General features: G+C 35.1%; 14 protein-coding genes across 35 annotated transcripts in view; 5 read left to right on the forward strand and 9 right to left on the reverse strand.

The window, feature by feature from the left end:
• LOC108979929 (disease resistance protein RUN1-like) overlaps positions 1-11,144 on the reverse strand; it is an 11,990-nt gene extending 846 nt beyond the window's left edge. Inside the window, exons 1-5 of the mRNA XM_035690807.1 lie at positions 11,026-11,144; positions 10,614-10,761; positions 1,064-2,162; positions 302-589; positions 1-212 (exon numbers count right to left, since the gene is read on the reverse strand). The exon at positions 1-212 is cut by the window's left edge and continues 26 nt beyond it. Coding sequence (XP_035546700.1) covers positions 1-212; positions 302-589; positions 1,064-2,162; positions 10,614-10,761; positions 11,026-11,131 — 1,853 coding nt within the window. The 5' untranslated portion in view covers positions 11,132-11,144. The remainder of the gene's footprint in view (positions 213-301; positions 590-1,063; positions 2,163-10,613; positions 10,762-11,025) is intronic.
• On the reverse strand, positions 3,712-7,633 carry LOC109018620 (disease resistance protein RPP2B-like). Of its 4 annotated transcripts, none has more exons than XM_035690902.1 (8): positions 7,064-7,633; positions 5,974-6,963; positions 5,704-5,856; positions 5,377-5,446; positions 5,165-5,235; positions 4,727-4,771; positions 4,374-4,482; positions 3,712-4,276 (listed from the first exon to the last, which is right to left on the reverse strand). In XM_035690902.1, the coding sequence occupies exons 1-2, from the start codon at positions 7,619-7,621 to the stop codon at positions 6,382-6,384; spliced, it is 1,140 nt and encodes a 379-aa protein (XP_035546795.1). In that variant the 5' UTR covers positions 7,622-7,633; the 3' UTR covers positions 3,712-4,276; positions 4,374-4,482; positions 4,727-4,771; positions 5,165-5,235; positions 5,377-5,446; positions 5,704-5,856; positions 5,974-6,381. The 4 variants fall into 4 exon arrangements, with proteins under 4 accessions (XP_035546795.1, XP_035546797.1, XP_035546796.1 ...); XM_035690904.1 differs by having other exon boundaries at positions 4,345-4,482; XM_035690903.1 differs by having other exon boundaries at positions 5,377-5,465.
• A 2,081-nt stretch (positions 11,145-13,225) lies between the features above and the next one.
• Positions 13,226-13,762, reverse strand: LOC109018214 (disease resistance protein RUN1-like). The gene has a single exon (XM_018982242.1). The coding sequence runs from the start codon at positions 13,760-13,762 to the stop codon at positions 13,226-13,228; it is 537 nt and encodes a 178-aa protein (XP_018837787.1).
• A 2,314-nt stretch (positions 13,763-16,076) lies between these two features.
• LOC109003904 (disease resistance protein RPP2B-like) lies at positions 16,077-21,822 on the reverse strand. 9 transcript variants are annotated; one of them, XM_035690895.1, is made up of 9 exons: positions 21,250-21,822; positions 19,894-21,152; positions 19,580-19,764; positions 19,365-19,438; positions 19,178-19,222; positions 18,829-18,937; positions 18,677-18,732; positions 18,476-18,550; positions 16,077-16,741 (listed from the first exon to the last, which is right to left on the reverse strand). In XM_035690895.1, the coding sequence occupies exons 1-2, from the start codon at positions 21,805-21,807 to the stop codon at positions 20,571-20,573; spliced, it is 1,140 nt and encodes a 379-aa protein (XP_035546788.1). In that variant the 5' UTR covers positions 21,808-21,822; the 3' UTR covers positions 16,077-16,741; positions 18,476-18,550; positions 18,677-18,732; positions 18,829-18,937; positions 19,178-19,222; positions 19,365-19,438; positions 19,580-19,764; positions 19,894-20,570. The 9 variants fall into 9 exon arrangements, with proteins under 9 accessions (XP_035546788.1, XP_035546792.1, XP_035546789.1 ...); XM_035690899.1 differs by having other exon boundaries at positions 18,476-18,572; XM_035690896.1 differs by lacking the exon at positions 16,077-16,741 and adding an exon at positions 16,749-18,329.
• Positions 21,807-25,351, reverse strand: LOC109011448 (disease resistance protein RUN1-like). Its single transcript, XM_035690808.1, has 6 exons — positions 24,811-25,351; positions 23,142-24,240; positions 22,380-22,667; positions 22,263-22,290; positions 22,020-22,151; positions 21,807-21,838 (listed from the first exon to the last, which is right to left on the reverse strand). The coding sequence occupies exons 1-6, from the start codon at positions 25,329-25,331 to the stop codon at positions 21,807-21,809; spliced, it is 2,100 nt and encodes a 699-aa protein (XP_035546701.1). The 5' UTR covers positions 25,332-25,351.
• A 14,313-nt stretch (positions 25,352-39,664) lies between these two features.
• LOC118348758 (eukaryotic translation initiation factor 5A-like) lies at positions 39,665-41,934 on the reverse strand. Its single transcript, XM_035691109.1, has 5 exons — positions 41,671-41,934; positions 40,650-40,772; positions 40,496-40,552; positions 40,298-40,372; positions 39,665-40,158 (listed from the first exon to the last, which is right to left on the reverse strand). The coding sequence occupies exons 1-5, from the start codon at positions 41,794-41,796 to the stop codon at positions 40,054-40,056; spliced, it is 486 nt and encodes a 161-aa protein (XP_035547002.1). The 5' UTR covers positions 41,797-41,934; the 3' UTR covers positions 39,665-40,053.
• Positions 41,935-46,133: 4,199 nt separating this feature from the next.
• LOC109012883 (probable LRR receptor-like serine/threonine-protein kinase At2g24230) lies at positions 46,134-49,697 on the reverse strand. Its single transcript, XM_018994755.2, has one exon. The coding sequence runs from the start codon at positions 48,916-48,918 to the stop codon at positions 46,351-46,353; it is 2,568 nt and encodes an 855-aa protein (XP_018850300.1). The 5' UTR covers positions 48,919-49,697; the 3' UTR covers positions 46,134-46,350.
• A 4,035-nt stretch (positions 49,698-53,732) lies between these two features.
• On the reverse strand, positions 53,733-61,845 carry LOC109012884 (ubiquitin carboxyl-terminal hydrolase 23-like). Its single transcript, XM_018994757.2, has 10 exons — positions 61,248-61,845; positions 60,732-60,846; positions 60,479-60,589; positions 59,594-59,766; positions 59,103-59,429; positions 58,133-58,258; positions 56,791-57,402; positions 55,882-56,569; positions 54,991-55,084; positions 53,733-54,184 (listed from the first exon to the last, which is right to left on the reverse strand). Exons 1-10 carry the CDS (start codon positions 61,527-61,529, stop codon positions 54,025-54,027), a joined length of 2,688 nt encoding a protein of 895 aa, XP_018850302.1. The 5' UTR covers positions 61,530-61,845; the 3' UTR covers positions 53,733-54,024.
• A 10,938-nt stretch (positions 61,846-72,783) lies between these two features.
• On the forward strand, positions 72,784-75,502 carry LOC109012885 (BTB/POZ domain-containing protein At2g24240-like). The gene is made up of 2 exons (XM_035690609.1): positions 72,784-73,057; positions 73,181-75,502. Exon 2 carries the CDS (start codon positions 73,377-73,379, stop codon positions 74,700-74,702), a length of 1,326 nt encoding a protein of 441 aa, XP_035546502.1. The 5' UTR covers positions 72,784-73,057; positions 73,181-73,376; the 3' UTR covers positions 74,703-75,502.
• Positions 75,503-77,941: 2,439 nt separating this feature from the next.
• On the reverse strand, positions 77,942-84,590 carry LOC109012886 (putative pentatricopeptide repeat-containing protein At5g08490). Of its 9 annotated transcripts, none has more exons than XM_035690990.1 (8): positions 84,297-84,590; positions 84,077-84,185; positions 83,918-83,995; positions 83,749-83,822; positions 83,593-83,662; positions 79,586-82,566; positions 78,921-79,100; positions 77,942-78,509 (listed from the first exon to the last, which is right to left on the reverse strand). In XM_035690990.1, the coding sequence occupies exon 6, from the start codon at positions 82,284-82,286 to the stop codon at positions 79,665-79,667; it is 2,622 nt and encodes an 873-aa protein (XP_035546883.1). In that variant the 5' UTR covers positions 82,287-82,566; positions 83,593-83,662; positions 83,749-83,822; positions 83,918-83,995; positions 84,077-84,185; positions 84,297-84,590; the 3' UTR covers positions 77,942-78,509; positions 78,921-79,100; positions 79,586-79,664. The 9 variants fall into 9 exon arrangements, with proteins under 9 accessions (XP_035546883.1, XP_035546882.1, XP_035546881.1 ...); XM_035690989.1 differs by having other exon boundaries at positions 78,921-79,391; XM_035690988.1 differs by having other exon boundaries at positions 78,921-79,443.
• A 3,255-nt stretch (positions 84,591-87,845) lies between these two features.
• On the forward strand, positions 87,846-100,633 carry LOC109012968 (formin-like protein 18). 3 transcript variants are annotated; one of them, XM_035691136.1, is made up of 19 exons: positions 87,846-88,559; positions 89,161-89,861; positions 90,631-90,852; positions 90,944-92,436; positions 92,543-92,663; positions 94,218-94,289; positions 95,341-95,439; positions 95,604-95,645; positions 96,619-96,699; positions 96,794-96,844; positions 96,948-97,029; positions 97,914-98,008; positions 98,280-98,351; positions 98,441-98,557; positions 98,797-98,865; positions 98,952-99,018; positions 99,564-99,947; positions 100,069-100,106; positions 100,320-100,633. In XM_035691136.1, the coding sequence occupies exons 1-17, from the start codon at positions 88,487-88,489 to the stop codon at positions 99,701-99,703; spliced, it is 3,597 nt and encodes a 1,198-aa protein (XP_035547029.1). In that variant the 5' UTR covers positions 87,846-88,486; the 3' UTR covers positions 99,704-99,947; positions 100,069-100,106; positions 100,320-100,633. The 3 variants fall into 3 exon arrangements, with proteins under 3 accessions (XP_035547029.1, XP_035547030.1, XP_035547032.1); XM_035691137.1 differs by lacking the exons at positions 98,797-98,865; positions 98,952-99,018; positions 99,564-99,947; positions 100,069-100,106; positions 100,320-100,633 and having other exon boundaries at positions 98,274-98,351; positions 98,441-98,456; XM_035691139.1 differs by lacking the exons at positions 92,543-92,663; positions 94,218-94,289; positions 95,341-95,439; ... (10 more) ...; positions 100,069-100,106; positions 100,320-100,633 and having other exon boundaries at positions 90,984-91,181.
• Positions 100,634-104,918: 4,285 nt separating this feature from the next.
• On the forward strand, positions 104,919-108,942 carry LOC109012888 (reticulon-like protein B21). Its single transcript, XM_018994772.2, has 9 exons — positions 104,919-106,498; positions 106,585-106,638; positions 106,735-106,837; positions 106,962-107,036; positions 107,145-107,289; positions 107,426-107,495; positions 107,650-107,715; positions 108,229-108,351; positions 108,475-108,942. The coding sequence occupies exons 1-9, from the start codon at positions 105,196-105,198 to the stop codon at positions 108,567-108,569; spliced, it is 2,034 nt and encodes a 677-aa protein (XP_018850317.1). The 5' UTR covers positions 104,919-105,195; the 3' UTR covers positions 108,570-108,942.
• Positions 108,943-112,908: 3,966 nt separating this feature from the next.
• Positions 112,909-115,866, forward strand: LOC109012969 (RNA polymerase II C-terminal domain phosphatase-like 4). Its single transcript, XM_035691125.1, has 5 exons — positions 112,909-113,041; positions 114,017-114,310; positions 114,668-114,852; positions 114,940-114,983; positions 115,611-115,866. The coding sequence occupies exons 1-5, from the start codon at positions 112,909-112,911 to the stop codon at positions 115,864-115,866; spliced, it is 912 nt and encodes a 303-aa protein (XP_035547018.1).
• A 23,391-nt stretch (positions 115,867-139,257) lies between these two features.
• On the forward strand, positions 139,258-141,278 carry LOC109012889 (CBL-interacting serine/threonine-protein kinase 6-like). Its single transcript, XM_018994773.2, has one exon. The coding sequence runs from the start codon at positions 139,680-139,682 to the stop codon at positions 140,988-140,990; it is 1,311 nt and encodes a 436-aa protein (XP_018850318.1). The 5' UTR covers positions 139,258-139,679; the 3' UTR covers positions 140,991-141,278.
• The last annotated feature ends 888 nt before the right edge of the window (positions 141,279-142,166 follow it).

Here is a 142,166-nt window from a genome sequence, read left to right on the forward strand (position 1 = left end):
GATCTCAACTTGAGACGCCTTGGAAAACTCTTCATGTTGGAGCATTGATAAAGATGCAAACGGGCAAGCTTATCCAGGAATCCAACAGAATCATGAACTTCGACTAAATTTTCACAATCCATAATATCCAATTCCTTTAAACTTGAGCAACTCGAAAGATTTGAGATTTTGGTTAAAAACGTACACTCAAAAAATCTCATTCTCGTCAAGTTCTGTTGAAAAACAACAAATATGTATATTAACCCTGAGGAAGTTTACATCACAAGTTTAAAGAAGGAAATATTGAAAGTAATAATTGTACCTTAAATTGCCCACTAATCTCCTGGATGCGGCCTCTATATAGTTTGAAATCAAAGAGCTTCTCTCCACGGAAATTGGATGGCAAAGATTGTAAAGGACAGTTTGACCAATCAAGCACTCTTAATTCATTAGAAAGATAATCAAGTGATCTTCCAGAAAAGTATGCACCATGGCTTTTAAAAATTCTGAGTCTTTTCATCTTTGCAAACGATTTGGGACTCAAGCGTATCATGTCATGATCATCACCCTCAGGCAGAATCACTTCTATCCCCTCAACATTGCTTGTTCCCTAACGAGACAATTCATAAATTTGCCAGTAATGTCAGATCGTTAAAATCTTTGTTTATAAGCACTTATTAAAATTATAATATCAAAATTATAAAATCCATTATTACCCAAAAGTATTTAAGCACCTTCAAAATTTCTCTTTTTTCAAATTTACTTTGTCATTATTAACTATTCACTCATATAAGATTAGGCAATATACTCATGATTAAAAAAACTCATTCTTGTATTTGAAAAGGGATGATTATATATATTTAAAGACGTTGGTTGAGGACAATGATTCCCCTAATTAGTTAAATACATTACTTTAGGTTGGAAATATAAAGAAAGACCACATTATTTATCGATACATATATGATATTTTATTTAATATGCACTTCTTTACCATAATTTGTTATGAAAAGAAATCAACACTTTTCATGTAAGTTTTACCAGTAAAAAGTGTTCAATTGAAAGAGCTTTTAATCTAAGAACTTACAGTATTTTCCTCTAGTACATGGCGAATATCTTCATGAAACCATAATCTACTACGTGCGCCTGGTTCTTTGGGTGATTCCTTTCGGACAATTTCTCTTCCCATGTCTAGTAGCAAGTCATGCATCCACAATGTATTGTAAGTAGTAATTGTAATGAGACATTTATCTATAAGCCTTTTGATACCATTCTCCGGAGAGAAACCACAGCTATCTAATATTTTAACGACATGATTCAGGTATTGTCCATTGTAAAAAAAGGCAATATCGAGGAAAATCTCCTTCTCATTATCATCCAATCCATCGTAACTTATACAAAGTACTTTTTGAATATTTTTGCTAGGAATTCGTTTATACTTATCCAATGTACTTCTCCAATAATTTATATTCTGGCCCCTTAAATCTGAGCCTAGCACTGTTAAAACTAGTGGAAGGCCCTCAGCATATTGCATTACATGCTTAGAGAGTTCCACATAATCTTCCATAGGTTTGTCTTCCTCAAAAGCATGCCAACTAAAGAGCTCAAGAGCTTCATTATGGTCCAATCTCTTTACTTCATATTTTGAATCAACTTTAGATATATTTAATAAATGCTGATCTCTTGTTGTTATGATGATTCTACTTCCTGAACCAAACCAATCACGAGCTCCAGCTAATGTTTCTAGTTGAACCAAGTCATCCACATCATCAAGAATTAGGAGAACTCTTTTAAAGCAAAGTCTATGCCTAATTACATTGATGCCCTTTTCAGTATCATGACATTCCAAACTTATTCCCAAAATCTCATAAAGAAGTGTCTTTTGTAGCTGGATCAAACCTCCTGCTTTTGAAGTTTCTCTAATGTTTTTCAAGAAACAACTTCCTTCAAATTGGTAAGAAATTCTGTTATAGACCTCTTTTGAAATAGTTGTCTTACCAATTCCACCGGTTCCAAATATCCCTACCATGCATATAATATCATTCCTTCCCATACTTAAATGTTGAAAAATGTCTCGTACACGGGACTCTATTCCAACTGGATACTTTGCAACCTTAAGAAATGTACGATTTACCATTATTGAATCCACCCATTTAATGATATCCTGAATAAACTTTGATTCATTCCTATAAACATAAAAAAACAAAAAAAAATTAATGAGTTAAGACTTTTCACATAAATACACACATAAAGATGATTTAGTAACAATATTTTTCTTTTTCTCTCCATTGCAAAATGACAGTAGTAGATTACCATGTCAAAGATAACCTTTCTTCTTCCTCGTGCTCTTCTCCGACTTACATTTGTCATTCTTTATATGAATTATTAAACATTTTAACTACTTTTTTGTTCCATTGAATTTGTCCCTCCCTTAATTTTGAGAAGATTTCAATTTATGTTTTTTCACGTTCTTCTATTCTATTTCTCCTATAAACTTCATGTGAAATTAATGTTGTAGTATGATATTAAATCCCTCAGTAAGAAAATATTTATAGTTTAAGTATGGTATGCATGATAAAACTCAATGTCAAAAAAACTAATAAATATCAAATAGTTTTGCATGGCACCATATGATCTTCATAGATTTACAAACTCTCAGATCCGGGATGTGTCTAAATTTTCCCCATAAACTTCTCTTTAACATCATATATAAACATATATATAAGCACAGCTCATAAGAAGTACCTGTCCCTTAATTCGAGTCCGGACAAATTGGCTACTTTTTCCAAAGCTGCCTCCCACTTGGTGACCTTTACTTCATCCTTCAACTTATATCTAAGTTTGGCGAATGCTTCTCCAAAACTCCCTTTTTGATGTCGTACCTCTGACGGATCTACATCGTAGAACAAGGGTAAAATAATTTGTTTTACCATTTCCTTACACTCGAGGATCTTCAATAGCTCATCTAAACACCATCGAGACTCTGCATAGTTCTTAGAGAGTACAATGATAGAAATCATTGATCCTTCAATTGCTTTGGAAAGTTCTGACGAAATTTCCTCTCCTCTTTTGAGATTGTTGTCTATGTAAGTGTTGATTCCCCTTTGATGCAAAGCATGGTATAGATGAGAAATAAAGTTTTGGCGAACATCCTCACCTCTAAAACTCAAGAATACATCGTGAGTCCATCTACGAATGGAAGAAGAAGAGAATGAGAGAGAGGAAGAAGCTCCAAATTGAAAGGCCATGGAAGAAGAAGTGCTCATCCTCTGATCTGTATGCGAGATTAATTAGTATTTACCAAGAGGTCCAATTATAGAGTACTTATTGCAAATAAATAATAATAGAGAAGTGGGTCAAACTTCTCGTCAACTGCTCATCTTAGGATATACCAATGCTCTCAGCCTCTCATCTTAGGATATACCAAAAATCTAAAGTCTATTGAATATTAACGGTTTTGAACTTAAGTCAACCTGCACCTATTTATACGGTTTTGACCAAAATGGCTTCAACGTAAAGCAAACGTCCAGGATACGTACCCACTTATAATTTGTCTCATTAATTTGATAAAAGTTGGGAAGGTAAGGATCAGTAAAAGTTCAAAGTTCAAAGGCAAACCAAAACTACTAGTTTACTTTTTAACCCAAATTATGGAACTTTTTAACCTAGGCAAGACTTTGATCATGCATCTACAAATCCAAACAAATAACCATTTAAAAAATCCACCCCCTAAACTTGACTTCCTATATAGTTTCTCTCATGCACCTTAATTCTTTTGAGAAAGCTGATCTTTGTCGACATGACGCAAATCAGTTTTAATTATCTTCTTCCAAGTACAAATTTAAATGAAGTTGCGTAGGAAGTTTCTTGCTAAGCCAACTTGCAATAACATTTACACGGTTTTGAATTGAATAATTAGTCCTTCCACGTAAATTAAACAAACGTCAAAATCAAACACCCATTAAGATTGTTCTATTGAATTTCTTGTATGAACTTTAGACTTTTGGGATTTCTTGACGTGGGAGCATTGAAGATTTATCACATCAAAGGAAATTAAGGACGTTGGCCCAAAAAATTAAATAACATATATGCTGGCTATGGCTGATGTGGAAAGATGCCATTGCTTTTACATCTGATCAGAGGGAAGTGATCCACTGGTGTTACAATAAGTTTCTATATGATGCAATCTAGCATTGTAAAAAAAGAAAATTCAGCACTCATCTGTGTGCTACTTAAAATCGTATCAGGCTTCACAATGGGGGAAATAGAACTGATAATCAGTGCGAGCAACATGAGGAACCTGGAAAAAGAAAGAATTAATGAAAATGACAAACAAGCAATGCACACCCGGAACAAAAGCACACTCACATGGTGAAAAAAATTAGAAATAGCTTTACATCACAGTTGTGGGATGAAGGAACGATATCCTCAAGCTTCTTCCCATTAAATATGTCAATTCCCACAAAGCAGCACTTTGCGTGTCTTTGAAGTGGAAACTTATACAACCTGGTTTCAAAAGCCCCACCATAGCAAGTAAAGTTTCATGTTATACTGGAAGCACAATGAGGTAATATCTACCAAATTTCTCTCCATTTGAAATAAAATAGATTTTTGTACAATAATAATTTCTCACATATGTTTTTACTTGCGAAAATCATTTTACTAACTAATTTATGTGATAGGAAAAAAAATGAAATCACAAGCAAATATAAGTATGTAGCACAACCAGGGAAAAAGTTATCATTCATACCACAAGGAGGAAAAAAAGAAGTGTTTGCATTTTGTTCAAGATCATCTGCAAGATATCGAAGTTGAATCTTCATTAGAATACACTACGAAAAAACCATCAGCATTAACTGCTCTAAGGAAACAACCGTAAGCTAGCTAATAATGATTAAGGAAACGATCAAATAGCAATACTTGGAAGTCCGTCTAAGAACGAATTCCAAGATTCAATTAAAGTTTATACGATCAACCGTGAGGCAATTACAGGTCCTAAACACAATCGGTGACCTCACTAAAAAAATAATAAACTCTCTCCAAACCAAACGAATCTCCAATATTAAAATATCGATATCCAACGGAAGTATTGTACAAAATCAGAGAGCTCTGACGAAAGAGCGAAGCAATATAAATAGAATTTACAGAGAGGAATAATCAAATTGCGATGACTAAAGAGAGAACGGACCTTGCTTTGTCATGGCGACGGAGTAGAAGAGAAAAAGTGGAAAACAGAGCTGCGATGGGGGTTAGGGAGTTCTGAAACAAACAAAACCAAAGGCGAGATTGGTTCAGGCTTATTGAACAGAGGTGAGATGATTACGTGGAATCGTTTTAAATGGAGGATAAGTACACATATTGAGTATGACAGTGGGGACAGTTGGTTCAGGCAGGTCCTACCTTTGCATTGAGTGTCTTCAGGCTGTCTAAGAGATTGTGCAAAGAAAAAGAACATCCCTCTTGGTACAGCCTATGGAGAATATATGTTTCTGGTAGATCCGGCGGAGAAGGTGGTACAGAATCAGTTAATATGCATTGTTCATAGTGAACCCGATTTTTTTTCAAAATGAATATACAAAACTTGAACACTCTAAAATAGTATCAAACAAACGAAAGGAGTTCACAAATATAGTAAAGATATAGAAAGCAAAGAAGTCATCTTTGTTCAGAAACAAACTGCATCAAAAATGAAGAAAAAAAAAAATAGATTAAATTCCAAATTCTAACCTCGAATTCAGCTCCGTCAGCCGACTGAGAAGTAGAAATCACCTGCAAAGCTTTGACAGATTGACCTAAAAACTCATCTTTCCATTAACAAGTCTTCTAAAAGAGAAGAGAGGCCAAAACAAGCATAACTGCACGCTGATCGTTCTTGGAGAACTGATGCGAAGAAAGAGGCAATAAGAATTCTAAACGAGACTCGAGAAACCACCCATTGAAACTATGAATTCTGCTATTATTATTTTCTACTAATGTAACAGAACCATATTATAGTACCTAGTAATCAAAAGATGCATCTAAAATATCTGGAAATTCTGCTGGCATCTCACTGTCCTGTTCCCGAATAGCCTCCACAAATGAACTCACAGATGATGAAGCTTCTGACCTGTTGCTTGTTTGAGCTCCACTTGTGGATCCAAAATCAAATGTCTCAAAACCACCCTGATCATGTCAAATTCAATTTACGCCATTATAATTCCCAGTATCATAGTTTAACTGGGGTATTTGCTCGAGAGTTGAAGGGTAATTGGTTGGTGCTGAGACCCCCTTTAAGTAGAGATCTTGTTGTTCCTGAAAGCCCGGACAGGGAACAAGTTCGCGGAGGAAGTCACTCCAATCGAAGGAAGAAGATGGTGTAATTTGTGCGTGAAATGGCTGGCAAGAATACGATTGTGGCGAGCCTAACTATGTTGCATTTGAATTGCCCAAGTCTTGAGAGCGTCTCTTGTGTTGTGGATACCCATTGAATTCCAAGTTGCTGTCTTCATTATCTCGACGTCTCTTAGAAAGCTGGATACCATTCGATGAATCTACTGAGCACTCCCGAACTGTTAAATTCTCATTATCTTCGTGCTTATAGATTATGTGAACTCCGCAACTTTTAAACATCACTTTATAAGAATCACAATAAAATCTAAACCTCAGATTGTCTCCTGTTGGGTACCGCAGCAATTGCCTGATACATTCTGGAAACGAGTAATTTAGATATACATGATCCGAGCCTCCATATAAGTAAAACCTCGCTTCTACAAGCATGTTACCATTTATAGAAACACAAATACCGGAGAAGGGCCCCAAGGGGTAATCCGGGTCGGATCCAAGAACAGCACAAAAAACAATACCTATGATTTCTTCCAAATACAAGGGACCACTAATATCCAATTCCCAAGAATCATCACCATTTGAAATCTCCTTAGTATGGCTAAACCAATCTGGAATCTTATTCCCTGGAAATATAATACCACATGAATGGTCTTGAATATGTTCCTGTTAAACATGTACCACATATTTTCATGAACACAAAGCAATTTGTAAACACAAACACCTACAAAAAAAAAAAAAAATGCAGAGAGAAATACAGACATACCTCAACAAATGAAGGATTTGGCACTTGACTCCCTATATTTGCTACCAATTTATGGCAACCGGACAAGTCAATCCATCTTAGCTCTCGCAAGCCACAGGATGTATAGAATTGAAATTTTGTTGATACTTCTGGGAATCGTTCCAAGGAGAAACACTCTCTGACATATAGCTCTTGTATATTTGGTGGAAGATGTAGAATTTCTTGAAGTTTCTCACAATGGCACAATCTGAGAATCCTCAATTCAACATATATTTTCATTGTTGGGGGAAGGCTGACAACAGCACTCCAAGATAGATCAAACTCTTGCAAAGTGGTTGTGCTATAAATAGAGAAGTCGTCAAGATACCAATAAAGCGACGACAAGAGTTGTCGTTGTAATTCAGCACTTGATTCTGGTTCAGACCTCTTAATCGTTCTGGATAATGTTATTTGTGAATCGTTAAGACATGTGGAGTACCCAATGGATAGACCTATTTCTTCTTTTGCAAGATTTGTAAAATTTTCTAGAGAAAGACACTTTAGATGTTGCGAGTGAGAAACGCTGATTGGGAGACGCATCAGGTCCTTGCAGCATCCATGAATACAGTCACTGAGACAACTTAGCACCTTTAGATTTTGCAACTGATGAATGCTACTAGGAAGACGCATAAGTTTTGTGCATTGCCCCAAAAGTAACTCTTTAAGCGCAGGAGTGAGGTATCCAATGGATGAAGGCAATTCTTTTATTGGAGTGCCCCATAATGAGATGAAACATAAATATTCCATTATACACTCAATTTTTGGAAAGGTTTGAAGTTTTGAGCAATTAAAAAGTGTAAGGACTTCTAGAGATCTCAACTTGAGACGCCTTGGAAAACTCTTCATGTTGGAGCATTGATAAAGACGCAAACGGGCAAGCTTATCCAGGAATCCAACAGAATCATGAACTTCGACTAAATTTTCACAATCCATAATATCCAATTCCTTTAAACTTGAGCAACTCGAAAGATTTGAAATTTTGGTTAAGAACTTACACTCAAAAAATCTCATTCTCGTCAAGTTCTGTTGAAAAATAACAAATATGTATATTAATCCTAATGAAGTTTACATCACGAGTTCAAAGAAGGAAATATTGAAAGCAATAATTGTACCTTAAATTTCCCGCTAATCTCCTGGATGCGGCCTCTATATAGTTTGAAATCAAATAGCTTCTCTCCACAGAAATTAGATGGCAAAGATTGTAAAGGACAGTTTGACCAATCAAGCACTCTTAATTCATTAGAAAGATAATCAAGTGATCTTCCAGAAAAGTATGCACCATGGCTTTTAAAAAATCTGAGTCTTTTCATCTTTGCAAATGATTTGGGACTCAAGCGTATCATGTCATGATCATTGCCCTCAGGCAGAATCACTTCTATCCCCTCAACATTGTTTGTTCCCTAATAAGACAATTCATAAATTTGCTAGTAATGTCAGATCGTTAAAATCTTTATTTATAAGCACTTGTTAAAATTATAATATCAAAACTATAATATCCATTATTATCCAAAAGTATTTAATCACCTTCAAAATTTATCTTACTTGACATTATTAACTATTCACTCATATAAGATAAGGCAATATACTCATGATTAAAAAAACTCATTCTTGTATTTGAAAAGGGATGATTATATATATTTAAAGACGTTGGTTGAAGGACAATGATTCCCCCAATTAGTTAAATACATTACTTTAGGTTGGAAATATAAAGAAAGACCACATTATTTATCGATACATATATGATATTTTATTTAATATGCACTTCTTTACCATAATTTGTTATCAAAAGAAATCAACACTTTTCATGTAAGTTTTACCAGTAAAAAGTGTTCAATTGAAAGAGCTTTTAATCTAAGAACTTACAGTATTTTCCTCTAGTACATGGCGAATATCTTCATGAAACCATAATCTACTACGTGCGCCTGGTTCTTTAGGTGATTCCTTTCGGACAATTTCTCTTCCCATGTCTTGTAGCAAGTCATGCATCCACAATGTATTGTAAGTAGTAATTGTAATGAGACATTTATCTATAAGCCTTTTGATACCATTCTCCGGAGAGAAACCACAGCTATCTAATATTTCAACGACATGATCCAGGTATTGTCCATTGAAAAAAAAGGCAATATCGAGGAAAATCTCCTTCTCATTATCATCCAATCCATCGTAACTTATACAAAGTACTTTTTGAATATTTTTGCTAGGAATTCGTTTATACTTATCCAATGTACTTCTCCAATAATTTATATTCTGACCCCTTAAATCTGAGCCTAGCACTGTTAAAACTAGTGGAAGGCCCTCAGCATATTGCATTACTTGCTTAGGGAGTTCCACGTAATCTTCAATTGGTTTGTCTTCCTCAAAAGCATGCCAACTAAAGAGCTCAAGAGCTTCATTATGGTCCAATCTCTTTACTTCATATTTTGAATCAACTTTAGATATATTTAATAAATGTTGATCTCTTGTTGTTATGATGATTCTACTTCCTGAACCAAACCAATCACGAGCTCCAGCCAATGTTTCTAGTTGAACCAAGTCATCCACATCATCAAGAATTAGGAGAACTCTTTTAAAGCAAAGTCTATGCCTAATTACATCGATGCTTTTTTCAGTATCATGACTTTCCAAACTTATTCCCAAAGTCTCATAAAGAAGTGTCTTCTGTAGCTGGATCAGACCTCCTACTTTTGAAGTTTCTCTAATGTTTTTCAAGAAACAACTTCCTTCAAATTGGTAAGAAATCCTGTTATAGACCTCTTTTGAAATAGTTGTCTTACCAATTCCACCGGTTCCAAATATCCCTATCATGCATATAATATCATTCCTTCCCATATTTAAATGTTGAAAAATGTCTCGTACGCGGGACTCTATTCCAACTGGATGCTTAGCAACCTTAAGAAATGTACGATTTACCATTATTGAATCCACCCATTTAATGATACCTTGAATAAACTCTGATTCATTCCTATCAATATATAAAACAAAAGAAATTTAAAGAGTTAAGACTTGTCACATAAATACACACATAAAGATGATTTAGTAACAATATCATTTTTTCTTTCTCTCCATTACAAAATGACAGTAGTAGATTACCATGTCAAAGATAACCTTTCTTCTTCCTCGTGCTCTTCTCCGACTTACATTTTTCATTATTCATATGAATTATTAAACATTTTAACTACTTTTTTGTTCCGTTCTCGAATTTAACCCTCCCTTAATTTTGAGAAGATTTCAATTTGTGTTATTTCACTTCTTTTATTATGTTTCTCGTATAAACATCATGCGAAATTATTGTGGTAGTATGATATTAAATCCCTCAGTAAGAAAATATTTCTATTTTAAGGATGATATGCATAAAACTCAATGCTGAAAAAACTAATAAATATCAAATAGTTTGGATGGCACCATATGATCTTCACAGATTTGCAAGCTCCCAGATTTGGGATTTGTCAAAATTTTCCCCATAAACTTCTCTTTAACATCATATATAAACATATATATATATATATATATAAGCACAGCTCATAAGAAGTACCTGTCCCCTAATTCGAGTCCGGACAAATTGGCTACTTTTTCCAAAGCTGCCTCCCACTTTGTGACCTTTACTTCATCCTTCAACTTATATCTAAGTTTGGCAAATGCTTCTCCAAAACTCCCTTTTTGATGTCGTACCTCTGACGGATCTACATCGTAGAACAAGGGTAAAATAATTTGTTTTACCATTTCCTTACACTCAAGGATCTTCAAAAGCTCATCTAAACACCATCGAGACTCTGCATAGTTCTTAGAGAATACAATGATAGAAATCATTGATCCTTCAATTGCTTTGGAAAGTTCTGACGAAATTTCCTCTCCTCTTTCGAGATTGTTGTCTATGTAAGTGTTGATTCCCCTTTGATGCAAAGCATGGTATAGATGAGAAATAAAGTTTTGGCGAACATCCTCACCTCTAAAACTCAAGAATACATCGTGAGTCCAATTACGAATGGAAGAAGAAGAGAATGAGAGAGAGGAAGAAGCTTCTAATTCAAAGGCCATGGAAGAAGTGCTCATCCTCTGATCTGTATGCGAGATTAGTATTCACCAAGAGGTCCAACTATAGAGTACTTATTGCAAATAAATAATAATAGAGAAGTGGGTCAAACTTCTCAGCAACTTCTCATCTTAGGATATACCAAATATCTAAAGTCTATTGAATATTAAGGGTTTTGAACTTAAGTCAACTTGCACCTATTTATACGGTTTTGACCAAAATGGCTTCAACGTAAAGCAAATGTCCAGGATACGTACCCACTTATAATTTGTCTCATTAATTTGATAAAAGTTGGAAAGATAAGGATCAACTTGCAATAACATTTACACGGTTTTGAATTGAATATTTAGTCCTTCCACGTAAACTAAACAAACGTCAAAATCAAACACCCATTAAGATTGTTCTTTTGAATTTCTTGTATGAACTTTAGACTTTTGGGATTTCTTGACGTGGGAGCATTGAAGATTTATCACATCAAACGAAATTAAGGACGTTGGCCCAAAAAATTAAATATGATATATGCTGATGTCGAAAGAAGCCATTGCTTTTACATCTGATCAGAGGGAAGTTATCCACTGGTGTTACAATAAGTTTCTATATGATGCAATCTAGCATTGTAAAAAAAGAAAATTCAGCACTCATCTGTGTGCTAATTAAAATCCTATCAGGCTTGACAATGGCGGAAATAGAAGGGATCGAGTGGCAACATTAAAAAATGTACGATTTACCTTTATCGAGTCCACCCATGTAATGATGTCCAGAATAAAGTCTAATTCATTCCTATCAATACAAAAGACGAGAAATTCAAAGAGTTAAAGACTTTTCAATGTAATACACACATAAAGATGACTTTGCTACAATATTTGTTTTTTCCTTTTTTTCTCCATTACAAATTGACATTGGTAGATTACCATGTCAAACTGTCAAAGATAGGCTTTATTCTTCCTCATGGTCGTTTCAGAGTACTACTACATTCTTCGTTCGTTATATGAATTATTAAATATTTTAATTTTTTTCTTGTGGAATTTGTCCCTCCCTTAAGTACTTCTGAAACTTAAAACTAAGAATATTTTTCAGTCTTTACATCTCTAAACAATTTGATGTTTAAAATCTTTGCTTAGTCTTTATAGAACCCAAAAATAAACAATTTCCAACTTTTTTCTTAATTATACGTGGGCAAAAGAAAAGTATGCACCATGACTTATAAAAAATCTGAGTCTTTTCATCTTCTCAAACACTTTGGGACTCAAGCGTATCATGTCATCATGATTATGACCCCTAGGCAGATCCACTTTTATCCCCTCAACATTGTTTGTTCCCTAATGAGACATTCATAAGAGTGCCATTAAAATCATATCATTAAAGTCTTCGTTTATAAGCACTTATTAAAATTATAATATCAAAACTATAGTATCCATTATTCTCCAAAAGTATTTAATCACCTTCAAAATTTGTCTTTTTTTCAAATTTGCTTTTCATTATTAACTATTCATTCAAAAGGGTTGATTATATTCCTTAAAGGACATTTAAGTATGACGATTTAATGATTCCCTTAATTTGTTAAATACATTATTACTTTAAGTTGGAAATATAAAGAGAGACCACATTATCTATCGATACATATATATGATATTTTATTTAATATGCAGTTCTTTACCATTTGTTATGAAAATACATTCAACACTTTTCGTGTAAGTTTCACAAATAAAAAGTGTTCAATTGAAAGAGCTTTTAATCTAAGAACTTACTGTATTTTCCTCTAGTACATGACGAATATCTTCATGAAATCATAATCTACTGCGTGCACCTGGTTCTTTGGATTCCTTTCGGACAATTTCTCCGCCCATGTCTTGTACCAAGTCGTGCATCCAAATCTTATTCAAACAATTATCTGTGATGAGAGACTTGTCTATAAGCTTTGGGATACCATAACTAGGATGGAAATGACAACTCTCAAATATTTTCATGACATCAGCCAAAGGTTCTCCTTTGAAGAAACATGCAGTATCAAGAAACATGTCCTTCTCATGTTCTTCTAGTCCATCATAACTTACTTGAAGTACATTCTGAATATTTTTGTCAGGTATTTGTTTATATTCATCCAATGCACTTTCTCATTCACGAATGGTTTTATCTTTTAGATTTGAACCCAACACTGTTAAAGCTAGTGGAAGACCTTGAGCATATTGCATGACTTGTTCAAAGACTTCTGCATAACCGTCAAGTGGTTCCTCTTTCTCAAAAGCATGCAATCTAAAGAGCTTATGAGACTCATTGTTTGCCAAAATCTTCAACTCGTATTTTGAATCAACTTTAGAGATATTTAATAAATGTTGATCTCTTGTTGTTACAATGATTCTACTTCCTAGACCAAACCATTTACGATCTCTAGCTAATGTTTCTAGTTGTTTCAACTCATCCACATCATCTAGAATTAGGAGAACCCTTTTAGAGTGAAGTCTATGGCTAATCACATTGATGCCTCTATCAAAATCACGAACATCCAAATTTTCTCCCAAGATCTCATATAGAAGTGTATTTTGTAGCCAAATCAAACCTTTTTCTTGTTTTGAAGTTTTTCTAATGTTTTTCTTATCAATTCCATCTATTCCGAATATCCCAACCATGCAGACAGTATCATTTCTTTCCATACTTAAATGCTGATAAATGTCTTGTACACAGGATTTTATTCCAACTAGATACTTGGCAACATTAAAAAATGTACAATTTACCTTTATCGCGTCCACCCATGTAATGATGTCCAGAATAAGAATATTTAAAACTTAAAACTTAAATATTTTTCAGTCTTTACATCTCTAAACAATTTGATGTTTAAAATCTTTGCTTATTCTTTATAGAACCCAAAAATAAATAATTTCCAACTTTTTTCTTAATTATACGTGGGCAAAAGAAAAAAAAAACAGAGAGAAGATTCCGATTTGTATTTTTTTATGTTCTCCAGTTCTCTTTTTCCTATAAACTTTATGTGAAATTAATGTGGTAATACCATATTAAATCCCTCAGTAAGAAAATATTTCTAATTTAAGTATAGTATGCAAAAATTCAATGCCAAAAAGACTGATAAATATAAAATGATGGTTTTGCATGGCGCACCGTATCTTCATCAATTTGCAAACTCTCAGATCTTAGATTTGTATAAATTTTCCCCATAAACTTCTCTTGAACATCATATATAAACATATAAATATTTATATTTATATTTATATATATAAGCACAGCCCAATAAAAATAGGATAATGATAGGATTATCACTCTCCTACTACTCAGTTACTATTCTTTTTGTATTTGATTTTTTTTTTTTTTTTAATTTTACTTAATGGTTAAGGAAGTGATTATTAATAAAATTATATATTTTTTAATTTTTTTCTTAATGATTAAAGATGTTAAAAAAATAATTAAAAAAAAATGATAAAAAAATAAAAAAAAATTCAAATAAACTATGAGTAGTAAATGGGTAGTAACCCAATCACTACCCATAAAAATACCTTTCCCCTAATACGGATTACTTTTTCTAAAGCTATCTTCCACTCTATAAGCTTTACTTTATCAGCCTTGAACTTATATTCAACTCTAGCGAATGCTTCTCCAAAACTTCTTTTTTGATGTCGTACATTTGATGGATCTACATCATAAAATACGCGTAAAACAATTTGTTTCACCTTTTCCTTATACTCAAGGATCTTCACTAGCTAATCTAAACACCATCTGGAATCAGAATAGTTCTTAGAGAGTACACGATAGAAATCATTGATTCATCAATTGTTTTGAGAAGTTTTGGCGAAATTTCATCTTTTTTTTTCGAGATTATTGTCTATGTAAGTGTTGATTCTCCTTTTATGCAAAGCAGCGTATAGATGAGAAATAAATTTTGGGCGAACATCATCGCTTCTAAAACTCAAGAATACATCTTTAATCCACGGATGGATGGAAGAAGAAGAGAAACAGAGCGAGAAAGCAGATCCAGCTTGCAAGGCCTTGGAAGAACTCATCTTCTTTGTATGGGTGATTAATGTTGACGAGAGAGGTGCAATTATATAAAGATCAATTGGGTCAAAGAAAGGTGAGAACTGGGGATGTAATTCTCGGCAACAACCATACTAGCTAGCCTGCAGGTCAATATTTAAAAGAATATGGAAGCCACCCTATCAAAATTCAAAACCCGTAAAGAAGCCGCCATTGGTCCACTAGTGCCGTTAATCTATTTAGCTAAAAAACACAAAAACTAAATTTTTATTTATTTATTTTTAAATAAAAATTATTATACAAAGAAAGTGATCTAGCCATTCATTCAATGTAAGATTTGTAGTGTTTAAAACTGCGTAAGGGACCTCAATCACTAAAAATTTTTAAATTAAAATAAATTTATAATGTCCAATCTTTAAATTTTAAAAGAAATTTAACTCATTTAATCCACAAAATACACAAAGAGGTTACTTAATATATATATATATATATATATATATATATTTAACGTGACTTTCTAATAATGCTCTTTTAACACATCATAATTAGTGGTCGGAAAAATGGCTGTTGAGGAAATCAATAAATTAATTAAGAAGAATCAAAGGTCTAAATTAAGTTCAGATTGGAATTAATTATCAGTATAGTAGTTTTTGTTCAAAACCGTGTTTGTGGGGTCAAGTAATTTACTTACTAACCTTAAAATTTGAGTTGCAAATACCAAATACCAAAATATAATTAAATTGCTATAATTGATCTAAAATAAGGAGTCAATAAATTATAATGCTTTAACCAAATTAGGTAATATTAGAATTTAATATGTTTATGGTCCACTTTTTCTTGATATTTAGAGAAAGAAAGAAAAAAAATAAACTTAATTAGAGTAAAACAGTAGCAACAGGGAAGACGTGAACTGCTCATGTCAAGGACTTTTTGCAGATCGGTTTAATCCATTCTTCTCTTTTCTTTTTATTTGCTCTTTCTTTCATTATTCTTGTATACCACTTTGGCTCCGAAACATTTATAAAACTGTACCCACGAAGGATCATCAGTATCATTGGGATAAAATTGAACTCTCAACCACAAGCATTGTCGATCTACAACTTCTCTGTTCACCTCTGTTCTTTAATTCTTTCCAAATTGGTTAATGGATTTTAGGGGGCGATGTTAGCAGCTGCAATGCCTGGAATCCAAGCCGAGGTATAAGAAAATTGCATTGGTATCTTCAATTTAGTTTCTCTCAGGCATCCTTCATGTAGCATTTCGTAGGTGCAAAGTGAAACCATCATGTTTTAATTTGCAGGGGTTGACTCTTACAAAGGTACCAAAGATAAAGTTTCTGATAATTATATCTGGGGCTAAGCTTGGAGGATCCAAGTTTGGGGCACCTAAGAGCACGAACCATGATGCAAAATTCAAATGTGTTAAATCAAAGACAAAGCATGACTCATTAAATCAAAGACAAAATTCAAAACTGCGAAGGAGCGGCTGCCTGGTGGGCTGTAGAAGTTAGCACCTCTGTTGCCATATGCAGATCACACAATGGCAAAATTGTTTTCATAATAGCTGAGCACTCAGGGAGCTGCAACCCGAATCAAGAAGAAGCTATGGCAGCATTCATAGGAGTACATGAAGCACAATCCAAACACCTAAAAAATATCATGGTAGAAGAAAACTCTTAAAGAACCATATCAGCTCTAAAGGACCCACAAGAAAATCAAGAGCGGCTTGTAGAAGGTATCATAAGAGACACGAGATTAATACTACAAAACTTTGAAAGATGGGAGGCAGTTAAAATAAATCGCTCTCAAAATCAATGTGCGCATGCCATTGCACAATGGGCAGTATCCAATATTGTAATAGAAAGCATACCCTAAATCAAAATCCCACAATGTCTATTAGATTTTCATAGCAGTAAGGATCCACCAGATGTATCGGATCACATAATAGATTAGTAGTAATTACTAGCTTATTGTACTAAGACCTTATTTAGTAATGAAGTTTACTTTATTCAGAAATAAAAAACAATATGCATTATGCACATCAATGATCAATCCATGAGAACAGCGCTGCCATGTGGAGTAATAATGCTGATTTCAGATGAGATGAAGCCAAGAAAAATACATCCCAATTCCCAAAGTGCCTCTAACATCATGGATCCCAATCATAATTATGGGGAGTTTATTATTTATGTAATTGCTTGGGGCAGAGATGCTATGTGTGAAGTCATTAACTCTTTATGTCGATTGCATGTTCCTGGAACTAGGAAGCTTCTATTATGTAGTTGTTATACTTTTGCAAATCTTTCTAATGATTTGCTTCCTTCAGCATTTGACATTTGTTATATTTGGTGGAAGTTCTAATATTTCTTCAAGTTTGTGACAATCTCTTGAGGAAATATAACGAATCCTTTGATGCTCGTGGAAAGACTAACAATTTCGGTCCCCAATAGATCTGTACTATGCAAAGTAAACACAAAAGTCAACATGGTAAAGAAATTTGATTCGAACAATTTAGAAGATTCTACACTTGTAATGCAGTGATTGAATTCGTTGGAGGTTGCAATTCATGTAGTTGTTCTCCAATATAATTTGTTGGACTCAATATGGACTGTCCATCATCCCCCCATCTTCTTCGCGAGATTTGGATAATAACCACGACGAAGCGCGCATAAATATTGCAACTCAATTAAACTTCTACACTCTTTGACAATCAATTCCTTCAGAATTGAGGTGCTTGAAAAATCCGGAATTTCTTTTAAGAATTTCCAATGAGTGAAACCCATAATCCTCAAATTCTGTAAAAGGAAAAAGAAACGAACCACAGCCCCCAAGAAGGGCAAAGCTAAAACAGAAACAAGAAAATGGCAGAATAGCTATATTTGTATAAATTCCATCCTGCTGTAAACTTAAGTTCCCTTCACTGAGGGATATGCAGCCCCACCTTTCTATTTCCTGGCCCCCATTCACAAGCCTGATAGAATTCTAAGCACACAGATGAGTGCTGAATTTTCTTTTTTTACAGTACTAGATTGCATCTAATAGAAACTTATTGTAACACCAGTAGATAACTTCCCTCTCAGATCTAAAAGCAAGGGCTTCTTTTGACATCAACCATAGCTACTGCTACAGCATCATATTTAGTTTTTTGGGCCAATGTCCTTTAGGGCAGAGATCTGCTTCTCCCCCATTGCAGACATAATGCTCAGCACGAGGTCCTCTCCTTCACCAAACCCATCTTTTATCCATTCACAGGAAATAAAAGACAAATATTAGTCTATACAGACACAAGAATAGAGAATCTATCCAAGGTCTGGACTCCTAAGCTTTTGATGAACAATCAATTTGCAAGGTTAACGAAAACCTTCTCAATGAGATAGATACCTGGCCGAGCAGATTGTCATCAGTGGGTAGCCTCAGATCATCCTTGGTGTCTCCATTATCCATTAAAAGACTCACCTACACGACAACAAGTGTTAATCTGTTTGACATCACTAAAATCGCTATTCCCAATTGATTGTTTGTTATCACATGACAGCATTGCCAAAAATTGGTGTAAAGTAAAGATAACTAAATAAAACTTACAAACCGTCTTCAGAGATATCAATCAACTGATAATCAGTGCGAGAAACATGAGGAACCTAGAAAAAGAAAGAATTAATGAAAATGATAAACAAGCAATGCACACCCGGAACAAAAGCACACTCACATGGTGAAAAAAATTAGAAATAGCTTACATCACAGTTGTGGGATGAAGGAACGATATCCTCAAGCTTCTTCCCATTAAATATGTCAATTCCCACAAAGTGGCAGTTTGCGTGTCTTTGAAGTGGAAACTTATACAACCTGGTTTCAAAAGCCCCACCATAGCAAGTAAAGTTTCATGTTATACTGGAAGCACAATGAGGTAATATCTACCAAATTTCTCTCCATTTGAAATAAAATAGATGTTTGTACAATATTAATTTTTCATGTTTTTACTTGCGAAAATCATTTTACTAACTAATTCATGTCATAGGAAAAAAAATGAAATCACAAGCTAATATAAGTATATAGCACAACCAGGGAAAAAGTTATCATTCATACCACAAGGAGGAAAAAAAGAAGTGTTTGCATTTTGTTCAAGATCATCTGCAAGATATCGAAGTTGAATCTTCATTAGAATACACAACGAAAAAACCATCAGCATTAACTGCTCCAAGGAAACAACCGTAAGCTAGCTAATAATGATTAAGAGAATAGCAGCAGCAAGGCGAAGAACAATTCTAAGTACCATTAAGGAAACGATCAAATAGCAATACTTGGAAGTCCGTCTAAGAACGAATTCCAAGATTCAATTAGGGAGTTCTGAAACAAACAAAACCAGAGGCGAGATTGGTTCAGGCTTATTGAACAGAGGTGAGATGATTACGTGGAATCGTTTTAAATGGAGGATAAGTACACATATTGAGTATGACAGTGGGGGCAGTTGGTTCAGGCAGGTCCTACCTTTGCAATGAGTGTCTTTCAGGCTGTCTAAGAGATTGTGCAAAGAAAAAGAACATCCCTCCTGGTACAGCCTGTGGAGAATATATGTTTCTGGTAGATCCGGCGGAGAATCCGTTAATATGCATTGTTCATAGTGAACCCGATTTTTTTTCAAAATGAATGTACAAAACTTGAACACTCTAAAACTGTATCAAACAAATGAAAGGAGTTCACAAATACAGTAAAGATATAGAAAGCAAAGAAGTCATTTTTGTTCAGAAACAAACTGCATCAAAAATGAAGAAAAAAAAACAGATTAAATTCCAAATTCTAACCTCAAATTCAGCTCCGTCAGTCGTCTGAGAAGTAGAAATCACCTGCAAAGCTTTGACTGATCGATCGAAAAACTCATCATTCCATTAACAAGTCTACTAAAACAGAAGAGAGGCCAAAACAAGCATAACTGTACGCTGATCGTTCTTGGAGAACTGATGCGAAGAAAGAGGCAATAGGAATTCCAAACGAGACTCGAGAAACCACCCATTGAAACTATGAATTCTGCAATTATTATTTTCTACTAGTGTAACAGAACCATATTATAGTACCAGCTAGTAATCAAAAGATGCATCTAAAATATCTAGAAATTCTGCCGGCATACTCTGTCCTGTTCCCGAATAGCCTCCACAAATGAACTCACAGATGATGAAGCTTCTGACCTGTTGCTTGTTTGAGCTCCACTTGTGGATCCAAAATCAAATGTCTCAAAACCACCCTCATGTCCAACTCAATTTAGGCCATTATAATTCCCAGTATCATAGTTTAACTGGGGTATTTGCTCGAGAGTTGACGGGTAATTGGTTGGCGATGAGACTCCCTTGACGTAGAGATCTTGTTGTTCCTGAAAGCCCGGACAGGGAACAAGTTCGTTGAGGAAGTCACTCCAATCGAAGGAAGAAGATGGTGTGATTTGTGCGTGAGATGGCTGGCAAGAATACGATTGTGGCGAGCCTAACTATGTTGTATTTGAATTGCCCAAGTCTTGAGAGAGTCTCTTGTGTTGTGGGTACCCATTGAATTCCAACTTGCTGTCTTCATCATCTCGACGTCTCTTAGAAAGCTGGATACCATTCGATGAATCTACTGAGCACTCCCCAACTGTTAAATTCTCATTCTCTTCATGCTTATAGACTATGTGAACTCCGCAACTTTTAAACATCACTTTATAAGAATCACAACAAAATCTAAACCTCAGATTGTCTTCTGTTGGGTACCGCAGCAATTGCTCGATGCAATCTGGAAACGAGTAATTTAGATATACATGATCCGAGCCTCCATATAAGTAAAACCTCGCTTCTACAAGCATGTTACCATTTATAGAAACACAAATACCGGAGAAGGGCCCCAAGGGGTAATCCGGGTCGGATCCAAGAACAGCACAAAAAACAATACCTATGATCTCTTCCAAATACAAGGGACCACTAATATCCAATTCACAAGAATCATCACCATTTGAAATCTCCTTAGTATGGCTAAACCAATCTGGAATCTTATTCCCTGGAAATATAATACCACATGAATGGTCTTGAATATGTTCCTGTTAAACATGTACCACCTATTTTCATGAACACAAAGCAATTTGTAAACACAAACACCTACAAAAAAAAAAAATGCAGAGAGAAATACAGACATACCTCAACAAATGAAGGATTTGGCACTTGACTCCCTATATTTGCTACCAATTTATGGCAATCGGACAAGTCAATCCATCTTAGCTCTCGCAAGCCACAGGATGTATAGAATTGAAATTTTGTTGATACTTCTGGGAATCGTTCCAAGGAGAAACACTCTCTGACATATAGCTCTTGTATATTTGGTGGAAGATGTAGAATTTCTTGAAGTTTCTCACAATGGCACAATCTGAGAATCCTCAATTCAACATATATTTTCATTGTTGGGGGAAGGCTGACAACAGCACTCCAAGATAGATCAAACTCTTGCAAAGTGGTTGTGCTATAAATAGAGAAGTCGTCAAGATACCAATAAAGCGACGACAAGAGTTGTCGTTGTAATTCAGCACTTGATTCTGGTTCAGACCTCTTAATCGTTCTGGATAATGTTATTTGTGAATCGTTAAGACATGTGGAGTACCCAATGGATAGACCTATTTCTTCTTTTGCAAGATTTGTAAAATTTTCTAGAGAAAGACACTTTAGATGTTGCGAGTGAGAAACGCTGATTGGGAGACGCATCAGGTCCTTGCAGCATCCATGAATACAGTCACTGAGACAACTTAGCACCTTTAGATTTTGCAACTGATGAATGCTACTAGGAAGACGCATAAGTTTTGTGCATTGCCCCAAAAGTAACTCTTTAAGCGCAGGAGTGAGGTATCCAATGGATGAAGGCAATTCTTTTATTGGAGTGCCCCATAATGAGATGAAACATAAATATTCCATTATACACTCAATTTTTGGAAAGGTTTGAAGTTTTGAGCAATTAAAAAGTGTAAGGACTTCTAGAGATCTCAACTTGAGACGCCTTGGAAAACTCTTCATGTTGGAGCATTGATAAAGACGCAAACGAGCAAGCTTATCTAGGAATCCAACAGAATCATGAACTTCGACTAAATTTTCACAATCCATAATATCCAATTCCTTTAAACTTGAGCAACTCGAAAGATTTGAGATTTTGGTTAGGAACTTACACTCAAAAAATCTCATTCTCGTCAAGTTCTGTTGAAAAATAACAAATATGTATATTAACCCTGAGGAAGTTTACATCACAAGTTTAAAGAAGGAAATATTGAAAGTAATAACTGTACCTTAAATTGCCCGCTAATCTCCTGGATGCGGCCTCTATATAGTTTGAAATCAAATAGCTTCTCTCCACGGAAATTAGATGGCAAAGATTGTAAAGGACAATTTGACCAATCAAGCACTCTTAATTCATTAGAAAGATAATCAAGTGATCTTCCAGAAAAGTATGCACCATGGCTTTTAAAAAATCTGAGTCTTTTCATCTTTGCAAATGATTTGGGACTCAAGCGTATCATGTCATGATCATTGCTCTCAGGCAGAATCACTTCTATCCCCTCCACATTGTTTGTTCCCTAATAAGACAATTCATAAATTTGCCAGTAATGTCAGATCGTTAAAATCTTTATTTATAAGCACTTGTTAAAATTATAATATCAAAACTATAATATCCATTATTATCCAAAAGTATTTAATCACCTTCAAAATTTCTCTTTTTTCAAATTTACTTGACATTATTAACTATTCACTCATATAAGATAAGGCAATATACTCATGATTAAAAAAACTCATTCTTGTATTTGAAAAGGGATGATTATATATATTTAAAGACGTTGGTTGAAGGACAATGATTCCCCTAATTAGTTAAATACATTACTTTAGGCTGGAAATATAAAGAAAGACCACATTATTTATCGATACATATATGATATTTTATTTAATATGCACTTCTTTACCATAATTTGTTATGAAAAGAAATCAACACTTTTCATGTAAGTTTTACCAATAAAAAGTGTTCAATTGAAAGAGCTTTTAATCTAAGAACTTACAGTATTTTCCTCTAGTACATGGCGAATATCTTCATGAAACCATAATCTACTACGTGCGCCTGGTTCTTTAGGTGATTCCTTTCGGACAATTTCTCTTCCCATGTCTTGTAGCAAGTCATGCATCCACAATGTATTGTAAGTAGTAATTGTAATGAGACATTTATCTATAAGCCTTTTGATACCATTCTCCGGAGAGAAACCACAGCTATCTAATATTTCAACGACATGATCCAGGTATTGTCCATTGAAAAAAAAGGCAATATCGAGGAAAATCTCCTTCTCATTATCATCCAATCCATCGTAACTTATACAAAGTACTTTTTGAATATTTTTGCTAGGAATTCGTTTATACTTATCCAATGTACTTCTCCAATAATTTATATTCTGACCCCTTAAATCTGAGCCTAGCACTGTTAAAACTAGTGGAAGGCCCTCAGCATATTGCATTACTTGCTTAGGGAGTTCCACGTAATCTTCAATTGGTTTGTCTTCCTCAAAAGCATGCCAACTAAAGAGCTCAAGAGCTTCATTATGGTCCAATCTCTTTACTTCATATTTTGAATCAACTTTAGATATATTTAATAAATGTTGATCTCTTGTTGTTATGATGATTCTACTTCCTGAACCAAACCAATCACGAGCTCCAGCCAATGTTTCTAGTTGAACCAAGTCATCCACATCATCAAGAATTAGGAGAACTCTTTTAAAGCAAAGTCTATGCCTAATTACATTGATGCCTTTTTCAGTATCATGACATTCCAAACTTATTCCCAAAGTCTCATAAAGAAGTGTCTTTTGTAGCTGGATCAGACCTCCTACTTTTGAAGTTTCTCTAATGTTTTTCAAGAAACAACTTCCTTCAAATTGGTAAGAAATCCTGTTATAGACCTCTTTTGAAATAGTTGTCTTACCAATTCCACCGGTTCCAAATATCCCTATCGTGCATATAATATCATTCCTTCCCATATTTAAATGTTGAAAAATGTCTCGTACGCGGGACTCTATTCCAACTGGATGCTTAGCAACCTTAAGAAATGTACGATTTACCATTATTGAATCCACCCATTTAATGATATCTTGAATAAACTCTGATTCATTCCTATCAATATATAAAACAAAAGAAATTTAAAGAGTTAAGACTTGTCACATAAATACACACATAAAGATGATTTAGTAACAATATCATTTTTTCTTTCTCTCCATTACAAAATGACAGTAGTAGATTACCATGTCAAAGATAACCTTTCTTATTCCTCGTGCTCTTCTCCGACTTACATTATTCATTCTTCATATGAATTATTAAACATTTTAACTACTTTTTTGTTCCGTTCTCGAATTTAACCCTCCCTTAATTTTGATAAGATTTCAATTCGTATTATTTCACTTCTTTTATTATGTTTCTCGTATAAACATCATGCGAAATTATTGTGGTAGTATGATATTAAATCCCTCAGTAAGAAAATATTTCTATTTTAAGTATGATATGCATAAAACTCAATGCCGAAAAAACTAATAAATATCAAATAGTTTGGATGGCACCATATGATCTTCACAGATTTGCAAACTCCCAGATCTGGGATTTGTCGAAATTTTCCCCATAAACTTCTCTTTAACATCATATATAAACATATATATATATATATATATAAGCACAGCTCATAAGAAGTACCTGTCCCCTAATTCGAGTCCGGACAAATTGGCTACTTTTTCCAAAGCTGCCTCCCACTTTGTGACCTTTACTTCATCCTTCAACTTATATCTAAGTTTGGCGAATGCTTCTCCAAAACTCCCTTTTTGATGTCGTACCTCTGACGGATCTACATCGTAGAACAAGGGAAAAATAATTTGTTTTACCATTTCCTTACACTCGAGGATCTTCAATAGCTCATCTAAACACCATCGAGACTCTGCATAGTTCTTAGAGAGTACAATGATAGAAATCATTGATCCTTCAATTGCTTTGGAAAGTTCTGACGAAATTTCCTCTCCTCTTTCGAGATTGTTGTCTATATAAGTGTTGATTCCCCTTTGATGCAAAGCATGGTATAGATGAGAAATAAAGTTTTGGCGAACATCCTCACCTCTAAAACTCAAGAATACATCGTGAGTCCATCTACGAATGGAAGAAGAAGAGAATGAGAGAGAGGAAGAAGCTCCTAACTGAAAGGCCATGGAAGAAGAAGTGCTCATCCTCTGATCTGTATGCGAGATTAATTAGTATTCACCAAGAGGTCCAATTATAGAGTACTTATTGCAAATAAATAATAATAGAGAAGTGGGTCAAACTTCTCGTCAACTACTCATCTTAGGATATACCAATGCTCTCAGCCTCTCATCTTAGGATATACCAAAAGTCTAAAGTCTATTGAATATCAACGGTTTTGAACTTAAGTCAACTTGCACCTATTTATACGGTTTTGACCAAAATGGCTTCAACGTAAAGCAAACGTCCAGGATACGTACCCACTTATAATTTGTCTCATTAATTTGATAAAAGTTGGTAAGATAAGGATCAGTAAAAGTTCAAAGTTCAAAGGCAAACCACAACTACTAATTTACTTTTTAACCCAAATTATGGAACTTTTTATTCCTAGGCAAGACTTTGATCATGCATCTACAAATCCAAACAAATAACCATTTAACTAGTTTTTTGCCTCCCTTTTTTTTTATAATAATTTTTACAAATCCACACCCCCTAAACTTGACTTCCTATATACCATGCACCTTAATTCTTTTGCCTCTCATGCACCTTAATTCTTTTGAGAAAGCTGATCTTTGTCGACATGACGCAAATCTGTCTTAATTATCTTCTTCCAAGTACAAATTTAAATGAAGTTGCGTGGGAATTAAGTTTCTTGCTAAGCCAACTTGCAATACCATTTAAGTCCTTCCACGTAAATTAAACAAACGTCGAAATCAAACACCGGCCATTAAGATTGCTCTATTGAATTTCTTGTATGAACTTTAGACTTTTGGGATTTCTTGACGTGGGAGCATTGATGATTTATCACATCAAAGGAAATTAATTAGGACGTTGGCGCCCCAAAAAATTAAATATGATGCTGTAGCAGTACAAGCTATGGCTGATGTCGAAAGAAGCCATAGCTTTTACATCTGATCAGAGGAAAGTTATATATCCACTGGTGTTACAATAAATTTCTATATTATGCAATCTAGCATTGTAAAAAAATAAAATTCAGCACTCATCTGTGTGCTTAAAATCCTATCAAAGTATCAAGCATGTGAATGGGGGAAATAGAAAGGAGGCGCTGCTTAATGCTTATGAGTAATGTTATGTGCAGTCATGGAGTACGTAAGCCCCATGCAGTTATTTTGAAAAGAGTGTGGTCCACTATTAAAAAATTAATTTTTTTTTTTCATGTGTGGACCCAATATTTATTCATTTTTTTCAAAGTGATTGCGCAGCGCTTGTGCACTCACGACTGCAACTATCATTTCTCAATAATACTTATTCTTCAGTGAAGGAAACTTGAGTTTACAGCAAGATGGAATTTATATAAATATAAGTATTCTGCCATATTCTTGTTTCTGTTTTTTGTTTTTTTTTTTCCCGAAAAATGCTATTTATTTTTAAAACTTTACGTGCATAAATATAATCATATATGTTGCCATGTAGCTATAAAAATTATGAAGATTTTGAAATTCGAATAAATTTTTTTTTTTGATAAAATAGATGTAGATATTCAATACGTATAATATTGTATATAAAGTTTTACGTATATATAGCACTATTTTTTTTCTTAATCTTAAAATACTACAATGTTTTAATTTAGCTTAGTACGGCCATACTTCCCAACTTTAGCTATGGCCCAGCTGGAAATTCAGAAGAAAATTTCAGCTGGTTTACCGGCCATATTTGCGTATTTATTTTTGGTGTGTTTACTAGGATTTTTCTATCTTTGGTAAAAATATGATACTTTCGAATTACAGCTATTACAGCTTTACTTGTAGGTTGATTTCGACATTCTTGAGTTTTAATCATTTTGAATTGAACATTAAAATGGGATAGCTGAATGGATAAATATGACTCTTTTGGAAAGAGCCCGGAGTATGCTTTCCAATGTAGGCTTGTCTAAGGATTTATGGGTTGAGGTAGTCAACACCGCATGCTTTCTGGTTAACCGCTCTCCAGCCACATATATACGTTTGAAAACAATAAATGAGGTATGGTTTCATACTCCTGTTGATTATTCAAATTTGAAAATTTTTTGTTATCCTGCATATTTTCATGTTAATGATGGAAAACTTGAGTTAAGGGTCAAAGAAGGGCATATTCATTGGATATGCCTGTGATGTGAAGGGATTTAGGTTGTAGTGTACTAATCCTAAATCACCTAGGTTTGTAAGCGAACTTATTAATGTTGCTTAATTAATGTAGTCTGGATGGGTAGCATACACGCGCGCACACACCATGCACCAAACCTCCATATATATATCAACAGTAATTGGACATATTACTCTCAAATCTCAAGCTGGGCGAATATTCCCTACAGACAGTTGGATGCATTTATATTAGGTTCAACTATTTTTCCTCCAAGTTAATTTATCTTTTCTATCGTCAAGGGCTTATGTTAGATGAGATTAGAGATGAAGTTGGTCAAGTATTTCTCTTGTCCTATTGTACTAAGCCATATGGCCGGGTAGATAATTAAGGTAATGGTTGATGCATGACACATGGAACATTGGTGGTAAAATCGTTTTCTTTAGTTTCAAGCCTCTTATTTCAAAATATTTTTTGTTTTGTGTTCTTTCCAAAGGACACGTAAGGATGGAGTATTATTCTTATCTTATTATCTGTGTGTTTGTCATGATATTGAGGACTAGTTTAGATTTAGAGATAAGATAAGATGATTTTAGATGAAAGATGAAAGTTAAAAAAATATATATATATTGTTAGAATATTATTTTTTAATATTATTATTGTTTTGGGATTTGAAAAAGTTAAATTATTTATTATATTTTATGTGAAAATTTAATAAAATTGTAATGCTGAGATAAGAGGTACTAATCATAGAATAACAAAACAAGTCAAACTTTCCCTCAAATTTTTTCTAAGTTTCTTCAGAAATGAGAGGCAGCCAAAAACTACAATCAATGGGAAAGATAAGCATGTGGTTCTCATGAGCATAAGGATAAAGGAAATGAGAGGCAACCAAAAACTATCTCCATCTTCCTGGCTTTAGTGACTCTTTGGGTGGACATAAATATTTGCGAGGACATGTGCAGCATAGAATCCTGTTTTGAAGATGAGATGTTTAGACACGCAAATAGGTGGGAAAGTCGTGGATGGTATGGTACTGGTCTTCGACTTTAAGCATGATGTGGCCCAAAAGAACGTAGAAATTACGGCATTAATTTAGGACACAGAAAACGGGTTGGAAAGTCATTGATGGTATGATCACTTCAAACATCATATGGCCCAGAAGGACAGACATTACAAGGATGAACCATCTAGCAACCTTCAATACACCTTATAGCGTCAGTAGTAATCTAGTGACAGTTCGGTCAAAATTTGATTAAAAAATTTATTTTTATAAATTTAACAATATCAAATAATAAAATCTCTAAATATATTATTATTCTATTAAAATATTAATTTTAACTTTTTAATTTATTTTAATTTTAACTATAATTTAAATATTCATTCGTTATTAAAAAATTCACATTAATTTTTTTTTTAAAAGGAAAATGGCACTTTCATTCATAGAAGCTAAGTGCGTGCCACTATGTTACAGGTCCTGCTAATATGTTGGACAGACCAATGAACAATAATTGTAAAAGAACTTTGGCATGACTAACAAAAAGGCCTGCTTCTGACCATGACTCATCTTCTTTTTAAATAGCTTTGACCACTTGAAGTGAATCACCTTCCAATATATAATACTATTGAGACCCAGTTGTAGACCAAATTTGACTACCTCAATTGCACCAGCAGCTTCTGCCAGTAAAGGGTCCGAAAACAAAGCCAATTTGTAGCTCATTGTAGCAGACACCAGTCCTTGATCATCCCTCACTATGATGCCAATCCCCACATGACTATTCGCTTTATCCACGGCTGCATCCTAGATGATCTTGAAAGAATCCTGAGGAGGAGGTAACCACCTGTCACCTGTTGTGCTGCAATTGTTATGTTATTATTGCAATGAAAAATGGAACCATACTCCCTTATGTAAAAGCCCTAAAGTGTATTTGCTACAAGGGGTTGAGGATATTGAAGAAGAAAAGCATGAGGAAGTCTATTTTGATTCTAAATAAACTGAGGAAGGTGGAATTCATACAATGGTTGAACGGGAACCATAAATATCCATCGCCTATGGCGCCCCCGACCCCCATATGAGGAAAACACGGGAATCGAGATGTCGGGATGATGACAACACGGTCACACATCCCAACGAAAGTGCCAAGTGTGTGTACATGCGACAGTGTACAATAACAACGCAGCGGATAATTAAGTCTACTAAGTACCAGAATTTAAATACAAGTAAACATCAGTGAAGTTTAAAAAGTAGTTATACAGTCATCCAAAATAAAGTTTAACACATGTCCCAAAATACAAATAAGTAAAATAAAATAACAAAGCCAGTGATCCCAGATCACTCCTCAGGCAGAGCCGTCTCCTCAGGCTCGCCCTCCTCCTCTTCATCTGCATCAAAATCTGCGTTACCACAGCATGGTACCGCAGGTAAGTATAACCCAAATAATCCTCAGGAATAAAAATGCATTAATGCAACCAACATGTATGCATATGAAAAAATATGCATTTTTCCTCAAAACATCATTTTCCTCGAAAATGATTATTTTCCAACACACGCCAAAATCCCAATTGGCCCAAAAATAATCAGTAAAACATTTTTCCAGAAAATGGTTTACACAAAATCCAACACACGCTATTTTCTCAGAAAACAGTCCATTTTTAATGTATGCACCATGATCTCCCCTATGGGTCATCCACACACCCTGGCTTCGTAGCGATGCCCACTTCCGCGCCCAACACGTACATGGGAAAACATCCACTACACAACGAGCGATGCCCAGTTCTGCGCTCAGCGCGTACGTAGCCAAGCATCCTCTAGTCCCCGCCAGCAGAAGGACCACGGAGTCGGCACGAATCTCTCGTCCGATCCCATTGTCGCCCAGCGACAATCCAGGGGACGTTACTCAGTATATTCCGCTCCCGAGTAACCAGAGGAGCTCCACCGAGATAATACCCCATCTCGGCTTGGGGTTCTTGATACACACGCACCCAAAAATCCTTTCATATGAAAACCCAGTTTTCAATAAACACATGAACATAAATGCAATACACGAAAACACAGTTTCCTTTACAAACATGATCATGCATGAAATTATGAAATGTACATGTACCAACTCTAATCCACAACCATCAATAACCAATCCAATCAAATCCAACCAAACAACTCCAATCACCAATCCATCCAACCCCCGTACTCTTCGGACTCAGTCCGGCAAAACCAATCAACAGTTCAAATACAGTGTAATGTGTTAGTGCAAAAATACGTTAAATTCACAAGAATTCTTTGAAAAATACTTACAGTGCAATATAGCAATTTTCGAAAGATCACGAAGTTGAAAAAGGCGACGTCTAAGCAACACCACAGTGTAAAATACACTGTGGCCGTGGGTCACAGATACCCACTTTTCAACGAAGACAAACGAAGACCCAAAATTGATAGAGTATGGCCTAGGGAGGTCGGTGAAGCTAGTGGTGGTGAAGGTTGGCCGTGGGTGGCGGCACAATGGGCGGTAGAAGACCAAATACCCAAATCGAAAATGTGGATGGTGGAGCTTCACTGGTGACGGATCGGAGGTGGGGTTGGGTCCATTGGGTTGCCAAGAGGTCGAGGATGAAGTGGTGTGAAGATGGTGGCCAATGGTGGTGCGACGGCGGCGCTGGAGCGAAAGTGACGCCGCGGCTTTGAAGGGCTACTGGTGGTTAACGGCGGCGCGAATGGAGGTGAGGTTGGTGGGGTAAGGTCGCCGGCGGCTGGGGAACCAAATGGGGTGGGCGGTGACGGTCACGGCGGCACGACGGCGGCGGGTTGGGTTGGGTATGGGCGAAGGACGCACGGGAGAGAGGGAGAGCGGGCTGGGTCGCGCGGGAGATGGCCGAAGGAGAAATAAGGGGGAAAGAGAAAAGAAAGAGAAAAGAAATGGAGGAAAAGAAAAATAGAGAGAAAAGAAATGAGGTCCAATTCTCATAACTTAGGTCACAAAAATGATCCAACGGAAACGATTTCAAAACCTCAAGTTAAATAAAATAATTTAAACGTAATGGTAAAGTCAAATTGAAATAATTAAATCACACAGTAATTAATTAAATATGAAAAGCAATTTAAATGCACAACAATAAATAAATATTAAGAAAGCACATAAAAATTTAATTTTCACCAAATTAAAAATCCTAAAAATAACCCAATTAAAAATTCAATAATTTTAAAATAAGAGAATAAATTTTGAATAAAATAAAAATAATCATTCAATAAAAATACACTAAAATACGGGGTGTTACACATGCCATGGCTGAAACACTCACTCCGAATACTATTAGGTTTTTGTGCATAATCAAGGGTGGATTGGTGGTGTTGAACGTTTAGAGTTAAAGCAGTAGAGAAATGATAGTTGGAGTCGTGAGTACGCAAGCGCCGTGTCACTTTGAGAAAAATGAATAAATACGGGACCCACATGAAAAAAAATTAAATTTTTAATAGTGGACTACACTCGTGCATTCCATAACTGTACATAGCATTACTCATAGTTAAAAGAGGTTGAACTCGTAAAATGTCGAGTCAAGGGATTCAACGTAAACAAGAAGTTTTTTAGGCCCAAAACCAATGACCCAAGCCATCTATCATAAATTAGATGAAATAAACCCAAGAACTGCCTCTAATATCATGGATCTAAATCATAATTCCCATATAATTCTCATATATTTATTTGGATGGAAGAAGTTGAAGAGGACAAGAGCATGGAAGAAGCTCCTTGTATGGCCAAGGAAGAAGTGATCATCATATTTACTTTTGTAGTGTTGTAAGAGAGATCTGAAAAACAAAAGGCTCCGTATTTTTGGGATTCCTGTTTTGGCTTTTTATGCATTTTTGTGTCTAGGGTTTTTCATGGCAGCTTCTGCCGCCCCCTGGTGGGTCCTACACCAGTGGGGTCTCTTTCTGAGGGTGTTGTTGGTCCAAAAACGTTTGCCCATGCATTACGTGCGGTATCTTCTTCTTCTTCGTATAAACTTCCTATGTTGTATGCTGTTGATGTGGATAGGGAAGTTGGGTTCATTTTTTCTGAGATAGAGATGAATAAAGCGGCAGAGGATTTTCGATATGCGTTGGTTATGAAGTTTCTACGTTCCAGGCCCTCCATTGACGTGATCAGATTGTCGATTATCAAGGCGTGGGGTTTGTCGGAGATACCAACTATTAGTTTCATGGATGACTTCCATGTGTTGATTCTAATGAGGAGCAAGAGAGATTTTCTACATGGATGGGCCCGAGAAGGCAGGGTTTTGGCTGGGAGTTCTTTTCGTATCTTCCACTGGACGAAGGATTTTAATATGAACAAGGAGCCATCTCTGGCCCCTCAATGGATTTTTCGTCCAGGTCTTCCGATGCATATGTATAGATCTGACTGCTTATAGATTCTAGCTACGAGGTTTGGGCGGTATCTAAGAACAGACAATGCTATGATAAATCAAACTCGGGCTACAGGTGCAAGGCTGTGTGTCGAGGTGGATCTATTGGCAGACCAGGTGGAGCGGTTCCCGATTGTTGTCTCTGCAAGCCACAAAATCTAGAAGGAAGTAAGGTATGAAAAACAAGGCTTTTATTGTGATAAATGCCATAGACAAGGGCATTCAAAGGTGGTATGTCGACCGGGGAGAAGAAAAGAAAAGCAAGTGTTATTGGAAATCATAAGGAACGAATGGTCCTCTGCAAGAAGTTTGGTGGATGAAAAAAACAAACCAAGTAGAGGTGGTTGTTAGGGAGAATGATAAGGAGGATCATGGAAATTCAAAGGATTTATGTAAACATGATAGTGCGGAACAAAGCAGTCTTGTTGGAAAACAAAATGGTGAAGGTGATATTGATTTGGCTGTTGTCGCTGTCAACATGACTGATCCTTAGAGGGAAGTGGAAGAAGGGGAAATAGAGGGTAATGATCTTGTGGGATCAGGGGCTGTGCTTGAGGAGCATCAAGGGGACAAGCATGTGGAAGAACCTGCTGTTGAAATTGTGCAGGTTGATAATATCAGTGTTGGTCAATGTTTGGCTGTACAGGAGGCCGATTTGTTGCTAGTAGAAGGACATGAGATGGTGCGAGATCTACCATCGTAGCTTCATGATGTGGTTTCAGAAATATTGGAAGAAGAATGTCGGTTTCCAAACTCGCATGTGCTTCATGAGTGTGAATCTGATCGGGAAAATGAGGTAAGTGCGCTAGAGAAATTAGCTTTGGAAAAAGGCTCTAGTTCGGATAAGGAGTTGCAGGTTCACTTCACAAAACCGAATGCTAATGGGCAAAGCGTGAAGAAATCTCATCGGATGGTCACCCATCCAAATAAACTCAATTTATGATTAATACAATTTTAGTTTGGAACATGAGGGGGTTGGGTTCATCAAGAAGTTGGTTAAAGAAGCTTGTGAGAGAATTGGCACCTTCTATTGTGGTTCTTTCTAAACCATTCGCTGAGGAGAATATAATGCTTAAATGGGTGAGTTTTTTGAGTTTTCCAAACTATTGTGCCAATGATTCTGTGGGGGGGAAGATTTGGATTGTTTGGAGTGAGGAAGTGAAGTTTGAGGTGTTCCATATGTCTGATCAACTCTTTTCTGGGTTTTTTAGATTTGATGAAGAGAAGATTGTTTTGATGTCTTTTGTCTATGCAAAATGCCGCCAACCTTATCACTGAGAGCTCTGGAGGGATCTGGTGCTGGCTAAGAGGGAGGATATTCCGTGGTTAGTAGCGGGTGACTTTAACATTATATGGGATGATACTGAATGCATGGGTGGTAATCCGAGGCCTTTATTGGCTATGGAGGAGTTCAACTCTTGTCTGGACAGTTGTGGTCTCCTGGATATTGGATTGAGTGGAAGGAACATGTCTTGGCGTAATGGACATGAAGGCTCATTTAGAAGCTGGGCAAAGCTGGATCGAGCTCTATCAAATGCGGCTCTTTTGTAGAATTTTCCAGATACTTTTTTTAAGTATGGCAAACGAAAGTCTTCGGATCATAACCCTGTGATAATTTGGTTTCAAAGGGAGGTCTAATATGGACCTTCACCTTTTAGATTCCAAAATATGTGGTGCACTCATTCTGATTTTTGAAAATGTGTTGAGGATGCCTGGAGGGATGATGTTCAGGGCACAGGTTTAGTTCGTTTAGCGGCAAAGCTCAAAAGAGCTAAGTTGGCCATCTGAATCTGGAACCGGCAGATCTTTGGGCGTGTTGATCACATCATTAAGAGACTAGAGGAATGCATGGAATGATTGGAGGTCCAACTTCAGGGAGGGCACTCATCAGAATTAGAGGAAGAATTTTTTTCTCATGAAATTAGAGCTGGAAGCCTGGGAAAAGAGAGAGGAAATTCGTATAGCTCAGCAGGCCAAAAAGAAATGGTTAGTGGAAGGGGATAATAATTCTAGATTTTTTCATGCTTTTGTGAATCAAAGGAGGAAAAAGTCCTTTATTACCTCTTTGTCATAGACGGATGGGGAAGTTCCTGAGTCTCTCGAAGTTGTACATGAGGGTGTTGTGCGTTACTTCCATGCCTTTTTAACTGGAGTTGGGCCTAGTGGAAGAGCAAAAATAGGTGATATTGTTTTTCCTGTAATTTGTGAGGAAGAAAATCTGGTCTTATGTAGTGCTCCTATGGAGGTGGAGGTAAGAAATGATATTCTTTCTATCCCTAGATAGAGTAGCCCAGGTCTGGATGAATTTGGTTTGGAGTTTTTGCATGATTATTGGGACATTGTCAAAGAGGAGGTTATTGAGGCAGCCAGGGGTTTTTTTAATGGTTCTCCTTTGCCAAGATTTTACTCTGCATCTTATATTGTGCTCATTCCAAAGGTTCCAAATCCATAAAGCTTTGATAAATTCAGGCCCATTAGCCTTTGCAGTGCTATTCATAAAATTTTTTCTAAGATTCTTGTTGCGTGCATGACGGGCTTATTATCTAGAATGATATCTCCAGAACAAGGAGCTTTCATTCCAGGTAGAAGCATTTTTTAGAATATCACTTTAGCATAGGAAATGGTTCAATCGTTGCACAAGAATTCTAATAGTGGAAATATGATGTTGAAGGTTGATATAACTAAGGCCTATGATAAGGTGGATTGGGCCTTTTTAAACTCGGTTTTGAAGGGATTTGGTTTTTCCATGCATGTTTCTCGGTTGGTGGCGGAATGTGTTTCTTCCCCTTGGTTTTCCATACTGATGAACGAAACTTACAAAGGTTTTTTCAAACCTACCCGTGGCCTTCACCAAGGGGATCCCTTATCTCCTTATCTCTTTATTATTGTACAGGAAGTTCTCTCTCATCTTATTAAGAAGGATTTTGCGGAGGGCAAAATAGGGGCTTTCCATCATCCTCGAGGGGCGCCATTGGTGTCTCATCTTCTCTATGCAGATGATATTTTAATTTTTACAAATGGGAAAAAGAGGTCTATTCAAATGCTCATCAAAATGCTGAAGCAGTATGAGGACTGGTCGGGGCAATTGATTAGCAAAGAGAAATCAAGTATTTTTTTTGTCAAGGCGTATTGCTTATGCTAGGAAGCACAATTTATTACGGATGACAGGCTTTGTTGAAGGAGTTTTCCCTGCTACATATCTTGGTGTTCCTCTTGTCTCGGGACGACTAACTGCTCGAACATTAGAGCCGCTAGTGTCAAAAGTTCGAAATAAGGTGGCTGGATGGAAATTAAAGCTTTTATCTCAAGGGGGCGGGCTCACTTTGATCAAACATGTTCTATCATCGATGCCGATTCATCAACTGGTAGTTGGATATTTCCAAAGTACTTTTCACTAAGATAAACTCTATGCTTGCTACTTTTTTCTAGGGTGGAAATAATAGCAGAGGGAAGAGGAAATGGTGTTCCTGGTCTAAATGTTGCAAGCCTATTTATGAGAGAGGATTGGGAATTAGAGATCTTGTTGAAGTGGAAAAATCTCTGCATATGAAGTTTGTGTGGCGCACGTTGACAGTTGATAACTTGTGGACTAAATTCTTTAAGACTAGGTATTTGAAAAATGGCCAACATTTATGGGAGGTAAATCCAAATAGGGGCTCTCGGTTTTGGCGTTCTATTATTCGAGTTATGCTCGAAGTTCTAGAACATGTTAGGTGTCGAATTGAGGAAGGAAAATCCTCCTTTTGGTTTGATCGTTGGCTAGCCTCGAGTCAGCTATGTGCACAGGTTCAAGAAGTGACAAATAACAAGCTACAGGTTTGGGAGTGCTGGGATAGAGATGGGTGGAATGTTAACATGTTAAAGGATTTGTTGGGAGAAGAACAGGCTAATGTAGTGATAAGCTCAGCTTTATCTTGCAAGAAGGGGTTGGATATTCCCATCTGGGAGCCGTCGATAGATGGTAAATTTACTAAGGCAAGTGCTTGGGAGGTTGTTCATGATCGTAGAGAGGAGGATCTGAGGTTAAAATGGTTTTGGCATCCTCTGCTCCGAAGCGTGTTTGTATTTGCATGTGGAAAGCTTGGTTCGCTTGTCATCCGGTTGATATGCGCATACAAGCAGTGGGAATTCAATTGGCCTCTAGGTGTAATTGCTGTCAAAATGGAAAAGTTGAATCTCTAGACCATGTTCTTTGCTTGGGATCAATTGCTCAGGAGGTTTGGAAAAAAGTAGGGGTGGCTTTGGGTATTAACTGTATGGCAATGAGAACATGGAAAGCCCGAACTATCTTATGGCTGAATTGTGCACGTCGAGCATCACAATATGGGATGTTGGTTAGTCTGCTTCCGAGCCTGATCACTTGGAAGTTATAGGGGCGTAGATGTAAGGCTCGGATAGAGTCTATTTATGAATCGGCGAATGGAGTATGGCTTGAAGTGAAATATTGGCTGCGAGCAATTTCGAAAAATATGAATGGAGGTGCTCTTCCATCCCGAACGGATATTCAGGTTCTTCATGCTTTGGATATTCCAACTAGATTTTGTATTAAGTGATCTCCATGTACAGTTAGATGGCATAAACCTGGGACAAGATGGGTTAAACTTAGTGTGGATGGAAGTTGTCGGGAGAATCCGGGGAATTGTGGGGGTGGCGGTGTTATAAGGGATGATAGAGGAGCATTTAAGGAGGCTTTTTCGTCGGTGCTTGGGCATGGAACAAATAATATGGCAGAGCTGAGAGCCCTCATTGCTGGGATAGAGCTATGCAAGGATCTTGGGTTTTATCAAATGGAGATTGAATGTGATTCTTCTTTGGTGGTCCATTGGCTTTCAAGGGGAAGTTGCTCAGCATGGTACCTCTGGGATTACTGGGACGAGCTTGTAGCAGCTTTGAGGGGAATTAACTTCTCGATTTCACATGTTTCTAGAGAGGCCAATCAAGTCGCGGACTTCTTTGCTAGACAAGGTGAAGCTAGTCTTTCTTGAAGGTATGGAGTTCAGGACGCTCTACCGCAGCAAGTAAGGGGCATGCTTAGGCTGGATGCATCAGGTCTCCCTTCCTTACATCTTTGAAGTTTTCAATTTTGAGGATAGATGCATCTCTAGTGCGCATACGCTAGTTGAGGTTTTTTCGTTTATTGGTTTGGTTATAAATAGGCTTGTTTAATAAATAAAAAAAACTGTATTGTTGTTACCTCGATATTCCTCCTCCATAAGTGAGAGTTTTTTAATAAACTTGGGACAAGACCACTATGTGTGTGGCTACCGGCTCTTTATTTAAAAAGAGAGAGAGAGAGAGAAGTGATCATCTCCTCTGTACTTGTGATAAATGTTCTCAAGAGAGGTGCAATTATAGAGAAGTGGGTCAAAGAAAGGAGAGAAGTGGGGATGTTCCTTTTTGTTTGTAAAATTGTAATTGTCACTATTTACAAGCGACGTTCCTGATCAAGTTGGTCCTTAACTTGATGAATTTGGTCTAAAGGATTGAGAAAATATGGAAAATGTGTTCCCCAATGAAACATTTTTGTGACTTTCCATGCGCTTTAACATGATTGATTCTATCTGAAAGCAGATCGAGTACTAGAAGTTGATAATAAACCTACTAGTTTAATTTTCTGTTATTCTTGCTAATGGTAATAAACAACTATTCTTGCTAAATCCCAGTACTGATTGTAAAAGAAAGGAATTAGCTAAAGGAGAGAGAAAAATAATTAGTTGGGCAAAGAGAATCCTAGTTGTGAATGTAAAACATGACAGGATGGGGCATGGCAGATGTGTATACAATATTAGGGAGGCCCAATCTTCACCTTCCTATATCTTGAGATAACAAGGAAGTCCATTATAAATTAGAAACTCAATAAGAAACTTATATTCAATGTGAGTCTCAACAATATAAAAAACAAGTGCCTGCGTTTGGAAACATAATTGTTCTTTGATATTTTCAAACTTTTTCTTTACTATTCAATATTATTCTCATACTATTTTATTATTATTCACAAACTATTTCGTTACTATTCATAGATATTCTGAAATATTCTAGCATCCAAACGGAATATTGGATATAGACTAGACCAGTCATTATTTGGTTTTTTGGTTCTCTTCAGTCATTTTTTATGGGCTTAGTTAACTTTTCGAAAAGAGAGTTGGGGTAGACTGAGTGCTACCCAAAATATGTTGGCAATCATGCAGAATGCATTGGCTTGGTTTTGTTTGTTTTGGGTTTTCTCTGAGTAGTTGAAAATATGGAACCCATACTTAAAACCAGCACAATATTTTGTTTCTAAACTAGATAACTGAAAAAATAGATATCTGGTTAATGGGTTGGAGTCATGATTTAGAAATCACACCTATACATCTAAGAAAGAATTGGAATCATGGTTAAAAACTGACATCCAAATAAAAAGAAGTATGAACTGCCCCAGGGGAAAAACATATAGTAGGTGAAATGACCTTTATAATGATTACAAGGAACTCCAATTGTAATCTTGATCAGTAATTTAAGAGTATAATGAATAAGTATGATAAATATCTATCGACTAATCATTTTGAAGTATATGCCACGTGACTTGAGCCTTTCTAGAGTCGCTACAACCAAAGTATACAAATAAAATCAAGTAAAATATTTTAGGATTGCACTTGGTGCTCATCTAGCTCTGGTGTTTGCTTTCAAGTAAATACAGAGGATGAACTTGGAGACAGTTTAAAAGAGTTTTAAAGCAAGACAAAAAAGGGAAACAAAAAGAGAAGCATAAGCCAGCTAAAATGGGAGACTGGCTTTGTGTGACCACATAAATATCAAAAGAAAACTCTCCTGCACAAGACAATGCAGGTGCTTGAAAAATCCGGAATTTCTTTCAGAGAATTTCCAATGAGTGAAAGCCATAATCCTCAAATTCTGTAAAAGGAAAAAGAAACGAACCACAGCCCCCAAGAAGGGCAAAGCTAAAACAGGAACAAGAAAATGGCAGAATAGTTACATTTATATAAATTCCATCCTGCTGTAAACTTAAGTTCCCTTCACTGAGGGATTTGCAGCCCCACCTTTCTATTTCCCGGCCCCCATTCACAAGCCTGATGGAATTCTAAGCACACAGATGAGTGCTGAATTTTGTTTTTTTACAATACTAGATTGCATCTAATAGAAACTTATTGCAACATCAGTAGATAACTTCCCTCTCAGATCTAAAAACAAGGGCTTCTTTTGACATCAGCCATAGCTACTGCTACAGCATCATATTTAGCTTTTTGGGCCAATGTCCTTAAGGGCACAGATCTGCTCCTCCCCCATTGCAGACATAACGCTCAGCACCAGGTCCTTTCCTTCACCAAACCCATCTTTTATCTATACACAGGAAATAAAAGACAAATATTAGTCTATACAGACACAAGAATAGAGAATCTATCCAAGGTCTGGACTCCTAAGCTTTTGATGAACAATCAATTTGCAAGGTTAATGAAAACCTTCTCAATGAGATAGATACCTGGCCGAGCAGATTGTCGTCAGTAGGAAGCCTCAGATCATCCTTGGTGTCTCCATTATCCATTAAAAGACTCACCTACACAACAAGAAGTCTTAATTTCGTTGACATCACTAAAATCGCTAGTACCAATTGATTGTTTGTTATCACATGACAGCATTGCCAAAAATTGGTACGTAAAGATTACTAAATAAAACTTACAAAACCGTCTTCAGAGATATCAATCAACTGATAATCAGTGCGAGAAACATGAGGAACCTGCAAAAAGAAAGAATTAATGAAAATGATAAACAAGCAATGTACACCCGGAACAAAAGCACACTCACATGGTGAAAAAAATTAGAAATAGCTTTACATCACAGTTGTGGGATGAAGGAACAATATCCTCAAGCTTCTTCCCATTAAATATGTCAATTCCCACAAAGTGGCACTTTGCATGTCCATGCTTGCCTGTCTTTGAAGTGGAAACTTCTACAACCTGGTTTCGAAAGCCCCACCATAGAAGAACAGCTCATGAGTTGAAAAGGCAACAAAAGTATGACAGCTTAAAATACACCTACATACTCCAGCCTCTTTCGTGCACAGATAGATAAAATGTGAAAGAATAAAACATGAAAGACGCTAGACAATATACAAAATTCATAGGTATATGAGGTACAACTATACTTGTATCTCAAATGAGTTTTACTATCAGTATTTTCAGATTCGTTGTTAATTTTTTTTCTCAATGGATGGCAACCGAATGCTTAAATAGTTAAATGCAATGCAAAGCACCAACATTGAAGTTCTGACAAGTTAAGGCTCATTACTGCCATCCAGATTTTAGCAAAATGTTGACCGCAAAACACACTCAATGGCAATTACTTCATGTAATTTTAATGCATGTGTCTTTCGGAAAGACTCGAACCATCAAACTTGTTCAACATGCAAAGCTCACACCTTCAAGACTCCATTCACAATTACCAAATTTGATATGAAGTAGACTTAGGGATCTCCATTAAGCCTCGAATATCATCACTAACGACGCAAAGACCCATGTACAAATCTGCTCAGATACGCATTTACCAAATTTTGACATAAAAATCCATAATTTAAGAAAAAGATTCTGTAAACGAGCCCACATGATCACTTCATTCAAACCAAAAGCCCACAAATTTATTAACTAACCAGAAATTACATGAAATCTATTCTTAGATCAAGAGATAATCTCCACACAATTTCTCCCCGTAAAAAAAAACCTAAAAAGAGTACCCAACAACTGATAAAGCACTAAATATCGTTAGACTAGAACAAACCCATCAAAGATCAGGTAGAATAACACAAGCCCAGATAAGAATTCCTCAAAGTAAACAAAGAAAAAAAAAAATAGAGAGAACCTTGCAAGGCCTGTTCTTGATGACGATATAGCCATTCTTACGAATGGTACCAGCTTGCTGGGGGTAGGTCTTTGACGCTCCTGCGTCGCCCTTAGACTCAAAATGGTGCTCTTCCGAGTCCGACATTTTTCCGAACTCTCTCTCTCTCTCTCTTTGCCCTGTCCTTTACGAGAATGGGGAGGATGACTTTAGGAGGAGGAGGAGGCCGGTTCTCTATACAAGGACTGTGAGGTCCAGATTCATATTCTTAACCCCGGTTAACTTAGGATGAGATCCTGGCCATTGAATTATTGGGCTATAGAGTTTAGCTCTAGCCTAGGAGAATCAATAGATCCTCTCCATCCTGCAAAATTTGCACGTGTATGGATTGGCGGAGCACGGACCCTTTTTCTTTCTTTTATTATTTTTTTTTTTTTTTTAAGCATGAGATATTAAAAAATGAGCCTAACTAGTTATAAACGGTTTAACGAACCTAATGATATTGATATGATTTTTTTATTAAAATAAAAATAAAATAAAAATTAAGAGAAGAAGAAGATTTTTTATTTGATGAAAATCATTCATATTTACAATTCGTACCATTTTATTAAATGAATACTTTATATATCAACATCGATATATAATTTGATGTTCGAACTCACTTATAAAAAAAAAATTTCCTTCATAAATATCAAAAGTTACATGTTCTTTAACCATCTTATACATAACCAACTGGGATGGCTCTGAAGATGCTTTGGTTAGGGGAGGAATATGCATCTGATGCCCAGGGCAAAACCGCCTGGCCAGGTCAATGGGAATATATTCTTTTTGCAGGAAAATATTTTCCACGTACCGTAATCAATCAATACATGTCGAAGAAAAATTCAATCACAAGATGTCTCTTTAGTAGCATCTTTAATGGAAGTTGGGAGATATTGGTAAAAGAGTTCATAAACCGACCATCCTGCCCTCTAAACCTCAACCCAATTAACTTCTTCTTGGAACCACCTTGATCTTCTGCTTAATAATCATGTATGTTTTGTTGTCTGTTTTCATCTTGTCCAGAAACAAAACAACAAAAAAAAAAAGGAAATTTCAGTTACAAGTATCCATATGCATCAGTAACCAAAGGAAGAAGGTAGTAAAAGTTAATAAACTTTAGCTAAAAATAGTATTCCAAAAATCACATCTGATAAAATAGAGGTCATTTATTTTGGACTGTCCTATTCCTCCCTCCCTTTCTTCATGGATAACTCAGCAACTCACTAATCCTACAGTAACATCAGCACTTCAAGATAGTTAATTTTCAAAGGATAGGTTACATCTTGTTAGATATGATATCATGGTTAAGTTAATGTGAAGATGTAGATTTTATTATTTATATTATATTCTTAACATTTCGTGTAAGTCAGAATCTCCCTCTATTTTAATTAAATAGAGTAGAGTGTAAAGTTAAGGTTCGAATTCAGAATTTCTGCTATGATATCATATGAAATCATTACGTGTCTCAAAATGTGAAACTAATAGAATGAAATAGATTTAATTAATTGAATTATATTTTTAACAATGTGAGACAGGAGGTGTTAAAATATCAGAAGAAAAGATAATTGAAAAAGAAGGCCAGTTCGTAAAGGAATTTTTACTTATCAAAAGTGAACTTCTTCTTCATCTGGTTGGATTGCTTTCCAAGTTTGACTATAAACAGTTGGTGCTTGTTTGAATTGACTGAAAAGAGAGTCCAAGTTAGGCGGATATTATAAGTGATTATGGTGGTAGGACCGTTGGTACGTAAGAGTGGTGGAAATCAGGGAATTAACTCATAGATGACAAAACAAGTGAATAATTTTTTGGGTTCAAAAATTCAAATCAAGTTAACATCTGATGAAGACAAGGTGAAAATATTACTGCAATGCTTGGCTTCACTGCTCAGATATCCAGAGTCATGGATTTGAAAGGTTTTGGGTATGCATAATTTAAGCTCAAACTAAAGGAAGAGATGGTATATGATTTATAGAATAAGAGCCACACCCAATTGACAAAGCTGAAGATCTTTCTAAAGCAGATTTGTATATGAATGGTGTTAGTCCTACAAGTAATTGATTATGTTTGACCAATTATGCTTGCCACAAAAAAGAAGCAATGCATTATTAATAGGATAAAAGAAACCAAAAAAAAAGAATGGTGAGCCCAACAATCACCATATTACAGTTAATAGTAATGCCATGCCTATAAAGAAAATGAATATAAAAACTGGGATATGATTCTAATGGATTGGTTTCAACCTGATAACCTATCCCTGTGATAAAGGGGGAGCAACTTTGCATGATAAATAATTCGGTAAAGCTTGCTTAATAGACTAAGGCATCATTTAGTTACGCAGTTCAAAGGAGACGAGATGAAATATTTTGTTGAAAGTTAAATAAAATATTTTTATAATATAAATTTTTAATATTATATTTATTTTGAGATTTTAAAAAGTTGAATTGTTTATTATATTTTATATGTGAGTTTAAAAAAATTGTAATGATTATATAAGATAAGATGAGATGAGATAATTTAATCAAACCAGCCCTTAAGTTTGGTGACAAGTTAGCTAGCACTGCACTTGATGCTTTTCGATTAATGATGGGAGATCTACTTCCTCTTTATCGGTAGAATAATGCTAGGTATAAGCTTAAATTGTGTAAGTCTTGTGTGAATACTTTGGAAAAAAAGTGGATCCCACTAAAAAATGTGTAATTTTTTTTACACTTTTATGTTAAGGTCCACTTTTTTACAATGAGTAATTCTACATACAACCGTGAAATGAGTAAACGTCGCGTAATCGCTTTGAAAAATAGTGGGGTCCATTATTAATGAATTAATTTTTTTCATGTAAGTCTCATGTTTTATTCACTTTTTTCAAAACGATTACGCGGCGGTTACATAATTCATTGTTGTAAATATTTTTTCTCTTTTATAATAGACTGTGCAAAATTTGTATATTTGAGACTTGTAACCTTATACAAATCATTATTCTTCTCTATATCGAGAAAATATCTCACTTGTTCTTTGAAAAGAAAGAAAATAAGCTAAAATAGAACTAGTCGAGACAGATGGATGCGTGTAATTGTATACCTTAATGTTGTGTCTATACCCCTATGTATTAGATCATCCCATTAGATAAGAAAAATGAAAGAGGATTTCAATTTGAAGAATATTTTGAGTCATAACATCTCTTGGAGATGCCTGTTTTGGGAACTCATAGTGGAAACAACAGGAAATGTTTGGATTAGATAGTATGGGACAAGTATTCTAAGCCAGCCCTTTTAGTCAAAGAAAGATGTTCTTTTTTTTTTTTTTCTTTTTGTTTATATTTGTTGATCATAGTCTTGAATAATAGAAAGTGTTTATTCTTTCCACATGATTGCCAGAAGTGAATGAGTACCACACGAGATAGATAGAAATGAGGGCATATTCCATATGGGTGACCACCTTGACTGCATTGATTAAGAATATGAGTTACGATGAGGCCAAGTTTTGCTTTTGTTTTTTTAGTTTGTTTTGGTCTTCTTGTCCAAATTTACGGACGCCTTTTGTTTTATGTAAAATAAAATAAAATATTAAAATGGTATCCCGTTTAAAAAACTTCTAAAATGTTCATTTTATCCATTGATTTAAATGCTTGTTTGGAGAGTAAGATGAAATAAAAATTTTATGACTAGTAGTAAGATAGTTTGTGAATACTAGTGAGATAGATTGAGTTTAGTATTTTTTGAGTTTTGGAAAAAGAGAGAAAAAAATTGAATAAAGAATATTATAAAGTTAAAGTATTATAATAATATTATTTTTGTTCGGAGATTTGAAGAAGTTGGAATTTTTTTTTTTTTATTTAAAAGTTTGAAAAATTTATAATAATTAATTTACAAAAATTATATTTTGAAATAAAATGAGATTTGATGAGAATTTTGTATCTCATATCAAGCCTCAAACCTTTAAATTCATCAATTAGTTCATTTCGTGTTATACTCTCCATTAAATAAACAAACGACAGCATGTTCATGTGTTCTCACTCCAGTCTTTTCCTCCCCTGATAGTGGTTGATAGAGGCTTGAACTTCTTCATTGAAAAGAAGGGCTACAGTTTTGATAAATATGAGTGCCAATTGCAATCCAAATTCCTTCACAAGTGCTGCTGCTACTTTGCTTCTTGCTTTTTTTTTTTTTTTTTTTCCATGTGCATGGCCACAAGCATCCAGCCATTGCTCAATATGGTCGATGTGGTCCATGACTTCATTCTAAAGGTTATACGCTATACCACTAGGCGCCAACACCACCTCCAGAACATAAAACAGCATACAGAATCACATCATGCAGCAACCACAGATCCACAAGCATTTATCTCCAAGAGAGACAAACATTCACGCCAATGTCAGCTTTGAGTCCTTGTTTCAAAGCATTAACATAGGAGATATGTTGGCGAAAGGAAACCAAACTCTTCATTTTTTATTTTTAATAAATTAAGTTTTTATGCCACTAACAATGGGAGGCAAAAAGAAAGACACTCAAAGATTCAAAACAAAAACAGGATTTTAAAGACTACTGTACATTCACTCCATGGTGGCATGGAAAGAAACTCAAAACCAAAAAACTTAACAATAATAATTATGGAAAAAGGCCAAGTAAGAAACTTGCATCTGATCCCTTTTTTCATGTTTTTTTTTCACTGATGAGATGCTGGTTCAATATCTTTCAGAAGTCCAACTATTTGCTGCATTCTTGGTCGCTTTGAGGGAAGGTCAGCCGTGCATAGATATCCAATCTTGAGAGCCTCTTCCATCTGGTCATCTGGTCCTGTATCACGTATCTTTGGATCAATAGCTCTTGACCCTTGGTTCTTCCTTACTAATCCTCGAACCCAACTCACCAAATTTGCTTCATTCTCCTCGGGATAGTCATCTCCAATTGGCTTTTTCCCTGTAATTAGCTCAAACAGAACAACCCCAAAGCAATATACATCTGATTTTGGGGTTGGGGAATCGTATTCCGGCTGAGAAAACTCTGGTGGCACATACCCCGGTGACCCTCGGGCTATCTCCTCATCTAAACCGTTACCAAAAACTTTAGCCAGACCAAAATCAGATAATCTTGGCTCCAAGTCATAATCCAGATATACGCTGCTAGCTTTGACATCTCTATGAATAATTGGAGGTGAGCAGCCATGGTGGAGAAATGCCAGTGCTCGGGCCATACTGAGTGCAATTTTATGACGAAATCTCCAAGTTGTCAACAACCCTTCAGAGCCAACATTTTCAATTCCAGTAATATCATCTTCTTCCCATGTATCTATGCTCCAATCCTCAGTAGTCTGAACCCCAAGTGGCAAGTCATGAAGCAAGTTCTGCAAGTTCCCATTCTCCATGTAATCATAGATAGCAATTCTTTGATCCCCAGCTAAGCAATATCCAGTCAATGGAACAAGATTGGGGTGTTTGATTCGACCAAGATACTCCAGCTCTCTTGCAGCTTCTAGGTCAGCTAATGTTGAACCATGGACCAAAACCTTCACTGCTACATGAATTCCACCAGGTAGAAATCCTCTATAAACAGGCCCAAATTTGCCTTCAGCCAAAAGGGTACCACGATCAAAATTTGAGGTTGCAGATAGGAGGTCCACAAATGTGATATTCAATAATGGTTTCTCAAAGATCACTACTGGTACCGAATTTGCATGCTTAACATCAGCTACCCATGTGGTTGAGTCAGTCTGGAATGAAAAGGGGCCAGAAATATTTTGTTCTTCTATGTATGACATCTGCTTTACAGCCCACATTCTAGTTTTCTTTCTCCAACCAAACGCTAGAAATAGCAATAACCCAGCGAGCAAGCAGATCAGTGAGAGGGTTAAAGCCAGAGCAAGCTTCATTCCCTTATGTTTGTCGTGTCTTCTGTTGAAAAGCTCAGGGTTTGCAGCAATTGGACAGCTATTCGATGAACCAAAGAATGCAGTCTGGAGGGTATCATGGGAGAACTCTGAAGCACAGAGGGTTAGGTGATTGTAGGAGAAGTTGAACTTCTCCATCAATGGGAGTTTCTTTAAGAGAGAAAAAGGAACTTCTCCACTCAAGTTGTTCTGGGAAACATCAAGAAGTTGGAGGTTTTTTATACTTAGCAGTGGAATCTTCCCAGTAAGATGGTTCCCAGAAAGATCAAGTGTATTCAAATTAATTAATTGTGAGAATTCATTAGGAATGTGACCAATGAGACCAGTTTTAGACAGATTAAGGTATTCTAAGTTCCAAAGCATTTCAATTCTCGGGACTTCTTGTCTGGCAAATCTATTGTATGCAAGATTAAGATGTTTGAGATTTTGGGCTTGACTCAAACAGTGAAAAATTTCTCCACTAAGGTGATTCCCAGACAAGTCTAGATAAACCAAATGAGACCAATTGTAACTTGAATTGAATTGTACCTGAGAAATGTGACCTTGGAACTGGTTCCTACTCAGGTCTATAACCTCCAGCTGCTCCTGAAACACACCCATTACAGAACCCGGAAACAGATTCCCAGAAATGTTAAGGCTAGTGATGGATTTCATTTCCATGAAATCTGAGTCCTGGCCATAAATCTCATTTCGTGCAAGGTTCAAGGTCTTGAGCTTGGAAAATGAAGTACCAAAACCATCTGGAAGAGACCCATGTAGCCGATTCAACGAAAGATCAATGGTAACCAGAGACTGGCATTTCGTAATTCCTGATGGGATGCTCTGCTCAAATCCATTTCTATCGAGCTTAAGAACTTGCAGGCTAACTAAGGAGCTTATGGTTGCCGGAATTTCCCCGGAGAAGTTGTTGCTTGAAAGGTCCAAGATTTCAAGGAAACCGAAATTGCCAATGTTGTTAGGTAGGGACCCATAAATCTGGTTGGAGGAGAGATTGAGGCTCCTGAGTGAGCCTAAACTCCACAAATCTGAAGGCAAGCCAGTGATTTCGTTGTTACTAAGATCCAAAGATTGAAGCTTGGTGAGCTTGCCAACTGTAGTGTCAGGAATAGAACCAGTGAGGCCTAAACCAGAAGCTTTTAACCGAACAACATTTTCTTCTCTGACATCACATAAAACCCATTGCCACGAGCAAACAGGAGCAGAAAAGTTGTAGAATTGAGAAGAGGGTAACCCCATTTTCTGCAAGAACTCAGAGACAAAGAACCCATCTGTGTTTGGTTGTTGAGAAGCCAAATGCTTAAAGAACAGTGTGAGAACCAAAATGAAGCCAAAGAAACCAAAACCCATCCGAGAATGAGGTTTGTGACTGGCAAATAATAGAGAAAGGAAAATGAACCCAAGCCCTCTAACCAGCTCAAAACCCTCACTCAATGCTTCCAAACCACCACCACTCGATCATGAATGGTTCTGTGTCCATCTCCGACAATCCTTTACTGGCTTCTTCAACTCTAAATAATCAAAAACGAGCACCACCCAGTTGACAGTGGCTTTGGCGTTTCAAGAAAATATGACTGTTGGGCTTAAACTCTTCTAAAAAGACACGCTTTCCCCAGAGGGACCCTTGTAATGCCAAGAAGTCCTCCGACAACCGACTATAAGCAACAAATGTACCCAGCAGGAGTATGTAGATAACAAATGGGAATTTCAGGACTATGGAGCTCCAGAGCTTTCGAGGGAGAATGTGAGGCTTACCTCGTCTGGCTTTGCAGGTCTTTGAAAGCCAACAAAAACTCCAATTGAAGAAGCACTTTTGTCTTCTTGCAAGCTATAGTTTTGCTGCATAAAATTTAACAAAGCTCCATTTTTTTTTTTCAGATGGTGAAAACAAAATCTCCTCTGAGAGGGGGAAGCAGACACGCTATAACAAAGAAACCACAAATATGGGGTGGTCAGAGGTTGGGCCTCATAAATGACATGGATTGAATGCAAATATCTGTCATGGTTTGGTGAATTTATTCAGAGCTGGGTAGTGGGAATTCAATGATTCTTCGTTGAGTGTTGTTGATTATCTTTTTCTGCCAATGGAAGAAGTTGTTTCCTTCTTTCTCTATCTAAAATGCCATAGGCATTTCGCAAAAGAACGGTAATTTCCATCTTATTAGAAGTCAAATATACATGGTTTTATACTTGCTTAGTTGCTTTTACAAGGACGCAAGATGCTAACCTTTTTCCGTCCTCTGTAAAAAAAAAAAAATTAACCTGAATAAAACCCTCTCTAGTTCTGTGGTGCAACGTGTAGGCCGCAAATAAAATTTAAAAAAAAAAACTGTTCAGATCACACACCCAAAAGCGCATCGGTGCATTCATTACAGAAGATATTTACTTAGAAATTTTGAATAGAAACTATTTTTTAAACTCTCTTAACTTTGCATTTAAGTTGCAATTATGGTAGCATGTTCTGTGCAGGCCAGCTTCCCCTACAGAGACTTATTATGTGTCTACAGTCTAGAATCTGTAGCTGAAAGATCCTAACGTTCTCAGTAGAACTAATAAAAAAAAAGAACAGTTTGAACTTTTTTCTTTAGAATAATCTTTTTATGGTAAGTTCAGCATTCATATTGTGAGTTTTATTTACCCTTCTTGTTTTCTTCTTTACTTGAACAAAAAAAATGAACCTTTTTTTTCCACCAAGTTGTCTGTCTGGTTGAGACCACGTTGTGTTGATTCGTTTGTTTATACTATAGTGGAAATTTCAATGGATTAGAGAGGAGTTCAGGTGGAGACTTGCATTTTGTTGACTTTAACCCTTGAAAAAAGTTTCTCCCACCCCATTTTCTCAAGTGAACTACTGTTTTCTTTTCACCCATAATCAATGCCAATCAGGAGGTAGAAGATGGGGCCAGATTGAATGAAAGATTCAAGGGATTAGGACTGTGACGACCTTGAATCAAATATCTGGACTATTCACTCGTTTTTGTCTTGTCATGTTGAACCATCTAAAACATTAATTAATCCATATTATTTGTAGTTTAAGTTCACATCATAATGTGAAAATAGAATTGTAATCTATGGCCTAAATCATTGAGTAAGCCCCACAACCCATCTCTCTCCATCTCTTTCTTTTACTTTTCTTTTGAGAGTTTGTGGTCCTGTGGATGCATAATAATGGGTTATTAGATGAGTAATTTGGACACCTTCCACTTGATAAACTCAAATTACACAAGTCACATGAGAGATTTGAAAACTTGAGAATGACCCCTTTTTTATTAGCTAGAGCATGACCCTACTTCTAGCAGACTAAGAAAAAAAAGTCCTCGTCTAGCAGTTTGGTCATTGCACATGGGATGATATTTAGCATAGATGTGGCCCCGTTTAGTTACAAAATTCAACTAAGATCAATTCAGTTCAATCTAATTTTAAATTGAGTCTAACATCTAAACACTCAACTCTCAAATTACTAAATTCATATTAACTCAAAACCTTCTTACACACGAGACTCACAATTTTTTTCAACTCAACACATCTTTATATGTGGGATCCATAATTTTTTTTTATTTTCGTACTAAACTCATCTTAACATTCAAATACATCTAAACTCATTTTAGATAGATCCTATATAACTCACTCTACATACTTAATTCATTATTATTCATAAAAAATTTAGTTTAACTCAACATCTAAATGCAGACTAAAACATAAAAAATAGAGAGATCGATCAACACGCCAAGACCAGACAGCAAAGGAAGTGGGAGAGGAAGAAGCATTTAGTATTATAATGATTTGTATTGATGGAGGGTTGAGGAGTGACGAGTAACAAGTAATCAACCGACATAATTAAACTATTCATGATTAGAAATGACATAATTATCAGTTATACCAGCAAACTTAATCTTTAAATAAAGTTTGATAACACAACTTAAAAAGGTGTAGCAATACTATACTTTAATGTTCTCAGGTGCATGACTATCAATGTTCAAAAAAATAGACTCTAAAATATTGGGTGGTCTTGGAATGATGAAAAAATATAATAAAATATAAAAGTAGTTGATGAATTGCTTCAAACTTATACTCACTGTCATGTTGAAATGATGGAAAGTTAAATAAATAAATTTCTCACAAAAAGAAAAGCAATTTTGCTATGAGAAACACAAAGATGCTCTAAAATTATGTAGATTTGGACCCAACAAGTGCATGAAAATATAATATCAAACCCCTCATAAAAATAAAAATAAAAATACGAAGTATAAAGTAATAGCATTTGTTGTCAATAACGTTGTGTCTTTGAAAGAGTGGCCGTGTCATCACCAGGATCAGGCAAATCCTATAAGAACCACTTTGTGTTGTATTTGTTGTACAGTAGCCAAGCATTTAATAAAAAATAAATGTTTGCTATGCTGCCTTCATGAATGTCTTCCCGTAAAATAAAGATATTTTATAAAAAATAAATTTAAAAATTAGATTTATTTTATAATAAAAGTAATTTTATAATCTAACGTACCGCATGTTAGTATATAAATTTACTCGCCTCATTTATTTTCACAACTCTTTTCAGTTCATCTCTTCTGATTATCTAGTCATTACAATTTTTCTAAGTTTTCATACAAAATAAAATAAACAATTTAATTTTTTTATATTATAAAATAAAAATAATATTAAAAAAATATATTCTAATAATATTTTATTCAAATTTTATTTTAATCTCAACTTATCTAATTGAAAAATAAACGAGATCATGTCTTTATTTCTCTAGATAAATAAGGGAGTGAGAACTTATAAAAGAAGTAGCAAAGCTTAAACATTATTTTGGCATTATTGAGATGAAAGAGGTCAGATTTCATTTTCTGAAGTGTTCGAGCCCTGTGCCCATTACTCATACATTTACATGCATGCATGCATATCAAACACAAACCTCAATACCATAATAACTTCGTCAGAAACCAACATGCTCTTCGAGTTTTGTTCGGACAAACTTCAAGCTTTATGTGGGTGAAAAAAACAAGAAGTATAAGCAAAGCAAGCACTCCGAGTCTGGGACAAGCGTGTCTTTAGTCACAAGTAAAGAAGTTCAAGGTACAACATTAAAGGGTTTTGAGCATTTACTCTGCATGGTTGGACGCTTCATATAGACACGGATAATTTAACGCAAGTTTTCGACTTTATTCAGGCATTCCTTCCTTCCTTGATTTGATCTTTTGTGATTTTTTTTTTTTTTTTTTAAAGAAGCTCATGGTCCAATGGGTTGGACTTGTCTCTGATAATGCCATACGTATCCAAATAAATTCTTGTTTTTTTGGGGATATACTTGGAGATTGGGATCAAAATATATATCATTAAAATATTTGAAGCAGATAAAATATTAAAAAAAAATGAGAAATACTCTAAAAATATTATAGTTATAGGGACAATATCATCAAATACCCATAACAATTCTTCTCAAATATTATTTATAATTAAAAAAACTCACCATAGATATGGTATTAATCTCTCTCTCTCTCTCTTAATTACAAAAAAACATTTGAAATAAATAAATATATATAATCATCATCCAAAGGCCTGAGGAAAAAGAGTTCAAAATCACTTTGATTTGAAAGAAATTTTAAAGAGCAAAACTTGATTTTTAAAAGCAAGAAAAGAGGAAGATCATGCTCGTCCATCCTTTCCTTCCCCTTGGGTGCATAGATCAAATAGGAAAGAGCTAAACAAGAACTCAAAGATTCAAGATGTGCAGCAGCCTATAAATAGTAGAGGAAACGTTTCCTATCCTTTTTCAACTTTCCCAGAAAGAAGGAAGGAAAAAAAAAAATCATCCTCAGATCCATGAAAACAATAAAAAATAAAATGAGAAGTGGCAACTTTTTTTTCAGGTAATCCCCAAAATAATCCCAAGAACGACTCTGCAGTTATAATATGAAAAAGAAACCCCGCTCAAGTGGTAAAGGCCTTGGACTTGGGGTATGCTCATCCTCAGGTCCAAGGTTCAAATCCGCTTAGGTGCAAACAATCTCTAGGAACCACACTCCTAATAAAAAAGTAAGTGATTTAACAAGTTCCGTGTAAAAAAACTTACGAGAGTGCGGTATACGAGACCAAGATTTACTCTGCAGAGGTGAGTCCGAAGGGCCCTGTCTTGGAGAGATTCCCCGACATAAAATATATATATATATGAAAAATAAATTGACCATTTCTATAACATAAAAATTGTTCAGTTAATACTTAAAAACAAAAAGAGAACTATTGCTTCAGGTAATAATCTTCCAACATGAGAAATATTACAAGCGGACTAAGTCAAATACAAATCCCCCCCAACACTCCCTCCTTTAACAGACAATTCCGGCAAAGAAGATATGATCAACTCTAGGACTCTCCCTCTTGAATTTTCACCTTAACAATACGCCAATTGTTACAAGAAACAAAAAGGTAAGATTACACTTAATTGATGTCAATCGAGTTTCTTCATATCCTGAATGGCTCATTTCCGGAGCTAGATCGGTCCAACTTAGCCTTCTTTGTTTGGGATTTCTTCGTTGCAGTTTCTTGGAAAGGATTCGGTCCACCAAAACTTAGCTTAGACTGCCTAACCTTCTTTCTCTTTCCCCTGTCATATTCTTCATCCCTGAAGAAATGGTAAAAATGAATAACCCAGATTAATCATATAAGAAAGGGATCAGTTTGAATTAGCAATCAGTCAGGTTAAGGCCAATGGTAGCAGATGGCAGCCTGTCCCAGTTTAAATCGGAATCAAATGGTGTAAACATCCACATGAAGCCATCCTGCCAAACCCAATCTAAGATAACTATAATTTCAATAGACCTAAAATATGAGAAATTATAACTAAATATGATTGCAAGTAATGCGAGCATTATCTCTCCTCATCTTCGGCATAGCTCACTGCCTAGGTTTTGGCATTAACTTCACCTCTGCCACCCACCTCTCCTGCCACTACATTCACAAACCCATTCTGCGTGAGATCATCTCCCACCCATCTGAACTCAAAATCCATCAGCCAGCGAAAAGATTCAAACACAAATGCACAGCTTTTGATCCTGTAAGCAGTAAAGGTCATGTATAGTCCCCTCAACCTTTTTTTTCAGAACCTAAATTGCGTTACATGGTTTTAGCCTAGGCCACACCAGGGCAGGATCCTAGATGCCAAATCAGGCAAGGATTTTGACACTATGCTTATCAAGGCATCATCACTATAGCATTTATGTGCCAACTCCACGTCCTCGAGAAAATAGGTACAACTTCGTCGTACTTGTGATCAGCGATTTCATTTGGCACTCAAGTTTTTAAATAGCATCATATTTTTTGATAAGTAAACAGTTAAATTATATTAATACGAATAGGCATAGCCCAAGAACACAGGATATAGCATCATATTAAGAGAGAAGTAACAAGATGTGCAACATTCCAACTTACCATTCGTCTGGCATGTATCCAATGCTGATACTTTCAATGCCATTTGATTCCGCAATTTGAGATGGAGGCAACACTATACCATCCCAACGAGCAACTGCAATCAACCAATTAAGACCAAAGAACAATAATCAGTATGCTATCACCAAGAAGGCAATTTCTAATTCTAATTGAAAACAAGGATCTTTGTTTATATAAATAATTCCCTAGGCCGATATTAGTGCAGCATCAACGTTGCTGCAACTAACGGGAGTTGAGACTGATTCACAAAGTTTATCAATGAGGAGTTATACGAAGAAGGATGACGGCAAAACATCGATGGACTCAGGGAAATATTTGAACATGGAGATCCTCCTTGGTGAATGGGCCTTCACTTGAACATAATATCCCTGCCTCTATTTTGAAAATGAACCAATACCAATTCAGGGTAAGTCCTATAAACCTAACGGCATGCATTGCCATTTATCATGGCCTCAAATTATTCAAAAAATAATGTAAACTAGGTCTAGATCCACCATCTAATACATTCTCATTTGGACATCAAATAGGACCAAACTAGACTAGGAAAGCCAATTTCACAAACCAACCACTAAAGGATTGTTTCTCAACAGAATTATAAGCAGTGATGAGTGCTTGAAAGACTACAGCTTGGACTACTAGTGTTCTTAGATCTTTTTTTTCTTTCTTTCAGTAGCCTGTATAGGGCAATATAAGTTTTTACGAAAACCTTTGTTTTGGGATTTCTGCAACCCCCAGGGTTTTCCCCAAATGTATAAGGTATTACTCTGCCATAAGTGAGGGCTATCAATAAAATTGGGGGTAACCGTCACAATTCTCTGAAGAAAAAAAAAAAAAGATGGGTGCTCGAAAGACAACAATAGAAAAATCAATTACCAACTGTCTCCTCCAGACCTCGGGTCAGCATGCTCATCAAACCATTCTGCACTACTTTTCTTTTCCCATCTTTTGGACCATCCGATCTTCCTGATTCCCGCTTATCTAAAAAGGAGCTCTTTCCTAATTGTTTATCAGTTGCCAGTACAGTTCCACACTGATCAATTTTATGTCTAAACTCACCATCTATAACATTTTCCATAAAGCAATCGCCACTAGAGGTCATTAAATCCAATGTAGCAGCATTATTAGCTCCTCTTTCTGAACCAGACTTAGTCCCTTTTCTCAGACGTTGAGCTAAGAAGGTAATTGTCCTGGTACTCTCAGATGTAGATGGCCCCAGATCTGTTGAGGTAGAATCTGTGTCCAACAAGTTTGCCCTACTAAGATTCCTCACATCTAAAGTGCATCGTTTGTTTCTCTTGTGTTTTTTCTTTTTCCACAAACTTAAAGATGCATGGAAGAGGAAGTGTGAGTTAAGCCGCACGCTCACCGCCCGGTACTTCAGGAGCTTCTTTTTCAATTTTCTGTCATGCTTGCAGTTATGAGCTTCTGTCTGTAATCCATTTGCCTTGATTGATGAGCTGGATAATTTTACCGACTCATTACGTGGTATTTCCTTAACCCTCTCGCCAGCATCCTCAACCCGCAAATTACAAACAGCGCCTTCATTGCGTGTATTCCCAACCTGGAACAAAAGAAAAATAAAGTAAAGACTTGTTTATCACCAGACTTCAATGCTAAATAATGCCTGGCCATTTTCAAAATGATTTTTGACTTACAGGGTCAATTGCATTCACTATCTTATCATTAAGATTTCCTGATGGAGCTACGTGCAAAAAACGATTGATCTGACAAATATGAGTAACAGATGAGCATGAAACAAGGTGTAAAGAAGTATCCACTAACCTTTTGACAGGTCTCATCTGTGACAAGTTTAGCAGTAGAAGAGCTCTGGGGATCACTAAAGTTAGGTGATGTTGAAACTGAGGCTCTACTTGAACTTCCACTTACTTTGTTATCATTAATAATGCCTTCAGCTGTCTTTCCAATGTCAGGAGCAACACCATTACCAGATGGAGCTGATATTGACAAGAATTCTCTAGAATTTAGGTCAGTAGCAGGAAGCACTTCCAGTGGAGTGTTTAATAACGGTGCCTCTAAGAGAGGTTCTGATACAGAACCCTTTCCCAGCACTGAGCATTCTGTTATTATCAGGCAATCGTTTTTTTTTACTGATGCTTCCTTGACAAGGGGTGTCCTTGGTGGACAAATGTTTGATGCATCTTTCCGAGTAACCACAGTAGCAGAGGTTGCACCACTCAACCGATTCTCAACTGGACCAGTTTTAACTGTCTCCTTTAAGTCTTGGTTGAAGGTGGAAGATGTTCTTATTCCATTAGCATTTCCTCTCAAATTCTCTTTCTGAACAACATCAGTCGGGGATTTCCTTCTATCACGAACATAAAACAGCATGTAAGCTTGCTGTTCTAGAACTCTCTTCTCACTGGCTGGGGCAACCTGTCACAGCATAATTGGGTAAACTCATAAGAAATAACATTTTAATACATCAATTGGGGTGCCATCTCGTATAGTATTTAGTTGTAAAATGAAGTTAGTTGTATAATAAGCTTTGAAGAAGCAAGATACCCATTCAGGATATAAAATTGTCATGATGAGTTCAGAGTTTCATGGCATATGATAACATAAATTTCATAGGTTTCTTTTACTATATACCTACAAAAAAGTTTTGATAGGTAAGCAAGACTATTTAAACCTACAAATATATGCATATATACTCGGTGCAACCCTCAAGTTCCTAAAGTAATCAACTTCTTCAGCACGCAAAAATTCTTAGGGATCTTCTCAAACTTCTGACAGAACCCAGCAAAGTTACTATCCTTTTTTTAATGGATACACACCTTTTAAGTTTGAACCACAGCCAACAGTGGGGTCATAGTAGTTTCTACCAAACTTCAGAAAGACACTTGGTCTGCAGGGTCTAGAATTTTCTAAACTCAATTGGAAACATGGGGAAGCACAGGCAAGATAGTAGAATATCTTCAAAACCACATCTGTTTGTACAAAAATCACAAATGGATTAAATCAACATCTTGCTTTTATTCTTTTTCTTGTTGGTGCTGAGGGAGGGGATAATGGATGCAAGTTTCCCTTCTACCAAATTTGGATCCTCTCAACAGAGTGATTTTATCCTAAATCAGAAATTGGACTAGTAAATAAAAAAAGTTACCTGATTGTCATTGAGATGGTACCAAAGGCCATTTGAAGTGCGAACATAGCAAGAATAATGCCCATAATGGGTGTTCCAACCATCATGGACCAAAACCCCATAAAGAGTATATTTCAGATCTCCATCCTGCAAAGTATGAGAAACAAATAATCACAAGAATATTTGATAACCAGGACAGGAAAGTTATTGGAACACATGGCAACATCAGACATGTACTAAACAAGCAAAAAAAAAAGGATGATGATACAAGTGGATAATAACAATCTGGGAAACCAACATGTGTCCATAAGGAATGGTTTTTCCATTTACAGCATCAGGAATCATGTATAGAAATCAGCACAAGAATCCAGTTCCATAACTAGCAGACAATCTCGAATGCCAATCTTCTGGCATCTTCCCTCTATGTCATTGCAACCTTGTTTCACAATCAACATTCTTTGACAAGCACCACATATGCACATGGACAAGCGTATGGGAAGAACCAGAAACTACAACCACCACTCTTGTTTATAGGGGAAGAAGATGCCACTTGGTCCAAATCCATCAGCATGGGGGTGTCAATTTTTTCCATCTCACCTTCAAGTTGATTTAAGTAAAAACTCTAGGAATCATCAAACTAGTTACGAAAACTGGAAACAGTCTGGTCAAGTGAGAATATTTCCCCCCAAACTTCGAACTCAAAAACTCACATTAAACAGCATTGAGATTTTTTGAGGCACTCACAGAAAACAAAAGGGTATTTTAAAACAAAATTAATAATAATCAGTTTCACTCTAGAGCAACAATAATAACCTTAATTCCAGTCTTTGTTGGAAACAAAATAAAAGTTGTTCGGTTATCTTTTTCCCATTTTTTTTTTCCTGAAAGATAGCTTTTTCAAAATTGTAAAATTCACCACTGATGAAGGGTTTCAAAATCTTGTTCACTCTAGGAAAGAAGAAAACTCATGATGAAAAGAAAGTTCACTTACATAGGAACCACTGACGAAGGGTTTCAAATCTAATGTAGAACCAAAATGAACTTTCTTTTTAATCTTTTGCCCGGGATCGTGAGAATGAAACCGCTTCAAATGAACAGTTAGGACATATGGTGCCTCATGGACAGTGAGCTGTTTGAGAGCCCTAACTTTCTGCTTGCAATGTTGGCATTGATATTGCCTTTCTCCTCCATCTAACTGCTCCGCAGCAGTGAAGTTTGCAAGTGCTTTATTCAAGGAATCTGCCTTGACTATTTCAAGACTTAAATCTAAGAATGGATCAAATGTATTGGAGCAATAAGAACATTGCAAGCATTTAACCTGTAGAAGTAACAAGAAAACATTATGAAAAAATCAAAATCAAAATCAAAATTCCAAGCTTGACAGTGAACACATCCAAAAAAATTGAAATTTTAAAACCAACCATCTAAGTCACTTGATAAAGATATGTTAATGCATTCTGCCAGATATCAAGAATATGTTACCTGACTCCTGAGGCGACCTCCAAATATCTTGTACACCAAACTATTCTCGCAAGCAGTAGGGGATTCGCTAGGCACTCCAGAAGGTAAGCAGCATTTATGCATTGATTCCAGTAAATTTACCATGTACTCATGTGCATCCTCCTGTCTAGCTTTTCGGAAATTCCGCGATATGCCTAATTACGTGGTCAAGAATTACAAAATCTAACACAGTTCAAATGCAAGAAAAACCTTATCTAGATAAAATTAAGAACTCGCCATTATCCTTAACCTCATGGAAACTTAGTTGGTTGGACCTGCAGCCCTATATGAGGTTTGTTTTCTCTTTCACAAAACAAAGCATTAATTATAACTTTAAATAATTTTTCTTTAGAAGAAATGGGGGGTTAAGAGATTGCCAAGAACAATTTTTTTTTATAAGAAATCATAAATTTTACTTATAAAACAATAGGCATAGCTCAAGTACTGAAGAGGTATATGAGAACTAGGATTTACAGCCAATACAAGAAACTCATGGACATCACAATATGAGAGAAACGCCTAACAATTTCTCTAATATCTATTGCGACTGCCCAGAGGAACAAAATGATGAAGAAGAAAACATCAAGCCTGTCCACTTTCCTCTCCCGATCTTCAAAACTTCTTTTGGCGCCCATGGAATCTAAATATATCAATCACTAGAAGATAAATACTTTTTTCCTTTTCCTTTTCCTTTTTCACCAACCTCCACCGGCAACAGGTCCTTTTTCTGTTTTTTTGGATAAATATTTTTTTATCTGTAAACCTGTTTTTTTGTATAAATTTAATCTATTTAAGTTTCACAAACGGTCATCAAGATAAAACACCCAATGTATCCATTCCAAACCCAAAAATAAAATAGAAGGATACATTGCAAGTTCCTGACAAAATCATTCGGTGCTAATATTCTCCCAGTTGATTGTAGAGCACAGCTGACATGTTTCTGGATGGCACATAAAACACAAAATCCAGCAATATGACCTTCATCAAATAACAATAGATATTAGAAAAGACATGTGATTAACCACCCAAGTTTTTGTTATCAGTTAACCACCCAAGATAAAAATCTTATTTCATTCACCCTAACAAGATGATATCTCAAGGGAATCTCGTATACACTCACAAGAATTTTGATGCTTGCTACTTTGCAGATATGCTGCTAAAGGCTCTGTGTATGTTAGACACTGCAACACCGAATTGAGGAAACAAGTATTTCCGAGATTTTTCAGACCGGCACCCTGAAATTAATCAAACTAGAGGTGAGATAACGGACTTCTAAGCACAAATCAGAACACAAAAATTTAATACTCACCTAAACTTACGGAAGAAATAAACTCAGAAAGATAAAAGAAAATATCATACTAGCAATTATAATAAAGAATAAACATCGGAGAACAAAATGTAATTTAACAACGAAAGAAACTTAAAAGGCCATCAAAATTTGATATTTTCAATATAAAAAACATTAATTTGAAGCAAACTCAAATTGAACTAGATATTAAAAAAAAAAAAAAGCGAGAGAGAGAGAGAAGCATCCTCTAATTCCAAAAAGAAAAGAATAATAACCAAATTAAATCAATACACTCTCCAAGACCAGCTGAACACAAGCAAAAAAATCAAAAAGTACTAAATAACTTACAATTCTCCGTACAGTAATCCCGAAGCTGAGCTCAGGATCTAACCCATTATCCAATAACTCGTACCCATCTCCTTTCTTCCCAGCCAATCCCCATTGGGCCGCGCTAGACCCCGATCGACGTTGGTCCGAACCGCCGCCGCCATTACCAAAGCTCTTGAAGGGCTTTCTCGCAGGTTGGAAACCGATTCTTCTGTGAAACAGAGAGGAGGGTCCATTCGTCGAAGTAGACGGAGATTCCGATTGGGTTTCGGATCCCAGACTAGCTATAAAGCTTCCGGCCATTAGAAGCTAGCATAAAATTGGTTTTTCACAGAGCTATCGAACTTTTCAGGTTCTTTTCAATGTATCTATCTCTTCGACCCTGAAACGGTGCCTGCTGTTTCTTCCATAAAGGTTTTGGGTGTGGGAGTTTGAGAAAGCAGGGGTTTTTCGACTTCTGCGTAAGACGAATAGAAAGCGAGTGCGACTGTGCGATAGATGAAGTCTTAAACCCAACGCCCACGCTGCTTTTGGGTGTGGGGACTGGGGGTTTGAGAAAGCAGAGGTTTTTAGGCTTCCGCGTAAGAGATAGAGACAGCGAGTGCGAGAACGAAGTTTTAAACCCTAGGCCCACGCTGTCAAGGATTTTACTGGCACATGGAAAAGACTCCGCGGAACCGAGTCGCACTTGATTTCGGATCACAAACCATGGATAATCAAGGCCACGTTGTTTTTTAATTCATTTAATTATTATAATTTTTTAAAATTTTTACATTTTTAAAATTTTAAAATAAAAATAATATTAAAAAAATATATTTTAAAAATATTTTATTTAATTTTCAACTTTAATTAAAATTTATTTTATCATATTTTATCTTATCTGTAAAAACAAACAAAATCTAAATATGTAATTTTTTTCATTAATTACCGTTCATTATCTCATATCCTACACTCTATAAAAAAAACTCTTACATATAAAATATGAAAATAAATAATAACTAATATATAGTAAAATCTTAATTAAATTTCTTTTTATCGGTAACAAAAATTTTGGTAAGTACATGTGTAAATTTCTTTTAAAAAGTTATGTTACGTGCCTACGTGTGATGCAGAGATTTTAAAATATAATTATTCGTGTCCTAAAAGACCATGCTGTTAAAATCAATTACAGTCAATTAAAATCGTAAATTAATAAGAAGTAGGTTCGAAACTCATCAAATTATCTGCTCACAATTGTCAAAACTTCTATCATTTATCTTCCTCCAAAAATACCATCACATTCTTATTGGGATCATTTTTCAAATTGCTGTAATATGTGAATTATCCTAAAGGCCACTCCAAAACATTAGGAGATTGATTACCCTTCTTACAAATGCTAGTCCCACCTTGACAAAGAAGACATTACATAAGTGATAACATCTTGCGGTAAAGTAGTAAATGGTCAACGGACTCTTCGTTCTTTTTACATATTCAATACTAAAAAATTATTTATCCTCCATCTTTTTATTATAATCTTTGTTAATTGACTATAAAATATGTTTACATGGACTAATAATTTGTAGTGAATTTTTTAAAAAACAAATTAGGACTTAGTTTGGTTACCAAGATTCATCTCATTTTATTTTATATAATCATTACAACTTTCTCAATTTATACATAAAATATAACAAACAATTCAAATTTTTCAAATCACAAAACAAAAACAATATTAATAATAAATTATATTCTAATAATATTTTATTCAATTTTAAATTTTTATATTTTCTCATCTCATCTATGTAACCAAATGAGGCTCAAATATATTTATACTAAAAACAATTTGTCTTCGTAAACAACAACTCAAAGAATGTCCAAAGTACACCTAGATCTTTATTTCAAAAAGTGAAACACACCTAATGGGTAGTGTTTGGATAATTAGAAAATATGAAAAAAAAATTGTCAGATTCGAGGTTGACCTAGCCTCCAATAGAAGAAAGGTTGAGAGCAAAATAGAAAACAATTGTATTTAGATTATGGACAACCATTTCCAGTAGCTACAATTCCCTTATATGCTAAAATGCAAACACTGAATAAAAAGGCCTCGGCCTTGCTCCAACATGACCCACGACTACAAAGCAACTTAACGAAAAACAAACCAACAAAAGCCTAGCTACTCTGCGGCCCACTCCCTAACATGATAACAATTAAGTAAATCAGGCCCTATCAGACTTGGCCTAAGCCCAGCCCAAACATTCCATTTGTAGACTGTGACAAACCATCCCCATAAAAGTACTTGTCCCCAAAGTGCGGCTTAGCTTCAATCCTTCTCTTGTAGCTGAGACAAGCTTATTTCTCATCATGAACTTATTTCTAAGTTGTCTAGAAAAGGGTAGAGACTGCGCATCGAAACCTTTTGAGGTGAAGTCTTTCAAACTCAAACTGCCTTCTATGATCATATAGTACAAGTTCTCTATTCTTTAGTGCTTGGGACTGAAGCTCCTTAATTTGAAGTTCTATCCATTTATAGCGCCACATAAGAGGACGTATAAACTTCCTCCAATGAACTGCTAACTTTTCTTCCTTATTCGAAAGGCATCAAAACATCCATCATATACTGATGCACTACTTGCACACACATGTGACTCAATTTCCTCATCAATCAACATCAAGCCAAAATCAATGACTTCATCCAGCACCTCATATATAAGCACAAAGTTTTTGCTCAACGAATCTTCATTTAGTACACCAAGGTAATCTTTGATGACATATGCAATTCCTTGTAATAGTTCCAAAGTAAGAGAAGATGACACGTTAAATCTAATGTAGCAACAAATAACAATCCAAAAACCATGAAATGGAAGTAGTTAACACCATCACCAACATCATACAGACCTCTAATATTAGACCCATGCTCCCTTCCTCTATCAAATGACTTAAAAACAGCATTAAGTGGCAAAAAATCAAATAGCTGAGGTGCAAATTTCTTCTCTCCTAAAACTTGCAAACCCACGAATATTTTCCCTCCACCATAGATTATAAGCAAAGTAGAAAGGACTTCATATACCTCATCTCTAGACTGATGCAATTTAGCATGAGAAGCATGTAAAGGCTGTGTACGTGAGACTACATGGCTTCGAAGATTACTAAATGGAGTCAATTTTGCAAATGCATCATGTGGTGTCCTTAATGGTTGATCCTCCTGGATAATTTGGACCTCCCCGCATGGCACTGCTTCCACCAACTTAACTCTTTTTCTCATATATCTTATTAAATCAACAGTGGAAATAATTTTCAAGTTCTCTGTCTCTCCAAACTGGTGAAGCTTAGGTAATCCAGCCATGGACAACACTCCTTGCAAACCATCTGAAGTTCCATAAATTATTGAATTCCCATCACTAGATCCCGAAGCATTCTTATCACCATCATCAAAATTAACATGTATTTCACCATTATCTTTAAGATCAAAATCCAAATAAAAAAGGTGAAAAACATTATTCAAAGTTTTGTTCAAACAGTGATTCCCCACAATCTCTTTTCTTTTTCTTCTATCAAAGGGCTCAAAAACCCCCTTAGTTAGCAACACATCAAACAGTTTTAGGGCAAATTTCTTATCTCCTAAAACATGCAAATGAAGGAGTATTTTCCCTCCATCATAGCTTACAATACCCTTCATCGGCAATACATCAAGCAAAAAAGGAGCTAAAAGCTTCTTACCTCTTTTGCATAACCCATTAATGAGCATGGTGATTGTTGCTACGTTTGGGTGAAAACCCTTTTCCTTCTACCATATGGTCTAACACTCGTTGGGCCTCATCCAGGTGGTTTTTCTTGTGGTAGCATCTGCTAGGGGTGTAATCGGTCCGGTCCGGTCTGGTTTTAGATAAAATTTAGGACCGAACCGGTATGTACAGGTTTTATATTTTTCAAAACCGATTATGCACCGATTACCCTCCTAAACCAGTACTTCCGGTTTTACCGGTTTTACCTGTTTCCGGTCCAATCCGGTCCGATTTGTCGATTTTTTTTAAAATGTAAGTTTCACAATTTGTCATTATAAATTTGTTTATAAAAAAAAAACTAATTTAAAAAATATTTCTTTATACTTTTATTATAAGTTATATATTAGTATTAGTTATAAACTTTAAATTTAATATTAGTATTAATTATAAACTTTTAGTAATTTAGTATTAACATTTTATGTAATAATTTATAAATTATAATAAGAAATTATTTCATATATAATTATATATAATTATATATAAAACTTTCACATAAAAAATTATAATTATACATAATATATAAAACTTATATATATTAATATATATATAATATTTTGTATAAAACTTATATATACAATAATATAAATATTTTTTTTTATCAACTGGTCCGGTCCGGTCCGAAAAATCCTAAAACCGGAACCGGACCGGAACCGGCCGGTTTTCACATTCTAAGAACCGGTCCCGGTCCGGTCCGAACCGGTTTTCTGGTTTTCCAGTTTCAACTTACACCCCTAGCATCTGCTGATGATGGAAACTGTCCAAGAATCTGGCCCTTTGATATAGGCCGTGAGAAACTCGATTCTTTCCTCAGGGGGTAGTGATTCGATTGTGCCTACAAAATCTGGGACCTGAAAGTGAAAGCTACTAGTTCTGGGATCGACCAAGTGATTCCTATTAACATAAATCAAGTGGGAGAGTTTCCTTGGGAGAAATCGATAATGATCATGGAGGAGGTGGATAGTATGTAGGCGAGGGGGCTCTGTTGGGTTAGAGGAAGAAAGGAAGAGTACATCACTGAGGTCACTGAAGGAGGAGATGATGTGGGTTTTTTGGGAATTTGGTTGGGTGTTTTTGGAGGTAGAGATGGTGAGGCTAGGGTTGAAAATCTGGTAGATAAAAGCTGAGTTGAAGATAGACTGTGATGGAAGAGCTACAATGAAGTGCTTACTCCATTTCGCCGGCGACCTTTGTGATAGATCCATGATCTGCTTGTCCTTGTACGGCGTCGTTATCGTCGACTCCCACATGATGCCATCGGGATCAAACTCCCATATGATGGCTAGGCCTTGCCTTCTTACGATTAGTGAGTAGTGGTTGCTAGGGACAACCAAAAGAAAGGAAGACAAGGGACAATAATTTCTGAAAGGAAGATTTGAGAATGGAGGAAATGGTTTCTGGTTTCTAATGGAATTTATGCAAAAATGAGAAAGAGTAAGCTGAGCGGGGTTGACTACTTCTTTTTCTTCCATCATCGCCGTGTATTTTTCATCTTCTTGCAGAGTGTAGAGTTGGTTTTCGAGATTTGACAACTCTTCATTGAAGTTCTTCTAAACATTTTCAAAATTGTTCCTGACATCTTTAAATGTCTAGCCTGCAAAATAACATTCAAATGTTGCTGTGATTGTTCTACTGTCTCTCTGATTTTAAGCAAAGATGCAATAATTTCCTTCGATTCCATGGATTGATGAAACAACTGCCAAGAAAAACCTGACTCTAGATACCACTATAACTCACTTGTAGGGTAATATTTAGATAACTAAAAAATATGAGAGAAAATGTAAAGAAAATGGTCAAATCCAAAGTTGACCTAACTTCTAATAGAAGAGAGGTTGAGAGCAAAATAAAAAACAATTGTATTCAGATTCTAGATAACCATTTTCAATAGCTACAATACCCTTATATGCTAAAATGCAAACACTGGATAAAAAGGCCTCAGCCTTGCTCCAACATGACCCACGACTACTAAGCAACTTAACAAAAGAAAACAAACCCACTAAGGGCTAGCTACTCTGCGGCCCACTCCCTAACATGATAACATTAAGTAAATCAGGCCCTATTAGATTTGGCCTAAACCCGGCCCAAGCATTCCATTCGTGGACTGTGACAAAAAGACTAGTTAACGTTATAGTTTGAGCTATTTAAACTTCTCTCACTCTCTCAAAAACAATTTGTACTCGAATTCACCATCTTTCTATGTACAATCCGAAATGTTACGATTTAGTCATCATACAAAAGTCCAATATCAAGCATGTTCATTGAGACTCAACTATAGTTGCTCACTAATTAGATAAGAATAATTTGAGTTATGTCAAGGACCGATGATATAGACAATATATAATAATGTTCACAAGAATTCCAAAAGGGTTGTCATGTAATATGACTGCTCGTGATCATATCAAATGGGTTATACATGTAATATGCTCATATTTCCTCTCTCTTATTAATATAATTCCTCCTATAATTTTTGTTTCATAGACTACAACAAATGTATCTATTCTATGTTGAAAGTGTCTTTTTTCCTTTTTGTTCAGAACAAAAAAAAAAAAAAAATGAGAGGTTTCTATGAAAACAAAAGAGTAATGCTACTCATCATCTCAATTTTCATCATCCTTCCATCATTCTATGATGTAGCATTAAATGATTAAAGATTATTTATTATATTTTACTTGTGAACTTATCATTTAATGCCACATCATAGAATGATGAGAGGATAATAGAAGTTAAAATGATGAATAGATTTTTTCAAAACAAAAACATACGAAGAGATGTCACTCATCCTGTCCATTGTGCAAGTGGGCTAAACCAAGAGACGTGCCGTACAATAAATTGCTCACTGACTAAGCATGTGACAAGGAGTGATCTTTCTGAGTCATGCTGGGCCCTTAAATGCCATCATTGACTATTGAGCCCATAATTGCTCTGACAGAGCACTTGTTTTCTTAAGCCCATCAAGTGGAACAAGTTAAGAGGGATATGAATGTCCCGTTTGAATATAAAAATATTATCATTTTATTATTATAATTTTTTTAAATTTAATAATAATAATATTAAAAATTTATATTCTAATAATATTTTATTTTATTTATTTAAAATCATCTCATCTTATATCATCTCATTATTCAAACTTGTACGAGATATAAAAATTGTACTGACAGAATGTAACATGCTTGCTATGATATCGAGTGAAAGAACATTGTTCTCTGGGTTTTTAAGGAAAAACAGAATATAACAAAACAATTCCAACAACCACATTGGCATTTTCATGAGCTTGCTTTCCCACCTATATACTCTGAAGTCAAGTACAAATTATTGCCATGTTTTCCTTCTTTTTTTTTTTTTTTTGGGTAACATATATTGCACAGTTTTGAGTAAATTAAAAGAAAATCATGATTGAACATATAGTCCATGAGCCATAACCAGATTGGTGGGGTTGTTTTTCCTCAATTGGTGGACCAAATTCTCTACCAAAACAAATCAAAAACCAATCTAGGCTACACTTCATAACTTGTATTTAAAGCATTATAGAACTACTTGTCCATCTAAAGCTAATTGAAAAACTATATGGGTTTCAATAAAAACGCATGTTAAATCAAGATGAGATCCAATACGTTGCGTATTATATCTCGGCTTGGACTTCTTCACGATAGTAAGGAGTACATGTCTATTGAAAAATCGGAATTCTTTTCAATACAGAATTAAAGATTAGGGAGTATGGACGAGAACATGATATTATTTCCTTTGTAAAGTGGATGCTACTCCTTTCATCATATCATAATGCATATGATTTTTACAAGTTGCTCTTAACATTTGAATATCCATGTTGAAGTGCATGCAATGTCAACTATACAAAAAGCCAACCAAGCTCAAACTCCATCAATATACTAATACCCCATGACTGTTTCAAAGCTTGACCAACCAAACTCAAACTTTGCATGTGTTGACTGCTCAAAGTCACAACTGTACGTACTTAAAACCCCTCAAGCTCGTTGACCCGTCCAGTGCATACATAAAATAACGTTTGAACAATTCAACATACCTAAAACTATTATTTTTCCTCATTTTTTCACCCAAATAATAGAGAAAACTGAAAGCAACCCAACACAGAAAAACCTAGAATGAAGGTATAATTATTAGTTGAGTAATATTAGATATAGAGAAAACTTAAGGTTCCATTTGGATTAAGAGATGAGATGAGATGAGATGATTTTAGATAAATTGAATAAAATATTATTTTTTAATATTATTATTATTTTAGGATTTGAAAATTTTGAATTGTTTATTATATTTTGTGTAAAAATTTAAAAAAATTATAATGATAAAATGAGATTAAATGAAATGAGTTGAGATCACTTCTCAATCCAAACGGTGTGTGCGGTACTTGCACACTACAAACATCGATCAGTTTTCTTATTAATCAGACCATTTTACATCTGGTGTATATGTTTTTCTACCATTTTCTTTTTCTTTATGCTTCTTTTCTCAACAGTTCTCTGATGTCTGCTGATAGAGCATTGCCAACTAACGAGAACAAGGACAGTAAAAAAGGTAAAATAATGATGTCCGAAGTCTCTTCGAATGTAAGAAAACTTCCAACAATATCATCATTAAGCTGAAGCAATGCAAGAAATTGATGATTAGGTTTTGAAAAAAATAACAAAAAAGAGTTTGGAAGATTGCTTAAGTAATTGCCAATCATAATCATAAAACCAGTACAACCTGATCTTTATGCATTTGGATTGCTTGTTCTATACAGTAACATGACCCTCTTTTGTTTTATTGCAACTAACAATAGCAAATATATCAAAGTCCTTAATAATTAAACTGAAAAGGATAATTTAAAGTAATATCTAAGGTGCATGCATGCATGATCTATTGTTGAGGGGTACGTACGTACGCCCTAGAGAACCGAGACAGAAATTTGAAAAGAATAATACTAGAGCCTCCGCTGGGGGCTCTGTATTTTTTTATATGTTTTTTTTTTTTTTATATATATTTTTTAATAATTTTTAATATTTTAAAAAAATAAAAAATTTATTAAATTATTGAAAAATACTTTCTTAATCATGAAGTAAAATATTAAAATATTTTTTATTTTACTTCGTGATTAAGAAATTATTTTTTAATATTTTTTTTTTACTTTTTTATTAAGAAAGTATTTTTTAATGATGTTTTAAATTTATTTTATTTTTCTTAAATATTAAAAAGTATTAAAAACATCTATATAAAAAATAATTTAAAAAAAAAAAATGAAAAAACACTATGTTAGAGCCAACGGGAGCTCCCAGCGGTGGCTCTAGCATCATCCTTTATAAAAAAAATTCATAATATTATTAAACAATATTTTCTTAATCACGAAGTAAAATAAAAAATATTTTTTATAATTTTTATTTTACTTCGTGATTAAGGAAGTATTTTTTAATAATTTTATTTTTACTTTTTGATTAAGAAAATATTTTTAATAATGTTCTAAATTTATTTTATATTTTAAAAATATTAAAAAAAATCTATATAAAAAATAACTTGAAAAAAAAATACATGTAAATAGTAAATACATGCTGCAGCCCCAGCGGGAGCTGTAGCACTACCCATTTGAAAAAGACACAAAACGTTTTGTTTTTAAAATGAGTTGAGATTAAAATTAAAAGTTGAATAAAATATTATTAAAATATGTATTTTTATTTTTTATTTTTTGTTTTAAGTATAAAAAAATTAAATTACTTATTTTATTTTATATAAAAGTTTGAAAAAATTGTAATGATTTAATAAAATAAGATGAAATGAGCTTAGAAGAATTGTGAAAACAAAATATACATTTAGAATACGTAAATGCACAAGCTGTCTCTATGAAAATGATATCTTTTTATAACTTTTTTATGTAATTATGTTTTAAATTAATATTTTTTTATAAAATAACTTATATAAATAATATCAATTTATATAAATATTCTCAATTTGAAATATAGTTGTACAATGGATAATAAATGTTACATCCATAAAAAAAATTCTATAACAGTAAACTCATATAGTGACATGGTTTCATATGATTATAAGATCTATTTTATAATAAAAAAGATTTATAATTTCAAATAATGCTAGAGCTTCCGCTGAGACTTTTGCTGGGCTCTAACATGTGTTTTATTATGTATTTTTTTTTAGTTTTTTTATATAGATTTTTTTAATAATTTTAAATATTTTGAAAAAATAAAAAAAATTCACAATATTATTAAAAAATACTTTCTTAATCATGAAGTAAAATTAAAAATAATTTTTTATTTTACTTCGTGATTAAGAAAGTATTTTTTAATGATTTTTTTTTTACTTTCTAATTAAGGAAGTGTTTTTAATAATATTCTAAATTTATTTTATTTTTTAAAAATATTTTAAAGTATTAAAAAAAATCTATATAAAAAATAACTTAAAAAAAACACATGAAAATAATGCTAGAGCTCTAGCAAGAGCTTTCAGCGGGAATCCCCAACGAAAACTCTAGCATTATCTTAAAATTTAATATATCACATTAAATCACATTAACTTATAAATTTAATTTTATAAAATTATTACAAAAGGGGTTATACATATATCATTATCTTTATATAATATCTGCCGTTTCTTCTTTCTTTTGCTAAAAGAAAAAGTGAAAAAAAGAAAAGGTTAAAATCAATAAATGCTACATTGGTGCCGTTTACAGCCCGCAATCAGAAATTGTGGTAGTTGCCATGGGAAAACATAAAGAAAGCAAGACAAACGGGATGGTCTCCTTGTGGACTTGGTATTCAAAACATTATTTTAAGTAGAAAAATAAATAATGAATAAAAGAAAGATTTTAACATTTGTGCAGTTGAAATTGAAAAGACCAAATAACTATGGAAAGATATTGAATATATTAAATAAGATGAAGGTAGCTACTATTCATTTACAAACTCCACACTCATAACTTTTTATAAGGTGTGAGAGTATTTTTCATAAGATGTGAAATGTGAAATGATAAATAGTAATTGATGAGAAAAATTTTTCGACATCTATATTATTATAATTAATCCGAAAGTCGATGATTAATAGTATTCAATGCCTATCTCTCCCTATCACATTTTGTTGCATTGGTTTACTTCTAGTCAAGGTCTTGAGGTAATACATAAATGAAAACAAAAACCATACTGTCAATTCAAATAGAAAATGAATTATCATATGGGGATGGACATGGATGGTGGACCCTTGCTATGATTTCATATGATTTGAAAGAGCAAGGGAAATTTTGCCATTCTCTCAAATTGCATGAACCCGAAAAAATAGAAAAACTATGTATTAAAACAACAACAACCCCCAAGACAACCCACTCTTGATTTAAGTTGTGTTTAGATGTTGAAATGAGTTGAGTTGAGATGATAAAATATTGTTAGAATATTATTTTTTAATATTATTATTATTTTGAGATTTAAAAAAATTGAATTGTTTATTATATTTTGTGTTGGAATTTAAAAAAATTGTAATAATGAGTTGAGAGTATTTAACTAACCTGTAAGAGAGCTGACTTCGTGGGAAGTCTCTTAGGCCTTAAATACTCAACCAGAAATAAATAAAAGGACATGTCATTGTCTCCATATGATGTTCATCAATTTGGTCTCCACCGTTTGATGTGAAAATGAGAGTGATCAAATGGTGCTGATCCAAGGAGGATGCAAGGGGGAAGTGGAGCCCACCATGGTATTTAATTTAAGAAAAGTTCAACCATGTACAGACCAAAGGAAGACTCTAGGACGGACGTGGAAAAAGAGGGAGAAGATTAACATGGAGAAGGAAGAGTGAGGAGAGAGAGGGAGAGAGATAAAGGAGGAGAATGAGTCATGTTTTTATTTTTTGAAATCCATCCGCTCCAATTCTTCAATGCACTCTCATCAAATACGACAGCTTAAAAACCCATCACTGAAAACCACCTGTCTTCAATACCCAGATCTCTGCTTCACATAATTTGATCAAAGTCTTCACCATCTTTTCAAAAGTTCCCCTGTTTCTACATATTGTTTTGCTCTGTTTTCAGCCAGAAAACTTATCTTTCTTTAAGCTCCCTGATCAATAGTATGTAATTTTTAGCTTCTCGTTTATCATTTTCACCTCTCTCTTTCATTCTTTCTTCTGGTTTGATCCTTGAAGATTAGTCTGTTTCTAATATTAGTTTTTTTTTTTTTTTTTCCCAAATAGGATCTAAACAATCCCATAGTTGTCTCCCACTTCCTAGGAAATATAGCCATTTCCCTCCCTACAAATATCCCCTCTTGCTTTACAAGTTCTTGCTTTTTTTACTTGAACCCGTCTTATACAACAAGTCCTGCCCGTTTTCTTTGTCTCCCACTTCAAAAGCCCCACCTGGGTTTCTAAAATTTGAGCCAATCCAATCATGGGAATTCAGAAGGACAAGGTGAGATTCAATGTTGGAGGCAGGATTTTCGAGACAACTGCGACAACCCTCGCCAACGCCGGCCGGAATTCAATATTTGGAGCAATGTTCGACGAGAATTGGACTCTACAAGCCAATAATTCCGAAGAATACTTCATTGATCGAAACCCGGATTGCTTTGCCATCCTCCTCGATCTCCTCCGAACCGGAGAGCTCTACATTCCGGTGAATGTTCCAGAAAAGCTCATCTACAGGGAGGCCCTGTTCTACGGCCTTCTAGACCACGTTCGCTCCGCGAAATGGGGTCCATTTGATGGAAATCGATTGCGGCCCTCGCGGTCTATAGCTGGGCGAGCACCAGGCGATGGAACAGCAATTCGAGCCGGCCCGGATGGTGGTTGTTGCGTTGCTCATGGAAGCATGGTTCACGTCTATGATTGGATGCTAGATGAGCATGCACCAATCACTCTTGATTACCAAAGAGTAAACGATGTTGGTTGGATTGATTCACATAGCATTTTGATCAGCGTGTGTGAGCGATTAGGCCGTGGAGATGGTGGGATGGGTCTGTTTAGTTCATCAACAGGAGAGCTAAGGTACAAATTTCAAGTCAATCATGAGAATCAAGTTAAGAGCTTTACTGCTGGGGCTTTGAGTTTCAGCTCGGATTACAAGATATTTTCAAGTTGTAAAGGTAGGAGCAATGAGTATGGGATTGGAGTTTGGGACCAAGTAACTGGAAAGCAGATTGACTTTTTCTATGAGCCTCTTGGCTGGTCGCTGGGAGATGCTGACAAGCTTCAATGGTTACATGGGAGCAACTGTTTGTTGGTTGCATCCTTATTTCCTAGGAAGGACAATTGTTACATTAGTTTGTTGGATTTTAGGGAGAAGAAGATGGTTTGGTCGTGGTCTGATATTGGAGCTCCAATGACTGTGGATGAGAAGCGAGTTAGAGACGCAATAGCAATGGAGGAGAATAGCTCTATCTGTGTGGTGAATGAGTATGACGATTTGGGTTTCATGGACTTGAGAAGCACTGCTGGGAGCGTCCGGTGGAGCTCGAGAAGCCGGTTGATGAAGGGGAAGATGCCTGAGGAACCATGTTATCCTAAGTTGGCATTGCACGAGGGCCAACTCTTCTCATCCATGAACGATTGCATATCTGTGTTTTGTGGTCCTGACTGGGTTTTAACATCCAGGCTACGAAGAAGCTATGGAGGTTCAATATGTGATTTTTCCATAGGTGGTGACCGGCTTTTCGCACTGCATAGTGAAGAAAATGTGTTTGATATATGGGAGACTCCACCTCCACCGATCATATGATTCTGCAAAATGGTCTGCTTTTTTTGGTTTTTTCCTTTTTGACATACATGGTTTTCTATTTTGTTTTTGTAGTTTTTAGAAGATGGAGTTTGCAGTTAAAGGCTATAGGTGTTAGGAAACTTAAGAGGTAGTATGAGAGCTCTGAGCTCGTATAGGGTTTTGCTAATTGTTAGAGAGATGGAAGTTTGTTACTTTAATAACTGATTATAACCTCATATACATGTAGAGGGATATCTGAATTGTGACTGTAAATGGGGAGTTCCCATTGTTGGAATGATAAAAGTGAAGAAGTTTTAGGTTTCTTTGAGGAAGATGAATCTATTTCTAAATTATGAGTCTGTCTTTGCATATCTCATCATCCAACTGACCATCTTTCATTTTTCTCTTTTTTGACAGACCCTCTCTCTTTTTCTTTCTGCTTTTGACCTCTGCTTTCATAAAGTTTAATTCCCTTCCTCTTGTTTTCATGCATCCCAATGCTTTCAGAACATATTCCAGATTTGCAGGAAGAACGCACACGCACATAGGCACACATACACGAGAGAGAGAGAGAGAGAGAGAGAGAGAGGGCTTTTTGCAGGAGAGCAGTTGGAACAGCTAAACTGGCTGATGGATCAACGAATCGAATCACTCTGCATAAAGTTGTTAGGTGTAGCTTTAGAGAACTCTTTAGTTTCAGGAGCTTAACCACTGAGTTCGTTTCCTTTATTGGTTTCTGGTGTACCAAATCTGTTCATGATCACACCCACTAAAGCCCCAATCCAGTCCCATGCTTTGTATTCGATATCCATGAACTTAGAACCGCATTGATTTGCTTATGGCTCGTTTGGATTCAGAGATGAGATGAAATGAATTGAGATGGTTTGTGAATAGTAATAAAATTTGTGAATAGTAGTGAGATGAGTTGCTCAATCCAAACCATCTTATCTCACTACTAATTAAATACATTTTGCCCTCCTACATGAGGGACTATATACTAACTCACCTCAACCCTCTCTCAGATGCCCCTGTATTCAAAACCAGCTTAGGGAGCATGACTATATAGGTCCTATCCAGAAATATTAATCATGAACCATAACCACCATACCCCAAATGCCAGTCACAAGCAAAAACAGAACAAATAAATAAAGAAATCAATGTCAGTAAACCAGCAAAAAATACAAACAAAAAAGAGCTTTGACAAAACATAAAATATTTTATGGGAAGATGCCCTGTGAAGAGAGATTCACCAACTGGGTTCTGACTCGTCTGGTCAATCTGAGTAGGGATTAGTAATGAATTTAAATGCAGTGTTGATAATAAAAAAGAGGTTTTGGTCATCCAAGGGGGATCACTTTCATGTAAGGAACCACGTTCTTTCATCTTAAAAAAACGGGGGTTTTCCTCCTTATGTGAACTTCTAGGAAGCTTCCTTTAATTATTTCTCTCTATCAATAAGAAACTCATGTATTCCACATAAGGAGGAACAAATAAGATAAAGATAAATGAAACAGCACTTCTAATTTGATGCAAAAGCAAAATAAACAATATTACAGGTTTAAAAAAAAAAAAAAACACCAAAAGAGCCATGGACCCAATAAGGCAAACAGTACATCGAGCATAACCAGGCATCAGTGTCCTGATAAATGCAACTGGCTGAGATTCTTTAGGAGCAAGTTGCTCAAACTAGACATTATTTTCCTCCTCATAGTAAACATGACATTTGGACCCATTTGAATAGTGAAATAAGATGAATTGAGATGGTTTGTAAATAATAATAAAATTATTAGTTGAAATTAAATGAGATGAAATCATATTTGTATCAGGTCTTATTGTATTCGACAAATGTCAATTTCAAATAACTTCGTTCATATACTGTCGATGATTGGAAAGAAAATGAATGAAATCAGCAACTTTAAGTTTTATTCTTTAATTTTTTTTTATGCGTTACTTCAGAAACTTATTAGGCATCAGTTGGGAGACTATGCATCCATGTCCATGTGCATGCGTGCATGTGTGCACGTCTTCATGTGCCTGCACGTGTATGTGTGAAGCACTTACCAATCCAACCTTTCCCTAATCTTCTTAAATAGATTTATGTTTGGTTGTTGGAGTGATGTCAATTCATCTTAAATATTAATGGAATTTACTATTTTTTTATCTTTTTATAAAAAAAATTAAACTCATCTCAATCTATTTCATAATTCATTTATTTAAACATATATCTCAATCTAAATAAGATCTATAAAATATTACTATTTATAGATTAACTCAACATTCAAATTTAGCTTGGTGGAGGATGTGGACACGGATATCAAGATGCAGGATCTCAATCCAGTCTAGAAAACAAGAGCCAAGGAAGTCTAGTTCACATAGGGACCACTGTAACAAAGTTATAGGTATCAAGTCTCTTAACTCCTTCGCGGAAATTTTCCAGTAGTACATTAGGCCGTTTCTCAAATTTCTTAGTTGTTTCACCAGAAATTCTTAGAAGTGGCCCCATGGTTGGTATAATGGTATAATGAAGACCATGAGAATTAAACAATGGTTGGTATTTTGGCTATCACCAAATCTATTATCCTACTTTCCTGGAACTTTACCCGAACACTTGCAAGTCATGAGCATTTTTATATTCTCTTGGCTGACATGATATTTTGCTAAAATGAAAACAACTCCACAATAGGATGAGAATCCTGAACTCTTAACAATGTCTAATACTAGGAAGTTGTTGGAAATTTATAATGTTTTGAAAGTTTCTTCAATGTCCATTGTAGGCAAGTCAACCTACGACATGGTTGATGCTGGCTAAGGCAGTATGCAACATGTTAAGAATTTTCGATGAATATTTTGATGGTTGCATTACAAGTGCATAGTGTGAGGCAAATGTTACCATGTCATCAAGAGGTGCAGTTGAAGTTGGAAGGAGAAGCTGCTTAATGCTACAGAAGACGTACGGTACAACATGCCACTGTTTAAAATTGAGGGAAAGTTGGTTCTATTTGGCTGAAATGGAACAGAATTAAGGAAGCCGATTATCCATTCAACTCGTTTCTATTTCCCCTCAACTCCTCGCTTAGGATTGCACAAAATTAATTACTTTTCCAAACCGGTTTCCATAATCTAACTAGTTCGATGTAAACAAAGCAAGCACTCGATATGAATTTATCAAACAAGTTCTAGTTCATGCCATGTTTGAAACCCAATCTACTCTGCTGAACTCTCAATACAACTGACTCCTCAAGAATCCCAAAATGCACCAATTGAAGAAAACCAAGTCCCCATTTTGGCCATAAAACATGGCAAAGTTTATTAAGCTCAAAGCTTACCCAGAATCAATAACGAAACTTTACCAGACACTGGAAGAAGATTGAAGAAGAACTTATCATACAACCGTGAGAGAGCGAGAGAGAGAGAGAGGGGATGATTGGCTAAAATTTTTTTATTCCCACTTCACTTTTGATGGTGGCACTAATATCCAAACCAAAACTAATGATAAACAAAAAAAGAAAACCAAAAAAAGAAGCAAAACGAGAAAATGGTATGTTAGGGAGCGCAACAGAGAGAGAGGATTGCAGCGTATACCATTGAAAGGAACAGAGTCCAGAACCCTGCAAGCCATTCTGAAGGAAATTCCACCTCACAAAGGCCATCCCTCCATTTGAAGCTCTGTTCGTGTTTGCGAGAGTGAATGAATGTGAAAAACATACGCCTTCTGTTCTTGGTAATGGAGAAAGGAACAAGTTGAGTCCTTGAACGGTATGCACAGCCTACTTTCTTTCAGTCTCTGAACCGCCTAGTGTGCATGGATGTTTCATGCCCACCGAATTTCTGTTTCAAATTTCAACCTTAGAATAGAAACGGAAGGAGAAAAAAAAAAAAAAAATTTCTTGACACACCATCAATTGACTAGAAATTGATGCATTTATCTCTATCTCACTGATGGTTAATTTAAAAGAAAGCAAGAGAAAAACGGATGATATGGCAATCGAAATGTAACCTGATGAACAAATTGCTATATTTGGAAATAAAAACTGTGACACAACAAAATCATTCTCTTAGATCTAATGTACTTACTAGATCTAGTAAGTAACCTGTTAATCTGTTTTATTTTTTTACAAGATCAGGATTTTACTTTTCATTTATCAGGCTTGTGATCATGTCTCAACAGCCCCACGATTCTCTAAGAAAAACTTGATAAAGCTCTTTGCCTACGAGTAAGCATGAAATGAAGCATAATACCAACTAACGATAATAGTTGCCTGTTAGCAGGTAAGAATTTGCTAGCCAAAGCAGGTGGCATTTGGCCATGGACGTGCCTCGTACCAGGCAAATAAGGATTTGGCACCATGCCTAGTCAGGGCTTCATCATCTCCGTTCATCTTATTGGTGTTCGTTGGTTAAGTTCGACGGCACGATCAGCTGTAACATCAAAATGGTTTGCTCTTTTAAAGACAATCCCATAATAAAAGCTATGAAATATGCAAAATTTTCATGGGTGTGAGAGTTACTTCCCATTGCACAGCAAGATGATGTAAGTAGGCAAGTTGCCCTTGCCTAAACCAACTATAATCAATACGTCTTTACCAATTAACCCAAGAAAGCTCAATTCTTCAGTGGAAGATTACCAAATGTTCGGACATAATATAGCAGTCTGGTGTGGATAAGTCAACTTATCCGCATGTCGGCAGGTGACGTAATGAGGCCTCCACCCTGCAAGTTTATCACACCTTATCTGAAAGTGCAGAAACCACCCATCTGCCAGCTATATCTCCAGTCATTACAGATCCAACCTTGTCTGTTTGGTAAATTCTTATAAAATTTTCGGAAAGGGCAACTATTCATAGGCTACACATGGAGCTAGCCCTCTTTTCACAACAAAAAATAACTCAAGTATGATGGTGTACCTGTAAACCAAAGCAACTGGCCTGCCTCCAAAAGCTATATGCATTCAATTTGGAGACACAAGTAAACTCATTGATTAAATTAAAAATGAACCGGCTCCTTGATCTGTTGATCCAATGTACTCAGAGTGCTGTATATAAGGCACCTTTGAGAATGAGTAGAATCCCCAGCTACAAAAACATTTTTCCTCCTCTCCACTTCAATCCAGCTGCATCCTGCTGGCTTTTTCAGATCTCTAGTCCTCATAAGCTTTCTTATCTCTATGACCCCATCCCATCTAGCATCTGCTGCATATAGGTTTGACATAACCACATAGTTCCCAATGTTGTTAGCTTCAATTTCAAAAAGTCGATCAGCCACAAGACGGCCCAATTCTACCTCATGATGTGTCCTACAGGCACCTAGAAGTGTCCCCCACACATTTGCATTAGCTTCAATGGGCATCCTAACCACAAAAGAATACGCATCGTTCACCCTACCACCACGAGCAAGGAGATCCACCACAGAGGCATACTGTTCCATGGTTGGCTTGAATCCATGGACCTTCTCTATTGAATAAAACACCTTCAACCCTTCACTTACAAGACCAGAATGACTGCAAGCAGATAACACAGCAGTGATGATGACATGATCTGGCTTCACACCCAGCTCAAGCATATAAGAGAAAACACTAAGTGCTTCCTCTCCCATACCATGCATGGCATACCCACTGACCATAGCTGTGAACATAACCAAGTCCTTGTGGGTGCTTGAATGAAAAAGCTTATAAGCAGACTTTATAGCGCCACATTTTGCATATACATCCAACAAAGCTCCCTTCAAGCGAGCATCCTCAAAACCAGCTCTAAGTGCATATCCATGACACTGGTTCAGCTGGTGGACAGAGGCCATTTGAGCGCATACAGGAAGGAAGCTCATAAGTGTCACTGTATCAGGCTTCATTCCTCGAGCTTGTAACTCCTGAAGCAAATTGAGAGCTTCACCAGGACAATCGTTCTCTGCATAAACTCGAACCATTAGATTCCAGGTAGTGAGATCTGTTTCAGACATCCGGTCAAAAATCTTATATGCATCATCATGTGATCTACAATTCACGTAACCTGAGATCATTGCATTGTAGGTGACCAAATTCCTTTTCCCTGAAAAACTCTGAAAAATCTTGAATGCATACTCAATGTTTCCACATTTGGCATATGCATCAAGCAACGCATTTCCAACAGTAGGTTCAATATCACCTTGCAACAAACCAGTCTTCATTGAATAGCTATGAGTTTCTTTAACCTTCTCTACTCTCATAACATTAGCACAAAAATGAAGTATAGTCAAGATAGTAATGGAGTCGGGTCTAATTCCTCCATTGAGCATGCAGTTTAATAGGCCCAGAAACTTGTTGTCATATCCACCATCCACAAACGCATTGAGTATAGAGTTCCACGATATCAAATCTCTTTCAAATATCATCAAAAACGTCTGAAATGCAGCTTCTATGTGACAGCATTTTGCATAGAAACTAATGAGGGCATTACCTACGGCTGTATCATCGCGCAGGTATGGATGTCGAAGAATATACCCATGAATCTCTTTCCCTACCAGCAAATTCTGCAAGATAGCACAAGCAGGAAGAATGCTCACAAAAGTTATAGAATCAGGCTGAATCATCTCTACAGAGAGTAATTCACGAAACAAGTCCAAAGCTTTCAACCACTCACCATTTGATGCATAACCTGCAATTATGGCATTCCATGAAACCAAATCTCTTGATGTCATGCCCTGGAACAAGGATACTGCTTCTTTCATCCATCCACCTCTTAAGTAGAAGCTCACCAAAGCATTGCGGACAGAAACATCTGAAATTAATTCTGTTCGCCGTTGCACATAACAGTGTATTTCTCTTCCTAAATGGTAGGGAGCATTCTCATCTAAAGAAGCACAAACAGGTAGAATATTTGCAATGGTTGCATAATTTGGTTCCACTGGTCCTTCCAACATCCATTGGAACCATTTGAATGCATTGCCCGTTAACTTATTCTCAGCAAATCCTGCAATAATTGCATTCCACGAAACAACATCTTTATCATTCATGCTATTAAACACAGCCGAGGCGTCATTACAAACTAGCCCACATTTTGCATACATTGATATCAGCGCATTCCCAACAAGGGTATCTGTGTCCAGTCCAGATTTAATCACATAAGAGTGCACACACTTCCCCATATTGATTTCTAATAACCGTGCACACACTGGAAGAATGGTAGCAATAGTGATAGAGCTAGGTTTAGCTTCACCACCTTTGTGCATAACATCATACAATCTCATCACCTCCACATCATACATTCGGGACCCAGAAAATCCAGACAGGATGATGTTCCAAGTGACGGGATCAGAGTTGCCAATCTGACTAAACAGCCTCTGGCAATCATCAAGCACGCCACATTTTGCATACATGTTAAGCAGAGCTTTAGATACAGTGTGACAGGTAAGATGGCCCTGCTTCACAATGTAACCATGAAGAGTTTTCCCAAATTTGATGGCTGAGAAAGTAGCGCAGGATTTAAGAACAGCTGACAAGACTTGGTGATTAGATCTAAAGCCTGATAAACATTGTATATTTTCAAGGAAAAGGGAAAAATCTTCATAATGTCTAGTGCCCACACAATAGGTCCTTGTTGCGGCACTCCGTATTTTCAAACCCACAGGAAGCATATCCACTAGAGGCTCTCCTGCAGCTTTGTAATCTGACTTGGGAAACAAAACAACTTTTTCAAGCTATGGTGAATTTAATGAGTGAGATCCCACAAGATGAAAAAAATACTATTTTTTCAGATCAACTGAAATCTCTTGCTGTCAACCTAATACTTTGCTGATGAGTCAGAAACTCTGCAAGGCTCCTTAAGCCACAGTCCCAATTCAAGGTAAGCACTTCTACCAAATTAGGTCTGTCCATTAACTCCTTCAAGCCCATTTTAAGTGTAACGCCCTGTACCTGGAGGGTCGGAGAGTTACTTCTTATCACTTAAAATCATATCCCAACAATACAGACATAAACTCTAAAAGCTCTTTAATTCATAAATCCATTTGTTCCAACAAAACTTATATGTTCCTCTATATGGAAGTCAATGAAATAATCCAACAAAATAAATCAACTCTACAAAGTCTCAATGCTAATGTCGATCTCTCAAAATACCCAATCAATAGAACAAGATAAATCTACTAGTTAAGACCATCCAATAATCATAGTACCTTTTGGTACTCAATCCAATATACTAAATTAATCCCACACATGCTTCATATTCTTGATTCCCAACTGAACCATCAAAATCGTCTGAGAATATAGTGGAGATAATTATGTGAGTTATCAACAACTTGGTAAGCACTAAACATATACCAGTGTGTAAATATAAGCCATTTAAATAATGCAGAACAAAACATAATAGTTACAAAAATGCAAAACAATACATAATATCAAAATATCAGAGCGACAATTTTAGAAGTATTCATATGCAGATACTTCATCATAGTGTCACGTTTCGTAAAATCGCACAACACAATTTCCAACACTCAACACACCAATAGTTTAGCCCAGCCTCCTCAATTTTCCTTAACCATTCTCCACACATACACCTGTCAAGCAAACAACCATCCTTTCAAGTCAACCAACTTACTCCCGACATAATCCTACAACCAAACAACCTACAAACCGACATCTCAAGCAATCACAGCCCACAAATCAATATATCGAACAAACAAATAGCCCACAAATTGATATATCAAACAACCAAACAGCCCAACCAGCAACACATCAAACCCTAAAACAACAGCGCATTAACCCAAACAGCCCAACCAGCTGCACGTCAAACCCCAAAACAACCATGCATTAACCCATACAGCCACACACATTAATTATCAGTTCAATCATGTAATTAGTGGCAGCACCATCTTCCAACAATTATCAATGTACAAGGTACGCAACAACGGTATAAACACAAAACTAAAGCTCGGATTTCCTTACCCAAATTTCGTTACGGTGATACAATGAATTTGATAACGAGGTGAGGCTGTCTAAGACTTATTTCAATGACCTGTGATACAAAACAGTGATGTTAAAACCGAATTTGAACAGTGGGTGATACACGACGGAAAGAATGCTATCAAACGAGGTACATACCTTGGCGGCGGGGATGTATGTCGACTCCGGTGGCCTAAGTTAGTCACGGCTTAAATCTAAAAAGGAAAGTGCTACTGTGAGAGGGAGAACCCGAGAGGTTAGCGAGATAGCATGTAGCGGAGAAAAAAAAATGTCAGAGAGAGGTACAGATCGAGATGAAGAGGCTTACCGGCGTGATAACAGCAGTAGTGCAGAACAGAGATGGAGACTCCGGCAATAAAACCCACACACAGAATGCCTCACCGTACTGAGTATATCATTAAGAACACGTAAATCTTGGGCCAAGGGGTAAACATCAAGAGAGAGAGGAAGACAGAGAGATGCTTACTAGTGTAGCAGCGCGCGGCGGTGCACGGAGGCTGAAACCGAATGGAAATGAGCGAGAAAAGCCTTGGGACTCGCTAGGCACACGCAATAAAAAAAAACAATGGAACCGACTGAAAACAGAGAACGAGAGTGTGAGAGAAGGAGAGAAAAATCTGAAAATTTAGAGAGAAACTGAGATGCTGGAGTGCGGGAGGGGAGAAAAGAGAGATTGAGATGCTTACCGTCGTTCCATCAAAAGTCCAGCGAGGAAGCTTGTAGGCGACACGAACCCGAGGAGCAGGAGACGGCAGACCCAAAAACCGCAGTGGGAGGGGACGAGAAAGAGACGGAAGGATGAGAGCAAAGAGAGAACCTATGGAGGGAGTGGGGTACGAAGAGAGAGGGAGAGCAGTTGTGGATAGTGGAACGCACGGAGAGAATGAAGTACGGCATGAGAGTCACTGAAATGGGAGAGAAGTGGGCGTCGGCATAGGGGAGAGGAAAACGTCGGGAAGAGGTGGAAGGGACTAAACGGTGCGTTTAGCTCCTCCGTTCCTTTTTTTTTTTTTCAGGGCGGGCGTGTTTTAAAACCTGGGCATGGGTCTGGGCTTAGAATCGGGCCGGGTTTTATATAGCAATATGTAACACGACTTGTAAATTTAACACAAACATGACACAAAATTAACAGGTTTGAATTTGATATTAACAGATTCGGATCAAAACGGATTGACCCGTTAAGATACGATTTATAAACGGATGAATAACTGATTAACATGTTCAACCCAAAATCAACTTGTTTTGGTCCATTTAAATTTTATTTCAAAATTTTAATTTTATTATTGTTGAATTATAATGTTGGTATTTCTCAATATGCTTACGTTTTTATTATTATAATTATAATTTTAGACCTATGCTCATATTTGTTATTGTAGGGTTTATAATATTAGTTTTATTATATGTTAAAATTTGAATAATATTGATATTTATTGTTAGTAGGTAGTCTTATTTTTTTAATATATTGTGGCTACTTATACATATAGATTTTCATTTTTATATGAAATTATGTTAATAAGGTCAAAATGAATTATGTGTGTTAGTTCAATCAATTATAAAATGTTTAAATGAGTTATGTCGTGTTAATTTATTTCTATTTTTAATTAATTACTAAACGAGTTAAAATGGGTAACACGACCCGACCCGTTATCTAAACAGGTTGGATTAGGGTTTGAAAATTTAACACGTTTAACTTAATAGGTCGGATTCAGGTTGACCTATATAGTCGAATGCTCATAACTTGACACAACACGAATACGACCCGAAAACACGATTTTTCACCCCTAAATACAAATCTTCTCTCTTTGTTTTTTTTTTTTAACTAAATCATATAATTCATATATGATTATACTTTGAGAAGTCTTTTACATTTTTCTTTTCTTTTGTATTGATAGGAAATAGTCAGAATTTATTCAAGACATTATCCAATGGCTGGACTCAAGAATAGTAAACCATACATCTCTAATTGATGCCAAGTATCCCATTGAAATAGAGTCTCACGTATAAGACATTTATCGACATTTAAATATTGAAAGGAATGATGTTATATGCATGGTGGGGATATTTGGAATTGATGGAATTAGTAAGACAATTATTTTAAAAGATATCTATAACAAGATTTATCATCAATTTGAAAGAAAGTTATTTCTTGAAAAATATGAGACTTCAAAATCAAAAGGTTTGATTCAGCTACAAAATATACTTCTTTATGAGATTTTAGGAACAAGTTTGGATGTTCGTGATATTGATTGAGAAATTAATGTGATTAAGCATAGACTTTGCTCTAAAAGGGTTCTCCTAGTTCTTAATAACGTGGACGAGATGGTTTAAATAGAAAAATCATCACAACAACAAGCGATCAACATTTATTAAATGATTCTAAAGTTAATTCAAAATGCAAGGTAGTGATATTGGGTGACAATGAATCCCTTCATCTTTTTAGTTGGCATGCTTTCGATAAAGACAAACCATTGGACGATTATGTGGAACTCTCTAAACATGTAATACAATATGTTGAGGGCCTTCCATTAGTTTTAATATTGCTAGGTTCAAATCTAAAAGTTAAAAGTATACATCAATGAAAGAGTGTATTAGATAAATATAAAAAAATTCCAAAATGAATTATTCGAAAAGTACTCCAAGCAAGTTATGATGGATGGGATAAGAATAAGAAACGATATATTTCTTGATATTGCATGTTTCTTTAAAGGAAAACGCTTGGCTTATGTCACTAAAATATTTGACGGTTGTGGTTACTTTCCGGATGATAGTATCAAGAGTCTTGTAGACAAGTGTCTTATTACTATTGGGCGAGGGAAGAACTAAGAAGTATCAATATTCATTGGGAACTTTGTTGCACCCGGTTTTTCAAATCTAAAGGGCTGCAAAAAGATTGGTGGTTATACAAATCTTGGAAAAAAGATGAAAGGATGGAGGCATTGTATTACAAGTGTTGAATCTTGAGAATTATTTCAGTCAACCAGTCTTGTTGTTTTCACAACTCCTCTTAATTTATCTCGTCTCATTTTATTTAATCTAATCATTATAATTTTTTTAAATTCTCACATAAAATAAAATAAATAATTTAAAATTTTTAAATTCTAAAATACAAATAATATTCAAAAAATATATTATAACAATATTTTATTCAACTTTTAAACTTTAATCTCATCTCATCTCATTTTTGAAAACAAACAAGGTTTTAACAATATCAAATATTATACGATGTTTAATTCCTCTGCCACTTTGGATTTCTTAGATCTCTCGGGGAGTGAAATTGCTATCCTTTGTCATTACAAAGATTTCCATTAGTATCAAGAATACTGCAATTCAATGGAAGCCACATCATATCGCTTTAGAGAATTGACTTGACTGGCTGCACCAAAATGCATGTAAACATCAGGAATTCTCCAGTGCCAAGTCCTTTATTGTGGAAGAAGGAATGTATCTTTCAATTTGACTCCATTTTTTTTCAGTTTTCATGACCTGAAACCGTTAAGGAATCATCGTTGGTTTAACAGGGGGCAGTAACGGCTCAGATGATGCAAGCAGTATTTTTGAAGGCGTAGATTTGGTTAATAATGATATGAATAGAATTGGAGGCGGATATCTGTCTTCTATTTTTTTCCTCTCTCTCTCTCTCTCTCTTTCCTCGATGAAATCATGCAAACGAAGCAAGGGTTCGATACGCATTTTATCAAACGAGTTATAGTTGATGCCATGTTCGAAACCCAATCTACACTGCTGAATTCTCAATACAACTGACTCCAAATGCACCAATTAATTAAGAAAACAAAGTCCCCATTTTGGCCATAAAACATGGCGAAGCTTATTAAGTTCAAAGCTTTGCCAGAGAGAGAGAGAGAGGGGAAAATGAATTTAAAAGAAGATGCAAAATGATAAAATGGTATGTAAGCGCGCGCGCGAGAGAGAGAGAGAGAGGGAGAGAGGATTTTATCTTTATATATACCATGAAAAGGAATATAGAGTCCGCAACTCTGCAAGCCATTCGGAGGGAAATTCCTCCTCCCAATGGCCACCCCTCCGTTTGAAGCTCTGTGCCGCAAAAAGCTTCGTAGTCAGTACGTCCCGCAAAAAGTGGAGTTTTTTTTTTTTTTTTTGAAATAATAACTCATTTCCATTCATTCAAACCAATGGGATACAAGGAGGAAGGTCTCCCAAAGTTACAATATGATCATGATTGGATAGAGCATCTTTTGCTAACAAGTGAGCTATAGAGTTGCCATTTCTCCTTACATGAGAAACCTCCCACTTAGCAAAATTTCCTAAGAGCTGTTTAGCTTCACTAATAAACATGCTTGCACTGTTAAAGCCTTCCTTGCCACTTCTAAGCTGGTTAATAACTTGGATGGAGTCACCTTCAATGATCACTTGTGTAAGGCCAAGCTCCATGCCAAATTGTGCAGTTTTAAGTGCACCGAATGCCTCAGCTAACAAAGGGTCCGGGAATAGTTGGATATATAAGTGCAAAAAGTGGAGTTGGATATATAAGTAGGCAAGCTGCCCTTGCATAAACCAACTATAATCAGTACGTCCCTACCAATTAACCCAAGAAAAGCTCAAATTTTTCAGTGGAAGATTACCAAATATTCGGACATAATACAGCAGCAGTCTGGTGTGGATATATCAACTTTATCCACATGTCGGCGGGTGACGTCTGGCGGCCTCCACCCCCGCGACTGGTAGGTAGTAATCTCAGCTCGCAGAAAAAACCAAAGAAACGGTATTATCTTATTTAGAAACAAACCCATCCGTCAGTTCATCGTTAACAACACCAACATCACCAATCCCAACACCTGACAAGAAGCAAACACAGAAACCATAGACACTCACCCAGAAATATAGTACAACGACTGAGATGGCGTTGCTCCGCAAGTTCTTTTTCCGGAAGCCGCCCGATGGGCTTCTTGAGATCTCTGAGCGAGTCTACGGTACGTTCCTTTTATGTTTTATTTCTTTGTTAAAAAAAAGTTGTGGGAAGTGATGAAAATGTTTCCAAGTTGCAAGGGAAAAATGGAAAATTGTGAATAGGAAGAGTGGGATGTTTCACCATCTGCGTGTGTTTTTTGAATTCCAAGAGTTTTTCTGATCATGGGACACTGCTTCATTGCTGGGAAATGTAGGAAGCAGTGAATTACATTCAGAAGCTCCTAAATCTTTTATTTGAAATTCATAAAAATAAAAAAGCCCAAAAATTTATAGTTTCTCCCCTTCCTTTGCCTCTACATTCCGAGGAACCAAGCAGAGTAGAAAGGTGCAAAAATCTAAGTCGAGGCAGTATTTTTTATTGGTTATCTAAATTATATACTAGAAAGTTCAAATGGCAACCCAATTTTTTGTTTAGAGGACTATATCAGTATCTCATTGCATAATGGTTGCAGAAGAAGAATACAAATTTTTTCTAGTGCAATGAATAGAATAAAGATATAATATATAGCCACTAATAAGTAGGATTATTTTGTATAATTAAGTTGTGGAAAAAGCTTCCAATTCAGTGGCTGGTGATTTCTTATTCTATCTACATATATGTAGTATTTGACTGCTGCTTCACTACCGAGGCTTGGAATGAAGAGAACTACAAGGTATATATTGGTGGGATAGTTGGTCAACTTCAAGATCACTTACCTGAAGCTTTATTCTTGGTATTCAATTTTCATGAGGGAGAAGCACAAAGCGAGATTGCTAACATATTGATCGAGTATGATATGACCGTAATGGACTACCCTCGGCATTTTGAGGGTTGCCCAGTGCTGACAATAGAGGTGATCCACCATTTTCTAAAATCAAGCGAAAGTTGGCTAGCACAAGGGCAGCATAACGTGCTGGTGATGCACTGTGAACGTGGTGGTTGGTTGGTTTTGGCTTTTATGTTGGCTGCATTATTGATCTATAGGAAACAGTACAGTGGGGAGCAGAAGACCTTAGACATGGTTTACAAACAAACTCCTCTTGAAATTTTGCATTTTTTGTCACCACTGAATCCAATGCCTTCTCAACTGAGGTATCTACAGTATGTATCAAGGAGGAATGTCGCCATAGAATGGCCACCATTGGATAGAGCCCTCACCTTGGACTGCATCATTCTCCGATTCATTCCTGATTTTGACGGACATGGGGGTTGTCGTCCAATATTTCGGGTATATGGACAGAATCCTTTGCTTGTTGCTGATAAGACCCCGAAAGTCTTGTACTCAACACCAAAAAGACGCAAAGCTGTCCGGGCTTACAAGCAGGTGATGTTGAACTTTTCTCCCATACTGAATTAGGTAGATCTTATGTTTAATATAGACCCAGCTTTCTATCTACTCTCTTCTTAACAGGGAACATAAGGTTTTCATGAGGCTAATCTCAAGCCACCGTTGTTAAGCGCCTTCATTTTAAAGGAATATTTTAGAATCAGGTTCAATAGCCTAAAAACTGGACAGAATATCAAGCCTCTGGTACAACCATTTATGTCACTGTGATCAGTAATCTCATGGAAATATTCTCAAAAAACAGGAGTTCATCTTTTGTTTAATTAATGTTACAGAGGGAACTATTTACATTATCAAAAGCAATTACACTGGTCAATCTAGGTTGGCATATCTCTTTAATTTGGGACTTCAGCAATCATAAGGGCGTGGTCAAAGTTTAACATGGTTTTCTGGTCCTGACTTGAAATCCAAAATGGATTTGGATGGTATATCATGACCAATTAGGATAAACCCAAGGGGTTATAATATGGTGGGCTCAGTGTTTTGGGAGCTTCATTGTTTGATTTGTTGAGTCTCCTAAAGATTTCCTGGACTAGAAACTTGATCAAATAACACCAAATAATACACAAATATAATTGAATTGATTTGTATCCAGGTATTGTTACATTTCTTTTTATGCTTTAATCTGCTGTGGAAGCTCACTGGATGCAAACTTTGTTTGGATTTATTTTTTCATATTAGGTGAATCCACAAGTTGGTCTAATCTTTGTACATATGACTGTTTGTTTACCTTAGAATTGTGTTTCAGGGAGAATGCGAACTAGTTAAAATAGACATCAATTGCCATATTCAAGGCGATGTTGTGGTGGAGTGTGTTAGCTTGAATGATGAAATGGCACGTGAAGAGATGATGTTCCGAGTAATGTTTAATACTGCTTTTATTAGGTCTAATATATTGATCCTAAACCGGGATGAAATTGACATATTGTGGAATGCTAGGGATCAATTTCCAAAGGACTTCAAAGCAGAGGTATCTCACATGCTAGATTTGTTCAGGCATAGCCTTTTGCTGGTGTCTTTCTTAACATGAAATTAATACCTTGGTTATCATTCGGATGAAGATTCTCTTCTCTGAGATGGATGCTGCTGCTTCTGTTGTAGCGGGTGATATCTCAAGCTTTGAGGAGGAGGGCCTTCCAGTGGAAGCATTTGCAAAAGTTCAAGAGTTTTTTAGTTATGTGGACTGTTTAGATCCCAAGGCCGATGCATCACTAAATGTGCTCCAACACATGAGTGCATCAAATATTGTCCACGAACTGTTGGAAAGCAGTTCTCATGAGAGTGTGGAAACTAGTGGTCTATTGCAGGAGACAAGTCCTAGAAAGCTTTGGGAGAAAAAGAAGCCCATGGTCTTGGAAAGCAAGGCTAAGAGCTCCTTGTCTTTGTCCCCGGAGATTCAGTCCATGTCCATGTCCTCACCTAAGCAATCTCTTGGTACTTATCTGAGTAGAAAGGTAGCTGAGACTCCTGACATTCAGATTCTGCTTCAACTACCCAGACAATCTGACGTCAGCTGCCAAGGGATGCCTCAATCTTCTCCGTCAACAATAGTCTCCTCTAAATCTGTGGAAGATGCATCTGTAGCCCAAACTTCTGACATAGAACGTCAGCTACATTATCACACCTTATCTGAAAGTGCAGAAACCACCCATCCGCCAGCTATATCTCCAGTCATTACAGATCCAACCTTGTCTGTTTCACACACATCTGAATCTCTAGATGCCAAAATTGTTTCGGTTTCACCCCCTACACCTCCTCCTCCACCACGACAGCCTTCCTCGACTGATGTTTCTACGAAACTTTTTCATTCTCCAACTCCTCCACCACCTCCAACACTGCTGCCTCCTCGAACACCTCCTTTGAAGGAGAAGCTAGCTGTTAGAGCTATGCTACCTCTGCTTCCACCTCCACCCCCTCATACCGTGCAAACTGCAGGTCCTACAATTCCTGCCACTAGTTTATTACTTAATCCTCCTTCAGCTCCAGCAATTACTTCATCAACTAAGCTGCCTCCAAATCCTCCACCGCCTCCAATATTGCCACCTCCTCCAACACCTCCTTTAAAGGAAAAGATAGCTGTTAGAGCAGGACATCCTCCACCCCCACCCCCACCCCCACCCCCTCCCCCTCCTCATTCTCAGCAGGTTGCAGTTCCTAGAGTTCCATCTTTAGTGCCACCACCACCTCCTGCCCCCATTTTTTCATACAAGAACTCACACCCTGCATCACAAAATTCTCCACCTATTCCATCCCCGCCCCTGCCCCCGCCCCCGCCCCCTCCACCAGCTCCTTTTCTTAAAGGTACCTCTAGGACAGGTGATGGTCATCCAGGATCCCTTGCTCTAGATGGTAATGGAGATAGTATCTATGTATCTCCATCTTCTGGATCACCATCTAATTCTCTCAGTAGGGGAAAGGGGCAAATTCTTTCACGTACTCTAAGTGCCAAGAATTATCATAACAAAAAATTGAAGCCATTGCATTGGTTGAAATTATCAAGAGCAGCATCAGGAACTCTTTGGGCGGAGGCACAAAAATTGGGTGCAGCTTCAAAGTACATACTTTTTTTTTGCTAGGAGAACTTTTGTGTCCAAGTATAATCATGCTTTGAGTCTCCTTCACATCTAATAGGCTATTTCGCTTGTTATCTCTCAATGTAGGGCTCCAGACATTGACATTTCAGAACTTGAGAATCTTTTCTCGGCATCACTTCCAAGTTCAGATCATGTTAGGAAGTCTATGCGAGGCTCAGTTGGACCTAAATCAGATAAAGTGCAACTGGTAATTAAGTTTTTGGTTCTCAAGTTGTATTAAGTTGTTTTTGTTCATTTTTCTTACTTGAAGTTGTCTATTTTCATCCTGAGAAATAATTCCTGGAATATTTGGTAAGAGATGTGCCATCTTCAATCTTGTGTTCATTTGGAGACACATCTGCTTTTCTGGTTAAAATTTTACAGTGATTTTTTTTTTCAGATTCTTCGTCTTATGGTACTCCATCTGATGTAGGATAGAACAACTTGTTCAGGGTTGCATTTTCTAAGGGCTAAGGAAAGTGGAGATTATTAAGGTTCTAATAGGTGACAGAAGGTATTAGACCTTGTCAGTAGATTTTAGCTAAGGTTGGATGAAGAAAGGTTGTAAGATTTTGAGATAGTGAGCAGAACCCTTCTGGAAAAGAATAACTTTAGGACTTTAGATTGTTGAGATGATGGAATAAGGGGAAAATGATAAAAGAGATCCAAATCAGGATTATGCGATGGAAAATGTAAGAAAGCATGGTTGTGATTGCATCGAATTTTAAAGAGGATAATGGCAAACGTTCATGCCTTCCAATGAAAAAAAAAATCAAATATTTTTATTAATCAAAAACCTTATAAAGTTTTTGAATCATATTTATTATAAATAAAACATGGTATATAGACTCCTAGACTATTTGATAACATACTCTAAAAAACACAAATATACTAGCTTTTAAAACATAAGAATTCAATGATTCGTAGAAATTATTAGAAAACCCTAGTACCATTAGAAAACTCAGCTTAAAAGCACCAGTAACCTTTTAGAACCCAACATTACAAATAATTCTTTGAAGCTATTTGATACTAGCTTTTAAAACATAAGAATTCAATGATTCGTAGAAATTATTAGAAAACCCTAGTACCATTAGAAAACTCAGCTTAAAAGCACCAGTAACCTTTTAGAACCCAACATTACAAATAATTCTTTGAAGCTATTTGAAAACCTTAGACTGAACTTCATTGCATGAGCACCCCTTAAAATTCTTCTTTGTGCTTGATGCAGACAAGCATGACTCTTCAAATGGGCTTTTTACCAAAACAAATAACTAAAGTCAAAACTGATATAACTGTTTGCATTTTTCATTTTTGGAACCCCCTTTAACTACTATGAGGGAGTCTTATTTCCATTATATGTATCTTGTGGGCTCCACATAATAAAACTTAAAATCACATATAGAGGAAAGACACTTGTACTTATTTGTAGGCTTCTATTTTATGGTCTTTTGGTTTTTTTTGGTGTTCTTATTAGCTTCCTCCCCCTACAAGCACAACCTTCCTTTCTGATTCACCACCCCAAGGGTATGAAGAATCCATCGAAAAGGACTGTGTTAGGCCAATTTGGTTGAGAGGTTTGGTCAGTGACTTGGTGCTAGCAGTTGCCTCTGTGATGGGGGAGGCTCTGCAGTGCAGAGATGTAATGTATTGTTGTTCTTATTAGCGTCACTTTCTTATCACATTTATCTTGTTTGGCCAAATTACAGTTTTTATGAATTGCAGATCAATATCTAGAGTTTATGTAATGTTATCACTTCCGCAGATTGACCACCGGCGGGCATATAACTGTGAAATCATGCTTTCAATGGTGAAAGTATCATTGCATGACTTAGTGGTAAGTTTGATGGCACTTCAAATTTGTACTTCTCCGGGTAATTGGAATGAGGGTTTAATTTCGCCTAAGCTTCAAGTAGTCCAGAGCTCAACTGTACAAATCTTTATCGAAACTATAGGAGCTCAGATAAATGAACATGTCCTGCATTCCACTATATATAGGGCAGTCTTTGTTTCTTATTCCTAGGTTTTCTTTTTCTAACTTCTCGTACTTGTATTTGAAAATTTCTTTGCATTAAGTACAAACTAGAGAGTAACAGGTTTTATGATGTGTTGCTTGATTTTAGAATCTCTCTTTATTTTTCAATCGGTAAATAAACCCATGTGACCTTACCCTCTGACCTAATAAGGGAAGGAGGTGCCATTTCGTCAAGAGGCCATTGATGCCAATTGGTTGCTTGAACTACAGATTCTTTTCAATAAAAGAGTTCCAGGACAGTTGGGCTCAAACTTAACATTGGAAATATGATTAGAACAATAATAGTGGTGATGTATGCTAAAAGCTTACAACTGATATGAGCCTACAATGGTTTGACTTAAAGTTTCTGCATAGATTTGTCAAACTTTCAGTGCAAAAGTTCTTTCTTTTCTTAGAACTCAAAGTTTCATGTTGTTAAAGGGACAAGTATAGTTATATTATTACATTCTTATGGTTATCTTATGTCAACTCTTCAGTTGATGAATATGGGATGTAGGTCATGTCTTTAATTTGCCTTGAGCAGGTCATGTTATAAAGGTTTTGGTGATCATAATGTCATCTTCCACTATACCTCCAAAAACAAAAACGCATTGCTCCCTCTCTCCCTCCCTCTCTCCCTCCCTCTCTCTCTCTCATTTCACTAACATTCTTATTCCTTTATTTAGGCTCTCTCTCTTGCTAGAACTCATCCTTTCCCTCCGGGTTTGCCCTTGTCATACATATTCTCTGTCCATACAATCTTCCCATTCATTGCAATTTGCAAGATATGTGGTCTTAATCCCATTGTACAGCAAGGGCTTGCTTTATGATGAGTTGTCCTTATGAATTATGGTTTCATGTGGAACATTTACAGAGTTCAGTGCTTGCCCTTGAAGATTCAGCTTTAGATGTGGACCAGGTTGAGAATCTCATAAAGTTCTGTCCTACGAAAGAGGAGATGGAGCTACTTAAGGTTTGGCAATGAATTACCCAATTAATGTTGAAATTGGAATATGACATATTATCAGTTGTCATCTTCTGCAAAGTTTTCATGGCCTTTGGAGGATTCAGGCCCTCAAGATGATACTTTCATCAGTGCCTTTCAAGTTATAACTGCATTTATATTTCTGTGGTCAGGGCTACACAGGAGAAAAGGAAAAGTTGGGGAAATGCGAACAGGTTTGTTGGATTTCATTCGTGCTTTCTGGATACTAGCCTTTTATTTGATGACATGCATATGGGTACTTTTTGAGAATCTGAACTCTGATCACCTAAGTTTGTAAGAAGTGCACTTCTTGATGTGAACATGTAGTAAAAGGATCCCCAATCCCGCATCAATTCCACTCTTGAAGAGAAGTGTATTGGTATGGACTACTATTTGAAAATCGTGTTTTCTTGGATTAGACTTTGTTGGTGGAGGTTTTTTATGACACAAAATGTAAAAGATAGAACCATGAGGTGGAGGAAGAAAAATAGAGCTAAGCTTCTGTTCTCTCTCTCTCTCTCTCTCTCTCTCTCTCTCTGTGTGTATGTGCGGGCATGCATGCACTTGCATGTATACATGTGATTTCATGTGTATCATTTTCTAGAGAAGTTGAACATTTCAGTGTGTGCACTTTTGTGTGGGTTTGGTTGCTACTTTTATCACGAAGTTGTTTGTCTTCAACCTGTAAATGTGTGATATATGTGCATACCTGTCTCAAGATGGTCAAGGTGCAAGTGGATGGATCTGTGTTTATTTTGGTCTCAAGAATTTAAAATTCTTATTTTTTATGACATTTATTGGGACTTGAGTTATGCTGGAAAGATTTTTAAAATACTGTCAGGGGGTTGGTTTTCATTGGAAACCTACTTTACTCTTTGTTTAATTAGATTCAATAACCTGTTAATAAATTTTGAAAAATGATTGGTGTGTTCAGTATATGTATAATACTTGCTTTTCAGAAGCATAACGAATGTTTTTCAATACATTGACACAGATGTTGCATTTCACTTAAATTCAACTTATTGTTCTCTAACGTTCGATATTTATCAATCCCTTGATTTTAGCTCTTTAGTTAAGCTGGTGTGACTGCTTAATATGCAGTAACTTCTCAATATGAAAATACGTTCTACCTGATAAAAAGATATGCTGTGCAAATGTTCATGACAGTTCTTCTTAGAGTTGATGCAAGTACCACGTGTAGAATGTAAGCTTGCAGTTTTTTCATTCAAGATACAATTCCATTCCCAGGTAAAAAGAAAGATAAAAAGCTCATAATCTTCCTGCTTTCTGAAAATGCTATGGTTTACATGTATAAATGTGACCCATTTATGGTTCCATCTAGGTTTCTGACCTTAGAAAGGGTCTAAATGTTGTGAACTCAGCAGCAGAAGAGGCAAGTTATTTTCTCATATTCTCATACTTCTTTCTTTCTGCAAGTGATTTAATGTTTCTAGTAATATTGATTTGTTATTATCTTATTCCTGATTTCTCATCAGATCAAGAATTCAGCCAAACTGAAGAGAATTATGCAGACAGTTCTGTCGCTTGGAAATGCTTTGAACCAGGGAACTGCTAGGGGTAAGTTTATATTACATCAGCCTGGCTACTTGACTAAATGCACTAAAATCATTAATATACAGAGGTTAGGAAGCAAAATAACATATCATCACTGTTAGAAGGCATCCCTACTTTGAATTCATTAGATAATTTAGAAGCATGTAAAAGAAGAAAATTCTCATAAAAAAAGTTGGTCATGGAATGCCATCACTGATATATGGTAAATTGTTTCGAGTTGCTGTTACCAATTATAGTGAGGATATAAAGAGGAGCTTAATTTCTAAACAATTGGAGAATGTGGAATCCTAATAAATCTTGGAATCATATTGTTTTATAAAGTTTTTGCAACAAATCTAGGGGCAATTACAAAGCAAATTAAGGAAGAGAAAGTTATAGATGAGGGATGGTGTAAGATGTAAGTTGCCTTCTGAAACTTTGTAAAAGAGCTGCTTGAAGTATGGAAGGAAGGAATCTAACTATTGTATTGAAGTATAATTAACATGACATCAATCACTTAGGCTGTTTTCTTTAGGAGACCTGTGTGGAGAAGTATGGAAAAAATGAATTTAAGTACGATCATCTGATTCATTGGGAGTATGTATGATTTGGTTAATGGCCTATAGATCCTCATCCTTATAAGTGCATATCCTTTTCGACCTGGGCTGTAGCCAGAATGGTCAGCTCTTAATCTAAGATCACTTAGCAGTTGATGCTCATTGCTCTGTATCAAAATACTTCACATCCTGGTTCCTACCCTATGTTCTTCTATATTTTTCCGAAACAGAATCTCTTGCACTCTTATGCTTTGAGGTCTTACATATCACTGTCATTCTGTTCACGTATGCTCCTTGCATTTTCTATTTTCAAATTGACTTTCATGGTTATCTTTTTCCTTATTTTTCTAGGATCTGCTATTGGATTTAGGTTGGATAGCCTTCTTAAACTTACTGACACGCGTGCACGGAACAACAAGATGACTCTCATGCATTATCTTTGTAAGGTACAAGTTGGTACTTATTTCTTGTGGGTTCTTATTATAACTTGACTTTCCAGTGGTTTGAAAATTCTCTTGGAACATATGGTATGCGTATCAAGTGTCAATGGTTACCTACGCTACCTTAAAATGTGGTTTGCTATAGAAGCATTATGTTGATGAATTATGAGATGTCAGGTTTTGGGTCATATTCTGCATGGATTTTCTAGTGCTTTCCAGTGGAGAAGTTTACCTGCATTGTACTTGGTTAGTTTAAGTTTGCTTGATTAAGTTGTAGGTGCTTTCCGATAAGCTGCCAGAAGTTCTTGATTTTTCCATTGACCTTGCCAGCTTGGAGCTGGCTTCAAAGGTATTCTTATTTGCTTTTGGTGGGAGTCATCCTAAGAATTTTGTATTATAGCTGGCATTTCTTGACTGAAATGTGTGATTTCCATCCAGATACAATTGAAATATTTGGCAGAGGAAATGCAAGCCATAAGCAAAGGATTGGAGAAAGTTATACAGGAACTGTCTGCCTCGGAAAATGATGGCCCTGTATCAGAAAATTTCCATAAGGTATTTTAAGTTTATTAGTTTTTTTGTCACCATATTCAAAATCTATCATTGCCTGAATATCTAATTTAGCTACTGTAAGATTGTATGAAGTGCTCCCTAATTTTTAAAATATCAAAATGACTAAATGACCAGAGCATGGCACTTTGGTTGGGATACCATTAAACTAAAATTTCTGATACTTTATCTAAGGAATTATATCATTCAAGCATTAACATAATCACTTTCCTTATCTTCTACAGACTTTAAAAGAGTTTCTTCTTTTTTCTGAGGCCGAAGTGAGGTCTTTGGCATCATTGTATTCTGGCGTGGTAGGCCTTACTCTGAAAAGTAGTTGGAGTTATTACGCATTGATAACTGTAAAAAAAAATTATTTATCATCTGGGATGGTTTACAGGGTAGAAATGTGGATGCACTGATCATTTATTTTGGGGAAGATCCATCTCGCTGCCCCTTTGAACAAGGTAATTTAACTTGAAGCTAAAGCTCTCCAGATTGAACATTGTATTAACTGATCCTTCATCAGAAGTATGAAGCTCAAAACTGTTCCCACGCTTCATGTTTTGGTTTTGAAATCTCTTGGCTGTTTTAACAATTTCTGGTTCCTAAGTTTATGAGATCTACTTTTTCTCAAATTCAATAAAATCTGGGTTTTCGGTTATCTGTCTATTTCATAGGTTTTTCATCAGATTGGAAGCTGTGTCTAGTCATTACTTTATGCTAATATAATAGTGTTTCCACAATCTAAAGTTTCACATATTGCCACTCTAGTGACCATGATGTATAGGTTTTCTGTATCATTAAAGACCATATGTGTTGGTTATTCATCTATTTATAACGGATGTATGAATGGAAAAGTTCTAGGGTCCGTAGTTTGCTAATCTTAAAGTTTTATCATTTTCTTTATCAATGAGGATCATTAATATATTCTAGTTTGAGGGCCGTGCTTGTACAGCTCTTTTCAGTGTAATTTATGCTACCTAGTTACTCTTCTGAATCGCATCTGCAGTTATTTCAACTCTGCTCAGCTTTGTAAGAATGTTCAAGAAAGCTCATGAAGAGAACTGCAGGCAGCTTGAGCTTGAAAAGAAGAAAAGAGCAGAGAGTGAAAAGACAAAGACGGGCGCCTCACATGAGGAGTCCAAATAGCTTTTAAATACTCCAATACACATTGGAAATGTTAAATTATATAAGTGCTTAAATGAACCCTTCTCTAGTGGAGTCTAAAAATGCTCCAGTATGACAAGAACCTTCCACATTAGAGTATGTTTTGTACAAAAAATAGTTCTCAGTGTCTGTAGAAGCATGTATATTGGTCAGTAGATTGAATTTGTATATGGTACAGAGTATAAGGATCAGGATTCAGGTCATAATTGAATTTTTCCACTTTCAGGTAAGTTCTGCCCTCATCAATTTGATCACTCTCCTATTTTCTTAAGTTTTATGTTTATGTATTCTTTCTTTTCCTCTTCTATACAAGTGTTCATAGATTTGATAATACTATTTTCTTACAGGGGCAGAGATGGAGTTTGCACGATCCTGTTCCTGAAAGGTAGCCTGTAAATACATATCCACTAAACAAAACTCATTCTTGCAAGTCAGTGTTTTCATGACATAAAAGTTTTCTCTTACTTCAAATGTTTTTCTAGTAACTGTATTTTTAGTTGAATATCCTTCTTTATGGCTTATCTATTATTTTAACATACACACGTCTCTGGTTGTGTTGATTCCTAGCAAATTCATATTTCCCTCTTTGTTGTTTAAGGGTGCAAATTGTCTCCGGGAAGCAATAATCTATGGAAAAGTCTTCTTGCAAGCAAGTTCGCACACTAAACCGTGCACCAATGCTGACATGGAAGACATCCGTTTAATGAAACGGTACAAATTAAAGACGAAAATGATTTTCATGAGATAGAAGACCTTATTCTTTTTTCAAAATTTTTCTTCTTTTATTTTTCTTTTCACTAAAAAAGATATGTCAGCATCGGTATGTAATTTGGTGTGCCAAACCGTTTGTACCTAGCAAGACTCATAATCTATAACCTTGCAAGTTGTGCTTGTCTATATTTTCTAATTTCACTTTCTAACAAGACTTCTTTCTGTAGATCCTTAAAAATTAAGAATTTTTCTAACCTGAATCACAAAATTTTCACTCTTCCCCCCTATAATTCATATTTTATTTACATGTTCATAGAATTTAGCTCCATGAAAGCGGACCATGCTTTTCCCCCCAAATAATGAAATTGCAAATACCAATTAAAGAAATGGAAGCAGACAAGGAACTTCTGCTCACCAATCTTCGTCTACCCAATATAAAACAATGCATTTGTTAGTTGTATGACCATTGTTTTGGCCTCTATTCTCATATTTAATTCATTAGTGGAAACGCATAAAGCATTCAAATTGGTCATTGCGAATATAGTTTTTTGAAAAATAAGCTTTAGGTGGTGATTTTTAGCTCTCGGAGACTTAGCACAATGGTTATAGAACTGATACTGGACAAATCCCTCTACCTAATCTAATGACAAACACCCACGTCATGAACTTACACGAAGGCCTTTTAAAAACTAACTTGTAAAGGCAATTCAAGGAAGTAGTTTAACTCTAGAAATCAAATGCGGATAAAAATCTAAAGAGAAATGATATTTGCAGGCGTGAAATGTATAAACATCGTGCAATTGTGCAACGTTTGTCCAATTCACAACTGTATGTAATATTAATCAATAAATCACTTAAAATATGTCACATAATAAGTATGAGTAAGATGAAAAATTGTATTCGATAATTAGATGAAATTAATTCCCGAATACCCTATATATGAAATACAAAAGCCCCATGATTTCTCAAGCAGTCATGTATACAGTATATGGGCATAGGTTTTTAATGGAGATCAAGCTTTCAAGTAAAAGAAATAGGAGCGGGTGCTTGGTGGATTGCAACATTGGGATCCCTCTACCTTTGTGCGTGTGAGAGAGAGAGAGGGAGGATTGTGGCTGAAGGGATTACGTGGGGTCTCTTTTCTTTTTTAATCATCTTTTTCTCACTTTGGATCTATGAATTTTCAAAAGTAAAATGCAACATTGGTGGGGTTGAATGATTAGGGCGTTAAGGATAATCTATTTTTTTGGGGGTATTTAATAGCCCCATTACTTTTGTGTTGAGGAATCTTTGAGAGCACTATAGCCGAGGCACTCAAAACTTGTAACTCTCACATGCAAATAAAGACACTACTTATATTGTTTTCTAGGAGACGAGAGGGTTCTTTTGGAGCTAAAAAAGAAAGTACCAAGCAGTAGACTGCCAAGCCAGGTGATCCAGAGCACATGATTTTTGACCAGCTCTCCTCTCAAGTTTTGTTTATGCCATTGTTTTTACTGAAGATTTAATAACCTTATGCTGCAGAAAATATGAAACTGAGGCTTGCTAGGTATAACTAGTTTGACATACTAAATTGTGCATCGACTCTGATATGATTTTTTTTATTGAAAAGAAAAATAAAAGAAGAAAAATTTTGAGAGAAGAAAAAAGTCTTCTATCTTACAAAAATCATTTCAATTTTTAATTTGTACTGTTTTATTAAACGGATGCCTTACATATCAGTATTGGTGCATGGTTTAGTGCGCGAACTCCCTTGCAAGCAAACTTTTCTATACTAAATAGTTATTCAAAGTAATGTTGAAATAATAAGAAGTTCAGAAGTCTAAGATTGTGTATGGATGTTGAACTGAACTCAACTGAGTTAATTCTTTATGAATAGTAATGAGTTGAGTAGTGGATGAAATTATGTGGGGTTCATCTAAATTGAGTTTAAAGTGTGTTTGGATGTAAAGATAAGTTTAGTACTTTTTATGAAAAATTGAAAAAGGTTGTGAATCCTATGTATAAAGATGTTTTAAGTTAACAAATATTGTTGGTTCCACGTGTAAGAAGGTTTTGAGTTGAAATGAGTTTAATAATTTGAGAATTGAGTGTTTAGATGTTAGACTCAGTTGAAAGTTAAACTAAACTCAGTTGAGCTCAGCTGAGTTTGGAAACTAAACGCAACCTAAACCTAAAAACTTAGATCCCAACACATTTCAATAATACTCCTATCTCATGCACGTGAAATTCGCATATTAAGTTTATACTTTAAGGGACATAGAAATGCATATAATCGATACGAATCATGGAGTTGGTAAGGCTGATACTTTGCTGTAATTTTTTTTTTTTTCCTGGGAAGTGTTTGGTAAGGATGAAACTTTAACTTTTAACTCTGTCACACTGTCAAAGATGTAGTATGAGGAATGTTTGGCGTATGACTCACTGATGGAATCATTCCCACAGGATAAACAACAAACAAACCCCAGTAGTTCTGCTTTTTTGCCTCTGCATGTGGCTCCAAATCGTACGTATGGCTGCACAGAGATGCATGGCGACAAACTTATAAAGTTGCAGGCCACCGACACACATTTCCTGCATTATTTTTTTTTTAGCAGTGCATTAGAATTTCGTTTTCCCTTTTCAATTAAAAGCAATACAACTAAATGCTGAAGACAAGACCAAATTAGTAATGCCTCTAAAGTCCTAACCAAAACTTAGTGCAGAAAACTAAATGCACGAGGACAATTCAATATCTTTGAAGGTAGAGTTAGCAATATCATGGAGTTTCATGAAGAAGAAATGAATAGAGGACAATTCAATATCTTGGGATTTTTTTTTTATAAAACATTCTGCATTCATTAATAACGGATATTACAACTTTGATCTAAAACATACATAACAAGTTAACTATAATATTAATAGCTCTCTAATACACAATTGTGACTGACATGGTCTAATCCATGCTGCAAACATTTAGGCCTCGTTTGTATTTGTAACCCATTTCAACCCACCTCAATTCATCTCATCTTATCATTACAACTTTTTTAAATTCTCACACAAAATATAATAAACAATTTAATTTTTTTAAATTTTAAAACAATTTTTCTAAATTTTCATACAAAATATAATAAATAAGTCAATTTTTATTCTACTATTTACAAATCATCTCAATCCATCTTAACTCATTTCTGAATCCAAACCACTCCTTATAAATCACTGTAGAGACAATATAGGTCATTCTAAGATAGAATTTATAAATCTCATACTCTGTCTAAGATAAAATAGAAAATACGAAAGTCAAGAGACACTCTATGGACAAAACTCTACAGCCTCTTGGGATTTGAATACTGTGTCTGTTATTAAAAGGGAACAGAATCGTATAAGCCATTTTTGACCCCACATTTTGTGCCGTTGAAGGAACTTAGACTTTTACCACCAACAAGAACATGCATTTGAGTTTTGGAACACACACTCCCACCAAGAGTAAACGTGCCCACCACGATATACTTAACACCTTCTATACGACTTGCCATATTCACTTTGGTCGTCTACACCTTTGGACGACAAAATAATTTGACAGAATGAAACTAATTTTGAGTCCTTTGTCTGATTCTGATTTGGCAGTTGTTGTAGAAGATATATCTTTTACAACACAATTGAATATTATATATTATATCGTTAACACCAACACAAGTGTAGGCCGTTTGTGTTGAGAAGTTCTACACAATTTAGAAATAAATTCATCCTAAATTTTATAAGGAGTTACCTCATTCTTCGTATTAGGCTTTTTATGAAAAAAAATGAGTGTTTCTATATAATATCAGAGCATGTTAATCTATAACTGATGATGGGGGCTCTTGTGATCTACTCACGATGATGGTACCGAAAATACCGACCACAACGTGAGGAGACGTGTTGAGAAGTCCTACACTACTTAAGAATAAACTCATCCTGAACTTTATAAGGAATTACTTCACTCTTCCTATTAAGCCTTTTATAGAAAGAAATGAGTGTTTCTATTGTTTGAATTCAGAAAATATTTCATCTCATCTCATCATTATAATTTTTTTTTTAATTTTACACAAAATATAATAAACAATTTAACTTTTTCAAATATCAAAACAATAATAATATTAAAAATAATATTTTTTTTAACTTTTAACTTTTATCTAAAATCATTTCATCTCATATCTAAATCTAAATCAATCTAAGTGAGATTCGAACTCAAGATCTCTGATTTGATATCATATAAAATTTTTCTTTATTTCAAAATTTTAGACTCATAAAAAAGAAGTGATTTAATTATTTATTACTTCATTAACATTTCTCGATCTTTGATTAGTATAAAAACATGTTATACAGATCAAAAGTAACAAAAGAGTTCATTCTTCTGCAGATATGAAAGCAAAATACTTCAGAAAATGAAATGGGAATTCTTATAAATTTGGTATGGATAAAATTAGTGACTTAAATATTATTCAGTGAAGTAAAAATAGACCACAAAAATAAGAAGAGGAAGAAGAATGAGCAATTATTAAAAGCACGAACTACACTGAAATTCGGCCATAGAAGTTCATGACGTCAAATTTCAATGCAGTGCTAATGTCTTCGAGTTCTCTACCTCCACTGAAATTAGATTCCTGATTGAAGTAATACCGTTATGCGTATTTGCACATTTCTACGAGATTTCCACCAACAGGTCCGTCCCACCACGGTAATCATTACCACAGAGAGAGAAGAGAGAGAGAGAGAGAGAGAGCGTAAAAAGGAAGTGATTAGATATGGATGTGGATAGAAGGAGAAGCGTGGTAGCAGGGTCTGTGTGGGAGAGCAGGATGAAGATTGACGAAGTGAGAGGTGGGATGAAGGTCTTTAAAGGAGAAGAAGAAAGCTCAGAGGAAAGTGGGCCCTCTGCAACTAATGTCGGTGGTGGTAGTGGCGGTGGCAGTACTTCAAGGTTAACGAGTGCCACAGTGGCCAGTAGTGGGAAGAGGAAGACATGGAAATCCGAAAGCTTTGATGGGTTTGAAAAAGTTCCATTTCAGATATCCAAACGAAAACCTGAGCCGCTGAAGAATTCTGAGGAACATTGCAAGGAGCTGACTGTTTCAGCTGAGGGAATCAAGAAGAGCCCTGTTCAGGCCAGGAAACTGAGATCTGAGGCAAGCAAGGAGGTTGGTGTTTCAGTTGAGAAATTTGAGCGGAGCCCAATTCAGATGAGGAAGCCAAGATCTGAACCACTCAAGGAACCCAATTCTGCGCAATTGAGGAAGGTGAAGTCGGACTCGGTTAAGGGTGCCGAAGGAAGTGGCAATGGAACTGAACAGGTTAGTTCAACTCAGCTGAGGAAGGCCAAATCAGAGTTAAGTCGAACTGTAGATGAACCAGGGGAGGGAATTGCTGATGGGTCTGTTAATGGAGGAACCGAGAAAAGTCCAGTTAATGAAACTGGGACAGCTGGATCTGATGAAACTTGCAAGGAATTCGGTGTATGCCAAGAAAAGGTCATAACTGGTCGAAGTGTGGTGAATTATGCTCCAGAGGTGGTGGCGAGCGATGACGAGGGTGATCTCGATGTTGTTGATGTAGAAGACGAAGAAGAGATGGATGAAGAAACTGATAGTGATGTTAAGAAAATCAATGTTCCAGAACCCAAGAAGGTTGTCGATGAAGAGAAAAAGATCGTCAATGAAGAGAAGAAGATTGTCAATGACGAGAAGAAGATTGTCAACGAACAGAAGAAGATTGTCAATGACGAGAAAAAGCCTGTCAATGAAGAGAAGAAGATTGCCACTGAAGAGAAAAAGCTTGTCAATGAAGAGAGAAAGATTGCCAATGAACAGAAGAAGATTGTCACTGAAGAGAAAAAGCTTGTCAACGAACAGAAGAAGATTGTCAATGAAGAGAAAAAGCCTGTCAATGAAGAGAAGAAGATTGCCAATGAAGAGAAAAGGCTGCATCAAGTTAGTAGAAAACCAGTGGTCAGTGTGAAACAGCCTCCACCGGTGGAAAGGCGTCGTACCTTGTACCAGGATCTATCAAAACCAACTCCAAGGAGCCAGAATTTCTCAAAACCCACTACAAGTTAGTGTCTTTAGTTGATCTGCATTTGACGTTTTCTCTGTGAATCTATATGTTGGACTTTTAATTCTGACGATTTTATGATACAGGTTCGTATGAGTTTCAAACTTTTCCAGAAAGCCACAGCAAATTGCAAAGTTTTGGTAACTTTTAATTTTTGAAACATAGCAAAATTTGCAAATTCTTCAGGAAAACTCCTGCAATTATCATCAATTTCTTTTCTACGTTTGGTTTTTCAGTGGACTTGATAATGTGGAAGGAAGTCCCAAGGTCGGCACTTGTCCTGCTAATTGGATCATTTTTCATACTCTCATCTTCTTATACAAAGGATGTCAATCTCAGGTTAGGAAATCCGCAGTAAAGGAAATTGATTTTTAACCTGAATTCTATACATTCTTTGGCTTGCTATCCTTCTGATTCAGAACAGAACCCAAAACTAAGATCTTATTAATCACTGTATCTACAGTTTTATTTCTGTGACTTCCTACATGGGGCTTGTGTATCTTTCAGCCATATTCATATATAGGTCCCTCATATGCAGGTAATCCCTTGAAAACTTGTTAATTGACAGGAAAAAATATTAGCAATTTGATCACTTTCTAATTCTTCTTCTGCCTTTTCCCTTCTTTTTCTGAATTGAATGAAGCAGGGGTGTTGTATATACCGATGATTCAAGCTGTGTGCTGGGGGAACAAGAAGCAATGTGGTTACTGAGATTGGTTCTTCCGTACGTGAATGAGTTGCTGTTAAAACTCAGAGCTCTTTTTTCAGGACATCCTGAAACTACAATGAAGGTAACTTTTTCTCTCTCTCTTTTTACCTTTTCCTTATTGTGTGCATTAATGGAGCTACAAAAAAGCGATTCTTTTTTCCCTCTTGGTTTTTGGAGTATGCAAAAGATGACAAATTGTGAAATTGTGACAATGGCAGCTGGCAGTACTGCTCTTTGTTTTGGCCAGGTGTGGCAGCTGCTTAACAATTTGGACTGTGATTAAATTGGGTAAGTTTCCCTTGAGTTTCCCTTTTTCTAGTTTTTTTTTTTTTTCTTTCTATGCTTTTGTTTTTGGATCAGATTAAAATGTAAGTGGTATTGCAGTGTCGGCTTTAATTGTATTTCACTTTATACTGACGCATTGTTGTGCTCACTGCCTCAGGTTTCTTGGGAGTTTTCACTGTACCAAAGCTCTGTTCATTGTATTCTTCACAGCTAACTGCAATAGGTAAATTCTTCTGCTTATTGTAGTTTTTCCTCATGAAATTCAGGTCCAAAATCTTGCTTGCTCTGCTCTTAATCTACATCTAAGCTATATCTACCTTTCTTGGGCTTGTCAGTGGCATGGACCCATCATCTTGAGACCTCAAGAAACTTCATTTCACTTTCTCTCCCTCCCTCCTTCACACACACACACACACACACACACACACAGCTTGCCTACTTGGATATTCAAAACTCCATATATGGGAAGTAGTTTATCAAATCTTTGTTTGAGAGTTAAAGAAAAATTTGCAACAGGATCTTATTGTCTTCAATGTTGTGAAAGAAATAAGATTTTTGGATAAAATAGCATGAAGTTTTTACTACATTGTTGGGTACTACCTTGAACCGGTTTTGTTCATTCTGAACATGTTCAATACAACTTTATTGTCATCTCTTGAGGAAAATGAATATAATTAGGTGATGTGCTTCCTCTGGAATAGTTGAGAATTTAACATGTCCTAAAATCCAATTGCAGCTAAATTTTGGGTTCGACGCTTCCACGACATATGGGACTCATGCTCTCACAAGAAAGCCGTGGCTTCAGCCATTGTTTTTCTGGTTTTGAACCTATCCTCAACTGTTGCACGCATTTGGGAAGGTCAGAACACCTTTGTAATCTTCAGTAGTTTAGGGTTTCCATAGCTTTTAGTACCCCATTAGCAAAGTGTTTCTTTTTTTTTTTTTTTTTGCTGCATCATATTGAAAACTGTGTTGCATGCAGTGTTCATGCTGTACGTGGCTTTCCGATGTTATCAGCAGTCTGGAATGAGATATGATTGGGTGGAAGATGAGGCAGGAGGTGAGGAAACTTCATGACAAGGATCTAGAGGATCAAGCCAATTCAGATATGGCGTAGTACATATATATAAAGGCACATTCATGGCCAAATCGTTAACTGTTTCAAGGGGAAAAAGAAAAGAGACGGAAAAAAAAAAAAAAAAACACATCAATTTTTCTTGCTACTTACATTTAAGAATAACAAAAAAGGAACCCTTGTTGCATTTAGTGTGAAGATTACAGTGTAAAAATTAGTTGAGAGAGATGATGAAGTACTGGCTTTCAAAATCATATGTTGTTGGTAAGAGATCATAAATGCTTTGAGGTTTTTTTTGTGTATTATGTAAGATTATGGTGTAACATGCACCACCTTAATCCATTAAATCTATCATGAGCTTGTGTTAATAATTCATTCTTGTCGAATTGAACTGTACATGATGTTGTGTGTGTGTATATATATGTATCATTATTTGCGCTTACCATAATCCGTTTGGGAAAACAACTGTTATTAGGTATTTTCAGATATTTTTAAATATTTTTAATTTTTTTTTTTTAAACATCACTCAAACACAATATTTTTCAATTTTTAATTTTTTCATCTAATCATTACAATTTTCTTAAATTTCTAAACAAAATACAAAAAGTAATACTAATTTTTCAAATTTCAAAACAAAAAGAATGTTCAAACAATTTTTTAACTTCATAATATTTTTATTCAATTTTTTTTTCTTTCATTTCTCAAACCCCAATTAAACATCTTAAAGCAAACTATTTCACTATTATTCATGACCTATATCACTACTATATATTCACAAATATTTTGAAATATTCTTAATATTCAAACGTGTTTGAAGTCCTTTTTATAATGTTCCAAGGATGTATTGAGTTACATTTAGACCCATATTTCAAAATAGATTAGTCATTATCATAGTCGAAATCCTTCAAAATTAGGGCATCGGTGTCTATTTTCCTGTCCAATTACATACTCTTTCATCCACCAATTTTATTTATTTTCAGTCCACTCTAACATGAAAGAGAATAATAAATATTTTTTTTATAACAATCCAAAAAAAGCCTAAGTCACATTTGAGAATAACTTTTAAAAAGAATTAATCAATATTATAACATGAATCCATTATAATTAGTATATAAAGCAAGAACTTGTCTCTCCCAAGGAGTGTAGGATCGCATTCACCACATTCATATACTTTAAGTGTCATTTGGATAGTAAATTGAGATAAGATGAATTAAGATGAAAGTTGAACAAAATTTTATTAAAATATTAGATTTTAATATTATTATTATTTTAGGATTTCAAAAAATTGAATTGTTTATTATATTTTATACGAAAATTTGAAAAAATTATAATGATTAGATGATATGAGATAAGATGAGTTGAAATCAATTATGAATCCAAACGGGACAATTATTTAAGATTTTACATCTCCTCCTTTAAATTCTTAGCTTCAAAATCTAAATTATAACATTTAGACATTGAAAAATTATTCTTATCAGTTACTATACACCACCTTACACTCCACATCCTACAAAAAACACCTTCATATCATATGAAAAATACTCTCACGTCTTATAAAAAAGCTATAAATATAGAGTGTAAGAGTGAATAATAGCTGATGTATAATAGATCCCTTGCCAACTAAGGTCAGATGTCATTCACTATCTTTCTATTCTCAATCGAGGATATTACACGCATCTTCGAGAATAACATACATTGCAATCTTTGCACTTAAAAGTGTCCCACTTCACCTTTGGAAAACTTTATGGGCCTTGTTCCACAAAAATTATTCATTAAAGATTGTTTGTTGGGCAACGGCAAATTTTGCTCTCCGACCTCTTCGGCCTTTTTCTTGGGCTTTCTATTAGGCCGTTCCAGGATTTTTGTTGGGCTTGTATTGGGCTCATTTTTCAAGTTTACAATACGGCCCACTGGGATTGTTTGGACTTGGAAAAAGAAATTTGTGGTAGTTTTCTGTTCAGCTTTCCTTTATATTCACTCCCGCCCTCTCGTTTTCCCCCCCAAACCGGAATTCCAAGAAACGCAAATAGAGTGAGAGATTCAAGAAAGAAAGAAAAAGAAAAAATTCGAACAACTTATAGTCTATCTTTCTTCTCTTCTTCTTTGCTTTAGTTCTTAGTATATGAGATAAAAGACCTTTCCTATCCAAACAAGGGAATGTAATTGGAACGTGAATTGAGGTTAATAGATACAAATGAGCCTCGTGACTGATTCTCCAGTACATTCATCGAGCAGCGACGACTTCGCAATGTTCCTCGATGCATCACTTGATTCGGATTCTTCCGAAGAAGCTGAAGATCTCAATCACCTTGAAACCCAAAGGTGCTAATTCTCTATTAGTTTTTTTTTTTTTTTGGTTGTCTCAACTTTTGTATATTGTAAGCCCCACTTACTCAGCCATGTTCATTAACTTGCAAGATGAAACGGTGCAAAGTGGAGATTATGGAAAATGTAAAGGAAGGTTTGGAGTCAACTTCACTTGCGCCATCCCTAGAACAAACTATAGGTAAATTCTTCTCTTTTAGTTGAAAAGATATTTCACTATTGAGTTGTGTGAAACACCTTTTAACACCTAGCCATCCAAATCTTGAGAAACACAGCCCAAAACCAACTTATCAAAAGCTTATCCGTCACCTTTTGTTAGACCAAACTTCTTTCTAGTTGCATACTTTCATAATTATTCTGTAAAGCTTCCTACAGTTTTTTTCTTTTCTTTTCTATCTTTGAAACTGCTGCTATGGTGGAGCCCAAATTGGAAAATTTTGATCCATTTTTGTTCTTGTATCTTTTTGATTGGGATATTTCTGAAGAGACCTTACTAGAACTGAAATTACTACATAGAAAAACGGTTGGAGGCCATCCAAATTTCAACGAATACTCCAATGGTTGAAGAAAAAAAGGTGAATTGGGGCAGAGTGACTGCTCTGTAGTGTTGTGTGTATAATGTTTCTTTTTGTCATTCTGCCGTATTCATCTACACCCTTCTCTGTGTGTGTGGCTTACCAATTTCCATATCTCTGGCAAACTTTTTGAAAATAAGACACAGTGAATGGCATTACTTAGTTTTTCTTTCATTTGGGGTTTTGGTGTTTTGACTGAATTTAATTATATGTAATGCATTATCTTTTGCAGAAGCATCCATAAAGAAGGATGTTTGTACACATCCTGGTTCTTTTGGAGAGATGTGTATACTGTGTGGGTAAAGGCTGGATGATAAATTTGGTGTGACATTTGGGTATATTCACAAGGTATAAATTCACCGAAATGACTTGAGGGAATTAAGAATTTTGGTTAACTTTGCTACATATCTTTTCTTTTTATAAGACAATTGTATTGAAAAACGTAGAGCATCACAACCAAAGTATACTGGATGTATACAAGAGAGAGCACCCAACTAAGAAGTAGGGGAAAACAAATATACATAAAATCAAAATAGTTAGAATAGCCAAGACTATCTAAGGCTGACGTCCAGACAAAAAGGGTTTTTAGCATTATGGGTGCAAATTCACCTGGCATCTTCTTGCAATTTTCAAAATTTTGGGCATACATTCATTCCAAACACATCACATTAGGTATAACAGTACGATTTGCCAAACTTCCACACTGTAATGGCCAACATTTTGAACTCTTCAACCTGCCAACAACTCTACCACCCTTTGAGGCATCACCCAATCAACACCAAAAAGATATTTGCTACATATTGAAAAGTAAATTTCTAATATTTGTAAAAAACTTTCAATATGTTGAAATATCATCCACAAAGTGCTAATCCCATGATACGAAAAGAATTTAAAAATCAGAATTGAGCAATGTAACCAATGTAAAATATGTAAATCCATTTTCAATTATGCAAGAATAAGGCCTGGTTTGGATACTGAGATGAGATGAGATAATCTGTGAATAGTAGTGAAATGATTTGAGTTAAGATGTTTTATGGAGTTTTGGAAAATTAGAGAGAAAAAGTTGAATAAAAATATTATAAAGTTAAAATATTGTTAGAATATTTTTTTAATTTTTTAATTTTTTAATTTTTTAATTTTTTAATTTTTTTTTTTGAGATTTGGAAAAGTTAAATTATTTTTATGTTTTGTTTGGAAGTTTGGGAAAGTTAATTAGGTAATAATTATATGAACAAGTTGAAGATTTGAAATTGAAAAATGTTTGGATATTGAGATGAAATTGGATAAGAGACACTTGCTATCCAAACCAGGCTAGAGGTCCTAATTAAGTATAGTTATGCTTATTGGTCTAGGATGGAATTTGGTTTAAGCATGTGGAACACTTGTATTGCATGGACTTAGGCTTCAGAATGATGAAATTGTCAGATTGCGAGATACAGACATGAAGAATTTATTATGCCATAAGAAGCTTTGCTTGGTTCTTGATCTGGACCATACACTGCTAAATTTTACACTGCTTATAGAGATGACATCAGAAGAGGAATATTTAAAGATCCAAACAGATTCACTGCAAGGTATTTTCATTAACCGTTTTTTACGGTTATACCTTGGTAGTGCATTTCTCATATCATTGGTTTCGTATGCTTTTTTATACTGATTCTTTCTATTTAAAATATGAGTTACTCTGATTTTGAATGCTTGCATTTTTGAGTGGGATGATACGATTTCTATCCGAAGCAAGGTAAAATAGTTCAAAAAAATGGGAAGGATGTAACCAGTTGCTTGTGTTTTAAGACACCATAACAAGGAGGTTTGTTGGAATGCATTGAGGGAGTTTGTTTATGTTGTGAGCTCTAATTGAAGCAAGGCTTTGTTTATCTCTCTCTCTCTCTCTCTCTGGGTGTTGCCATGGGGGAGGGGTTGATAATGCTGGGTGAAATAGTTTGGTTTTCATTTTCATTCCTACCAAAGACTGGAAAGTACTTATCTTTTGCAAAAGGCAAGCCTAATTACTGCCTTTAATTATTATACCACCATAAGATACTTTTTCCCATGAGGCATGTCGTAGCTGTTAGGCTAAGTTTGTATGACAGTATACATTTTTCTTATAAGTTTGTATGACGGTCTACATTTTGCATGGTTTTGAATTATTTAAGAATAATGCCTACCTTACTCTTTGCATCCCTCTCCCAAGTTGACCTAGCAAACTGAATAGAGACTCTTATTCATTTGATTGGTTATAAATTGGCTTTTGCTTCCATCACAATTTGCTGCTGCCACAGAAGAAGATCGAGAATGTTTAATATTTCCAATTTTGGTTGTGCTGGTTATTCTTCTGAGTTTCTGAGCGTTGTAGTGAGTATATGTGCTTAGGGGCCATCGGACTAGTTGATTTTTCCCTTGAGTTACACGAGGTGCACTTGCGGAAAACTCCTTGCCAAGGGTCTGTGCACTTCGGGATTAGTTGGAACACTGTTCCGGACACTCGATGCCAATTAAAATAAATGTGCTTATTCCTTCATGATATTTAAAACTTATGAAATTTACAGATGTCTCAAAAGGCAGCCTCCTCATGTTGGACTTTATGGAAATGATGACCAAGTTAAGGCCCTTTGTTTGCACATTTTTAAAAGAAGCAAGTGAAATGTTTGAGATGTACATATACACAATGGGCGATCGACCCTATGCGTTGGAAATGGCTAAGCTCCTTGATCCTCAGAGAGAGTACTTCAGCTCTAGGGTGATTTCACGAGATGATAGCACCCATAAACATCAAAAGGGTCTTGATGTTGTGCTGGGGCAAGAAAGTGTTGCTCTCATTCTTGATGATATGGAAAATGTAGGTACATTTGTGACCAGCTAACCAATTTTGCTTAACCAGTTTATTTTCATGTTAATCTGATGTTACTTGTTACATGTGCAAACCAGTCTTGAAGTTTCCTTGTGTTGTGTAAGCTTCTTTGATATGGTTTACTAAGATTGCTGAAGAGGAAATGGTACCCACTGTTCCATCAGATACACTGGGTATCGTTTCTTTTGAACCTGCAATTTATCTTTTTGGGTTTTTGTAAACCTCCAATTAATCTTTTTAGGTTTTGTAACCCATGTCATTTCAGTTTCTTTTGAACCTGCAATGTATCATTTTAGGTTTTAGTGGGTTACAACCAACCTGTTAAAATGTTGCCGTGCGTTATTGCAAGTGTGGCCAAAGCACAAGGAAAATTTGATATTGATGAAAATATATCATTTCTTTGCTTCAAGTTGTCACCGATATGGCTTCAGTTGTAAATCTCTTTTTAAGTTGAAGACTGATGAACTTGAGACAGACGAAGCACTTACAACTGTTCTTAAAGTTCTTAAGCAAGTCCACAAGATGTTTTTTTATGTATGTCCCTCTTGTTACTCTGAATTGGTAATAGTTGCTGAAGTTTGCTATTGTGATAAATTCTAATGTAGGGGAACCTTCTTGTAGGAACTTGAAGAGACTCTTGTTGACAGAGATGTGAGGAAGGTGATCATCTTCTCAACAACTAAAACATGGCCCACATTTTATTCTAAGCGGTAGCAAGCACCTGTACACATACTTCAAAATCTAATATTACTTCCACGAGGATGATTTAATTGAGTCCTATATTATGGGTTTCAAAAAGAGTGTGCAACAAATGTTTTTTTTATTATTTAAACCTGGCTTATAAGTTGTCTTAGATGTTTGAAAGATAGATAGCTACTGCTACCTTCTCTCTGTCTCTGCCTCTCTTCTGCTTCTGGCTGGTTTCCACATAATCTGGCATGAGTTCTGACCTATTGAACAGTACTTAGTCTGAAGTCATACATCTTGGCCAGATTGGTGGTGAAGATCCACTCTTGGAAAAACACTATATAAGGCGGCCTAATTATGATTCTAAATATTGAATGGACAGCACATGTCCCTATTTTGTGGCCATGAATAAGTTTTAATGAGTCATGTTTTTGCTTCTGTATTGTATGTTTGTTGATTCCTTAATTTCTCGTGCAGATTGTTGAATATCTTCCCACTAATTAATCCCGATAAACTTTGAGAAGGAGAACTATCTCATGGTTATTAATTACAAAGATTTTGAATAATAATCATGATGTTTTTTATACGTAATTTTCTGCAAATGCTAAATTGATTAAGAATGAAGTCCTAAAGGGGTGTATGCTTGTCTTTAGTCTTGTATATCCCACTAGATTCCAGGCTGATAATCACAATCTCTGGAAGCTGGCAGAGGATTTGGGAGCTACTTGTTCGACGGAGCTTGATCCGTCTGTGACACATGTGATCTCAACAGATGCTGGAACAGAGAAATCTCTTTGGGCAGTGAAACATATGAAGTTTTTGGTCCATCCACGGTGGATAGAAGCTGCTAATTATATGTGACAAAAGCAGCCTGAAGAGAAATATACTGTCAAACAAAAGAAGAACCAATAACTAACCATTCAATGTCAATGGTTTGAGGTATTGGTTTGAGGTACTGACTACTCTCCAGCTCATGTGTAGACTTTTTAAAATATTATGAATGACTAACCATGTTTCATAGATTGTTGGAGTTAGGTTTGATCATTTTCAAATCACCTACAAGGTTAGAAAAAATGCTAATGGTCAATTAATTTGGACACCGAGTGTTGGATTCTGATCTAGTATTTTCTATAAGACAGGTCAATTTGACCCTAGCTAGTAAAATTTCAGTTACCATATACTTCCAAAATGAGTTAGAAATTTCAACTCCTCAAGAAGTCTCTGTTTATGTTCCATGAATATTTAGAGTCGATTTGGATTGAGAGATCAACTCATCTCATCTCACTACTATTTACAAATTTCAACTCACAAATTTTAATACTATTCACAAACCATCTCAACTCATTTCATCTCATCTCATCTCTCAATCCAAATGGAGCTTAACTCTATGCTTCCAAGCAAAAGAGAATGTTCCCCTCAAGCTTCGGATTTCAGAATTTATATTCACCAAATCTTTTGGGGGGATAATCCGAGGCCACCGGATCAGAAAATGTTGCAAGGTTACTTAGATGGGAACTCACTCTACTTTATATCCCTTGCAATCCTAAATCCTCCAATCTCTCACTTGATGCCGGCCCGAAGTTTTGCTCACACTATGATAGGAACCAAGGTGGGCCTACTCTTAAAGATCCTTTGCAAGTTCCAAATGGGCAATTACAAGATCAAGGGCCAAGAAGATCAAGGAAGCAATGTAAGGATTGGTGCAATCCACTTGGGATGAAGCCAGCAAGAGCCCAACACTGAAGATGGGTCTGAAAGAAGAAGAACCAGTTTTGATTCACTTGATTCAAGCTATGGAAGACATGACTTAGAGATACGGCCTATTGTTATTGGAGGTTTCCAATTTGGTTAAATGATTTATTTTATTAGTTTAGAATAAGTGGGCTTGAAGATGCTTGGCTCACATGTCTTATTTCTTATGAACTATGTTTTTGGGAAGGCCTTGTATTTTGGCCAAGGGCTTATTTGGAAAGTTACATTTTAGGAACTAGGGTTTCATCAATTTATTGTAGGGGTTACTGTAGCCGCGCGTACTGTAGCCGGTACTGTTCATCAAGGGTAATTTTGGGTAAAAGGGGCTTTATTTTGGCTAGGGTTTTGATTAGGTTTGGGTTTAAAAACTCTTTGTAGCCTCATTTGAGGGGTTAGACAATATTGAATTTTATTTGTGAGTTGAGTTTTCTCCTCTTGTTCTTGATTGAACTCTTGAACTTATCAAAGGTAAATCACAACCTTTGTGGCGTTCCTCCTTTGTAATCTAGGTTCTTGAAACGAGTTCTCATCGGGTCTAAATTCTCCATCCTTGACTTGATTTTTGGTTTTTTTGGGAAGTTTTCAAATTGATTGTGGGTTCAAGGGAATTCATTTCCACGGGTTCATATCATTTGGTATTCAGAGCACGGTTTCCAATCAAGTCTGATTCTATCTTTTATTTCTTGCATATTTAATTATAGGGCTTCATTGTTCTAGGATTGATTCCAAAAAAAAAAAATAGTGGTGGCTAGCAGATTTCTTCACTATTTTTAGGGTTGCTGAAATTCATTATTCTAGGGTTTGTGTTGGCTGAAATCTCTTGTTCTAGGGGCTGCCGTATATCACTTGCCCTAGGGTTTTTGAGTTATTGTTAGGGTTTTCTCAACTGCTTATTCTTGATTGTGATCAAATCAGTTGGTGAAAGGAAAAGAAAAAAAAAATCGTGAAAAAAAAAAATCCGAGATTTTTTTCTTGAGCCTTATCATCAAAGGGGGTGATTCTAGTTGGTATCTTGTCTTATTGTTACTGTTTCATTCGTATAATTTCCTTGATTCACGTGCCATTTTTTTTTTCATTCCTTCCGTGTTTCTCTTGTTCTTGTTTCTTGGACCTAATTACTAGTTGGGATAAAACAAGGTTGCTTTGTCTTGATTGAGTCAATTAGTTCTTAAAGAACTTGAGTGGGAAAACTCTTGAGGTAAAAGGCAAGAGAGTGTGAGACTATTATCGGAAAAAAGCCAATTAAGAGTGAAACACGAGTGGAGTGTCATTATTCGAGTGTAAACACGTAAGGGAGTGTGTGAGGTTTACTTTTTTTTGCCACTAACATTCTTTTGTGTAGCACCTGATAATGTCTCATCGGAGTAGCGCATCACCAAGGGGGAGAGCAGATAACTCATCCTTTGTGTTGCAAGCCATGCAACAACAGTTTGAGCGGTTGAACTTGGTGTTGGGTGAAGTGAGGGATAGGATGGATCATCAAGAAGCAGCGATTAGAAATCTACAAGGTGGGAGGGACAGGAGGCGACGTGAGCATAGAGTTGAAAATCAGTATGAGAATGAAGGAGATGGTGAGGATGAGGAAGACTTAGCATCTGACGTTGGGTCGGGTAGAAATAGAAGAGTTAGGCATGAAAGAGGATTTGAGGGGAATCTAAGGGGTCGGGATGGTGTAGATAGAGACCTTGGTAGCATCAAAATGAAAATACCACATTTCCAAGGTAGAACTGACCCTGAGGTTTATCTAGAGTGGGAGAAAAAAATAGAGTTGGTGTTTGATTGCCATAATTACTCTGAGGAGAAGAAAGTGAAGTTGGCGGTAATTGAATTCACTGATTATGCTATTATTTGGTGGGATCAATTAGTGACCAATAGGAGGAGGAATTATGAGAGGCCTATAGAGACATGGGGAGAGTTGAAAGCTCTCATGAGGCGGAGATTTGTTCCTAGCCATTACTATAGAGACCTTTACCAAAAATTACAAAATCTTACACAGGGGTCTAGGAGTGTGGAGGATTACCATAAGGAGATAGAGGTGGCGATGATTCGAGCGAATGTAAAGGAGGACCGAGAGGCCAGCATGGCTAGATTTTTGAGTGGTTTGAATAGGGACATAGCCAATGTAATTGAATTGCAGCATTATGTGGAGATAGAGGACATGGTGCACATGGCTATGAAGGTGAAGAGGCAATTAAAGAGAAAATGGACAGCAAGGTACACTTCGGTTTCTAGCACTACTTGGAAATCAAAATGGGATATGAATGATCCAACTGAAGCAAAGAGAAAGACCGAACCACCTAAAGGAAAAGATAAGGGAACTAACAACAAACCCAAGGTAGAATCCCATCCATCACGGAATAGAGATATCAAATGTTTTAAGTGTTTGGGTGCAGGGCACATTGCTTCTCAATGTCCAAATAGGAGGGTGATAATTATGCGTGACAATGGGGAGGTGATGATTGAGAGTGAGGATGATAGTGATGAGGGGCCCGAGTTGGATGATACTAGTGATGATGATGGAGTGGTATACCCTGTGACAGGTGAGTCTCTTGTTGCCAGTCATGCTCTCAATGCACACATTAAGGTGGATGATGCAGAGCAACAAAGAGAGAACATTTCCATACTAGATGCCATATCAACAATAAAGTATGTAGTATGATCATTGATGGAGGGAGTTGTACTAATGTAGCTAGCACTACTTTGGTTGAGAAATTGAATTTACCAACCTTAAAACACTCTAGACCATACAAATTGCAGAGGTTGAATGATTGTTGAAAGGTTAGGGTGGATAAACAAGTGTTAGTTACTTTTTCTATTGGGAAGTATCAGGATGAGGTGCTTTGTGATGTTGTGCCTATGCATGCGGGCCATATTTTGTTGGGGAGGCCATGTTTGTATGATAGGAGAGTGACGCATGATGGATTCAAGAACATGTACAGCTTTGAAAAGGAGGGCAAAACAATTAAGCTTGCTCCTTTAACTCCAAGCCAGGTCTATGAGGACCAACTGAAATTGAAAAGTAAGGTTGCTCAAAAAAAAAAAGAGTGAAAATGAGAGTGATCAAAAGAGAAAGAGTGAAAATGAGAGTGATCAAAAAATAAAGAGTGAAAAAGAGATTGAGCAAAAAAGAAAGAATGAGAGTGAAAATGAGCATAAAAGAAAGAGTGAAAAAGAAAGTAGAGAGATGGCTGAGAGTAAAGAAAAAAGAGTGGAGCCACGAGAGAAAAAAGAAAGAGAGTCTTCTGAGAAAAAAGGAAAGACAAAAGTGAGTTTCTATGCAAGAGAGAGTGAGGTTAAAAGGGCTTTCTTCGCAGATCGCCCTATGATTTTTCTTGTCTATAAAGAGTCTTATCTTACTCTTGATGAAACTAACCAGTCTCTTCCTAGTTTGGCTGTTTTTTTGTTGCAGGAGTTTGAGGATGTATTCCCAGAAGAGATGCCAAATGAGTTGCCACCCATTAGAGGCATTGAGCACCAGATTGATTTTGTGCCTGGGGCTGCTATTCCAAACCGACCAGCCTATAGGAGTAATCCAAAGGAGACAAAGGAGCTTCAAAGGCAAGTTAAGGATTTGATGAGTAAGGGGTACGTGAGGGAGAGCATGAACCCTTGTGCCGTACCAGTGCTACTAGTGCCGAAGAAGGATGGGACGTGAAGGATGTGCATTGATTGCAGGGCGGTCAACAATATCACGGTAAAGTATTGCCATCCCATTCCTAAATTGGATGACATGCTTGATAAATGGCATGGCTCATGTATTTTCAGTAAAATTGATCTTAAAAGTGGGTACTATCAAATTAGAATGAAAGTGGGTGATGAATGGAAAACTGCTTTTAAGACTAAGTATGGGCTTTATGAATGGTTGGTTATGCCATTTGGACTTACAAATGCGCCCAGTACTTTCACGAGATTAATGAACCATGTCCTACGTGCATTCATAGGCAAGTTTGTGGTTGTGTACTTTGATGATATCTTAGTGTACAGCAAGAACTTAAATGAACATATTGAGCATTTGAGATATGTGTTTGATGTGTTGAGATGTGAAAAGTTGTATGCTAATTTCAAGAAATGTTTCTTTTGCATGGAAAAAGTTGTTTTTCTTGGTTATGTTGTTAGTACAAAGGGTATTGAGGTGGATGAAGAGAAAGTCAAGGCCATCAAGGAGTGGCCAACGCCAAAAAGCATCACTGAGGTAAGAAGCTTTCATGGCTTAGCTAGCTTTTATCGGCGTTTTGTTAAAGACTTTAGCACCATTGCTGCACCACTCACTGAGGTAATTAAAAAGAATGTTGGGTTTCATTGGGGGGCTAATTAAGAGAATGCTTTTGCCACTATTAAAGAAAGGTTGTGTTCTACACCTGTGTTAGCATTACCTGATTTTACCAAAACCTTTGAGATTGAATGTGATGTCTCAGGAATAGGGATTGGAGCCGTTTTGATGCAGGATAGGCGGCCCATAGCCTTCTTCAGTGAAAAGTTAAGTGGGGCATCCCTGAAGTACCCTACTTATGACAAAGAGCTTTATGCCCTTGTTCGTGCATTAGAGACTTGGCAGCACTACCTATGGCCAAGGGAATTTGTGATCCACACCGATCATGAATCATTGAAGCATCTCAAGGGTCAAGGTAAGTTGAATAAAAGGCATGCTAGATGGATGGAATACATTGAGACCTTTCCCTATGTCATCCGTTACAAGCAAGGTAAGGAGAACATTATTACTGATACTCTATCCCGGAGGTATGTACTTCTTACTTCTATGAGTGCTAAAATGCTTGGGTTTGAATATGTGAAAGACATGTATGCCGATGACGCTGATTTTTCTAATGTGTATGTGGCATGTGATAAGGCGGCATTTGGTAAGTTTTACAAGCATGATGGTTATTTATTTAAAGAAAGAAAACTTTGTCTGCCAAATTGTTCTATGCATGAGTTATTGGTGCGTGAGGCACATGGTGGGGGATTAATGGGACACTTTGGTGTCAAGAAAACTTTAGACATTTTGCATGAACATTTCTTTTGGCCTAAGATGAAGAGAGATGTTAACCGTATTTGTGGAAGGTGCATTACATGTAGAAAGGCCAAATCTAAGGTTTTGCCACATGGGTTGTATAAACCCTTACCCGTTCCTAGTGAGCCATGGATAGACATATCTATGGACTTTGTTTTGGGGCTGCCTAGGACCAAAAGGGTAGAGATTCTATTTTTATGGTTGTGGATAGATTCAGTAAGATGGCACATTTCATTCCATGCCATAAAACAGATGATGCCACAAACATAGCTGACTTATTTTTCCGGGAGATAGTGAGACTCCATGGTGTACCAAGGAGTGTTGTTTCTGATAGGGATGTTAAATTCCATAGCTACTTTTGGAAGGTGTTGTGGAGGAAATTGGGTACTAAGCTCTTATTTTCCACTACTTGTCATCCACAGACAGATGGTCAGACTGAAGTAGTTAATAGGACTTTAACTCAGCTTTTACGCACTGTTGTTCATAAGAATTTAAAAACTTGGGAGGATTGTTTGCCATTTATAGAGTTTGCATATAATAGGACGATACATACTACTATTTCATACTCTCCTTTTGAAATTGTTTATGGATTTAATCCACTAACTCATTTGGATTTGATGTCTTTACCTGTTGATGGCAGGAGTAGTTTGGATGGACAAAAGAAGACGGAGTTGGTGAAGACACTTCATGAGAGGGTACGGCTTCAAATTGCCCAAAAGAATGAAAGGGTTACTTCCCAAGCCAATAAAGGACGAACGCGTGTCATCTTTGAACCAGGAGATTGGGTTTGGGTTCACATGCGCAAAGAAAGATTTCCAGCCCATAGAAAGATTAAGTTGCATCCTTGAGGAGATGAACCTTTCTAAATTCTTGAGAAAATTAATGACAATGCATATAAAGTGGATCTTTCAGGTGAGTATAAAGTTTCTGCAACTTTCAATGTTTCTGATCTTTCTCCTTTTGATGTAGGTGAAGATTCGAGGTCGAATCCTTTTGAGGAGAGGGGGAATGATAGGAACCAAGGTGGGCCTACTCTTAAAGATCCTTTGCAAGTTCCAGATGGGCCAATTACAAGATCAAGGGCCAAGAAGATCAAGGAAGCAATGCAAGGATTGGTGCAATCCACTTGGGATGAAGCCAGCAAGAGCCTAACACTGAAGATGAGTCTGAAAGAAGAAGAACCAGTTTTGATTCACTTGATTCAAGTTGTAGAAGACATGACTTAGAGATACGGTCTATTGTTATTGGAGGCTTCCAATTTGGTTAAATGATTTATTTTATTAGTTTAGAATAAGTGGGCTTGAAGATGCTTGGCTCACATGTCTTATTTCTTATGAACTATGTTTTTGGGAAGGCCTTCTATTTTGGCCAAGGGCTTATTTGGAAAGTTACTTTTTAGGAACTAGGATTTCATCAATTTATTGTAGGGGTTACTGTAGCCGCGCGTACTGTAGCCGGTACTGTTCATCAAGGGTAATTTTGAGTAAAATGGGCTTTATTTTGGCTAAGGTTTTGATTAGGTTTGGGTTTAAAAACTCTTTGTAGCCTCATTTGAGGGATTAGACAATATTGAATTTTATTTGTGAGTTGAGTTTTCTCCTCTTGTTTTTGATTGAACTCTTGAACTTATCAAAGGTAAATCACAACGTTTGTGACATTCCTCCTTTGTAATCTAGGTTCTTGAGACGGGTTCTTCAACGGGTCTAGATTTTAATATAATCTAGGTTCTTGAAACGAGTTCTCATCGGGTCTAGATTCTCCATCCTTGACTTGATTTTTGCCTTTCTTGGGAAGTTATCAAATTGATTGTGGGTTCAAGAGAATTCATTCCCACGGGTTCATATCACACTACGCATGCAAAAATTATTGGATGAGTAGTGCTACCCATCAATCTATTAACTATCAACTTCTCATCATTTTTCAATGTAACATTAAATGATTAAAATATTATTTTTTATTGAGTTCTCAAGCCTGTATGTATACAGAACTAAGAACATATCTAATAAAGTGCTTACATGACATAATTTGATTTGAAAGGAAAATTTTAAAACTTGAATATTACAAACCAAATCTTATCATTTAAGTGAAGTGGATGATGTGTTCTACACACTGACTTGATAATAGAATAATTCTATTTTATTTATCAGTCAATCATTTGATAAAATGTGGATGATAGTTAAAGATGTGATAAATAACACTTTTCTTATTAGATGAGTTGCTTGAGCCAGCTTCCCAATAGTTAAACAAAGGCATTGAATATTGCCATGTTTGGGAAATGAGATGAATAAGGCACTTTTCTTTTTACGTCTTATCTCAAAATTTCTCATAATTTTATCCACAAGCATCACTGAAATACAAATTACTTTTTAATTTTAAATCTTTAAGTTTTTCATCAAATAATTATCCAATCATTAAAAATGTTTTAAACTTCTAAACAAAACACAAAAAACAATTCAATTTTTTCAATTTTTTTTTTTTAAAAAATTATATCTAAATTTTTTTTAACTTTATAATATTTTTATTCAACTTTTTATTTCTCATTTCTCAAAACTCAATAAAACATCTTAACTCAAATCATTTCACTATTATTCACAAATTATTTCGTTACTATTCATCACATAATTCTCAATATTTCACCTCACTTTCCAATTAACATGATGTTGACATGAGCTTTTGGATGTATGCAACGATTTAAATTATCATGTTCAATTATTACGAACATCAGAGGCAGAATTTTCATGACTATATATGTATATTCGAAAGACAAAAAAGACAAAAAACCTCAACGACTGATCAGGTACAACTCACAATAATGTCGATTACACTAGATCTAGAGAAACATTCCCTTTATTAGCGGTATGCATGATGCTTTTCTGCTTGGTAAAGTGACCAGAGATCATTGATTGATACCAAAGGCATATATATATAATTGGTGCGGTTTACGAAAGCCAAAGAAAATGATCGATGTCTGCAAATATTTAAGCCTTCAATTATTGAGTCAAGAGTGATGAGGTTTTGGACAAGAATGTATTGACATGAACACTACTACATTCTATCAAGCAACCTCCTTATCTAACGGTCCCTTAGAACCATATGCATGGCTGGGAATTAAGAAGACTGTTAGGTTCTCAGTTAGCAGATCATTACAAATAGTACTCACTGCATTAATTCAATGATCAGGACAGGACAAGGTCTTTCAATCAGGTCAGTATGGTACAACGAAACAAACTTGTGGTTACTGTTAAGACACTACCAATTAAAGAGACAATCATACATGGACGAGTCGACATATATGATCTGTATATTAAACACACGTACTAAGTAGATGCGTGTAGGACTCTCTTGAAGTTTCGAGCACTTGAAAAACTTTAAAATGATCAGTGCATGCATGTCACATTCAACACATGGACGACGACATGCAATGATCATGAGACAGACAAGTAGTCCTATGTACTGGGAAATTAAGAGGGAATATGGGAGTATTATGGGTTAAACTGGACATTATGAGACGTACATACATTATATATTGTAACTGTGACAAATTAATTAACCGACAATATTCTGCAGTTGTTGTAGCTAGGGTTGTAAGTTCTACTTGATCATCTACATGATCCTGCCCTTCATGACGTTATATTTCTTGTCAATTAGTTATGATTCACATGTACAAGTCATCAAACATGGACCAAATTATTCAGAGCAGGTCATCATGCATGGATAAAGTTCTCATGACATGCAGGAAATTAAAGCATGCATGGAATGGAATGCAGACATGATCGCAGCTTGGAATTTGTTAGGGGTTTCTAAAGATCATCATCTTGATGAGCAATTATTTTGAGAATGAATGGCATCTTAGGTTTAACCTAAGATTAATCAAGCTTTCTTTGGATTAATGCAGAAGCTACATAATTAACGTACGTACACGAGTCATGAACTGAAGAATTTGCAGAACGTAGTACGGTAGATTTCTATATATCAGCAAGCTGTAGGTTAAACAAATATTTCAGCTGTGTGGACTAGTAGGTTTACTAATTATGGATGATGATCGATGATGATGATCAGATGCATGCTAAGTACAATGGGATACTACGTGGCATGCCAAACTAATGCGTTACTAGCGTCCATCATGCATGTCAAAATCCAGTAACGACTATTGTACGTACATAGATATGTTTATAAGAGGCTTCTGGCCAGAGATCATAGAAGAATTAATATTAATGTATGTAGATAAAACTGTTACTTGCATAGAGAGACGTACGTATATTCAATTCTGATTGATCAGCTGGTTATAATTATTATAAGTAAATGTATCTATCATCCATAAGTACGTATATATTGATTTGAATTTTGAGTGTTCATCAGTGTGCTGCGCTGCATGCATGCATGCATGATATATATATATATAGCTTATCTAAAACTACATGATGATCAGAAGATCGATATAGATATATATATATATATATATATAGATATAGATATATATATATATATATATCTCTATTTGTCAAACCCACTTGTACAAGTAATTTTCACCACCCCCAAAAAAAAAGGTGTACCTTTCACCTAGCTGTAATATTGGTGTCAACTCATGATAATATTATAAATTAAACCTAAATATTATTTTAAATTCTTTTTCTTCACCCTTTAGACATTCGATCGAACTCTTTTTCATCATGACGAGATCCTCACTTTACATGATTTCAAGGTAATTGATAGTAAATATATATTTAATTAGTTAATTAAAACATGAGGTATTTTGGTCATTTCATTGCTCGATCGACATAATGTAAAAAGAATAAAACATCTCGTACGCGTTCATACTATAAATTCAATCGATATAATATTTCATTTCAAGTGACATGGAAAGGATGATCCTATTTACTGCATGCATGTCAGCAATATAATAATAAATAATATCATATTTTAAAGATCGATAAGTGTTTATATGGGCAAAGCATGCAGATGATGAGTGGTACAAATGTCTCCAATCACAATATTTCAAATATATATAATGAAATTAAGGATCATGGTAGAAGATTACTTATAGGTTTGACTGTTTGATAGAATTAGCTGTGGGAATACATTATGTTCTTGAAGGCATATATATAATGTGATGTTTATAATTACTATCACAAACTGACAAATGTTGGTTTGTATTTAGGAAACTTTTAAACTTTTATAGCTATACAGATGTGCCAATTGAATTAGAGATTAGAGGAGAGCCTTAGATGTCCTTTTCCATCTCCTTAATTATTGTGGCATAAAGTAACAACAACATGATTGTATGAGGCAGCAAATTTAAAGCTTCAATTTGCCAAAGATGGTCTCATTCATCGGACATTAATTAATTGATGCACATATATATATATATTTACTCTATTATAATAAGTGGCTATCTAACACATACTATGAATAGTAACTTTTGTTATTTTTTCATTAATTTTTCTTATTTTTCCGTTAAGTCCATTAAGTCATGTTTTTCTAAAAAGCCTTTAACACCCTTGACTATTTGACGTGTAGTTCTCTTGTAGAATTTAATTAAAGATCATGTTTTACCAAAAGGTCCTTAAGACCTTTGACCATTTGACATGTAACTCCCTTGTAGAATTTAATAAATGATCATGTTTTATCAAAAGACCTTTAATAGTCCCGTGCGTACTCATTTTCCTTTCTTTTTGTTTCAATTTTTTTAAAATAAAAAAATTAAAATGACTTTACTCTTTAGAACATAAACGCTTTAGAGCATTCTCATTGTAAAATTCAATTTTAAGTAAATTTAACTAATAAAATACTTAAAACACTCAATATATAATATTATTTATTAATTTAATTAGAATATAATTATTATTAATATTAATATTGAATATTATTATTTTGATTAGAATATAGTTATTATTAATATTGTAATTAGTAGAACTATAAAATGTGATAAAAATAAAAATAAAAAAATTATTAAATTAATAATATTTTATTATTATATAGAGAGTAAATTAGATAATCTAATATGGATGTAGACCAATGCTCATACTTTTCTGAAATTTAAATTTTTTTTAATCTTTTTTTTTTATCTTTTTTTAATCTTGTATTTTCTTTTCTCAGACAAATAAACTACTAACTTTTTCATTTTTTTATTTTTATTAAAATCATTATGTCAGGTGCACCTCGGGACTAATGCACCTGGCGCCGTTCCCTTGTCATGTACATATATATATATGTATGTATGTATGTATGTATGTATGATCATCTTGTTTTTTGAGGCCGTGTTGATGACCAAATCAATTAGTAACAACCAAAAACAGGTACAAGTATATGTAGAAGCACTCTTTGTCAAAAGACGTAAAGAGCACATAATTTAATCAAAAAGGAAAATTATATTCACAGGCCAATGTGTAGAGTAGATTTATTAATAAAATTTTTACAAGGCATAAATATTTAATTTAAAAGATAAATTTTAAAATCTAAATTTCACAAATCAAATCTTACAATTTAATTAATGATGTAGATCATGATCATGTATGTGCTGATCTATATATCGGTTTAAAAATAGAATAACTCAATTAAAGATAATTACTCTTTTTTTTCTTTTATGGAAATTTGTATTTTTGCTTTTATACTTTTTTCTGAAAAAATAAACTATGCATACATATATAGTGGTAGAGAAATGCACTCCACCTTTCAAGAGTACTTTTCCAACAAAATATGGCTTGGACGTATTCATGATATGGCTATATATTGTCATCGTTGCCTTTCTTTTGATATTTAATTATGATTATTATCTTCTTTTTGTCAAAATTATTTAAGGATGTGTAGACAAATCAAATCCAAGCTCGATCTATTCGAGTACTTTAAGCTTTATCACAAGTGCTTTTTTTGCACGTAAACATATCATTTATTTTCAAACTACTTAATAATATATATATATTATTATATCTTTGGCAAATTAAATTATTTACAATATTATATCTATAGTTTTATGTACGTATATATTTTGACAAGCAATCATTGGGCAATCTTATAAATACTTTTATATCACACACTATTTACATGGCATAATTTGATTTGAAAGATAAATTTTAAAATTTGAATTGTATAAATCAAATTAAGACATGTGGATGGTATGCGGTGTAAAGGTTTTTAAATATTACTACTCGGCCCCGTTTGAATAGTGAAAGTACTATTTCATCTCATCTCATTTCATAGTTACAATTTTCTCAAATTTATACACAAAATATAATAAACAATTCAACTTTTTCAAATTTCAAAACATTAATAATATTATTAAAAAATAATATTCTAAACATATTTTATTCAACTTTAATCTTAACTCACCATCCAAACGGCACCAGATCTTTATGAGCATAATAACTTATAAAGTAGTGCTATTTGAAAGTTTTTACACCACACAACATACATGTCATAATTTGATTTATAACATTCAAATTTTAAAATTTATCTTTTAAATCAAATCATGTCATGTGGATGATGTGTGATATAAAAGTCTTCAAATAGAATTATTTTTTAAGCAACGCGTATATAATAGGAACATGATTAATTTCATTTGATGATTTTTTAAATAATTAAAATATTATCATTGTACGTAAAGTTGAAAATAATATCATTATTGGTTGAAACTTATATGAGTTGTATAGTTTAATAATTATTCATAATTTATTTAATAAAAATAAATAAAGATGAGTTAATTGGATCAAACCATCTCAAGTCGAGTGGCTTGTCAAATAACTTGTTTATTTACAACTCTAATTGGAGCGATTAATCCCAATTTTCATTACCTCATTCTACTAATATTGCCTTGAAGACAAATATATAATATACCTTTATTTTCATTACCTCATATAAATTTCGGTATAATTACTTAATTTTCTTCTCTAAGAAAAAAACTTGAATATATAATTTCGACACTTATCAAGATAATATCATCTGAAGATGCACTATAGCAAAAAGTGCATTAAGCATTTCTGAAGATGCTGTTGAGTTAGAGAGTTGTCCCTTATGTATTGTTTCCCTCATTTGAGGTACGTATTTTGATCAATAAAGAGTTTTTCTTCTTCTTTCAAAAAAACAAAAAATAAAGGTAATATCATAACCAATGCAAAGTCTCATATATACACTAAACCTATATATATATATATATATATATAATATTATTTTATTATATTTTCAAATCGATATGTAGAGCACACTATCTGCATCATTTAAATAGAAATATTCAAATTTTAAAAATTTCTCTTTTAAATCAAATTATGTCATGTAAGTATTTTATTAGATGAATTACCCACGTCTGCTTATAAATAAAATTATGGATTTTGCTACTCATCATCTCCACACGCCACCACACCTTTTTTTTTAATATTTTTTTTTATTTTATTCTTTCTTAAACTAATTTAATTATTCTTCTACTTATCATCCATATACCACAGATCATTTGGTAAGAGAAAAAAAGTGATATATGGGATGATGAATAAAATTTTTCTAAAATTATATATATATATATATATATATATATAATGAATAAAAAAGAAACGAATGTGACGTTTGGAATCTAATGGATGGTTCATATAACTTCGGTGATCCTCTCTATCTCTAATGTGTGGATGTGCTTTCTTTATTCATTTATCGATATAATTTCTCCAAACCTGGCCTTAATTAATTATTCAATTAATGTTAAACTAAACGAGATTTGTTATAGTCACAAAAAGATTACGTAAAAATAATTCTACAAATTGATGTTTTATCTACTTTATAATAAAAGTAACTTTCCAATCTGACGAATCACATGAAACCACTTCAGTTTGTGAGATTACTTTTATATAATTAATATGTGGCTAAAGTATTTCTCTAAACTAATTAAATAGTGCTTAAACTATATAGCTAATGTCCAACAAACTCAAAACAAAAAATAATCACATATATATATATATAAATAATAAAGTTACAAAAGCTAGCTAGCAATATGGAAGTAAATTAAGTAGTATATAATATGCTGCGCTTAGCAATAATTTGGACACATTAGTGGGTACGTACTCATGTTGCCTAATTTTTGTTGAATTTCATATTGAAAATATCTAGTGGAAGTGCCCCAATTAATTTAATTATAATATATATGCACGCTTTCTTTGGACTTATTAGGCCTAATATTCACATATATATATTATTAGTCGAAATCAAATCACACTAATTAATTATAGATCGCTTTTCTTCATGATTATCTAGCCAATTAGTGCATGCGCTGCATATATGCGCTTCGCTCCAAATTAAGTCATGATCAAATGTACAGGATATATACATTAACAATGTGGCATGGAGAGAAAAGGATTATCTATATATCTATCAAATATTAATGGAAGCATTACTAACCAGGCCAGATATTTTAAGTGATTTTATATATTAATAGATAAATAGATTACCATCACTTAAAATGTATCGTATTTATAATATTATAATTAAGTAATACTACATGCAGTCGTAGAGTGCGTAAGTACCGTGCGGTTATTTTAAAAAAGAGTGAGGTCTACTATTAAAAAATTATTATTTTTTCATGTGAATATCATATTTATTTATTTATTTTTTAAATTATTACACAATGGTTACATACTCACAATTGTAACTATTATTTTTCATTATAATTAGACATGATTATATTCAGGACCAAGAACAATATTCCTTTTTTCTTATACTAGTCTTGTTTCTATTCATTGATCCAATTCATCCTAGCTAGCCATCATATATCCAACTTTAGAAATGGTATTTATAATATTTGAATATATTCTCTTTAAAAAATAAATAAATTTAAAAGTTATATAAAAAAAATTAAAATAATAAATTTTATTTTTTTAAATAAATTTGTAAAAATTAATTAATACTCTAAAATTATATCTAATATTATTTATCTTACTTTTTCTCGAATTAAAAAGATGATCATTACAAAGAATAAAATAAAATGCTAGTAATAATCAGATGATATCATAATTTAAGTTATTCTCTGAATCTATCCAAACACATCAATCACAGATAATATTATTATAAATAATTCTTAAATCTAATGTGTCCCGAATGTAATTTTTTTTTTTTTTTACTGAATGATTAAAAAAATATTTTTTAATAATATTGTAATTTTTTTTTTTTTTTAAATATTTATGATGATTAAAAAAATATATAAAAAAAAATTAAAAAATCTATTCAGAACACAAAATAGATCCCAAATTCGAGATCCATAACAGCTCCTAAATCTAATTGGCAAGTGGAGCCCATTTTATCGATCGACCCTAATATCGTGGAAACCAGCTAGATAGCTAGGCTGCTAGCTCATGGCTTTGACCTCTTATGCTCTTTTCGAGTGCTTTGTGAGGCGGCTATGAATCTCTTAATCAAATATCTACTGGCTGGGGGACCCAGTAAAACTTTGTAACATTTTGAACTGCAAGTTTCCACAAACACATTGATCATGATTCATGAGAAGATAAAAGAGTACTTCGAGTTAGAGCGATTTCGTCGGTCTCTTTTTACGTGTAAGTTATAAGTAATTCTCCGTATAATCAAGAAGTATATAAATATTAAATAATTATTTTAAAATAAATAAAATTTATTATTAAAAAATTAATTTTTATCATATAAATCTCATATTTTATTTTTTATTTTTTTAAAGCGATTATATGACAGTTGCATAATTTATAATTACAAATATCTTTTCTTATAAGTTATTCTGAAGAGTACACAATCAATATTGATTATTTATAAAAAAATCTTTTTACTAGTTACTATTTATCACTCTGCATCTTATAAAAACACATATACATCCTATAAAAAAGCTATAAGTGTGAGGTGTAAAAATAAATAATAACTGATGCATAGTATTCTCATCATTTGTATAAGATATGTAAGTACTTTACTATATATATATGTGTGTGTTTTATACATCGACTTAATAATAAAATCTTTCTTTTTGCATATTATTTGTGATTTTGTTATTAATAACTTTCGTTCTTATCTTATTTCCAATATATATACATATAGATATGTGTATATATATATATATATATGTTGTAAAGCGACAAAACACAACATATATATATAATTGCATTCCTATAATTCGCTCCAATAATATACATATATATATATATATATATGATTGTATTGTGTATGTATGAATGTATTTATATATGTATATTTCTTATTTGCGTGTGTATATAATATTCTCTGCATTATCTGGGGAGGATCCGCAGAACTAGTGCTTCATCAACCATCTTTTATATCATATACATGAACCATACACACATATAATTTATATACATGATGTGTGCTTGTACGTACGCGATATCGAATAATATCCATCCCTGCGCATGATAATATTTTCTCCAATTTTTAGGGATAAACTCAATATTATATGTGATCTATATATGAATTATTGTATCAATTTCATCGATATATATTAATAAATTGTTTCAAATTCTGATTACAAAACTATTTTTTCCACTTGTGCTTCCTTTTGATCCTTTTCAGATGCACGTTATCATGTATGTATATATATATATATATATATATATATATATAGTACATGATATATTACACTTTTTTCTTAAATATTTGTTTCTATTATGTTTAATTATTTATGTGATGATCGGATCAATTAATCCAAAGATTGTGAAGATAACATTATGGTATATATGGTGTGAGAATCTCAATTGTCACCCATGTGAAATGTCGATTATCTCGCATCCATCTCTTATTGTCTCCCTTTGGCTGGAACTGGAAATTAAGGTCCGTTTATATTCGAAAATAAATTGAGATGGTTTTAGATGAGTTAATAAAATAGACTTTTCAATATTATTTTTTAATATTATTATTATTTTAAAATTTAAAAAAATTAAATTATTTATTATATTTTATGTAAAAATTTAAAAAAATTATAATGATGAGATAAGATGAGTTGGGATGAATTTTAAATATAAACAGAATTAAGCTGATTGCTTGCTTCCTCAACTTTTTAATGCCATGGAATTATTTCCAAGTTTAATGACATGAGCTAGTATAAATGAATCAATGCTGATGAGGCTGTGTAGAATAAAAGAACTAAGTTCAATATATACTTACTAAAAAATTTTAAATAATCATTTTAGAAAATTATTATATCCTATCGAGATTTTATAAAAATAAATTTATAAATTAACGTAATTTTATAATATTATGAAATTTTGTAAGCTTTTAAATTTATTTTGAATATCATGACAAAATATATTTTATAATATATATTATAAAATAAGAATATTTTAATAAAATGAAGATACCTTTTATATTGGCCAACGAAGTGACAAGAGTGTTGGTACGCCGTACTACTGATCACTGTTGTGACATCGTTTTTGTACAGACCCACAAGAAAAGTCCCCAACTCCACGTGATCTTATCCTTCTTCTCATCAGTTTCAACTTTCAGCAGCCCGTCGAGATTTTTATGTAACTTTGATCTTTATGTAACTTTGATCTTACCCTTTAGGCAGTACTGAGTCAGCAACATAGTAATGGTTGTACGTTGATATCTCACCACATTATTTAATTTGTTAATTTCTTTGATAATCCCACTACATACTCAAATATAAGAGCTACCAAATCTAAGTTTACCTCTCTTTTGTCCTTGCTTAAAAATTTACACATATATAAGCATATATTATATATAAATAATTCTACATACAATCGTAAAATATATAAATTTCAGATAATCATTTTAAAAAAAGTGAGATCTATTATTAAAAAATTATTTTTTTTATATGGATCTCATATTTTATTTATTTTTTTAAAAATAGTTACGCGACTGTTACATAATTTACAGTTACAAATATCTTTTCTCATTATATATATATATATATGTATATGTGTGATTCATAAGTGAATTTGTATTTAGAGAAATATTTTAATCACAAAAGTATTATTCACACGTAAATTTATAAATTGATGTGATTTGATAATTATTTTTATCTTAAATTATATCTAATAGATTATATAAAGTCACATCAATTTATATATTTACTTTTGTATAATTTTTTTATAAATGTAACATTTGGCGCTTGGTTAATTTGTTGGCTTCAATTATATTTGTTTGCGTGAATCAATTACACACAATAATTCGGCCAAATTTGACCAAAATAGGAACAACCAAACAATAACTTTAGAGAATGAAACTCAATCATATTAAAAATATAATATAATTAATTAATTAATTTTTTATTCTTTAAATTTTTTTTTAAAACAAATATAATTTTACGTAATATGAAAAACAGAACTTTTTTGAGTATACGCTCTATGCTTATCTAATTATGAATGTAGTTGTGCTATTTTTATTAATATAATAAAATTTGATTTATAAAAATTTCTTTTTAGAAATTAGTGTTTGCCATGTCACTAGAGGGAGTAGACTACATATATATAACTCGCATACAGATAGATAAAGATACAGGTAGAGAAAGTTGAGGCCCGTTTGGATTGTAAATTTATCTTAATTTATTTTATCTTATTATTATAATTTTTTTAAATTTTTATATAAAATATAATAAATAATTAATTTTTTTAAATATAAAAATAATAATAATATTAAAAAATAATATTATAATAATATTTTATTTAATTATTCATAAATTATTTCAACTCATATCTAAATTCAAATTCAAACGGATATTAGTGTGCAGTCAATTAGGCTGGAATGGAAATGGAAAGGCGCGTGAAGGGTGTCAAGATGGATGGGCCTGAATGAAATTGACTTTACCTGCTCATCCTTATTTTTTACAAAACTTTTGATTTGATTTCACCTAATTTAATCGTTGTAATATTTTTAAATTATTATATAAAATAAAATAAATAATTTAATTTTTTTAAAATATTAAAATTAAAATAATATTAAAAAATATATATTTTAATAATATTTTATTTTAATTTTAATTCATCTTATCTATAAAAATAAACTAGATCTAAAAATAAGACGAACTGCACACTTAACATAAAAAGAGAGAACACATTGACAGACAGACAAACATCCACCGGGAGAAAATACTTTATAAAATAGATTTAATAAATTATATAAAATTATATTAATTTATAATATTATTTTTATATAAGTCTTTTATAGATGAAGAACTTCGCATTTTTTCATCTACTCTCTCCCTCTCAAAATCTCTTCTTTTGATGCTGGTATAATAGCAAATCCTTTGTGACCATGAACATGTGAAAATTCATTAGTATTTATAAACTTATTTTTGTTATAAAATATAATTAACTTATTTTTGTTATAAAATTATATATGTTAGGAATGAAGTTGACTGGTCCAGCACATTAGGACATGTTTGGAGGTGAGATGAGAATTTTATGTTTTGTTTTGAAGTTTAAAATATTATATTTTAATATTATTATTGTTTTTAGATTTGAAAAAGTTGAATTGTTTATTATATTTTGTATAGAAATTTAAAAAATATGTAATGATGAGATGAGATGAGATGAGAATTTTATATTTTATCTTGTACCCCAAACCTGTCATAAAACTCATCGTTTATGATAAAAGATGAGATAAAATTAAGAATTAAAAGATAAAACTAATAAGTCATAAGACAAATTTACTCAAATTCTTAAAAAGAAAAAGTTTCATAAAGTAATTAGGACTCAATTACTAAAAAAAGAAAAAAAAAACTTCTGTAAAAAAAGAATCCTACTATACATCAGCCACTGTTTACTATACACCCCACTTTTTATTTTTTTTTAAACTTTATGTCACATCTAGTCATCACCTTCAACCTCTCTCTTCCCTCAATCTCTCTGTCCGACATCTCTCTCATTCCTCAAGCTCTCTCTGTCCCGACCTCTCTCTTCTTAAGTTCTCTCTCTTCGACTTTTCTCTCTTCTCAAGCTTTTGTCGACCTCTCTTTCTCCTCAATCTCTCTTTTTTCGACCTTTCTTTTCTCAAACTCTCTTTTTTCATATTCTCCTCGACTTATCTTTCTAACCTATCTCTAGTCAAATTTTGTTAAAGAAAAGAGAAGTAAAAATAAATAAATAAAACCCCACCCACACGTCGTCTATGCTCCGGCTGCTGCCAAAAAGTAACTGATCCGAACATTATTTCATTTAAAAAAACAAAAATCTCCACAAATCTAACAGAGTCGCCGCTCGCGCCCAAAATTACCACTCCAAATGATCTCACGGTAGAGGCATCTAGTATTGGCTGACATCATTTTCCTCCCACTTGCCTTCTTCCTTGTTCAACAACAGTCCGCAGCTGAGTATAACCGCCCCATTCGCGCAGTTCCAAGCACTTTCTTAACTCTCTGACCAAGGAAAATAAAATTAAATTAAGAGTAATATTATATATAATTATAGAGTTAGTAAATATTATAAAATTATTTTAAAAATAAATAAAATTTATTATTAAAAAATTAATTTTTTTATATAAATATCATATTTATTTATTTTTTATAAAATAATTATACAATATTTATACAGTTACGACTGTAAATATTATTTCTCTTAAATTAAATTCCAGCCGTCCTTTTTTACGACCTTTTTCGTGTTGCACGCGACAAAAATACATAAAACATGAATTTCGGTGCTAAAATAATATGCGGGGAGTAATGATAGCACAAGTTCTAAATGTTTAAATATTGCATATAATACAATTTTGACTTTTTTCTTTTTTTTTTTATAGTAGAATTTATTTATTTATTTATTTATTAAAGAGTTACATGAAATTTATAATTTTATATATACGTAAGGGATATATTTCACACTATCAACTACTCGAATGACTTACAATAAATAATTTGGTAACACTGAAACTTAGGATAAGTTCCGATGCTTAAATTAAAGAGACGCAAGAACATGTTAAGAGAGTCGATAACCATCCGTCTCATTCATTTATTTTTTATTATCCCTTAATAAAGAAGGAAGAGATAACAAGTCTGATTTACAATAGTTATCAATTCCAGAATAACTACATTCATCTTGAGATGTTATCTCTTTGCGAATAGTGTTGCTCCCTTATTGATACCTTATTGATACCATGCTCCCGTGAATGCTTGGGCCGCGAGCCTCGTAGGTCAAAGTGGTAAATTGGGTTTGCCAGACAGTCGTGGGCTTGGTAGCGGGAGGATCCAGATATCCCCTCCAATATATATATATATTGGATAAATATATAGATAAAAGTGAGTGGTAGAAGCCATGATATAATGACTTCTCTCTAGTATTACTCATATATATATATATATATATATATATATATATATATACACACACACATAAAGGGGTAGATGGATTTTTGAAGACTTGGGGTTTGTTGGTGGCTTATTTATACAATTTGTAGTTTTTAATTATAACAAGGATTAACCAAGACAACAAAAAAATTCCAAAATACAATTATCAGCAAAAATGATAGTTTGTAACTGATTTTAATATTTTGTACTTGATCGAGTAGATATGTTATTTTAGTGAGAATCCAAACTAAATCAGTACACGTTTTTTTTTTTTAAATAAATTAGGCACATAATTTTCTTGTCTTCTCTTAAGTATAAACTTTGATTTCTTGAACAAATTTGGTCACATGTTGATTAAAACTCCATCTTACAAATATTTTTCCTTTCAAATATATTTTTTTTCCGAACATAAATATCAATAATAACTACATTAAAAAATAAATTATCTTAACTTATCCAAACAAGTGTGTACACCAATCCAAGAGATCGATAACTGAGGATAAACAAAAGAAAAATTATTCTCATCAATCACTATTCACTATCTCACACTTTACACATTATAAAAAATGCTCTTACACGTTATGAAAAAAAAAATTATAGGTGTAGAATGTGAAAATGAATAGTAGTTGATATATAAAATTCCTCTAAAAAAAAATAATGAATATCTAATACTATATACTACACTCTCATCTTGCTTTTATCTCATTATATAATATGTGTCATATTTATCACTATTAGATGATAAATAATAATCTAATTAAAGATTATTTAATAATGATAAATTTGTCACATCTTATATAATAAGATAAAAATAAGATAATAATGTAATGTATAAAATTTTCTTATCTCAATATCCTCATTAATTTCTTTTTTTTCTTTTAAAAAAATATACAGAAACCGAAAAACAAAAAAATAAAGCAACACTTTTTTTTTTTTTTATCATAATCACTCGTTCATATCATCACTTTAGTAAGGGTTCATCGTCATCACACCTAAAAAGAGCTTATCACAAATTCATTATATATTCCACGAAAATTCAACACAAAGTTTGGGACCCACAAGTATTATCTTTGAGAAGAGCCGGACTGACTCTTTCTACTACCAAATTTCCCCGTTTAAAAATGAGGACAAACTTCGTAATCTACCGCTCGATTTTGACACGTACTTAACAATCACTGGGTTTTTCACCGTCAGATCAGAGGTTCCTTGGAAAGGTAGACTGAGGTGTAAAAGGCCGCTTTGGGATACCACAAAAACGAAAACCTCTATATAAGGGTAAGCAATGCTGTGAGCCTGTGAAAAGAGCTCGAAGCGAAACACTGCAGCTGCGGCTCTGAGAAATCCTTTGAAACCCTTTTTGGGATTTTGAAAAAGTTTAGATTCACAGAGACTGGCTTGGTCGGTAGGGAATGCAGAGAGATGGTAGGAGCTTCGGTGACAAAGCCTGAGTTGTGTTTGCGGGGCAAGCGGTGCCTCGGCGGCAGAACCTGCCACCGGAAACACGTGGAAGACGGGTGATCGTCTGGTCATCCTCTTCTTCTCTGAATATTCTTCAGTTTTATTGTAGAGCTGCAATCTCAGGCGACTCCTCTGTAAATTTACGTACCCAAGTTTGGGAATTTTTAATTTGTTTGCTTGATTTAGTAATTTTTGTGTGAGTGAAAGTAGCCAGCTGCAATGGGTGATAAGAACAGAGATGGCAATTCGACGGTTCTCCACGGCAAGTACGAGCTTGGTCGGCTTCTGGGTCATGGTACTTTCGCCAAAGTCTACCATGCCAGGAACTTTCAGACTGGGCAGAGCATGGCTATGAAGGTTGTGGGGAAAGAGAAAGTGATAAAGGCGGGGATGATGGAGCAGGTCAAGAGGGAGATCTCGGTGATGAAAATGGTGAAGCACCCGAACATAGTTGAGCTCCACGAGGTGATGGCCAACAAATCCAAGATCTACTTCGCGATGGAGCTTGTCCGGGGCGGCGAGCTCTTCTCTAAGATCTCCAAAGGCCGGCTGAAAGAGGACCTGGCCAGAGTCTATTTCCAGCAACTCATCTCCGCCATCGACTTCTGCCACAGCCGCGGCGTCTACCACAGGGATCTCAAGCCGGAAAACCTGCTTTTGGACGAGGATGGTAATCTCAAAGTCACCGATTTCGGGCTCAGCGCCTTCTCGGAGCACTCGAAGCAAGATGGGCTCTTACACACCACTTGCGGTACGCCGGCATATGTCGCACCGGAGGTGATTGGTAAGAAAGGATATGACGGTGCCAAAGCCGACATCTGGTCCTGCGGTGTCATTCTCTATGTCCTCCTCGCCGGCTTCCTGCCATTCCAGGACGACAATATCGTAGCCATGTACCGGAAGATTTACCGTGGAGACTTCAAGTGCCCGCCCTGGTTCTCCTCCGAAGCGCGTAGACTCGTCACGAAACTTCTCGACCCGAACCCCAGTACCCGAATTACGATCTCAAAGATCATGGATAGTTCCTGGTTCAAGAAGTCGGTCCCCAAGAGCATGAAAACGAGTAACAAGGAGGACCAGCTGGAATTCGAGGACACCATTTGCGAGAAATCAGGCAAAGAAACCGAGTCCCTGAACGCGTTCCACATCATATCTTTGTCAGAAGGGTTCGACTTGTCGCCACTGTTCGAGGAGAAGAAGAGGGAGGAGAAGGAAGAGCTTAGGTTCGCAACGACGAGGCCGGCGAGCAGTGTGATATCGAAGCTGGAAGAGGTGGCGGCCAAGGACGGCAAGTTCAGTGTAACGAAGAGCGAGTCCAGGGTCAGGCTGCAAGGCCACGAGAGCGGGCGTAAAGGGAAGCTGGCCATAGCGGCGGAGATCTTCGCCATCACGCCAACGTTTCTAGTCGTGGAGGTGAAGAAGGACAACGGAGATACCCTGGAGTACAACCAGTTCTGCAGCAAGGAACTCCGGCCGGCGCTCAAGGACATCGTCTGGACCTCTCCTGCAAAAAGCTCTGCACTCGCATAATTAATAAACGTGACATGCATGCATGTCGGGTGATTCTTGTTTAGTCCATTCATGTTGACGATGTTGCTGTTGCTATTGCACATTATTATTGCTTTCAATTACGCTGAAAAAAAAAAGACTTAAATCCATATGTAGATTAATGTTTGTTGTGATGGGTTTGGATCACGAGAAAATTAAGTTGAGTGACTGACCCTGTGAATAGCATCCGAGTTGCTTTCGATTCATCTATGCTCATGTTTGCATGTTTGTTTGAGAGTGTTCAATTGGATTGGCGTTGGTTTCTTCTCACATGGGACTGCAGTATCCTTTTCCTTCTCCATTCTCCCTTTTTCTGATAAATACAATCATATGAAGAGTGATTACAGTGAATTCTTATCATATATATCATTCTGCATCCAATAAAGTTATTCAGACGATCATTCTTTACAGGCCATCGGGAGATCAGCGTCCATAGCTTTTTGAAGTTAATTGCATTATAGAGTACCTGTTATTATCTATAAACTGCTTTGAATTTTGTAATCTCAACGTACAATCTCAACTTTTTTTCAAGTTAATTGCGTTAGAAGTTCAAGATCTGTTCATAGATAATTAGATATAGATGGAAGATATTAGTCACTTTACTGCTGTAAAGAGATATAAATTGATATAATCTTATGTTATTCCAAACTAATTGATTGCATCCCATTCATGGAAAGCAAGACAAGACAGGTGTCTTTCATACCATCAAGGGACATTCATTGTAAAAAAGACAAAGGTATATTCTTTATCACCTATCCTCAATTATTGTTCTTGGCCTTCATCAATCTTTGTGTTAAAACGGAAAGGAAATGGTAAAATAAAGTAGCCATTAATAAAGTACTTCATTCCATTTTTTCATCGTGTGCATACACTCATCTTTCCGTAGGAAACGTAATAAACATATTATGATCTCCATTTTATATATATATTGAAATGATACTTCTAGTCGTAGAATGTATAAACGCTATGCAGTTGATCGCTTTAAAAAAAAGTGAGATTTATTATTAAAAAATTAATTTATTTTCATGTGGATCTCTTATTTATTTATTTTTTTTAAAACGACTACACCGCACTTAGACACTCACGATTATAAAGGTTTCACGAAAAGCTTTCTTTCTCATATCTGGATATTGCATTCGAGTCACTGGAACAGTGAAG

Source organism: Juglans regia, chromosome 6, assembly GCF_001411555.2.
Source record: "Juglans regia cultivar Chandler chromosome 6, Walnut 2.0, whole genome shotgun sequence".
NCBI classification, from domain to species: Eukaryota; Viridiplantae; Streptophyta; class Magnoliopsida; order Fagales; family Juglandaceae; genus Juglans; species Juglans regia.

Excerpts from the sequence above, each read along its gene's own strand:
- LOC109018620 (XM_035690905.1), bottom strand. The coding sequence starts at position 7,621 with ATGCGTCTCCCAATCAGCGTTTCTCACTCGCAACATCTAAAGTGTCTT. Across the intron at positions 6,964-7,063 it reads CAAATCCTTCATTTGTTGAG|GAACATATTCAAGACCATTC; the intron begins GTATGTCTGTAT and ends CATGTTTAACAG.
- LOC109018214 (XM_018982242.1), bottom strand. The coding sequence starts at position 13,762 with ATGGAAAGAAATGATACTGTCTGCATGGTTGGGATATTCGGAATAGAT.
- LOC109003904 (XM_035690895.1), bottom strand. The coding sequence starts at position 21,807 with ATGCGTCTCCCAATCAGCGTTTCTCACTCGCAACATCTAAAGTGTCTT. Across the intron at positions 21,153-21,249 it reads CAAATCCTTCATTTGTTGAG|GAACATATTCAAGACCATTC; the intron begins GTATGTCTGTAT and ends CATGTTTAACAG.
- LOC109011448 (XM_035690808.1), bottom strand. The coding sequence starts at position 25,331 with ATGAGCACTTCTTCTTCCATGGCCTTTCAGTTAGGAGCTTCTTCCTCT. Across the intron at positions 24,241-24,810 it reads GGACTCGAATTAGGGGACAG|GAATGAATCAGAGTTTATTC; the intron begins GTACTTCTTATG and ends ATATATTGATAG. Across the intron at positions 21,839-22,019 it reads AACCTTTCCAAAAATTGAGT|TGACTGTATTCATGGATGCT; the intron begins GTATAATGGAAT and ends AAGTTGTCTCAG.
- LOC118348758 (XM_035691109.1), bottom strand. The coding sequence starts at position 41,796 with ATGTCGGACTCGGAAGAGCACCATTTTGAGTCTAAGGGCGACGCAGGA. Across the intron at positions 40,553-40,649 it reads CTTCATCCCACAACTGTGAT|GTTCCTCATGTTTCTCGCAC; the intron begins GTAAAGCTATTT and ends TTCTTTTTGCAG. Across the intron at positions 40,159-40,297 it reads ACGACAATCTGCTCGGCCAG|ATAAAAGATGGGTTTGGTGA; the intron begins GTATCTATCTCA and ends TCCTGTGTATAG.
- LOC109012883 (XM_018994755.2), bottom strand. The coding sequence starts at position 48,918 with ATGGGTTTTGGTTTCTTTGGCTTCATTTTGGTTCTCACACTGTTCTTT.
- LOC109012884 (XM_018994757.2), bottom strand. The coding sequence starts at position 61,529 with ATGGCCGGAAGCTTTATAGCTAGTCTGGGATCCGAAACCCAATCGGAA. Across the intron at positions 59,430-59,593 it reads GAGGTCGCCTCAGGAGTCAG|GTTAAATGCTTGCAATGTTC; the intron begins GTAACATATTCT and ends TTACTTCTACAG. Across the intron at positions 54,185-54,990 it reads GGATACATGCCAGACGAATG|GGATGAAGAATATGACAGGG; the intron begins GTAAGTTGGAAT and ends CCATTTCTTCAG.
- LOC109012885 (XM_035690609.1), top strand. The coding sequence starts at position 73,377 with ATGGGAATTCAGAAGGACAAGGTGAGATTCAATGTTGGAGGCAGGATT.
- LOC109012886 (XM_035690984.1), bottom strand. The coding sequence starts at position 82,286 with ATGCTTCCTGTGGGTTTGAAAATACGGAGTGCCGCAACAAGGACCTAT.
- LOC109012968 (XM_035691136.1), top strand. The coding sequence starts at position 88,487 with ATGGCGTTGCTCCGCAAGTTCTTTTTCCGGAAGCCGCCCGATGGGCTT. Across the intron at positions 95,440-95,603 it reads AGGAGATGGAGCTACTTAAG|GGCTACACAGGAGAAAAGGA; the intron begins GTTTGGCAATGA and ends TTCTGTGGTCAG. Across the intron at positions 97,030-97,913 it reads GAACCAGGGAACTGCTAGGG|GATCTGCTATTGGATTTAGG; the intron begins GTAAGTTTATAT and ends TTATTTTTCTAG.
- LOC109012888 (XM_018994772.2), top strand. The coding sequence starts at position 105,196 with ATGGATGTGGATAGAAGGAGAAGCGTGGTAGCAGGGTCTGTGTGGGAG. Across the intron at positions 106,838-106,961 it reads ACAAAGGATGTCAATCTCAG|TTTTATTTCTGTGACTTCCT; the intron begins GTTAGGAAATCC and ends CTGTATCTACAG. Across the intron at positions 107,716-108,228 it reads TTCACAGCTAACTGCAATAG|CTAAATTTTGGGTTCGACGC; the intron begins GTAAATTCTTCT and ends ATCCAATTGCAG.
- LOC109012969 (XM_035691125.1), top strand. The coding sequence starts at position 112,909 with ATGAAGAATTTATTATGCCATAAGAAGCTTTGCTTGGTTCTTGATCTG. Across the intron at positions 113,042-114,016 it reads CCAAACAGATTCACTGCAAG|ATGTCTCAAAAGGCAGCCTC; the intron begins GTATTTTCATTA and ends TGAAATTTACAG. Across the intron at positions 114,853-114,939 it reads TCCACAAGATGTTTTTTTAT|GAACTTGAAGAGACTCTTGT; the intron begins GTATGTCCCTCT and ends ACCTTCTTGTAG.
- LOC109012889 (XM_018994773.2), top strand. The coding sequence starts at position 139,680 with ATGGGTGATAAGAACAGAGATGGCAATTCGACGGTTCTCCACGGCAAG.